This window comes from Heterodontus francisci, chromosome 18, assembly GCF_036365525.1.
Source record: "Heterodontus francisci isolate sHetFra1 chromosome 18, sHetFra1.hap1, whole genome shotgun sequence".
NCBI lineage: Eukaryota > Metazoa > Chordata > Chondrichthyes > Heterodontiformes > Heterodontidae > Heterodontus > Heterodontus francisci.
Window position 1 is genome coordinate 47932326 of NC_090388.1, and position 116441 is coordinate 48048766.

Consider the following 116441-nt stretch of genomic DNA (forward strand, 5'->3'; position numbering starts at 1 on the left):
AATTTATTAAACTTAAATTCTAATTCGGTTAAAGCCTGTGGATACACGACGCGCCCACGCTGGCATGCATGCGCGATACACACATGCAAATAGAGACAGAAAAGAGCAGAAGAAAAAATTTGATGGAAGTGTTTGAGGCAATATCTGAAGAGTTTTTGTTAAGGTTCTTCGAGCTCACAGTAGAGTCCTTGATTGTGGGTAGATCTTGCTTATCATTGGGGTCCAGTATTCTTTTCAAACTTTGTTCGCTGTGGGAGACTCTTCTCTCGGGGTTCATGTGTCTTCAGTGGATTCAGAGGCTTGTGAGAAAGAGAGGGGAACAGACAGTAGAGATCTTTTCAGTCCAGGAGCAAACAGTTTTTCTGAGTTCAAACTTTCTCTGTCTAGTTCAAATAACTGGAGCAGCCAGTTAGTCATGTGACCAGCTGGTCTAACCAGTCCTGGCCCCTGTGGATTGCATCACCCCAGCAGGCCCTGAAATGTGCTTCCCCACCCCCTCACTGTCCGGTGATCAACATCCATTATGGGTTGAATGTGTCAGGGAATGGTCCTTTGACCTTCCAAGTATTGTCTGTTAAGATGCAAATGTCTTTTCCAGCCATGGCTGCTCTGTTTAACCAGTCATTTCCTCGCTCCAGCAACAGTTAAAAATCAATGTTCATGACAAAATTGATGTGCTTCATTCTTGGCAGGTGAGGGCCTAGCATGAAACCTGTAAAAGTGCTGGCTTATCCTGGCCTAGGTCTTTCTGATACCCACATGCCCAGCCATAGGGATTTCATGGGCAATCCTCAATATCTCCCTATGATATTTAGGGGTGTTATGGATGTGATTCTGTTTTTTTGTTAACATTTTTTGAGGAATTCGTAGTCAAACTGAATAAATGTTAGACCAGTTTTTTTTTTTAAAGAGGGCACTGAAAGAATTAATTTGGCAATAATATTTACTGGTTGCCACATGACTCAAGTTAAAAATAGAACAGAAACCCTGATAACAAGGGAAAAATGTGGGCTGAGAAGTCAGTAGTGCCCCTTGATTGGACAAGCCCGGCAGCAGCGGAGTGCACCTGAGAGGCAACAAACTTTTTGTTGTAGTGTCAGTGTATTTTACCTTCTGGAGTGAGCGGCTGATAAAGTTAGCCTGCTGCTGAAGTGAAGGAAGGAGAGAAGACCGCAGCCCAGTTCGCTTTCCAGCAACTCTTTAAAAGACTTAGAAGTTCACTGTGTCCAACTCATGTCATCTATAATCTTTGAAGAAAGCTTGCTGAATTAATTCTCAATGCCCCTTGAAAAGAACTGTTCTAAAAGATCAAGAGTCTTGGTCTACGTGTACTCAGAGACTAGACTGTATGCCAGTTTTGGAACAACATAGCTCATCTGCTGTTTTCTTCAAAATGAGCAAGTAATCAGCCCAAGTGTTTTCTTTTGTCTGTGACAGCTCTGAATTTAAAAATCCCTTTTATTTTTGAGGATAACTGTATATGTATGTGTGTGTGTGTGAGTGTGAGGGAGGGACTAAGGTAAAAAGGGGACTTTTAAAAATTTAAATCTGTTTGTTTATTACCAGTTAAGACTTGTTCTATAATAAACTAATAATTTTTCTGTTCATTAAAGAAACCTGGTTAATGCGTTCTGTTCTGGGAAAAATAGAGTATGTGATTGACTGTTTTAGTTTGTGGGAAAATTTAAAATATATGTTGTGAACCTGTGGAGAAGTGGGACTAGAATAAACAGTGCACTCCTCCCACCTCAGTATTAATATATTAATTGGGGGCTCTCTTGCCGGGATAAACCCAGTGCCCTCGATATACAATTGTAACTGGGGTAATAATAATTGGAAAAGGGAAAAAAAAAGAACCCAGTTTCCCGTGCAATAGAATAAAGTTTATTGTACCAGAATGTCTTTAACAGTTGTTGCTACCTTTCTGGGAAGGAGGATTTATCCTTGAGAGATTTGTTGAACTTAACCAAGGTTAAACTAAGGATTTGACAGAACTGTTGGTGTTAGAGTTAAAACCAGGAACAAAGAAAGCAGACATAATTGAAGTAATGGCACAACATTTGAAATTGGAAGAAGAAAGCAAACCAGAAGGTAGTGCAGTTAAATTAGCTAAAATCCAGTTACAGATGAGGCAGCTTGAACATGACAAAAATAAATAGAAATGAGTAAACTTGAGCAGGAAAAAGCAATGGAAATAAAAAAAAAACTTGAGCTTTAGTTTGAAAGAGATTTGACAAAAAAATCTTGAACTTGATATAGAGGAAAAGAAGAAAGCTGGAACTAAGTCAAAAGAGTAGTCTTGACTCCAGTGAAAATTCTCGTGGGGAAAGACCTGTCTTTAGCTCAGGACCTAGTGAAGAGCTTTTTAATTTGTACAAGCCCTCCTGAAATTTGAGGAAAGTGACGTGGAGGCACTTTTCTTTTGAAAAGAGAGTGAAACAATTGAAGTGGCGAATGCAAAGCAGGACACTGCTTATGAAAGCAGGTTGATGGGCAGAGCTCATGAAGTTTATGCCCTGCTTTATGAGGAGGCTTCTGCAGATTATGAGATGGCAAAAAAGGCTATTCTCACTGCGTATGAATTAGTTCCTGAAGCTTACCGACAGAAATTTCAGAACCTCCGGAGATTGGGCAGACTTATGTAGAATTTGACAGGGTAAAGCAAATTAATTTTGATCACTAAAGACAGAAGCCATGTATGAGAACCTTAGAGAACTAATTCTCCTGGAAGAATTTAAAAATTCACTCCCTCCGTTAGTAAGAACCCATGTAGAGAACCAGAAAGTTTCAAGGGCCAGACGGCAGTGGAAATTGCTGATGATTATGAGCTTGTGTATAAGCCCAAACCATTTAGGAAGGCAAGTAGGATATGCCCTGGGATGATCTCAGGCCAGACAGGAAGGTGCTGAGGGTGGAAGTGAGATCCACAAGCCAAAATGTTACCATTGTCACAAGGTGGGACATCTTCGTGCAGAATGATGGAAGGTGTGGGGAAAACCCATAGGACTTATTGGGGTACACAAAGCCAATGCAGAGAAAGGGGCCCCTAACCGAGCGTACAACAAATCAGGCTATAGCTCTGACTGCAGCTGTAAGGCCAAGTACGAAAACCATTGTGAGCGCAGGGGTTGTGAATAAGATATCTGAGAGTTATAGGGAATTCTTGTCGAAAGGAAAAGTAACTCCTTATCCCTCAAGTGAGGCAGGCAAACCTGTAGTTATACTTGGGGATACAGGAGCCATCCAAACTCTTTTGCTGGGGAAAGGCATAACATTTCCACCAGAGAGCGCACTGAACGCTGAAGTTTTAGTGAATGGTACACCTGGAGTGTGACCTAATGTCTCGAATGGTAACTGTAGGAGTTGTCCATAGTTTGCCAGTAGACAGTTGACCTACTCCTGGGGAACGATTTGGCCGGAGCTAAAGTAGTAGCTTGTCCAATAGTCACGGAAAAGCCAAGTGAAATCAAAGAGATAGAAGTTACAGGAAACGGTTCCAGGAATTTTCCTTCATCTGTAGTAACTGGAGCAATGGCTAAACCAGTTGCATTGTCAGAAGTAAAATTGGCACCACAGTCAGATAGCTGAATGTCTGAAACTTTCTTTGGGAGTTTAGATAATCCAAAGGAAATGTTTAATAAGTCTTCTGTGATTATGGTTTAGTAAGCTGATCCAGGGTTAAATAAAGTGGCAGAATCAGCTCTAGCAGAAGCTGAGGCAAAAGGAGTTCCAGAAGGCTATTATATTAAAAATGGGATTCTGATGAAGTGGAGACCTCCTCACAAACTTGTGGGCGAAGAATAGATGGTAGTTCATCAGATAGTGGTACCGCCAAAATATTGCTGGGAACTATTAAGGATAGCACATGAAATTCCTATAGCGGGACATGTGGGGATCCAGAAGACCAAATCACATAAGTCAACATTTTTACTGGTCAGGTCTTTCCAAGGACATGGTGCAGTTTTGTAAAATGTGCTATACGTGGCAGATTGTGGGAAAACTGCAACCCTGCCATAAAACCAGCACCTCTAATTCCCATACCAGTTATTGGGGAACCATTTAGTGGGATGTTGATAGACTGTGTAGGACCCTTACCAAAACCAAAAGCAGGACACCAATATATACTCACTATTATGTATATGGCTACTCGGTTCCCAGATGCCATTCCCTTGAGAACAATTTCTGCTAAGGTAGTGGTAGAGAAATTAACCCAGTTCTTCACTGGATATGGATTACCGATAGAGATTCAGTCAGATCAAGGTTCCAATTTTATATCTAAAATTTTTCAACAAGTTATGAGTAACTTAGGTATAATGTAGTTAAAGTCTTCAGCATACTACCTACGGACATGAGGAGCTTTAGAAAGGTGCCATCAGACTCTCAAAACAATGGTCAAGGCATACTGTCATGAATATCTCCATGATTGGGATAAAAGGCTAGAATTTCTTTTGTTTGTCACTAGGGATTCACTTAATGAATCTACAGGTTTTAGTCCTTTTGAATTAGTTTCTGGACATGAGATAAGAGGTCCTGGAAAACTAATTAAAGAAAGGTTTTAGGAACGGAGGGATGAATCTCTGTGCTAGATTATGTATCTGTGTTCTGGGAATGGCTCACAAGAGCCAGCAAAGAGGCTCAGGGACACCTTAAAGTTTCCCAAACAACTATGAAGAAATAGGCAGATAAGCATGCTAAGACCCGAACATTTCAACCATGGATGAAGTGTTAGTATTACTGCCTTTGCAGGGTGAACCATTGAATGCATGGTTCAGTGGTCCATATAAAGTGGTCAAGAGAATTGATGAAGTAAATTATTTGATTGGCACCCCAGATCGCTGGAAAGAGAATCGGCGGTGTCATATCAATATGTTAAAACAATATTATTGTCAGGAGGAGGATAAGCAAGCACAGGCATGTCAGATAGTAGGGACAGTGAGGGCTGAAAGGGGTAGAGAGAATGAGGCAGAAGGAGGCCTAGACAATTCTCAAATTGAACCTCCTACTATCTGGTTAGTTAATACTGAATTGCTAGGGAGATTGGACACTATGCTTTCATATTTAGATGCAGACCAACAAGAAGACCTAAAAAGGCTACTTACAGCAAGAGTCTGCAGAGATAAGCCAGGATGTACAACCTTAGCCACACATGATGTGGATGGTGGGGAATCCGTTCCTATAAAACAGCATCTTTACCACTTATGTCCTGAGAAACAGGCCCAGATAAAAGCAGAAATCCAATACATGCTGGAGAACCACCTAATCGAACCCAGTCAACGCAGCTGAAGTTCACCAGTAATATTAGCGCCTAAACCTAATGGTTCAACTAGACTCTGTGTAGACTACAGAAAGGTTAATGCAATAACAAAGCCAGACTCCTACCCAATTCCTCACTTGGAACAACTGGGGGGGTTCTGTTTGGAAGGTTGCAGTTGACTGATTTGGTGATAAACCTTTGTGGAAAAATTTCAAAACCAGAATGCCAGACTATTCCGATGGAGTTTACCATTACAACCTTATCATTTAAAGGTTATCCACATTGTGGACAAATATAATGTTAATGCAGATGCTTTTATTAAGAATCTAACTTTGTTTGAGTTCCCTGAATGAAAGAGGGTAGAGAGCAGAATTGTATTAACAAGAAGAGTGAATGAATGAGTGTGAAAATGTGTTTTAAATTTTTGTATCTTCTATTTTTCCCACACTTTGCAATTAAATACATTTAAGAATGGCATTTCATTCCTCCGAGGGTGGAGGTGTTATGGATGTGATTCATTTTTTCAATTAAAATTTTTTTGAGGAATTCATAGTCAAACTGAATAAATGTTGGACTAGTTTCTTTTCAAGAGGGCACTGAAAGAACTAATTTGGCAACAATGTTTACTCATTGTCACATAACTCAAGTTAAAAATAGAACAGAAACCCTGGTAACAAGGGAAAAATGTGGGCAGAGAAGTCAGTAGCACCCCTTGATTGGACAAGCCTAGCAGCAGCATAGTGCACCTGAGAGGCTGCAAACTCACAAGCTTTTTGTTGTAGTGTCAGTGTATTTTACCTTCTGGAATTCTCAAATCAATTGTTACAATTCAGTACAAAGCTGGTGGTGTGGATTTTATTACCTTCACAAATGAAGTGTCTTAAAGTCACTTTGTGATGTCTCTCCTGTTGTGGCTGTTCAATTGTTGTTCAGCAGGGTTCTTCTTGTTTGGTTGTATCTGTTGCACAGCCTCTGGTTAGACTGGCTTTGTGAGATGTTGGCTTGAACGCCCCCCTCTCTCGAGTGGGCTACCTTTTTAACGTAAGAATCCATCACATTAGAGTTTCTGTTAGGAGAGACATGGTCCTCTCCCCTGGTGTGATCACACAATGGACCAGGATATGATAACCATGGCGATCGATTAATGTCTGATTAGGGACTATTCTGTTAATACGGTGCTACTTCATACCTAATCATTTTGGTTTGGGCTGTGAGTCAGTCTGTCTCCAGAACCTTTGTTGGTTCATTCATGTCATAGAGTCGTACAGCATAGAAACTGGCCCTTCGGCCCACCGCGTCCATGCCGAGCGTAATGCCTATCTATACTAATCCCATCTGCCTGCATTAATTTCATATCCCTCTATGCCTTGCTCATTCAAGTACCTGTCCTGATGCCTCTTAAATGTCGCTACTGTTCCTGCCTCCACCACCTCCTCTGGCAGCTCAATCCAGATACCCACTATACTTTGTATGAAAAATTTACCCCTTTGATCCCCTTTAAACCTCCTCCCTCTCACCTTAAATCTATGCCCTCTAGTTTTAGTCACCCCTACCATGGGAAACTGACTCTGGCTATCTACCCTATCTATGCCTCTCATAATTTTATATATCTCTATCATGTTCCCTCTCAGCCTCCTTCGCTTGAGGGAAAACAGACCCAGCCTATCCAATCTCTCTTTATAACTCAAGCCCTCCAAACCAGGCAACATCCTTGTGAATCTTTTCTGCACCCTCTCTAGCTTAATCACATCTTTCCTGTAGTGCGGCGACCATAACTGCACACAGTACTCCAAATGTACAACTGTGAGAACAGAATTTTTAAGAACAAAATAATATGTGGACATTTAAGATGAAATAATTAATCAATCATGTATTGCTAACAAACTAATTTCGGAGCTGCAGAGACAGCTTATCAGTAATGACTTCATAGCTTTAGAGCTTCAGCAGACAGCTTATCAGAAATTCATAGTAGCCTATTCAGTGCTGTCGGACAGCTTATCAGTAGAAATAGACTAACCAGCTAAAACCTAGCAGGACAGCTGCAGCTGTTGAAGACTAACCCTTTGTATGACAATCAGCCCAACAATCCCAGGGAGATAGGGGAATAAGAAACTGCTTGAGGGAGAGGTGACAAGGCAGTGCCCCAATCAGGCCCTAACACCAAGAAACTGCAGAGTTTGTAAACCAATTGGGAACATAAAGGGGGTGTCACTGATTTGTAAGAAGAACTATAAGAAAGGCTTGAATTCCCTCCTCCAGCATGGAGGAAGAGGGAGGAGAGCCCAGGTGTTGTTGTTGTACGCTTTGCTGATGATGTAACCACTAAGTACTTCAATAAAGTTTCTTAAAGCTACAGTCGGACTTCGTCTCTTTTTGGTGTAACCAATGAGAACAGGAAGATTGAGATCCAACAACAACTGTAACATGACGTCCCAACTCTTGTACTCAATGCCTCAGCCAATGAAGGCAAGCATGCCATACACCTTCTTCACCACCCTGTCTACCTGTGTTGCCACTTTCAGGGAACGATGTACTTGCACCCCAAGGTCTCTCTGCTCAACAACACTCCCAGGACCCTGCCATTCACTGTATATGTCCTGCCCTGGTTTAACTTCCCAAAATGCATCACTTCACACTTGTTTGCGTTAAATTCCATTTGCCAATCCCTTGCCCACTTTCCCAGATTATCTATATCCTGTTGTAAACTTAGACAACCTTCTTCACTGTCCACTATATCACCAATTTTGGTGTCATCTGCAAACTTACTAATCATGCCCCCTACATTCACGTCCAAGCCATTAATATATATGACAAACAACAGAGGGCCCAGCACCGATTCCTGCGGCACACCACTGGTCACCAGCCTCCAATGTGAAAAACAACCCTCCACTACCACCCTCTGCCTCCTATCACCAAGCCAATTTTGTATCCAATTGGCTAGCTCACCCTGGATCCCATGTGTTCGGAGGTGTTGGAGGTTTTGAAGTGCATTAAGGTGGATAAATCCCCGGGGCCTGACCAGGTGTATCCTAGGATGCTATGGGAAGCAAGGGAGGAGATTGCTGGGGCCCTGCAGAGATTTTTGTATCATCGTTAGCTGATACCGTTACTGGAAGGCTGGAGGATAGCTAATGTTGTGCCTTTATTTAAGAAGGGCAGCAGGGATAAGCCAGGGAAATACAGGCCGGTGAGCCTTACATCAGTGGTGGGAAAGTTATTGAAAGGGATTCTGAGAGACAGGATTAATATGCATTTGGAAAGGCAAAGTCTGATTAGGGATGGTCAGCATGGCTTTGTGCTTGGGAAACATTGTCTCATGGATTTGATTTGAGTTTTTTGAGATGGTTCATAGGGGTCATCAGTATTCAACAATGTTCTTTTCAATTTCAAAGCTAGCAATTTCCCCAGAGCTATTTCCAACAAGCTTAATGAGTTCCATCTTTGCAGACAGGTTTGTTGATTTCCAGTACAGGAGGGGTCATGTGACTGCTACTCCATTTTGACTGTGCGCCAAGTGTCCATGTCGTTTTTTGTCGTTTTGTTTAATAGTTGACTTTTTAATTGATAATTCTTCCATTTCATTGTTTATTTCATCACAACTCCTTCCACGCATGACATTTCACAAAAGGTTAGCATGCAGGTGCAGCAAGTAATTAGGAAGGCAAATGGAATGTTGGCCTTTATTGCAAGGGTGATGAGATATAAAAATAAGGAAGTCTTGCTACAATTGAACGGGGCATTGGTGAGACCATACCTCGAATACTGCGTACAGTTTTCATCTCCTTGCATTGGAAGCAGTTCAGAGAAGGTTCACTAGGCTGATTCCTGAGATGAGGGGTTGCCTTGTGAGGAAAGATTGAGCAGGTTGGGCCTATACTCATTGGAGTTTAGAAGAATGACAGGTGATCTTATTGAAACGCATAAAATTCTGAGGCGGCTTGTCAGGGTAGATGCTGAGAGAATGTTTCTCCTTGTGGGGGAATCTGGAACTAGGGGGCACAGTTTCAAAATAAACGGTCACCCTTTGAGACAGAGATGAGGAGGAATTTCTTCTCTCAGTAGGTCATTAATCTTTGGAATTTTCTACCTCAGAGAGCAGTGGAGGCTGAGTTAGACAGTTTTTGATTTACAAGGCTAATGGAGGGCAGGCAGGAAAGTGAAGTTCAGGCCACAATCAAAACAGCCATGATCTTATTGAATGACGGAACAGGTTCAATGGGCCAAATGGTCTACTGTTGCTCCTATTTCTTATGTTTGCACAATGTACAGTTCTATTTGCAGTTCCTCAGACAATGAAGCAGTCCGTGCCTGCATGCAGCAAGACCTGGACAACATCCAAGCTTAGACTGATAAGTGGCAAGTAAAATCCGCACCACAAAAGTGTCTGCCTAAAGTTTCTCCAACAAGGTAGAGTTGAAGTACCCCCACCATCAATATCCATTGACCAGAAACTGAACTGGACCAGTGCCATAAATACTGTGGCTGCAAGAACAGGTCAGAGGCTGGGAATTCTGTGGCAAGTAACTCACCACCTGACTCCCCAAAGCCTGTTCACCTTCTATAAGGCTGAAGTCAGGGGTGAGATGGGTGCAGGTCCAATACTCGAGAAGCTGAACATCATCCAGGTCAAAGCAGCCCACTTGATCAGCACCCCATTCTCATCCTTAAATCATTCATTCCCTCCACAATCGATGTACTGTGGCTGCAGTGTGTACCATCTACAAGATGCACTGCAGCAACTGACCAAGGCTGCTTCAACAGCACCTCCCAAACCCCCGATCTCTACCATCTAGAAGGACATGGGCAGTAGACACATGAAACACCAGCACCTTCAAGTTCCCCTCCAAGCCACACACAGTCCTGACTTGGGCGTATATTGCCATTCCTTCATTGCTGCTGGGTCAAAATCCATCAAAAACCATCAGCACCCGACTGCAGTGGTTCAAGAAGGCAGCTCGCTTCCACCTACTCAAGGGCAACTAGGAATGAGCAATAGATGCTGACTGTACCTCTATCCCAAGAATGAATAAATATGTTTTGAGAAATTAGAGTGTATTCTGTACTGATTTGACCATCATGCGCAACATTGCATTTATGTGTTATTTGCCTGACTCAACTATTGCAATATTCTCCTGGCCAGCCTCCAACCTTCGACTCTCAATGAACTTGCTGCATTTTGTCTAGGACGGCGAAAGCCGAGGACGGCCTTCCCGGCCCAGGCCAATTGAGGCCACTTAAGGGCCTCTTCCCACCTCCACTTCAATTTAGTGGAAGGCGGAGGGGCCCGCCGCGATGGGGAGACACTGCCAGGTAAAGCCTGGTGGTCTCCTAGTGGGGTCGGGGGGGGGGCCCTTCTTTGGGGACAATCCAGGTCTCCCAGAGTGCCCATCCAGGCGATCACCTGGGAAGATCTCCCTCCAACCTGTCACCGGGACCTGCCCGAATGCCCCCTGCTAACCCAACCTGATTCACTTTTCCCAGCATCTTCTCCATTTTTGTACTGCAGTACCAGCAGTGGCCACTGCTCCCAGTAGCACTGCTGGTACTGCAGAGCTGCCGGCCTTCTAGTTGGACAGCAGCAGCTCTGAAGGCGAGAGCCTCATCCCCGACAGTGGGCAGTTAATTGCCTTGCCTCCCCGTGTCAAATGGTTCAGATCAAATTACACAATTCCAGACAAACTCTTGGGTGTGGCTTGTTTGTCAAGGAGAGGACTGCATCTGCTCCTCTACACTTGCGGTGCAGAGAAACACAGCCAACAGGTTAATGTGTACAGAATATGCATTCCAAGTGAAAAGACTCCTAATATACATAGGTTGTGTTTTTAGTGTTTAATTTAGTAAATTATATATAATATTACAGTAATAAAATTAGTCTTTTCTCTCTATTTCTTTTTGGGTGGCATTGTGAAGAGAGAACAACTGAGAGTTACACCCCATCTCACCTCCACCCACCATCCCCTACCCATCACCATCATTTTGTCTTACTATCACCCCTTTGCTCACATTGTTTCTCTTTCCCACCACCAATTCAATGCCTATATTTTCCTCATCCCTTATCCGCTCCTATCCCACCTCCATCTATTCTCTCACTTCTTCCTCAGCCACATGCCCTCCTCTCCACTCCACTCTTTGGCATGCTTTTCTGTGACAAGGCTCAACCGGGAAAAAAGGGAAAGGGGGTTAGGAGGTTGTTAACTACAATGGCCAAGGCTTTAATACTGCAAAGTAACAAACTGGCTCAACCTTGAGACAATAATCAATAAACTAAGTGGTTGTGAAACAGCAGGAATGGCCGATGGAGGTAGGGAGAGAGCTAGAAGAAGGTTGATGGCAGCAGCAGGTACTAATTGGGGCTCATACAGTGAGGAGAACAGTGCTTCAAAATGTTCACATTTAATTTTTTAAAAAACTATCTAAAACTTAGCTGGAAAGCATGAAAGGTCTGAAGCAGGTCTCCACCTTCTCTAGGCTGGAGGGGACTTGAGAAGGGTCAAAAGCGATTAGCATTACCTACCTTGCATATCAAGTGATCTTGTACTCAAGGATAAGTAAAATCAGTAGGAAAACAATTCTGAAGAAAAACATGATTGAACTAGTGCGTTACAAGTTTGGTTGACAGAAAAAAGTATTACACAACAAGTGTGCATGCAAGCTTTTAGATACTGTGCTCTTTTGGGAGGTATTTTTGGGACTTCTTGTGCTCATCAAGGTGAAAGATATTAGAGACATAGGAACATAGAAAAATAGGAGCAGGAGTAGGCCATTCGGCCCTTCGAGCCTGCTCCACCATTCAATACAATCATGGCTGATCATCAAAACTCAGTACCCTGTTCCCGCTTTCTCCCCGTATCCCTTGATTCCTTTAGCCCTAAGCACTACAGAAATTTGGGATTGGACCACCTCCCATTTCAGGAACCCAATGTTTGCATCAAGTAATTTTCAATGTTCACCATTGCACCACTGCTACCCCCACTCCCCACCTGCCCTGCCCAAACAGTGTCAGAAGATCTTCTCATCTTACTGTAGCATCATAAAAAATGGGAAGACTTCCTCATACCTCTATTTCTAGAAAAAGTAATAGCACATCCTAGTATTCCTTTACAGTTTTCTAACACAAGTAGAATCATCCTTCAATCTATGTTCGTCCCAACCTGAGCAGAGTATCTCCACCTGTACTGTTTTGTTTCCCTGCTCGGTCCTACTTGTGAATTAACTGAAGAAAACTAATAATTTTACAATTCTTCCACTTCTTTGTAGTGTCCGACTGGATCATCATCCACTTAGAATTGTGTTGAAATGGGCCCAGATTAATTTCACATAGGACTCCAACTGCAAGTAGAGTGGACACTTTTACCCCATCATTCAGGGCTAGATTCAAATCCAGGTCTTGAATACAGCCTGCAAAAAAAAAATCAGGGAGGCAAGTTTTTGTTTCAATCCACAACCCAGATCAGGAACCTGATTAACAGGTTTTCTTTGTTTATTTTTTCTAATGAATTTGTTTATGATTTTCCTATAAAGAAGAATTGCTGCTCCCAATGTGGTGAAAGAATGTTGCATTCAGCTATCATAATGCGTTTCATGATCTCAGGACATTCCAAAGCACTTTACAGCCAATTAAGTACTTTCGAAGTGTAGTCACTGTTGAAATGTAGGACGCACCACAGATAATTTGCACACGGTTAGGTTTGACACTTTCTTTCTTTTGGGCCTCCTTATCTCGAGAGACAATGGATACGCGCCTGGAGGTGGTCAGTGGTTTGTGAAGCAGCGCCTGGAGTGGCTATAAAGGCCAATTCTGGAGTGACAGGCTCTTCCACAGGTGCTGCAGAGAAATTTGTTTGTTGGGGCTGTTGCACAGTTGGCTCTCCCCTTGCGCCTCTGTCTTTTTTCCTGCCAACTACTAAGTCTCCTCGACTCGCCACAATTTAGCCCTGTCTTTATGGCTGCCCGCCAGCTCTGGCGAATGCTGGCAACTGACTCCCACGACTTGTGATCAATGTCACACGATTTCATGTCGCGTTTGCAGACGTCTTTATAACGGAGACATGGACGGCCGGTGGGTCTGATACCAGTGGCGAGCTCGCTGTACGATGTGTCTTTGGGGATCCTGCCATCTTCCATGCGGCTCACATGGCCAAGCCATCTCAAGCGCCGCTGACTCAGTAGTGTGTATAAGCTGGGGGTGTTGGCCGCTTCAAGGACTTCTGTGTTGGAGATATAGTCCTGCCACCTGATGCCAAGTATTCTCCGAAGGCAGCGAAGATGGAATGAATTGAGACGTCGCTCTTGGCTGGCATACGTTGTCCAGTTTGACACACAGCAATGTAATAATGACTGGATAATCTATTTTATTGGTATTGATTGAGGGATGAATATTTGCCCTGAGAACTCGCCTGCCCTTCTTCAAATAATGTTGTGGGATCTTTTATAGGTAAGGCAGTTTATTCTGGGGATGTTTGCGAGAAATACCTTGGCTACACTCACTGCCCAGACTGGTATGAAGAATGGTAGTTTGGGCAAAATATGAAAGGGTTGTAAAGTGCTTTGGAATGTCCAGAGGTCATGAAACGCACTATGATAGCTGTATGCCACATTCTTTCCCCACATTGGAAGGAGCAATTCTTCTTTGGTCACTGATATCAAGGGAGGAAAGAAACTATAAAATGAACTTCGTCATCATGACTAAATCAACTTGTCACGATTGTGACATTAGTTCCAGTCATGTGATTGTTGTCATGTTATTTTGTTCTGGAGAACAAAACACATTAAGTTTCACTTTCATTTCTCAATTCCCAGCTCACACCTTAAGAAAGATTTTGTTACTGAGTTGCCAGAAGGTTAGAAGTCCACAGATGCTGACAGACCTGCTGAGTATTTCCAGCACTTGCTGTTTTTATTTCAGATTTCCAACATCCACAGCATTTTGCTTTTATTATAGAAGAAATGTCTCTGTCAAAGCTCCCTCAGAAAATCATCAAGATCCTCTGTTCTAATAATGGATCACTGTATTATGAGGAGCTCCGCAGAAAAATCTCCGAGAGTGATGCAGTGTCTGACCTGCATCTAACTATGACTTTGAGAAACCGCCAGCTTTTTACCATTGTCCAAGGATCGGGAAGTAAAATATCTGAATCTGAGCTGACGTCGGACAGTCGAATTATTGCCACCACTAGCATCAGGCTCTGTAAAGACTATCCAAGCAAGAAATGTCATGAATGTGGAAAACTTCACCTGTGCAGGTTTTTTATTTTTGGCAACTGCAAATACGAAGAAGAAAGGTACGCAAGTATACTCATAACACAAAGGTACTGAAACAATGTGTTGCACTAAGATAATGAAAATCTAAAGCCAAGAGGCAAAATTTAAACAACCATTTATAGAAAATGGCAGTGAGTAGCCTTTGTACTCTATTATTATTGTAAAGAATCTATTGTTTGTTCTGTACTTTGCACTTGTGCCTATAAGTTAATGCAGCAGGAGTACACCGGGAAGATCAGCAGCAAATCTTGCGCCACATAAGTGGGGTGAAGATCTTCCGATATTTTCTGAAGCCCCTTGATAGAACACTTGCAGTGCTGATTGATCTCTATGCTAGCAGCATGTAGGCCAGCCTAGTGAGGAGGGGGAATTTCCAGGGAACAGGGTTGCAACTCACGCTGGAGGCTTCCTGGAGATTTTCACATGTGACATTCTGATCACGTGCCATCTCTTTGTACATTTACTTTTGAAACTTGGGTTCTCTACAGTTCAGTATCTTTCAGGTCAGTAATTTGTGTGTGAGTTATTCCAGAAACTAGGAAAGCAGGCAAAGAGGGAAACTGAAGACGGGGGAGGGAATCACAGGGAGAAAGTAAAAGTGGGAGGTACTTTGATTCCACCTGCAATTAATAGTAACTAACTGATATTGCACCAAAGTCTAATAGTAACATTGGTACCACTCAGATTCTCCTCACAACCAATACAATCACTTACTGATAATCTATATGTAATTGATAGTAATATCTACATTGCTGAAAAGTTTTCCTTGGAGAAGAGAAGGCTGAGACGTGATTTGCTAAAAGTATTCAAAATCATGAGGGGTCTGGACAGAGTAGATAGTGAGAAACTGTTCCCACTCATGAAAGGATCAAGAATGAGGGGGCACAGTTTTAAGGTCATTGGCAACAGCAGCAATGGCGACATGAGAAAAAACTTTTTCACACAGCCAGTGGTTAAGGTTTGGAATAGAGGCCTGCTACCCGACCCGAACCCGATGGGACCCCACGACATGTGTCGGGTTCGGGTCGGGTTGGGCCCATCTTCCGGGGCGGTTTTCGGGCTCAAGTCGGGTAGGGCCGAGTCGGGTCAGGTCGGGCCAGACACACACGGTAAGTGCTCTGCTGGTAAGTATTAAAAATAAAAAAACTTACCTGAGCTGGGAGTCCAGGACGCAACTGAGTCTGCGCAGTGAGCGATTGACGTCACTATGACATCTCGCGCATGTGCTGCAGCTTTCTTGCAGGCTTGATGTCAGGAAGGAAAGTAAAGGGATGGTCGGGCTGGGCTCGGGTCGGGTCAAGTAGTGGCAGGTTCAGATCGGGTCGGCCTCGGGACAAAATTGGAGGGACTCGGGCTTGGGTCCACTGTGGTTCAGTTGGGTTCGGGTCATGTTCTTTTTCCTGACCTAAAGCAGGCCTCTAGTTTGGAATACACTTCCAGAGAGTGTGGTGGAGGCAGGTTCAATCGAGGCGTTCAAAGGGAAATTAGACTGTTACCAGAAAAGGAAAAATGTGCAGGATTACAGGGAGAAGACGGACTGGCGCTAAGTGAATTACTCATTTGGAGATCCAGTGCAGCCACAATAGGCTGAATGGCCTCCTTCTGTGAAGTTCTGGTACTAACATTTAAATAGAATAAGGGAAAGCAGTAATGGAGATGATAAGCTATACATATCACAGGACCTGATAGTTTCCACCTTATGGTATTCAAGGAAACGGGTGGGAAAATTGTGGAAGCACTAGTCATAATTTTCAAAAGCTCTCCAGATTTGATGTGCTGTTTGAATTGCAAAATTGCAAAATTTTTTTTTATTCATGAGATATGTGCATCGCTGGCACTACCAGCAATTTCTGCCCATCCCTAAATGTCATGTAAGAAAGGAGCAAGGGAGGACCCAGGGCTGTAGTTTTCTAGGCCCTTTAGAGATGCGTTCGGAGGCGAGGTTGGGGGGGGGTGGGCGGTGGCGGTGAATATCGGAAGGGAAGACATCGGAGCAGAAGCCCGATGTGTTCGCGTCGCTGCCAGATATTCCCAATGGCGGCCGACATGGTGGGAGGACATCGTGCATGGAAATGGCAGGAAGGTAATTTAGCCAATTAATTGGCCAATTGAGAGCGATTTTACGGGGGATTTTTAATTTTGCTAATGGCGCATGGGAACCACAGGCCTTTAGAGCCTCACCCAGTAAAAGGAGACAGTGAGTAAGCAGGTGCTTAGTGCTGGCTTTCTCCAGCTGCCATCGAGAGAGCCAGCATGGCCTGCCATTGAGGATGGAGCAGTGTAGGAACTGGGAAACAAAGGCAAGAAGGGTGGAAAAGGTGCCAGCACTGCGGAGTCATGTCAGCAAAGTTCCACCTGGGCATTATAACTTAAACACAGCAGGGTAAGTTAAAGCAGAGAAAGAAAGCTTATGACAATCACAAAAATCTTAATACTTTAGAAAACCTAGAGGAGTATAGAAAGTGCAGGGGTGAAGTAAAAAAGGAAATTAGAAAAGCAAAGAGAGGACATGGAAAAGTATTGGCAGGTAAAATCAAAGAAAACCCAAAGTTGTTTTATCAGTACATTAAGAGCAAGAGGATAACTATGGAAAGGGTAGGGCCTATCAGAGATGCACAAGGGAACTTATGTGTGGATGCAGAAGATGTGGCAGTGTTCTTAATGAGCTTTTTGTATCTGTCTTCACAAAGGAGAGGGTTGACATAGACATTGTAGTTAAAGAGGAGGAGTGTGAAATATTAGATACGATAAGCATAATGAAAGAGGAAGTACTAGAGGGTCTGACATCCTTGAAAGTGGATAAATCACCAGGGCCGGATGGATTGCATCCCAGGTTGTTAAAGGAAGCCAGGGAGGAAATAGCGGATGCTCTGAGGATCATCTTCAAATCCTCACTAGATACAGGAGAGGTACCAGATGATTGGAAATCTCCGAACATTGTACCATTGTTTAAAAAGGGTGCGCGGGATAGGCCAAATAATTATAGGCCGGTCAGTCTGACCTCGGTGGTGGGTAAATCATTCGAATCATTTCTGAGGGACAGGATAAACTGCCACTTAGAAAGGCACAGATTAATCAGAGATAGTCAACATGGATTTGTTAAGGGAAGGTCACGTCTTACTAACATAATTGAGTTTTTGTGGAAGTAACAAGAAGGATTGATGAGGGTAGTGCAGTGGATGTGGTCTACATGGATTTTAGTAAAGCATTTGAAAAGGTCCCACATGGCAGACTGGTCAGTAAAATGAAAGCCCATGGGATACAGGAGAATGTGGCAGGTTGGATCCAGAATTGGCTCAGTGACAGGAAACAAAGGGTAGTAGTCTACGGAAGTTTTTGTGAATGGAAAGCTGTTTCTATTGGTGTTCCACAGGGCTCAGTGTTGGATCCCTTGCTGTTTGTGGTGTATATTAATGATTTGGACTTAAATGTGGGAGGCATGATTGGGAAATTTGCTGATGACACAAAAATTGGCCATGTAGATAGCTCTAGACTCCAGAATGATATCAATGGTTTGGTTGAGTGGGCGGAAAAGTGGCAAATGGAATTCAATCCAGATAGGTGTGAGGTAATGCATTTGGGGAGGGCAAATAAAGTGAGGGAATACACAATAAATGGGAAGATATTGAGAGGGGTAGAAGAAGTGAGAGATCTTGGAGTGCATGTCCACAGGTCCCTAAAGGTGGCAGAACAGGTAGACAGAGTGGTGAAGAAGGCATATGGAATTCTTTCCTTTATTGGCCAAGGTTATAGAATACAAAAACAGGGATGTAATGCTGGAACTGAAGAAAACGCTGGTTAGACCACAGTTGGAGTATTGCGTACAGTTCTGGTCACCACATTACAGGAAGAACATAATTGCTCTGGAGAGAGTACGGAGGAGATTTACAAGAATGTTGCCAGGGCTCGAAAGTTCCAGCTATGAGGAAAGATTGGATAGGCTAGGGTTATTTTCTTTAGAACAGAGGAGGCTGAGGGGTTACTTAATTGAGGTGCACAAATTGTGAGGGGCCTAGATAGGGTAGACAGGAAGGACCTGTTTCCCCTGGCAGAGAGGTCAATTACCAGGGGACACAGATTTAACGTGATTGGTAGAAGGATTAGAGGGGACATGAGGAAAAACCTTTTCACCCAGAGGGTAGTGGGTGTCTGGAATTCACTACAAGGAACGGTGGTGGAGGCAGAAACCCGCAATTCTTTTAAAAAGGTACCTGGACATGTACCTGAAGTGCTGTAACCAGCAAGACTATGGACCAGGGGTGCTGGAAGATGGGCTTAGATTGGGCAGCTAGTTTTCTCATATGGCACAGACAAGACGAGCTGAATGGCCACCTTCTGTGCTGTAATTTTTTATGGTTCTTCTATGGTTCTATGGTTAACAGGCTTTAGAAACTGAGAGAGGCCACCTGCCATGGGCCTCATTCACCCAAGATTTGGGGCCCCCGTTGAGGAGGAGTAGCAGAGAAGGAGGGAGGTCCAGCTACAGGCGGTTGGAGATCAGTCAACAGGGTCAACAGAAGGGCCTGCCTTGTGGTAGGGACATAGGAGAAGGGCACAGAGGGACCTGCCACCAACCTCCTGTGTGCCCAAGAGGCTAGCCTCCAGAGAGAGTCAACCATCCGAGGCTCAGCTACCTACAAGTGTCCAAGCGGTGGCGTCCCCAAAGACTGCGCCTCTCCAGGAAGGTTGTCACTGATCTGTGTGCCATGCTGGAGGATGAGCTGAGCTCCATGGGAGGTGGTGGACACCCAATACCAGTGGTGCCAAAGGTCACCGTGGTGCTGAACTTCTAAGCCTCCGGATCTTTCAAGGGATCCACTGGAAATATGTGCGGTGTCTCACAGTTCATGGCACATCCTGCATCAAGGTGGTGACCTATTCAAGAGGGCCAGCAAGTATGTGCATTTCCACACGAATCTGGACAGTGAAGGTGGGAGATCCATTGGGTTCGGGACCATCGCTGGATTCCCCTAGGTGCAGGGTGTGATCGACTGCACACATGTGGTTATTAAGGCTCCCACAGACCAGCCTGTGGTCTTCATTAACAAGAAGTCTTCTATTCCACCAATGTCCATCTGGACTGTGATCACTGCAGATGGATCCTGCAGGTGTGTGCATGATTCCCAGGAAGCAGCCACAGTGCCTACATACTTCAGCAGTCCCATGTGCCACAGCTTTTCTGGCCCCCTGTGCAACTTCAGGGATGGCTACTTGGTGACAAGGGCTACCCACTGTGTGCATGGCTACTAACGTCTGTGAGGAGCCCACGCTTGGATGCACAGATGCGGTGCAGCACGGGGCAAACCAAGCAACCTTTGAGCAGGCCATAGGGATTCTGAAGTTGTGATTCAGGTGGCTAGCTCAATCTGGTGGATCCCTTCAGTCTGCCACAGTAAGGGTCTCACGTATTGTGGTGGTCTGCTGTGCACTGTACAACCTGGTGCTGCAGTAGAGGGAGGGGGAGGCATTGAACAATGAAGATCTTGTGGATCGCGATGCCTCCTCTAATGATGAGGATGTGGAGGAGGCTGCTGACCAGGCAATGCATGATGAAGGACCCCTGGGACCATAGGCAAGGCGCAATGAGATATGCACAAAGGAGTGTCAGGACGCACTAATACACAGACATTTCATATGATCCTTACCAAGAACACGTTGCCTTTGTGCAGCCCTGATGTTGCCCCCTTCATTTACCATTCCAGTGCCCTGCACCCAATTGCACAGTGACAGGAGTGAAGCGTCGACTGAACGCAGTCTGGTCCCTCACAGCCAGCCCCTTGAGGGAGACACGGTGTAACTGAAGTCCCAAGGGACAGCATAAATGGAAGGAGATGTAGCACCAATGCATTAATCCTTTATTAAATGAGACAACACACGTGAGGCTTCACAGTTTAATACTCTATTCACCTGTGAACCCCAAGTGCAGCTAGGTGTGCTTCTTAAATTTCTTATGTCTCCTCTTACATAGTACTCCCCCTGCCCTTGCAGGAGGAAGCAGGCTGCCGACCTTGCTGTCCATGGCTTGGGATGATCTTGGCAGTCATCCTCTGGTTCCCTGAGGCCTGGAGGTGCAGGAACCTTCTCTGTTGTTGCGGCTACTTGAAGCACTGGTGTCACTGGCAGAGGGGCTGAGGAGCTGCTGCCCACACCAGGAGCGTCCCGAGAGGAGCCCCAGATGCAGAAGGCTGCCACTCCTTCTCCTGCTGACCGGAAAAGTGCGAGGACCTGACAGAGACTCCAGGCACCTAGCTCCTGGCTCGCTGGCCATTGCTGCACAGAGCTCATGGATGAGAAGGTGGCATTTAGGTCCGCTTGCATCTACAGCATCCAATGAGTGGTCTGCTGGATCTGGCTTTCTGAGGGCTGCGAGTCGCTTGATGGAGGAAGCCAAGCATGCACCCATCAGTAACATAGCAGCGTTCAAGGCCTGGATGGGCTCCATCATCTACGCTTGGGTGCGCATAGCTTATGGGAGCCCCATCAGATTTTCCCTTACCTCATGCTGCAGCTCCAGCAGTTGCCATGTTGCCGAGAATTCCAGAGGCATGTCATCGGCCTGGGGCTCAGCATTGCCCTGGTCTCCAACAGTCCTCCAACTGTCAGTGGCTTCGGCTGTCACAGCCTATATCAGCTGCCCAGGCACATCTGTGATGTGCTCTCCAGCTTGTGTCCCTGAGTCTAAGCCCAAAAGGATACCCACCGATGTGAGAGTATCTGTGCAGGTGGATAGTTTGGGGGAATGAAGTGTTAGTGCATTCTCTGAGGCTCCCTCCTCCTCCTTAGAGGGGGTAGCTGTCTCCTGGTCACTCCAGCTCTCTGTTCTTTGACCTGGCCTGCATGAGAGAAAAGAAAGATTAAAGGGTTATGTGCTTCCCATTGCATCCTTCTAACTGCTCCTAGTGTTGTGCTGCATGCGTCAGTGTTGGACACAAGCACCATATCTCATGTGCACCGGGGCTCTGTTGTGCCTTTGCACTCGGCCACTCATTCTCTTGGGTTTGCAGCCCTATCTTGCCATCAGTAATGGAATGGCTGCCATAATGCCCTGCTAGTTCTAACACCTCTTTCTCCACAGGGGTTAGGATGGCCAGGAATGGACTGTCTTCTCCTACAAGCAGAAAGATGAACACTGTTAATCTCTCCATGAAGACTAGATCAACGCCTATGTTGGTGGCAGCCCAGTGATCCATGAAGGGGCACACTAATGCCTCCTGCACGCAGCCACTCTCGAGGTACTTTATGGGGGTCACCAATGAAAGGCAGGCACTTCTCACTGAGATGCAGCCATGCCTCTGACAGAATATGCTGCTGCCTGACCCCAATACCACTGATTGCGTGGCCACTCCCTCTCCACCAAATGCACCCTCTTGCATTGCCACATATAAAGCCCAAAGGGAAAAGAGGTATGGAGTTTTCACCTTGGTGGACCGTATAAGGATTGACTCACTTGTGGCACTGCATGCAGGTTCTGGGGGTGTTGACCTCCTCTGCAATCTCTGTCCAGGCTTGCTTGGTGAGTCAGGCTGGTCTCCTCCTCCCGTCCCCGGGGAGGAGGACCTCTCAGTTTGCCTTTGCTGGCTGGAGGAAAGCTTGTAGGGAGGCATCGCTGATCCATGGAGCCACCCGGGGTTTTCCTTCTGCCATTCTTGTTGCTGCTTTCCTTCCTCTCTCAAGGCTTCCAGGCAGTCCCCATTACATGCAGTGCTGGCAGCCCTTTAAATATGGCGCTAGCACCTGCTGTGATATCACCTGACGTCGCCTCTCAGCCCATCTCCGCTCACTCAATGGACGGCCCCTGTACCTCCCGACTGTTAATTGGCTGGCTGTTGGAAGATTGCATGCGGCTGGCTGATCCCTGCCCAAGTGGAAGTGACTCCCGCTTCCAGTCCCGACACCAGGATTTGCAGCCTCGCCCCAAAATTCAGCTCCAGGAAACTACAGACCTGTCCGTTTAATGTCAGTTCTGGGGAATTTACTGGAATCTATCATCAGTGATAGAGTGGCTGGGCATTTGAAAAATGTATGTGTTGATCTATGAGAGCATGGATTTGTGAAGAGTAGATGATGTCTTACTAATGGAGCTGAATGTTTTGAAGAGGTCACGAATATGGTGGACAGGTGAGCATCTATGTTTTAGGGAATGATTTATAAATTATTCCACAAGAAAATGGGCTTAAAGAACAAAGAACAGTACAGTACAGGAACAGGCCATTTGGCCCTCCAAGCTTGCACCGGTCTTGATGCCTGCCTAAACTAAAACCTTCTGCACTTCCGGGGACCGTATCCCTCTATTCCCATCCTATTCATGTATTTGTCAAGATGCCTCTTAAACGTCATTATCGTACCTGCTTCCACCATCTTCCCAGGCAGCAAGTTCCAGGCACTCACCACCCTCCGTGTAAAGAACTTGCCGCGCACATCCCCTCTAAACTTTGCCCCTCTCACCTTAAACCTATGTACCCTAGTAACTGACTCTTCCACCCTGGGAAAAAGCTTCTGATTATCCACTCTGTCCATGCCGCTTATAACTTGGGATTGGCTTTCATATGAATTAAGCTTATAATGATCACTATAATAACCAATGACCACACGTATGCAATGATAACTATTGGCATTAATAATTATAAATATACGAGAGACACAATAAAACACAATGAAAGGAATTCACTGGTTTTGAGCTTGAGGGGTTTGGCTGGCCCAGATCCCACAGGCTATCTGATCATACTGTCTTCACAAAGTTTTTGACTGGAGACCTCCTGACTCCCTTTGGATAGATGACATCTCTCCTCCTCTCCACCTGCTCCACCAAGGCCTCCAGTGTCATGTTGAATCATCTTAGAAATTGCTCTCTGCCATGTTGTGCCATCATTGAGTGTTCCTGAGGTCAAAATTGCTTCTAGAACATCCTCTAGCACCTGCCCAGTCAGAATGCACCTCCCCTTTAAGAGATGCAAGCTAGCCTTAAGCTGTGCTAGTCTCTCATGATTTTGCACCCCGCCTGCTTAGGCCTGCATACACTCAACAGTTTGCTTAGCCCTGGCTGCATGTTAGAATCATTTAAATTAGCAGGCAGCATGAAATTTGTGTGCTGCTTGCATCAGAAGCAATAGACATGGGGTAACCCTAAATCGTGGTTGCCGTGCCTGTTTTCGGGCCCTGTCCAAGTTCACAGTCAAAGTCTCTGTCTGGCAAATTCTAATTTCACTGGAAATGTAACTGACATTTCCAGCCTTCCAACAAATTCACCTAAAAGAAAGTTAATATAAAGGTTTAACTGTTTTCTTACATACAGATGTTGTCTATATGGACTTCCAGCAGGCATTTGATAAGGGTCCACACAAGCGATAATTAACAAAAATGAGGCAGAATTCAAGGTAATCTTGCAACATGGCTCAGTAGCTGGTTGGGAGATAGAAACTAGAGAGTGGGACAAAGGAAATGTACTTTGTAAAGGGATGGATCTCTGTGGTGGGTGGGGTGGGAAGATGATGTCACTGAGTCCAAGGTTTCTCTATGGCAGAAACCAGTGACATCACAGAATGGGTGGGGGTGGTGCAGGAAAAAGGGTGGGTCTACAATGAAGTTGTGTTGTTAGCCACAGTGCTACTTCGGCAGTATCATAGCACAGCCACTGCTGTGCCTGAAAAGGTCCCCTGCCTTTCCTGTAGTGATCATCTGTTTATTATGTGGCAAATCATCTTAGCTTTATGTTACAGAAAGCCAGAGTTGTTGGCAAAGACCATGGGAGGAGTGGTGACTGCTTTTCTGACCTGAGGTAATACTGAGGGTGATGAGCCAAAGGTGGGTTGCCATCTTAGGCTGAGAAGGGCACTCTCCTCAAAGGCAGCTGACAGGTGGTGGAGCAGATCATTGTGGTACCTATATTCAGGAGGTCAGTAATCCAAAAGTTTAACACCTTTAAAAAAAAAATTGCCAAGATAAGGATCTGTTTGCCTAAATTATCTCCTTCTGCAGTTCTGGGATGGCGACACAGGAACACACATTTTCACTTCATCCTCACATGAGATTTTTGCTTACCTTTTTGGTCTGTTTGACATTATTCGTGACCCTACGCTATCCATATTCATGCTTAAACACAGCTTTCACGTCCCAGATAAATATTTCAACAATGCTGGGGTTCATGCGTGTTTTCGCATTGTTGTTTTGGCAGGCACAGTGACCAGTTGCATAGCTAAGTAAATGCCAGCATTTCAACACTATGATTGCTGGGAAAAGAAGCACATAAGCAGAGGAAGGGACTAACAAGTTCTCAGGGCACACACAACCTGGAACTCTGAACCTCTCTGGAAGAAGGAACACAGGAATTTCTCGGGTGCTACTCCATTAAGGCCATTTCAGAAAAGCATACATGCATCACCAGCCTGCTATTCCTTATTGTTGCTCTTTCTCTCATCTTATGAACTTTTCACACACTTGGGCCTTCTGTCAGTTATTTAGAGAGCTAGCAGAACCCATGGTGTAATAGCATGGCTTAGTGAAATGTATTACAAAGGAATGCCTTGCTGATAAGGGCTACTGATTTTTTTAATTTTTTCATTCAAGCGATTTGGGCATCACTGGCTAGGCCAGAATTTATTGCCCATCCATAATTACCCTTAAGAAGGTGGTGGTGAGCTGCCTTTTTGATCCGCTGCAGTCCATGTGATGAAGGTACACCTGCAATGTTGTTAGGGAGGGAGTTCCAGGATTTAGACCCAATGACAATAAAGGAATGGTGATATTGGTAATATATTTCCAAATCAGGATGGTGTGTGACTTGGAGGGGAACTTTCAGTTGGTGGTGTTCCCATGCAGAGGCTTCCCTTGTTCTAGGTGGTAGAGGTCATGGGTTTGGGAGGTGCTATTGAAAGAGTCTTTGAAAATTGCTGTTGTGCATCTTGTATATGGTACACACTGCAACCATGGTGTGCCAGTGATGGAGGACTGAATGTTGAAGGCGGTGGATGGGGTACAGATCAAGCGGGCTGCTTTGTCCTGGATGGTGTTGAGCTTCTGGGGTGTTATAGGTGCTGTATCCATCCAGGCAAGCAGAGAATATTCCATCACACTCCTTAGTCTGCCTTGTAGTTGGGGGAAAGGTTCTGAGGAGTCAGGAGGTGAGTCACTTACAACAGACTGCCTAGCCTCTGACCAACTCTTGTAGTTACACTATTTAAGTGACTGGTCCAGTTAAGTTTCTGGCCAATAGCGACACCCAGGATGTTGATGGTAGAGAAATTCAACCATGGTAATGCCATTGAATATCAAAGGGGGTTTCAACTATCCCTTGTTGGAGGTGGTCATTGTTTGGCTGTTGTGTGGTGTGAATGTCACTTGCCAGTTAGGCCTAGGAAACTGCCTGAAGCAACCCATGTAGTGTTGCCTTGGGACTGAGATGATTGGCCTCCAATAACCACAATCATCATCTTTTGTGCTGGGTATGACTGCAGCCGGTGAACAGTTTTCCCCTTGATCCCCATTGACTTCAGTTTTGCTAGGGCTCCTGGTGCTACACTTGGTTAAGTGCTGCCTTGATGTCAAGGGCAGTCACTCTCACCTCCCTCTAGAATTTAGCTGTTTTGTCCATGTTTGGACCAAGGCTGCAATGATGTCTGGAGCTGAGTGGTCCTGGCGGAATCCAAACTGAGCATTGGTGAGCAGGTTATTGGTAAATAAGTGTTGCTTGAAAGCACTGTCATGGCATCTTCTGTCGCTTTGCTGATGATTGAAAGTAGACTGATGGGGCAGTAATTAGCTGGATTGGATTTGTCCTGCCTTTTGTGACAGGACATAACTGGGCAATTTTCCACTTTGGCAGATAGATGCCAGTGTTGTAGTTGTACTGGAACAGCTTGGCTAGAGGTGCGACTAGTTCTTGAACACGCGTCACTTAAGCACTATAGCTGGGTGGTTGTCGGGGCCATAATCTTTGCTGTGTCTGGTGCGCTCAACCATTTCTTGATATCACTTGGAATGAATTGAAATGGCTGAAGACCAGCATCTATGATGGTGGGGACCTCAGGAGGAGGTCAAAATTGATTATCCATTTGTTACTTCTGGCGGAAGGTGGTTCAAATACTTCAGCCTTGTCTTTTGCACTCATGTTCTGTGTTCCACCATCATTGAGCATGAGAATGTTCAGTAAAGGCCTGCTGCCCAACCCGAACCCGACGGTATGTGTCGGGTTCGGGTTGGGTCGGGCCCCTCTTCCGGATCTGGCTTTTGGACTTGGGTCGGGCCGGACACACACGGTAAGTGCTCTGCTGGTAAGTATTGAAATTAAAAAACTTACCTGAGCTGGGAGTCCGGGACGAAACTGTGTCTGCACAGTGAGCGAGTGATGTCACTATGACGTCATCACTCATGCGCTGCAGTTTCCTGGAGGTTCCGAGTCGAAAGGTAAGTAAAGGGATGGTTGAGTCAGGCTTGGGTCGGTCCGGACTTGGGGCAAAATCGGAGGGACTCGGGTCGGACTCGGGTCCGCTGTGGTTCAGTCTGGTTCGGGCTCGGGTTCTTTTTCCCAACCTGAGCAGGCCTTTAATGTTCATGAATTCGTTAGTTGTTTAATTGCCACCACCAGTCATAGCAGGATGTGACAGGTCTGCAGAGCTTTGATCAGATCAGTTGTGACGAAAGGTGACCGACCTGAAACCTTAGCTCTGTTTCTTGCTCCACAGATGATGCCAGACCTACTCAGCATTTTCAGCATTTCCTGGTTTTATTTCAGATTTCTAACATCTGCGGTATTTTGCTTTTGATCAGTTCCGTTGTTTGTGGGATCACTTATCTCTATCCATGCCATCCTGTCTTCACTGTTTACCGTACGTGTAGCCCTATCTTGCAGCTTCACCAGTGGATTGCAGGGTCTGAGGCTGTGGGGGGTATTTGACGCACATCAAACTGTGTGGTGCACTCCAACTGCAGCAAGCATCAGGATATCCAGTCCAGTGGAATCAAATGTAGGAACAGAATTAAAGCAAAGAGCTTTGGCTGGAGTGCGTAAGTGAGGATGAGCACGTGGAGTTGGCAGTAGAGGAACAGGAAAGGGTTGGCTGTAGGGGTAATGCCAGACTTCCCTCAAATGCTGCATGGTGGGCATTGGTGATATCCAGGACCTAACTCACAAAAAATCCAACTTTCTGAGCATGGTCCATTTATTGAAATATTTGAGACTGTGCAAAACGTTTAGCCAAGTATGACAGCTAGTATGAAAGAGATCATTACTCACATGTATGCCTGCTTCACAGAATTGCAGTCTATTTTGGAGCATGTGACACCTCCAGTGACAACTGCAGTGATTTTCCTCCCTTTGCGAATGTGCTTAGAACCTCTGTTAATTATCTGAGGAAGACCATATCACATGTGACGGAGACCTTGGTACCCAATATCCATGATTTAGTTCTGAGAGTTTGCCATTCTGGGAAATCGTCAGTCTTAATGTGAGGCTTCAGCGTCACCCCAGTGCCACTTTGTGGTGTGCCCCAGGTGGATGGCAGAACATGCCGAGCGATGGTCCAGGAATAGGGGCATGGCAGGAGTTAGCAGATATAAGGAAGCTATTTCTCCATTGCATCCAGCCACCCCACACAAACGCAGTTAGGCAATGTTAGAGAGGTGGAAATAGGCAGTCTTACTGATCATGTGGATATGTGATTGGAAGCCATATTCTATATTCTCCGCCCCTTGAGGCAGGCTGCTTGGTACAGCAATAAGAATAGAAAGAATACTGCAGTGTGTTCACCAGAGATATACTACCTGGAATAAAGGAGCAGGCGGCAAACTTATACTGCCTCAGTTCTAGAAGGATTCTCATCGGAAAGAAAATCTAGGCATAGTCTGTTGATAAGGAAGTGATATAAAAGTCCAGTCCAAGCTCTTTTTCCCTGAAACAGTTGTTTTTTATTCCTTTCAACAGTACTTGCAAATATTCCCATGACATTCATAACTCTCACAACTGGAGAATCATCCGCCTTAACCAGCTCCAAGAACTGAACATGAATGAAATGCGTTTCCTCTTGCTTCAGAACGATCCATCATTGCTGCCTGAGGTTTGTTTTCTAAATTCTTCCTATCCTTGATCAATGGAACAATTGATGGCTGGTAAAAAAAAAATATATATATATATATATATATATATACTGTTACAACCTCAGTAGAGATCACTAACTTTAAAACAAGAGATATGAATTTCCCAGTGACCGATTAAAGAATTGCACAAGATTTCATGTTTTAAGACTTTTAGTATAACAACTTAACTCAAAATCAACATTAACTAAACAGTATTAGTAGGTAGTTAATATACTAAATTACAGAGAAATGTATTTCCCATTAACTTATTAACACACCTGAAAACCCCACACCACATTTATACACTACACAGTGTTCTCAGCAAAAAAGGTATCCTTGCATGTAAAAGAGGATATAACTAGCAGAGTTGATGAGGGGGAGCCAGTGGATGTGGTATATTTGGACTTTCAGAAGGCTTTCGACAAAGTCCCACATAAGAGATTAGCATGTAAAATTAAAGAGCATGGGATTGGGGGTAGTGTATTGCGATAGATAGAAAATTGGTTGGCAGACAGGAAGCAAAGAGTAGGGATAAATGGGTCTTTTTCCGAATGGCAGGCGGTGACTAGTGGGGTACCACGGGGATCGGTGCTAGGAACCCAGCTGTTCACAATATGCATTAATGATTTAGATGAGGGAACTAAATGTAATATCTCCAAATTTGCAGATGACACAAAACTGGGTGGGAGGGTGAGTTGTGAGGAGGATGCAGAGAGGCTTCAGGGTGATTTGGACAAGTTGAGTGAGTGGGCTAATGCATGGCAGATGCACTATAACATGGGAAGATAGGAACAGGAGTAGGCCATTCAGCCCCTCGAGCCTGTCCCGCCATTCAATGAGATCATGGCTAATCCGTGGCCTAACTCCATATACCTACCTTTGGCCCATATCCCTGAATATCTTTGCTTAACAAAATCTATCTGTCTCAGATTTAAAATTAACAACTGTTCTAGCTTCAACTGCTGTTTGTGGGAGAGAGTTCCAAACCTCTACCAAGCTTTGCATGAAGAAGTGCTTCCTAACATCTCTCCTGAATTGTCTGGTCCTAATTTTTAGACTATGCCCCCTAGTTTTAGAATCTCCAACCAGTGGAAATAGTTTATCTTTATCTAGCCTATCTTTTCCTGTTACTATCTTGAAGACTTCGATCAGATCACCCCTTAACTTTCTAAATTCTAGCGAAAACAGGCCTAATTTGTGTAATCTCTCCTCGTAACTTAACCCCTGTAGTCCAGGTATCATTCTTGTAAACCTACGTTGCGCTCCCTCCAAGGCCAGTATATCCTTCCTAAGGTGTGATTCCCAGAACTGCTCACAGTACTCCAAGTGGGGTCTAACCAGGGTTTTGTACAGCTGCAGCATAATCTCTGTGTTTTTATACTCCAGTCCTCTAGATATAAAGGCTAGCATTCCATTAGCCTTTTTGATTATTTTCTGCACTTGCTTGTGGCATTTTAAAGATCTATGCACCTGAAACCCCAAGTCTCTTTGGACATCCACTGTACTTAACCTCTTCCCATTTAGAAAGTACCCTGCTCTATCCGTTTTTGGTCCAAAATGGATAATCTCACACTTGCCCACATTGAAATCCATCTGCCACAGTTTTGCCCAATCACCTAGTCTGTCAATGTCTCTTTGCAATTTTATGCTATCATCTAGACTGTCCACAATGCCGGCTAACTTTGTATCATCAGCAAATTTGGATATATGACTTACTATGCCAAAGTGGGGTCCATCCAAGTCGTTAATGAATAATGTGAATAATTGAGGGCCCAACACAGATCCCTGCAGGACACCACTAGTCACATCCTGCCAATTGGAGTACTGACCCATTATCCCCACTCTCTGTCGTCTACCACTCAACCAACTTCCTAACCATGTCAATAATTTGCCCTCAACTCTATGGGCTTCTACCTTAGTTAACAGTCTCTTATGTGGGACTTTATCAAATGCTTTCTGGAAATCCATGTAAATAGCATCCAAAGACATTCCCTGTCCATTACCTTAGTCACCTCTTCAAAAATTCAATGAGATATAATGTGGATAAATGTGAGGTTATCCACTTTGGTAGCAAAAACAGGAAGGCAGGTTATTATCTGAACGGCTATAAACTGAGAGAGGGGAATATGCAGTGAGACCTGGGTGTTCTCATACACCAGTCGCTGAAGGTAAGCATGCAGGTGCAACAGGCGGTAAAAAAGGCAAATGGTATGTTGGCCTTCATAGCGAGAGGATTCGAGTACAGGAGTAGGGATGTATTGCTGCAATTATACAGGGCCTTGGTGAGGCCACACCTCGAATATTGTGTGCAGTTTTGGTCTCCTTATCTGAGGAAGGATGTTCTTGCTATAGAAGGAGTGCAGCGAAGGTTTACAAGACTGATTCCTGGGATGGCGGGACTGAAGTATGAGGAGAGATTGAGTCGGTTAGGATTATATTCGCTGGAGTTCAGAAGAGTGAGGGGGGATCTCATAGAAACCTATAAAATTCTAGCAGGACTTGACAGGGTAGATGCAGGAAGGATGTTCCCGATGGTGGGGGAGTCCAAAACCAGGGGTCATAGTCTAGGGATACAGGGTAGACCTTTCAGGACTGAGATGAAGAGAAATCTCTTCACCCAGAGAGTGGTGAGCCTGTGGAATTTGTTACCACAGAAAGCAGTTGAGGCCAAAACATTGTATGTTTTCAAGAAGGAGTTAGATATAGCTCTTGGGTCTAAAGGGATCAAAGGGTATGGGGTGAAAGCGGGAACAGGTTACTGAGTTGGATGATCATCCATGATCATCTGCGTGGGTTTCCTCCGGGTGCTCCGGTTTCCTCCCACATGCCAAAGACTTGCTGGTTGATAGGTTAATTGGCCATTATAAATTGCCCCTAGTATAGGTAGGTGGTAGGGAAATATAGGAACAGGTGGGGACAGGTAGGAATATGGAATTAGTGTAGGATTAGTATAAATGGGTGGTTGATGGTCGGCACAGACTCGGTGGGCCGAAGGGCCTGTTTCAGTGCTGTATCTCTAAACTAAACTAAACTAAACATCATAATGAATGGCGGAGCAGGCTCAAAGGGCCGAATGGCCTACTCCTGCTCCTATTTGCTATGTTTCCGTTTCCTCCCAGTTGCAATGGGTTGGATCTCCCAGTGTCCTCAAAGCCAAATCCCCTTTGCTCCCTTCTTCCAAACACATTCGACTGGAATTCTGTTAATATGGCAATCTCTGGTGACCCTGTTGGTCTTTTTTCCTCCAAAAATCTTGAGCCTTTGAACCAGGTTCAAATCTTAGCAGCCTTTCGCTGTATCTGCGATCTGAGAGCAGCTGTTTCCCGAGAAACAGCCCATTGGTGTCTCTCTCTCTTACTCTCTCTCTTTAGACTGCGCAACTGACTGCTGGTCTTTGTTCCTTCCTTTCAGCCCCAGACCTAGGAAATCCTTTTGAATTTATCTAGCTCAAAAGTCAGTAGTCATTTGCCTTTGACAATTCCCAGAGATCATAAATCTGACCATAACAAAACCACCTGCGCCTTCCTTTGTTAAAAATTGCAATTCAAATCTGCATTTTAGAGCCCTGGGCTCCCTGTTTACAGTCTGGGAGAGCAAAACCCATTGTCCTTTCGGTGGAACAATTTTGCACCCTGCTTTCAAAAGGGTCTTTGATATGAGTTCCTTGTTCTCATGTTAACCCAGACCTTGGCATGTCTCTGGGCAGATTTTGTATGAGGTCACATGTTTTCTCTGAATGTCCATTTTACACTGCATTAAGGTTCACAGTTTTTAAAACATAACAATACTACAAAGTCCAGAACTCATAACAATACTGATATGAAAATATTTTTGCATAATTAACTGAATGTAAATTTTGCCTGTACAAAATTTGGTTTAATGTTGTTGTATGCATATGTGTATGTCTTATCTTACGACCTCAGTAGAGACCGTTAACTTTAAAACAAGAGATATGAACTCCCCGGACCAATTAAAGGATTACACAACAAGATTTCACATTTTAAGGCTTTTACTATAACAATTAAACTCAATCAACATTAAGTCAGCAGTACTTAGTAGGTAGCTATTACACTAAATTGCAGAGAAAGGTACTTCCAATTAACTTAATAACATACTCAAAAACCCCACATCACATTTATACATTACACAGTGTTCTCATCGAATCGGTATCTTTGTGGTTAAAAGTCCCAAATTCCTCCCAGTTGCAATGGATTAGATTTCCCAGTGTCCCTCCCAAAGCCAACGTCCTCTTCGCTCACCTCTTCCGAGCAAGTTTGACTGGTCTTCTGTTAGTAAGGCAATCTCTGGTGACCCTGTTGGTCATTTATTCTCCACAAACTTCAACTTTCAAATTGGATTCAAGTCTTAGCAGCCTTTTGCTGTATTGGTGATCTGAGAGCAGTTGTTTCTTTCTCTCTTTTGAGGCTGCCGCTGCTGGTCTTCGTGTTTTCCTTTCAGCCTTACAAGCTACCAGACTTAGGCAAGCCTGTTGAAATGATCCAGAATAAAAATCAATAGTTATTTGCCTTTTACAATATTCAGAGTCCATAAGCCTGACCACAGCAAAAGCTGGGCCGCCTTTTTTTTCTAGGTGTTAACAATTGCAACACGTATTTGCATTTTTAGAGCCCCTGGCTCTCTGTTTACAATCCGAGAGTCTGGAAGAGCAAAACCCATTGTCCTTTAAATGTTACAACCTTGCACTCTGCTTTCAAAAGGGTTTTTCACCTGGGTTCCTTGTTTGCATGGTAACCAAGATCCTAGGTTTGTCTCTGGGCAGACTTGGTGTGAAGTCACATGTCTCTTTCAAATCCATTTTACGCTGCATTAAAGATCACAGTTTTTAAAACATAACCATTCTACAAAGTCCAGCGTTCATAACAGTCTATGAGAAAGAAGGATGTGGGGGAGGGAATTATGAAACAGACACTCAAATCAGAAAATGGCATCAGCTACAATAAGAGTAACCATTGATGGAATTCTTCGAAAGATGATGGATACACAGCAAACAATCCATTTAGGTGGGGTGTCTTCTCTTGGTGCACCTTTGCTGATGGCTGAGAAGACCAATCCTTGAGAATCAGGTTCTGCCACAAGTGCTGCACGTGAAGCTGCCAAATGATGCTGAGAGTTGTTGTTTTTGGCGTTGGTGCCTGTTTCCAAGCTGCTGTAGCAACTGGTCATTGTGGTAGTGCATGCCAGTCCACAAGATGTGTCGCCATTTCCCTCTTTCGCCAGCTAGTGACTCCCAGGTATGATGGTCAACGTTTAGGGCCTTCGTGTTATGCTTGCAAGCATCCTTGAAGCGGAGCTTTGCGTGCCCCACTGGTTGTCTGACCCTGGCTACCTCACCATACAGAAGGTCCTTGGGTATGTGACCGTCTTCCATCCTGCGGACATATCCGATCCACCGAAGCCTCCTCTGTTTGATTAGTGCCAACACAGTTGGGAGCTCTGCCTTTGAGAGGACTGCTACATTTGTGATTTTGTCCTGCCAGGATATACCCATAATGCGCCACAGACAGCAAAGGTAGCTGTAAGTTGCCCATGTTTCACAGCCATACAGCAAGGTGCTGAGAACACCGGCCTTATAAACCATCAGCTTGGTCCTAAGGATCGGCTTGCTGTTATGCCATGCACGTTTTGCAAGTCGGGTAACAGAAGTTTCTAACCACTTCCAGTGGGGTGTTATTTAGTTTGATCGGGGCAAAGATTTAACACCTTGTCCCATGACCACAGTTCTCTTGACACTTATAGTCAAGGAGAACAAGTTACAGGCATGGGAGAGACATTCCATGAATCTTTGTAGCTGAGTTTCCGTGTGAGCGACTAGCGCAGCATCATCAGCATAGAGGAGTTCTCTGATCAGGACACAATGTGTTTTTGTCTTCACTTTCAGCCTTGATAGATTGTAGAACTTGTCGTCTGACCTAGTTTGCAAGTAGACTCCTTCCATATCTGCAGGGAAGGCGAAGGTCAGGAGCATGGAGAAGAAGATACCAAACCAGTGGAGGCTAGGACATAACCCTGTTTCACTCCATTCTTCACTGAAGCTGTTGGAAGTGGAGCCATCAAACTGTATAGCGCAGCGCATGTTGTCATGGAAGGAGCGATGAGACTGAGGAGCTTCAGTGGACAGCCAATTTTTCCCAAAATCTTGTCGAGCCCTGCTCTGCTGACGGTGTTGAATGTCTTAGTGAGATCCACTAAAGTAAGGTAAAGGAGTATACGCTGTTCCCTACACTTCTCTTGTAGCTGGCGTATGGAGAAGATCATGTCCACAGTAGATCTGCCAGCACAGAAACCGCACTACACTTCCAGGTATGCTTGGTCTGCAAGTAAATGGAGTCTTTCAAGTATGATCCTAAGAAAGGTCTTACCTGGCTTGCCAAGAAGTGAGATGCCTCTGTAGTTGTTGCAGTCTCCTCTGTCGCCTTTGTTTTTGTATAGTGTGATGATTTTGGTGTCAAGCATCTCCTGTGGAACAGAGCCTACTTTCCAGCCGAGCTGGAAAATGTCATAGAGATGTGTCATGGATAGGACTTTCCGTGCTTGAGCAGTTTGGCTGGGATTCCGTCCTTGCCAGGGTGCCCTTCTGTTTCTAGGTGATCTATGGCCTTCTCGAGCTCCAGTGATGAGGGTTCTTCATCTAACTCCCCCATAACAGGAAGTTGTGGGAAAGCGGAAAGCGCGGACTAGGAGATGCCCGACTCACAGGAGTACAGTCCACGGTAGTGTTCAGCCCAGCAGAACATCTGTTTACTCAGTCAGTGAGTACTTCACCATGCTGTCTTCAGGGGAGCAACTTTGATGATGGCAGGACCAAGCGCTCTCTTGATCCCTTTGAACATAGCTTGTAGATTTCCTTTGTCACATGCATTTTGGATTTCTTCACATAAGTTGATCCAGTGTTTGTTTGCGCAGTATCTCCTTCTCCTTTGCACAGCTGTCTTGGCCACTTTCAGCTGTTGAGTTTATGTTGTGCATCATGTAGGCTTTGTTTTTTGTATCAATGACAGATATCATCTCAGCTGAGTGGGTCTCAAACCAGTCCTGGTAACGGGTTCCGCCATTACCAAATGATGCTTCTGCTGCTTCATAGATGATTGAACTTAGTGACTTCCAAGCTTCACCAATGCCAGCATTGGTGCTTCCCATTAAGACTTTGGTGGGTAGCAAGCGTTCTAGCGACAGTGCGAAGTGCTGGTGTTTGGCATCATTGCTTATGCAAGGGATGTTGATACGTGACGGACCATTGCGTTTGGAGCTGTGGAACTTCCACAGGGTGCACCTTCATTCTGCTGATGCGAGTGGTCGGGGTGTCGCAATCTGAGCTGTGGTAGTTGTGGGTGTGAAGAACACTGGGCAGATCGCACTACCTTATTATAATTAGGTCTAGTTGGTGCCAATGTCCAGACCTTGGGTGATGCCTTGATACCTTGTGGCGATATCTGCCCTGGAAGAAGGTGCTGGTGATGCAGAGTTCATTCAGGGCACAAAGCTCAAGAAGGCGTTTTCCGTTATCATTGATCTTACCCACCCCATGACGACCCAGGCATGTTGGCCATGAATCACTGTCTGCCCCAACACACGCGTTGAAGTCACCCAGGATGAATCGCCATTTGGGATGTTCCTCAGGACGTCACCTAGGGAATGCTCTTTACCTGAGATGCTGGCATTCAGAGTTGGTGCAAAGACGCATATGATGTTGTCTGTGCCTCCATTGGATGATAGCCACAGGGAGATGAGACACTCTGAGGTTGCTACTGGTGGCTCAATTGACTGTGTCAGCCGATTGCTCACTGCAAAGCCTACACCATGCTCGTTGTGATCTCCAGCACTCTTTTCATGCCAGGAGAAGGTGTAATTAGCTTCTCAAGGAGAGCCTGCATCAGCTAATCTGGTTTCTTGTAGAGTGGCAGTGTCGACAGCAAGCTTGTGTAGTTCACGGTCAATCAGGGCCATCTTGAGTACACTTGCTGTTGAGTGTGGGTCATTGTTCATTCCAAGACACACAGTCCTCACATTCCAGCTCCAAGCTGAAAGCTTACCTTTCTTTGTTGACTGCGTAGCCTAGGTATGGTTTTAGGAACAACATACTTGCCTAACATCTGCACCCCTCTCTTGGCCTCGTAGGCGGGTGTCCAGAGGAAAGATGAAAGCCTATACGTTTGGGGCCTATTCGGTTGCAGGAGTTGCCGGAAGGTGCTAACTTGAGGAAAATACCAACCGCCTAATGGGACTCTGCTCCAGATTTTGTTGAGTTTATTCCCTTAATCATTAGCTCTTGATGTTTTTGTTATTAATGTTGAAGGCACTGACCAGCAGGGCCCAGATCACCACAAACGTGGGTGTAATCTTGTCCTCCAGGTGTGTGAAGGGAGCATCTCCAGGTCGCTGCTTCCTGCTGCCAGGTTGCCACCTCCATCCCCTCAACTCTCCAACCAGGTCTGTTCTCTCTCCCCCACGATCTCTCTCTCTCACTTTATCCTTCACTGCTGCTGGTGTCACCAGCTGAGTCTGTGCGACAGCACTTATCCATCTTTCTCTGACGTCACACTAAGTTTTTCTTGGTGAATGCTGTGAGAGAGATCTGAACCCACACACCTGCCCCCACTGGTCTGCCTCTCACTGCTGTTCCCACTCCTTTTATCCTCTCTGCTGGTCGGCTTCACAGTGCTGCTCTCACTCCTTTTATCCTCTCTGCTGGTCAACCTCTCACTGTTCTTCCCACTCCTTTTATCCTCCCTGCTGGTCGGCCTCTCACTGCTCTTCCCACTCCTTTTATCCTCTCTGCTGGTCTGCCTCCCGATGTTGTTCCCGCTCCTTTTATCCTCACTGCTGGTCTGCCTCTCACTGCTGTTCCCACTCCTTTTATCGTCTCTGCTAGCCTGCCTCTCACTGCTCTTCCCACTCCTTATATCCTCTCTGCTGGTCTGCCTCTCACTGCTCTTCCCACTCCTTTTATCCTCTCTGCTGGTTTGCCTCTCACTGCTGTTCCCGCTGCTTTTATTCTCTCTGCTGGTTTGCCTCTCACTGCTCTTCCCACTTCTTTTATCCTCTGCTGGTCTGCCTCTCACTGCCTTTCCCATTTCTTTGATCCACTCTGCTGGTCTGCCACCCGATGTTGTTCCCGCTCCTTTTATCCTCTCTGCTTGTCTGCATCTCACTGCTGTTCCCGCTCCTTTTATCCTCTCTGCTGGTCTGCATCTCACTGCTGTTCCCGCTCCTTTTATCCTCTCTGCTGGTCTGCCTCTCACTGCTGTTCCCACTTCTTTAATCCTCTCTGATGGTCTGCTCAACACTACTGTTCCCGCTCATTTTATCCTCTCTGCTGGTCTGCCTCTCACTGCTGTTCCCACTTCTTTTATCCTCTCTGTTGGTCTGCCTCTCACAGCTGTTCCCACTCCTGTTATCCTCTCTGCTGGTCTGCCTCTCACTGCTGTTCCCACTTCTTTTATCCTCTCTGCTGGTCTGCCTCTCACTGCTCTTCCCACTTCTTTTATCCTCTCTGATGGTCTGCTCAACACTATTGTTCCCGCTCATTTTATCCTCTCTGCTGGTCTGCCTCTCACTGCTGTTCCCGCTCCTTTTATCCTCTCTGCTGGTCTGCCTCTCACTGCTGTTCCCACTTCTTTTATCCTCTCTGCTGGTCTGCCTCTCACTGCTCTTCCAACTTCTATTATCCTCTCTGCTGGTCTGCCTCTCACTGCTGTTCCCACTTCTTTTACCTCTATGCTGGTCTGCCTCCTGATGTAGTTCCCGCTCCTTTTATCCTGTCTGCTGGTCTGCCTCTCACTGCTCTTCCCACTCCTTTTATCCTCTCTGCTGGTCTTCTTCTCACTGCTGTTCCCACTTCTTTTATCCTCTCTGCTGGTCTGCCTCTCACTGCTGTTCCCACTCCTTTTATCCTCCCTGCTGGTCTGCCTCTCACTGCTCTTCCCACTCCTTTTATCCTCTCTGCTGGTCTTCTTCTCACTGCTGTTCCCACTTCTTTTATCCTCTTTGCTGGTCTGCCTCTCACTGCTCTTCCCACTCCTTTTATCCTCTCTGCTGGTCTGCCTCCTGATGTTGTTGCCACTTCTTTTATCCTCTCTGCTGGTTCACCTGTCACTGCTGTTCCCGCTCCTTTTATCCTCTCTGCTAGTCTGCCTCTCACTGCTGTTCCCACTTCTTTTATCCTGTCTGCTGGTCTGCCTCTCACTGCTGTTCCCGCTCCTTTTATTCTCCCTGCTGGTTTGCCTCTCACTGCTCTTCCCACTTCTTTTATCCTCTGCTGGTTTGCCTCTCACTGCTGTTCCCACTTCTTTTACCTCTATGCTGGTCTGCCTCCTGATGTAGTTCCCGCTCCTTTTATCCTGTCTGCTGGTCTGCCTCTCACTGCTCTTCCCACTCCTTTTATCCTCTCTGCTGGTCTTCTTCTCACTGCTGTTCCCACTTCTTTTATCCTCTCTGCTGGTCTGCCTCTCACTGCTGTTCCCACTCCTTTTATCCTCCCTGCTGGTCTGCCTCTCACTGCTCTTCCCACTCCTTTTATCCTCTCTGCTGGTCTTCTTCTCACTGCTGTTCCCACTTCTTTTATCCTCTTTGCTGGTCTGCCTCTCACTGCTCTTCCCACTCCTTTTATCCTCTCTGCTGGTCTGCCTCCTGATGTTGTTGCCACTTCTTTTATCCTCTCTGCTGGTTCACCTGTCACTGCTGTTCCCGCTCCTTTTATCCTCTCTGCTAGTCTGCCTCTCACTGCTGTTCCCACTTCTTTTATCCTGTCTGCTGGTCTGCCTCTCACTGCTGTTCCCGCTCCTTTTATTCTCCCTGCTGGTTTGCCTCTCACTGCTCTTCCCACTTCTTTTATCCTCTGCTGGTTTGCCTCTCACTGCTGTTCCCACTTCTTTTATCCTCTGCTGGTTTGCCTCTCTTTGCTGTTCCCACTTCTTTTATCCTCTGCTGGTTTGCCTCTCTTTGCTGTTCGCACTTCTTTTATCCTCTGCTGGTTTGCCTCTCACTGCTGTTCGCGCTCCTTTTATTCTCTCTGCTGGTCTGCCTCTCACTGCTGTTACCACTCCTTTTATCCTCTCTGCTGGACTGACTCCCGATGTTGTTCCCACTTCTTTTATCCTCTCTGCTGGTCTACCCCTCACTGCTGTTCCCACTTCTTTTATCCTCTCTGCTGGTCTGCCTCCCGATGTTGTTCCCACTTCTTTTATCCTCTCTGCTGGTCTGCCTCTCACTGCTCTTCCCACTTCTTTTATCCTCTCTGCTGGTCTGCCTCTCACTGCTCTTCCTGCTCCTTTTATCCTCTGCTGGTTTGCCTCTCACTGCTGTTCCCGCTCCTTTTATTCTCTCTGCTGGTCTGCCTCTCACTGCTGTTACCACTCCTTTTATCCTCTCTGCTGGACTGACTCCCGATGTTGTTCCCACTTCTTTTATCCTCTCTGCTGGTCTACCCCTCACTGCTGTTCCCACTTCTTTTATCCTCTCTGCTGGTCTGCCTCCCGATGTTGTTCCCACTTCTTTTATCCTCTCTGCTGGTCTACCTCTCACTGCTCTTCCCACTCCTTTTATCCTCTCTGCTGGTCTTCTCACTGCTGTTCCCACTTCTTTTATCCTCTTTGCTGGTCTGCCTCTCACTGCTCTTCCCACTCCTTTTATCCTCTCTGCTGGTCTGCCTCCCGATGTTGTTGCCACTTCTTTTATCCTCTCTGCTGGTTCACCTGTCACTGCTGTTCCCGCTCCTTTTGTCCTCTCTGCTGGTCTGCCTCTCACTGCTGTTCCCGCTCCTTTTATTCTTTCTGCTGGTTTGCCTCTCACTGCTCTTCCCACTTCTTTTATCCTCTCTGCTGGTTTGCCTCTCACTGCTGTTCCCACTTCTTTTATCCTCTCTGCTAGTCTGCCTCTCACTGCTGTTCCCACTTCTTTTATCCTCTCTGCTGGTTTGCCTCTCACTGCTGTTCCCACTTCTTTTATCCTCTCTGCTGCTCTGCATCTCACTGCTGTTCCCGCTCCTTTTATCCTCTCTGCTGGTCTGCCTCTCACTGCTGTTCCCACTTCTTTAATCCTCTCTGATGGTCTGCTCAACACTACTGTTCCGGCTCATTTTATCCTCTCTGCTGGTCTGCCTCTCACTGCTGTTCCCACTTCTTTTATCCTCTCTGTTGGTCTGCCTCTCACAGCTGTTCCCGCTCCTGTTATCCTCTCTGCTGGTCTGCCTCTCACTGCTGTTCCCACTTCTTTAATCCTCTCTGATGGTCTGCTCAACACTACTGTTCCCGCTCATTTTATCCTCTCTGCTAGTCTGCCTCTCACTGCTGTTCCCGCTCCTTTTATCCTCTCTGCTGGTCTGCCTCTCACTGCTGTTCCCACTTCTTTTATCCTCTCTGCTGGTCTGCCTCTCACTGCTCTTCCAACTTCTATTATCCTCTCTGCTGGTCTGCCTCTCACTGCTGTTCCCACTTCTTTTACCTCTATGCTGGTCTGCCTCCCGATGTAGTTCCCGCTCCTTTTATCCTGTCTGCTGGTCTGCCTCTCACTGCTCTTCCCACTCCTTTTATCCTCTCTGCTGGTCTTCTTCTCACTGCTGTTCCCACTTCTTTTATCCTCTCTGCTGGTCTGCCTCTCACTGCTGTTCCCACTCCTTTTATCCTCCCTGCTGGTCTGCCTCTCACTGCTCTTCCCACTCCTTTTATCCTCTCTGCTGGTCTTCTTCTCACTGCTGTTCCCACTTCTTTTATCCTCTTTGCTGGTCTGCCTCTCACTGCTCTTCCCACTCCTTTTATCCTCTCTGCTGGTCTGCCTCCCGATGTTGTTGCCACTTCTTTTATCCTCTCTGCTGGTTCACCTGTCACTGCTGTTCCCGCTCCTTTTATCCTCTCTGCTAGTCTGCCTCTCACTGCTGTTCCCACTTCTTTTATCCTGTCTGCTGGTCTGCCTCTCACTGCTGTTCCCGCTCCTTTTATTCTCTCTGCTGGTTTGCCTCTCACTGCTCTTCCCACTTCTTTTATCCTCTGCTGGTTTGCCTCTCACTGCTGTTCCCACTTCTTTTATCCTCTGCTGGTTTGCCTCTCTTTGCTGTTCCCACTTCTTTTATCCTCTGCTGGTTTGCCTCTCACTGCTGTTCCCACTTCTTTTATCCTCTGCTGGTTTGCCTCTCTTTGCTGTTCCCACTTCTTTTATCCTCTGCTGGTTTGCCTCTCTTTGCTGTTCCCACTTCTTTTATCCTCTGCTGATTTGCCTCTCACTGCTGTTCCCACTTCTTTTATCCTCTGCTGGTTTGCCTCTCTTTGCTGTTCCCACTTCTTTTATCCTCTGCTGGTATGCCTCTCACTGCTGTTCGCGCTCATTTTATCCTCTCTGCTGGTCTGCCTCTCTTTGCTGTTCCCACTTCTTTTATCCTCTGCTGGTTTGCCTCTCACTGCTGTTCCCGCTCCTTTTATCCTCTCTGCTAGTCTGCCTGTCACTGCTGTTCCCACTTCTTTTATCCTGTCTGCTGGTCTGCCTCTCACTGCTGTTCCCGCTCCTTTTATTCTCTCTGCTGGTTTGCCTCTCACTGCTCTTCCCACTTCTTTTATCCTCTGCTGGTTTGCCTCTCACTGCTGTTCCCACTTCTTTTATCCTCTGCTGGTTTGCCTCTCTTTGCTGTTCCCACTTCTTTTATCCTCTGCTGGTTTGCCTCTCACTGCTGTTCCCACTTCTTTTATCCTCTGCTGGTTTGCCTCTCTTTGCTGTTCCCACTTATTTTATCCTCTGCTGGTTTGCCTCTCTTTGCTGTTCCCACTTCTTTTATCCTCTGCTGATTTGCCTCTCACTGCTGTTCCCACTTCTTTTATCCTCTGCTGGTTTGCCTCTCTTTGCTGTTCCCACTTCTTTTATCCTCTGCTGGTATGCCTCTCACTGCTGTTCGCGCTCATTTTATCCTCTCTGCTGGTCTGCCTCTCTTTGCTGTTCCCACTTCTTTTATCCTCTGCTGGTTTGCCTCTCACTGCTGTTCGCGCTCATTTTATCCTCTCTGCTGGTCTGCCTCTCACTGCTGTTCCCACTTCTTTTATCCTCTCTGCTGGTCTGCCTCCCGATGTTGTTCCCGCTCCTTTTATCCTGTCTGCTGGTCTGCATCTCACTGCTGTTGCCGCTCCTTTTATCCTCTCTGCTGGTCTGCCTCCCGATGTTCCCACTTCTTTTATCCTCTCTGCTGGTCTGCCTCTCACTGCTCTTCCCACTTCTTTTATCCTCTCTGCTGGTCTGCCTCTCACTGCTCTTCCTGCTCCTTTTATCCTCTCTGCTGGTTTGCCTCTCACTGCTGTTCCCGCTCCTTTTATTCTCTCTGCTGGTCTGCCTCTCACTGCTGTTACCACTCCTTTGATCCTCTCTGCTGGACTGACTCCCGATGTTGTTCCCACTTCTTTTATCCTCTCTGCTGGTCTACCCCTCACTGCTGTTCCCACTTCTTTTATCCTCTCTGCTGGTCTGCCTCCCGATGTTGTTCCCACTTCTTTTATCCTCTCTGCTGGTCTACCTCTCACTGCTCTTCCCACTCCTTTTATCCTCTCTGCTGGTCTTCTCACTGCTGTTCCCACTTCTTTTATCCTCTTTGCTGGTCTGCCTCTCACTGCTCTTCCCACTCCTTTTATCCTCTCTGCTGGTCTGCCTCTCACTGATCTTCCCACTCCTTTTATCCTCTCTGCTGGTCTTCTTCTCACTGCTGTTCCCACTTCTTTTATCCTCTCTGCTGGTCTGCCTCTCACTGCTGTTCCCACTCCTTTTATCCTCCCTGCTGGTCTGCCTCTCACTGCTCTTCCCACTCCTTTTATCCTCTCTGCTGGTCTTCTTCTCACTGCTGTTCCCACTTCTTTTATCCTCTTTGCTGGTCTGCCTCTCACTGCTCTTCCCACTCCTTTTATCCTCTCTGCTGGTCTGCCTCCCGATGTTGTTGCCACTTCTTTTATCCTCTCTGCTGGTTCACCTGTCACTGCTGTTCCCGCTCCTTTTATCCTCTCTGCTAGTCTGCCTCTCACTGCTGTTCCCACTTCTTTTATCCTGTCTGCTGGTCTGCCTCTCACTGCTGTTCCCGCTCCTTTTATTCTCTCTGCTGGTTTGCCTCTCACTGCTCTTCCCACTTCTTTTATCCTCTGCTGGTTTGCCTCTCACTGCTGTTCCCACTTCTTTTATCCTCTGCTGGTTTGCCTCTCTTTGCTGTTCCCACTTCTTTTATCCTCTGCTGGTTTGCCTCTCACTGCTGTTCCCACTTCTTTTATCCTCTGCTGGTTTGCCTCTCTTTGCTGTTCCCACTTCTTTTATCCTCTGCTGGTTTGCCTCTCTTTGCTGTTCCCACTTCTTTTATCCTCTGCTGATTTGCCTCTCACTGCTGTTCCCACTTCTTTTATCCTCTGCTGGTTTGCCTCTCTTTGCTGTTCCCACTTCTTTTATCCTCTGCTGGTATGCCTCTCACTGCTGTTCGCGCTCATTTTATCCTCTCTGCTGGTCTGCCTCTCTTTGCTGTTCCCACTTCTTTTATCCTCTGCTGGTTTACCTCTCACTGCTGTTCCCGCTCCTTTTATCCTCTCTGCTAGTCTGCCTGTCACTGCTGTTCCCACTTCTTTTATCCTGTCTGCTGGTCTGCCTCTCACTGCTGTTCCCGCTCCTTTTATTCTCTCTGCTGGTTTGCCTCTCACTGCTCTTCCCACTTCTTTTATCCTCTGCTGGTTTGCCTCTCACTGCTGTTCCCACTTCTTTTATCCTCTGCTGGTTTGCCTCTCTTTGCTGTTCCCACTTCTTTTATCCTCTGCTGGTTTGCCTCTCACTGCTGTTCCCACTTCTTTTATCCTCTGCTGGTTTGCCTCTCTTTGCTGTTCCCACTTCTTTTATCCTCTGCTGGTTTGCCTCTCTTTGCTGTTCCCACTTCTTTTATCCTCTGCTGATTTGCCTCTCACTGCTGTTCCCACTTCTTTTATCCTCTGCTGGTTTGCCTCTCTTTGCTGTTCCCACTTCTTTTATCCTCTGCTGGTATGCCTCTCACTGCTGTTCGCGCTCATTTTATCCTCTCTGCTGGTCTGCCTCTCTTTGCTGTTCCCACTTCTTTTATCCACTGCTGGTTTGCCTCTCACTGCTGTTCGCGCTCATTTTATCCTCTCTGCTGGTCTGCCTCTCACTGCTGTTCCCACTTCTTTTATCCTCTCTGCTGGTCTGCCTCCCGATGTTGTTCCCGCTCCTTTTATCCTGTCTGCTGGTCTGCATCTCACTGCTGTTGCCGCTCCTTTTATCCTCTCTGCTGGTCTGCCTCCCGATGTTCCCACTTCTTTTATCCTCTCTGCTGGTCTGCCTCTCACTGCTCTTCCCACTTCTTTTATCCTCTCTGCTGGTCTGCCTCTCACTGCTCTTCCTGCTCCTTTTATCCTCTCTGCTGGTTTGCCTCTCACTGCTGTTCCCGCTCCTTTTATTCTCTCTGCTGGTCTGCCTCTCACTGCTGTTACCACTCCTTTGATCCTCTCTGCTGGACTGACTCCCGATGTTGTTCCCACTTCTTTTATCCTCTCTGCTGGTCTACCCCTCACTGCTGTTTCCACTTCTTTTATCCTCTCTGCTGGTCTGCCTCCCGATGTTGTTCCCACTTCTTTTATCCTCTCTGCTGGTCTACCTCTCACTGCTCTTCCCACTCCTTTTATCCTCTCTGCTGGTCTTCTCACTGCTGTTCCCACTTCTTTTATCCTCTTTGCTGGTCTGCCTCTCACTGTTCTTCCCACTCCTTTTATCCTCTCTGCTGGTCTGCCTCTCACTGATCTTCCCACTCCTTTTATCCTCTCTGCTGGTCTGCCTCCCGATGTTGTTGCCACTTCTTTTATCCTCTCTGCTGGTTCACCTGTCACTGCTGTTCCCGCTCCTTTTATCCTCTCTGCTGGTCTGCCTCTCACTGCTGTTCCCACTTCTTTTATCCTGTCTGCTGGTCTGCCTCTCACTGCTGTTCCCGCTCCTTTTATTCTCTCTGCTGGTTTGCCTCTCACTGCTCTTCCCACTTCTTTTATCCTCTCTGCTGGTTTGCCTCTCACTGCTGTTCCCACTTCTTTTATCCTCTCTGCTAGTCTGCCTCTCACTGCTGTTCCCACTTCTTTTATCCTCTCTGCTGGTTTGCCTCTCACTGCTGTTCCCGCTCCTTTTATCCTCGCTGCCAGTCTGCCTCTCACTGCTCTTCCCACTTCTTTTATCCTCTCTGCTGGTTTGCCTCTCACTGCTGTACCCGCTCCTTTTATTCTCTCTGCTGGTCTGCCTCTCACTGCTGTTACCACTCCTTTTATCCTCTCTGCTGGTCTGCCTCCCGATGTTGTTCCCACTTCTTTTATCCTCTCTGCTGGTCTACCTCTCACTGCTGTTCCCGCTCCTTTTATCCTCTCTGCTAGTCTGCCTCACACTGCTGTTCCCACTTCTTTTATCCTCTCTGCTGGTGTGCCTCTCACTGCTGTTCACACTACTTTTTTCCTCTGCTGGTCTGCCTCTCACTGCTGTTCCCACTTCTTTTATCCTCTCTGCTAGACTGCCTCTCACTGTTCTTCCCGCTCCTTTTATCCTCTCTGCTGCTCTGCCTCTCACTGCTGTTCCCGCTCATTTTATCCTCTCTGCTGGTCTGCCTCCCGATGTTGTTCCCACTCCTTTTATCCTCCCTGCTGGTCTGCCTCTCACTGCTGTTCCCACTCCTTTTATCCTGAATGCTGACCTACCTCTCACTGCTCTTCCCACTCCTTTTATCCTCTCTGCTGGTCTGCCTCTCACTGCTGTTCCCACTTCTTTTATCCTCTGCTGGTTTCCCTCTCACTGCTGTTCCCACTCCTTTTATTCTCTCTGCTGGTTTGCCTCTCACTGCTCTATCCACTTCTTTTATCCTCTGCTGGTTTGCCTCTCACTGCTGTTCCCACTTCTTTTATCCTCTGCTGGTTTGCCTCTCTTTGCTGTTCCCACTTCTTTTATCCTCTGCTGGTTTGCCTCTCACTGCTGTTCCCGCTCATTTTATCCTCTCTGCTGGTCTGCCTCTCACTGCTGTTCCCACTCCTTTTATCCTCTCTGCTGGTCTGCCTCCCGATGTTCCCACTTCTTTTATCCTCTCTGCTGGTCTGCCTCTCACTGCTCTTCCCACTTCTTTTATCCTCTCTGCTGGTCTGCCTCTCACTGATCTTCCTGCTCCTTTTATCCTCTCTGCTGGTTTGCCTCTCACTGCTGTTCCCGCTCCATTTATTCTCTCTGCTGGTCTGCCTCACTGCTGTTACCACTCCTTTTATCCTCTCTGCTGGTCTGCCTCCCGATGTTGTTCCCACTTCTTTTATCCTCTCTGCTGGTTTGCCTCTCACTGCTGTTCCCGCTCCTTTTATCCTCTCTGCTAGTCTGCCTCTCACTGCTGTTCCCACTTCTTTTATCCTCTCTGCTGGTTTGCCTCTCACTGCTGTTCCCGCTCCTTTTATCCTCTCTGCCAGTCTGCCTCTCACTGCTCTTCCCACTTCTTTTATCCTCTCTGCTGGTTTGCCTCTCACTGCTGTACCCGCTCCTTTTATTCTCTCTGCTGGTCTGCCGCTCACTGCTGTTACCACTCCTTTTATCCTCTCTGCTGGTCTGCCTCCCGATGTTGTTCCCACTTCTTTTATCCTCTCTGCTGGTCTACCTCTCACTGCTGTTCCCACTCCTTTTATCCTCTCTGCTCGTCTGCCTCACACTGCTGTTCCCACTTCTTTTATCCTCTCTGCTGGTGTGCCTCTCACTGCTGTTCCCACTACTTTTTTCCTCTGCTGGTCTGCCTCTCACTGCTGTTCCCACTTCTTTTATCCTCTCTGCTAGTCTGCCTCTCACTGCTCTTCCCACTCCTTTTATCCTCTCTGCTGCTCTGCCTCTCACTGCTGTTCCCGCTCATTTTATCCTCTCTGCTGGTCTGCCTCCCGATGTCGTTCCCACTCCTTTTATCCTCCCTGCTGGTCTGCCTCTCACTGCTGTTCCCACTCCTTTTATCCTGTCTGCTGACCTACCTCTCACTGCTCTTCCCACTCCTTTTATCCTCTCTGCTGGTCTGCCTCTCACTGCTGTTCGCACTTCTTTTATCCTCTGCTGGTTATCTCTCACTGCTGTTCTCACTCCTTTTATCCTCTCTGCTGCTCTGCCTCTCACTGCTGTTCCCACTCCTTTTATTCTCTCTGCTGGTTTGCCTCTCACTGCTCTTCCCACTTCTTTTATCCTCTGCTGGTTTGCCTCTCACTGCTGTTCCCACTTCTTTTATCCTCTGCTGGTTTGCCTCTCTTTGCTGTTCCCACTTCTTTTATCCTCTGCTGGTTTGCCTCTCACTGCTGTTCCCGCTCATTTTATCCTCTCTGCTGGTCTGCCTCTCTGCTGTTCCCACTTCTTTTATCCTCTCTGCTGGTCTGCCTCCCGATGTTCCCACTTCTTTTATCCTCTCTGCTGGTCTGCCTCTCACTGCTCTTCCCACTTCTTTTATCCTCTCTGCTGGTCTGCCTCTCACTGATCTTCCTGCTCCTTTTATCCTCTCTGCTGGTTTGCCTCTCACTGCTGTTCCCGCTCCTTTTATTCTCTCTGCTGGTCTGCCTCACTGCTGTTACCACTCCTTTTATCCTCTCTGCTGGACTGACTCCCGATGTTGTTCCCACTTCTTTTATCCTCTCTGCTGGTCTACCCCTCACTGCTGTTCCCACTTATTTTATCCTCTCTGCTGGTCTGCCTCCCGATGTTGTTCCCACTTCTTTTATCCTCTCTGCTGGTCTACCTCTCACTGCTCTTCCCACTCCTTTTATCCTCTCTGCTGGTCTTCTCACTGCTGTTCCCACTTCTTTTATCCTCTTTGCTGGTCTGCCTCTCACTGTTCTTCCCACTCCTTTTATCCTCTCTGCTGGTCTGCCTCTCACTGCTCTTCCCACTCCTTTTATCCTCTCTGCTGGTCTGCCTCCCGATGTTGTTGCCACTTCTTTTATCCTCTCTGCTGGTTCACCTGTCACTGCTCTTCCCGCTCCTTTTGTCCTCTCTGCTAGTCTGCCTCTCACTGCTGTTCCCACTTCTTTTATCCTGTCTGCTGGTCTGCCTCTCACTGCTGTTCCCGCTCCTTTTATTCTTTCTGCTGGTTTGCCTCTCACTGCTCTTCCCACTTCTTTTATCCTCTCTGCTGGTTTGCCTCTCACTGCTGTTCCCACTTCTTTTATCCTCTCTGCTAGTCTGCCTCTCACTGCTGTTCCCACTTCTTTTATCCTCTCTGCTGGTTTGCCTCTCACTGCTGTTCCCACTTCTTTTATCCTCTCTGCTGGTCTGCATCTCACTGCTGTTCCCGCTCCTTTTATCCTCTCTGCTGGTCTGCCTCTCACTGCTGTTCCCACTTCTTTAATCCTCTCTGATGGTCTGCTCAACACTACTGTTCCCGCTCATTTTATCCTCTCTGCTGGTCTGCCTCTCACTGCTGTTCCCACTTCTTTTATCCTCTCTGTTGGTCTGCCTCTCACAGCTGTTCCCGCTCCTGTTATCCTCTCTGCTGGTCTGCCTCTCACTGCTGTTCCCACTTCTTTTATCCTCTCTGCTGGTCTGCCTCTCACTGCTCTTCCCACTTCTTTAATCCTCTCTGATGGTCTGCTCAACACTACTGTTCCCGCTCATTTTATCCTCTCTGCTAGTCTGCCTCTCACTGCTGTTCCCGCTCCTTTTATCCTCTCTGCTGGTCTGCCTCTCACTGCTGTTCCCACTTCTTTTATCCTCTCTGCTGGTCTGCCTCTCACTGCTCTTCCAACTTCTATTATCCTCTCTGCTGGTCTGCCTCTCACTGCTGTTCCCACTTCTTTTACCCCTATGCTGGTCTGCCTCCCGATGTAGTTCCCGCTCCTTTTATCCTGTCTGCTGGTCTGCCTCTCACTGCTCTTCCCACTCCTTTTATCCTCTCTGCTGGTCTTCTTCTCACTGCTGTTCCCACTTCTTTTATCCTCTCTGCTGGTCTGCCTCTCACTGCTGTTCCCACTCCTTTTATCCTCCCTGCTGGTCTGCCTCTCACTGCTCTTCCCACTCCTTTTATCCTCTCTGCTGGTCTTCTTCTCACTGCTGTTCCCACTTCTTTTATCCTCTTTGCTGGTCTGCCTCTCACTGCTCTTCCCACTCCTTTTATCCTCTCTGCTGGTCTGCCTCCCGATGTTGTTGCCACTTCTTTTATCCTCTCTGCTGGTTCACCTGTCACTGCTGTTCCCGCTCCTTTTATCCTCTCTGCTAGTCTGCCTCTCATTGCTGTTCCCACTTCTGTTTATCCTGTCTGCTGGTCTGCCTCTCACTGCTGTTCCCGCTCCTTTTATTCTCTCTGCTGGTTTGCCTCTCACTGCTCTTCCCACTTCTTTTATCCTCTGCTGGTTTGCCTCTCACTGCTGTTCCCACTTCTTTTATCCTCTGCTGGTTTGCCTCTCTTTGCTGTTCCCACTTCTTTTATCCTCTGCTGCTTTGCCTCTCACTGCTGTTCCCACTTCTTTTATCCTCTGCTGGTTTGCCTCTCTTTGCTGTTCCCACTTCTTTTATCCTCTGCTGGTTTGCCTCTCTTTGCTGTTCCCACTTCTTTTATCCTCTGCTGGTATGCCTCTCACTGCTGTTCGCGCTCATTTTATCCTCTCTGCTGGTCTGCCTCTCTTTGCTGTTCCCACTTCTTTTATCCTCTGCTGGTTTGCCTCTCACTGCTGTTCGCGCTCATTTTATCCTCTCTGCTGGTCTGCCTCTCACTGCTGTTCCCACTTCTTTTATCCTCTCTGCTGGTCTGCCTCCCGATGTTGTTCCCGCTCCTTTTATCCTGTCTGCTGGTCTGCATCTCACTGCTGTTGCCGCTCCTTTTATCCTCTCTGCTGGTCTGCCTCCCGATGTTCCCACTTCTTTTATCCTCTCTGCTGGTCTGCCTCTCACTGCTCTTCCCACTTCTTTTATCCTCTCTGCTATTCTGCCTCTCACTGCTCTTCCTGCTCCTTTTATCCTCTCTGCTGGTTTGCCTCTCACTGCTGTTCCCGCTCCTTTTATTCTCTCTGCTGGTCTGCCTCTCACTGCTGTTACCACTCCTTTTATCCTCTCTGCTGGACTGACTCCCGATGTTGTTCCCACTTCTTTTATCCTCTCTGCTGGTCTACCCCTCACTGCTGTTCCCACTTCTTTTATCCTCTCTGCTGGTCTGCCTCCCGATGTTGTTCCCACTTCTTTTATCCTCTCTGCTGGTCTACCTCTCACTGCTCTTCCCACTCCTTTTATCCTCTCTGCTGGTCTTCTCACTGCTGTTCCCACTTCTTTTATCCTCTTTGCTGGTCTGCCTCTCACTGCTCTTCCCACTCCTTTTATCCTCTCTGCTGGTCTGCCTCTCACTGCTCTTCCCACTCCTTTTATCCTCTCTGCTGGTCTGCCTCCCGATGTTGTTGCCACTTCTTTTATCCTCTCTGCTGGTTCACCTGTCACTGCTGTTCCCGCTCCTTTTATCCTCTCTGCTGGTCTGCCTCTCACTGCTGTTCCCACTTCTTTTATCCTGTCTGCTGGTCTGCCTCTCACTGCTGTTCCCGCTCCTTTTATTCTCTCTGCTGGTTTGCCTCTCACTGCTCTTCCCACTTCTTTTATCCTCTCTGCTGGTTTGCCTCTCACTGCTGTTCCCACTTCTTTTATCCTCTCTGCTAGTCTGCCTCTCACTGCTGTTCCTACTTCTTTTATCCTCTCTGCTGGTTTGCCTCTCACTGCTGTTCCCGCTCCTTTTATCCTCGCTGCCAGTCTGCCTCTCACTGCAGTACCCGCTCCTTTTATTCTCTCTGCTGGTCTGCCTCTCACTGCTGTTACCACTCCTTTTATCCTCTCTGCTGGTCTGCCTCCCGATGTTGTTCCCACTTCTTTTATCCTCTCTGCTGGTCTTCTTCTCACTGCTGTTCCCGCTCCTTTTATCCTCTCTGCTGGTCTTCTTCTCACTGCTGTTCCCACTTCTTTTATCCTCTCTGCTGGTCTGCCTCTCACTGCTGTTCCCACTCCTTTTATCCTCCCTGCTGGTCTGCCTCTCACTGCTCTTCCCACTCCTTTTATCCTCTCTGCTGGTCTTCTTCTCACTGCTGTTCCCACTTCTTTTATCCTCTTTGCTGGTCTGCCTCTCACTGCTCTTCCCACTCCTTTTATCCTCTCTGCTGGTCTGCCTCCCGATGTTGTTGCCACTTCTTTTATCCTCTCTGCTGGTTCACCTGTCACTGCTGTTCCCGCTCCTTTTATCCTCCCTGCTAGTCTGCCTCTCACTGCTGTTCCCACTTCTGTTTATCCTGTCTGCTGGTCTGCCTCTCACTGCTGTTCCCGCTCCTTTTATTCTCTCTGCTGGTTTGCCTCTCACTGCTCTTCCCACTTCTTTTATGCTCTGCTGGTTTGCCTCTCACTGCTGTTCCCACTTCTTTTATCCTCTGCTGGTTTGCCTCTCTTTGCTGTTCCCACTTCTTTTATCCTCTGCTGGTTTGCCTCTCACTGCTGTTCCCACTTCTTTTATCCTCTGCTGGTTTGCCTCTCTTTGCTGTTCCCACTTCTTTTATCCTCTGCTGGTTTGCCTCTCTTTGCTGTTCCCACTTCCTTTATCCTCTGCTGGTATGCCTCTCACTGCTGTTCGCGCTCATTTTATCCTCTCTGCTGGTCTGCCTCTCTTTGCTGTTCCCACTTCTTTTATCCTCTGCTGGTTTGCCTCTCACTGCTGTTCGCGCTCATTTTCTCCTCTCTGCTGGTCTGCCTCTCACTGCTGTTCCCACTTCTTTTATCCTCTCTGCTGGTCTGCCTCCCGATGTTGTTCCCGCTCCTTTTATCCTGTCTGCTGGTCTGCATCTCACTGCTGTTGCCGCTCCTTTTATCCTCTCTGCTGGTCTGCCTCCCGATGTTCCCACTTCTTTTATCCTCTCTGCTGGTCTGCCTCTCACTGCTCTTCCCACTTCTTTTATCCTCTCTGCTATTCTGCCTCTCACTGCTCTTCCTGCTCCTTTTATCCTCTCTGCTGGTTTGCCTCTCACTGCTGTTCCCGCTCCTTTTATTCTCTCTGCTGGTCTGCCTCTCACTGCTGTTACCACTCCTTTTATCCTCTCTGCTGGACTGACTCCCGATGTTGTTCCCACTTCTTTTATCCTCTCTGCTGGTCTACCCCTCACTGCTGTTCCCACTTCTTTTATCCTCTCTGCTGGTCTGCCTCCCGATGTTGTTCCCACTTCTTTTATCCTCTCTGCTGGTCTACCTCTCACTGCTCTTCCCACTCCTTTTATCCTCTCTGCTGGTCTTCTCACTGCTGTTCCCACTTCTTTTATCCTCTTTGCTGGTCTGCCTCTCACTGCTCTTCCCACTCATTTTATCCTCTCTGCTGGTCTGCCTCTCACTGCTCTTCCCACTCCTTTTATCCTCTCTGCTGGTCTGCCTCCCGATGTTGTTGCCACTTCTTTTATCCTCTCTGCTGGTTCACCTGTCACTGCTGTTCCCGCTCCTTTTATCCTCTCTGCTGGTCTGCCTCTCACTGCTGTTCCCACTTCTTTTATCCTGTCTGCTGGTCTGCCTCTCACTGCTGTTCCCGCTCCTTTTATTCTCTCTGCTGGTTTGCCTCTCACTGCTCTTCCCACTTCTTTTATCCTCTCTGCTGGTTTGCCTCTCACTGCTGTTCCCACTTCTTTTATCCTCTCTGCTAGTCTGCCTCTCACTGCTGTTCCCACTTCTTTTATCCTCTCTGCTGGTTTGCCTCTCACTGCTGTTCCCGCTCCTTTTATCCTCGCTGCTAGTCTGCCTCTCACTGCTCTTCCCACTTCTTTTATCCTCTCTGCTGGTCTGCCTCTCACTGCTGTTCCCACTTCTTTTATCCTCTCTGCTAGTCTGCCTCTCACTGCTCTTCCCACTCCTTTTATCCTCTCTGCTGCTCTGCCTCTCACTGCTGTTCCCGCTCATTTTATCCTCTCTGCTGGTCTGCCTCCCGATGTTGTTCCCACTCCTTTTATCCTCCCTGCTGGTCTGCCTCTCACTGCTGTTCCCACTCCTTTTATCCTGAATGCTGACCTACCTCTCACTGCTCTTCCCACTCCTTTTATCCTCTCTGCTGGTCTGCCTCTCACTGATGTTCCCACTTCTTTTATCCTCTGCTGGTTTCCCTCTCACTGCTGTTCCCACTCCTTTTATTCTCTCTGCTGGTTTGCCTCTCACTGCTCTTCCCACTTCTTTTATCCTCTGCTGGTTTGCCTCTCACTGCTGTTCCCACTTCTTTTATCCTCTGCTGGTTTGCCTCTCTTTGCTGTTCCCACTTCTTTTATCCTCTGCTGGTTTGCCTCTCACTGCTGTTCCCGCTCATTTTATCCTCTCCGCTGGTCTGCCTCTCACTGCTGTTCCCACTTCTTTTATCCTCTCTGCTGGTCTGCCTCCCGATGTTCCCACTTCTTTTATCCTCTCTGCTGGTCTGCCTCTCACTGCTCTTCCCACTTCTTTTATCCTCTCTGCTGGTCTGCCTCTCACTGATCTTCCTGCTCCTTTTATCCTCTCTGCTGGTTTGCCTCTCACTGCTGTTCCCGCTCCATTTATTCTCTCTGCTGGTCTGCCTCACTGCTGTTACCACTCCTTTTATCCTCTCTGCTGCTCTGCCTCCCGATGTTGTTCCCACTTCTTTTATCCTCTCTGCTGGTCTACCTCTCACTGCTGTTCCCACTTCTTTTATCCTCTCTGCTGGTTTGCCTCTCACTGCTGTTCCCGCTCCTTTTATCCTCTCTGCTAGTCTGCCTCTCACTGCTGTTCCCACTTCTTTTATCCTCTCTGCTGGTTTGCCTCTCACTGCTGTTCCCGCTCCTTTTATCCTCTCTGCTGGTCTGCCTCTCACTGCTGTTACCACTCCTTTTATCCTCTCTGCTGGTCTGCCTCCCGATGTTGTTCCCACTTCTTTTATCCTCTCTGCTGGTCTACCTCTCACTGCTGTTCCCACTGCTTTTATCCTCTCTGCTAGTCTGCCTCACACTGCTGTTCCCACTTCTTTTATCCTCTCTGCTGGTGTGCCTCTCACTGCTGTTCCCACTACTTTTTTCCTCTGCTGTTCTGCCTCTCACTGCTGTTCCCACTTCTTTTATCCTCTCTGCTAGTCTGCCTCTCACTGCTCTTCCCACTCCTTTTATCCTCTCTGCTGCTCTGCCTCTCACTGCTGTTCCCGCTCATTTTATCCTCTCTGCTGGTCTGCCTCCCGATGTCTTTCCCACTCCTTTTATCCTCCCTGCTGGTCTGCCTCTCACTGCTGTTCCCACTCCTTTTATCCTGTCTGCTGACCTACCTCTCACTGCTCTTCCCACTCCTTTTATCCTCTCTGCTGGTCTGCCTCTCACTGCTGTTCCCACTTCTTTTATCCTCTGCTGGTTATCTCTCACTGCTGTTCTCACTCCTTTTATCCTCTCTGCTGCTCTGCCTCTCACTGCTGTTCCCACTCCTTTTATTCTCTCTGCTGGTTTGCCTCTCACTGCTCTTCCCACTTCTTTTATCCTCTGCTGGTTTGCCTCTCACTGCTGTTCCCACTTCTTTTATCCTCTGCTGGTTTGCCTCTCTTTGCTGTTCCCACTTCTTTTATCCTCTGCTGGTTTGCCTCTCACTGCTGTTCCCGCTCATTTTATCCTCTCTGCTGGTCTGCCTCTCACTGCTGTTCCCACTTCTTTTATCCTCTCTGCTGGTCTGCCTCCCGATGTTCCCACTTCTTTTATCCTCTCTGCTGGTCTGCCTCTCACTGCTCTTCCCACTTCTTTTATCCTCTCTGCTGGTCTGCCTCTCACTGATCTTCCTGCTCCTTTTATCCTCTCTGCTGGTTTGCCTCTCACTGCTGTTCCCGCTCCTTTTATTCTCTCTGCTGGTCTGCCTCACTGCTGTTACCACTCCTTTTATCCTCTCTGCTGGTCTGCCTCTCGATGTTGTTCCCACTTCTTTTATCCTCTCTACTGGTCTACCTCTCACTGCTGTTCCCACTTCTTTTATCCTCTCTGCTGGTCTGCCTCCCGATGTTGTTCCCACTTCTTTTATCCTCTCTGCTGGTCTACCTCTCACTGCTGTTCCCACTTCTTTTATCCTCTCTGCTGGTTTGCCTCTCACTGCTGTTCCCGCTCCTTTTATCCTCTCTGCCAGTCTGCCTCTCACTGCTCTTCCCACTTCTTTTATCCTCTCTGCTGGTTTGCCTCTCACTGCTGTTCCCGCTCCTTTTATTCTCTCTGCTGGTCTGCCTCTCACTGCTGTTACCACTCCTTTTATCCTCTCTGCTGGTCTGTCTCCCGATGTTGTTCCCACTTCTTTTATCCTCTCTGCTGGTCTACCTCTCTGCTGTTCCCGCTCCTTTTATCCTCTCTGCTAGTCTGCCTCACACTGCTGTTCCCACTTCTTTTATCCTCTCTGCTGGTGTGCCTCTCACTGCTGTTCCCACTACTTTTTTCCTCTGCTGGTCTGCCTCTCACTGCTGTTCCCACTTCTTTTATCCTCTCTGCTAGTCTGCCTCTCACTGCTCTTCCCACTCCTTTTATCCTCTCTGCTGCTCTGCCTCTCACTGCTGTTCCCGCTCATTTTATCCTCTCTGCTGGTCTGCCTCCCGATGTCGTTCCCACTCCTTTTATCCTCCCTGCTGGTCTGCCACTCACTGCTGTTCCCACTCCTTTTATCCTGTCTGCTGACCTACCTCTCACTGCTCTTCCCACTCCTTTTATCCTCTCTGCTGGTCTGCCTCTCACTGCTGTTCCCACTTCTTTTATCCTCTCTGCTGGTTTGCCTCTCACTGCTGTTCCCGCTCCTTTTATTCTCTCTGCTGGTCTGCCTCTCACTGCTGTTACCACTCCTTTTATCCTCTCTGCTGGTCTGTCTCCCGATGTTGTTCCCACTTCTTTTATCCTCTCTGCTGGTCTACCTCTCTGCTGTTCCCGCTCCTTTTATCCTCTCTGCTAGTCTGCCTCACACTGCTGTTCCCACTTCTTTTATCCTCTCTGCTGGTGTGCCTCTCACTGCTGTTCCCACTACTTTTTTCCTCTGCTGGTCTGCCTCTCACTGCTGTTCCCACTTCTTTTATCCTCTCTGCTAGTCTGCCTCTCACTGCTCTTCCCACTCCTTTTATCCTCTCTGCTGCTCTGCCTCTCACTGCTGTTCCCGCTCATTTTATCCTCTCTGCTGGTCTGCCTCCCGATGTCGTTCCCACTCCTTTTATCCTCCCTGCTGGTCTGCCACTCACTGCTGTTCCCACTCCTTTTATCCTGTCTGCTGACCTACCTCTCACTGCTCTTCCCACTCCTTTTATCCTCTCTGCTGGTCTGCCTCTCACTGCTGTTCCCACTTCTTTTATCCTCTGCTGGTTATCTCTCACTGCTGTTCTCACTCCTTTTATCCTCTCTGCTGCTCTGCCTCTCACTGCTGTTCCCACTCCTTTTATTCTCTCTGCTGGTTTGCCTCTCACTGCTCTTCCCACTTCTTTTATCCTCTGCTGGTTTGCCTCTCACTGCTGTTCCCACTTCTTTTATCCTCTGCTGGTTTGCCTCTCTTTGCTGTTCCCACTTCTTTTATCCTCTGCTGGTTTGCCTCTCACTGCTGTTCCCGCTCATTTTATCCTCTCTGCTGGTCTGCCTCTCACTGCTGTTCCCACTTCTTTTATCCTCTCTGCTGGTCTGCCTCCCGATGTTCCCACTTCTTTTATCCTCTCTGCTGGTCTGCCTCTCACTGCTCTTCCCACTTCTTTTATCCTCTCTGCTGGTCTGCCTCTCACTGATCTTCCTGCTCCTTTTATCCTCTCTGCTGGTTTGCCTCTCACTGCTGTTCCCGCTCCTTTTATTCTCTCTGCTGGTCTGCCTCACTGCTGTTACCACTCCTTTTATCCTCTCTGCTGGTCTGCCTCTCGATGTTGTTCCCACTTCTTTTATCCTCTCTACTGGTCTACCTCTCACTGCTGTTCCCACTTCTTTTATCCTCTCTGCTGGTCTGCCTCCCGATGTTGTTCCCACTTCTTTTATCCTCTCTGCTGGTCTACCTCTCACTGCTGTTCCCACTTCTTTTATCCTCTCTGCTGGTTTGCCTCTCACTGCTGTTCCCGCTCCTTTTATCCTCTCTGCCAGTCTGCCTCTCACTGCTCTTCCCACTTCTTTTATCCTCTCTGCTGGTTTGCCTCTCACTGCTGTTCCCGCTCCTTTTATTCTCTCTGCTGGTCTGCCTCTCACTGCTGTTACCACTCCTTTTATCCTCTCTGCTGGTCTGTCTCCCGATGTTGTTCCCACTTCTTTTATCCTCTCTGCTGGTCTACCTCTCTGCTGTTCCCGCTCCTTTTATCCTCTCTGCTAGTCTGCCTCACACTGCTGTTCCCACTTCTTTTATCCTCTCTGCTGGTGTGCCTCTCACTGCTGTTCCCACTACTTTTTTCCTCTGCTGGTCTGCCTCTCACTGCTGTTCCCACTTCTTTTATCCTCTTCTGCTAGTCTGCCTCTCACTGCTCTTCCCACTCCTTTTATCCTCTCTGCTGCTCTGCCTCTCACTGCTGTTCCCGCTCATTTTATCCTCTCTGCTGGTCTGCCTCCCGATGTTGTTCCCACTCCTTTTATCCTCCCTGCTGGTCTACCTCTCACTGCTGTTCCCACTCCTTTTATCCTGTCTGCTGACCTACCTCTCACTGCTCTTCCCACTCCTTTTATCCTCTCTGCTGGTCTGCCTCTCACTGCTCTTCCTGCTCTTTTATCCTCTCTGCTGGTTTGCCGCTCACTGCTCTTCCCGCTCCTTTTATTCTCTCTGCTGGTCTGCCTCTCACTGCTGTTACCACTCCTTTTATCCTCTCTGCTGGTCTGCCTCTCACTGCTCTTCCTGCTCCTTTTATCCTCTCTGCTGGTCTGCCTCTCACTGCTCTTCCTGCTCCTTTGATCCTCTCTGCTGGTTTGCCGCTCACTGCTGTTCCCGCTCCTTTTATTCTCTCTGCTGGTTTGCCTCTCACTGCTGTTCCCACTTCTTTTATTCTCTGCTGGTTTGCCTCTCAGTGGTGTTCCCACTTCTTTTATCCTCTCTGCTGGTCTGCCTCCCGATGTTGTTCCCGCTCCTTTTATCCTGTCTGCTGGTCTGCCTCCCGATGTTCCCTCTTCTTTTATCCTCTCTGCTGGTCTGCCTCTCACTGCTGTTCCCGCTCCTTTTATCCTCTCTGCTGGTCTGCCTCCCGATGTTGTTCCACTTCTTTTATCCTCTCTGCTGGTCTGCCTCTCACTGCTCTTCCCACTCATTTTATCCTCTCTGCTGGTCTGCCTCTCACTGCTCTTCCCACTCATTTTATCCTCTCTGCTGGTCTGCCTCCCGATGTTGTTCCCACTCCATTTATCCTGTCTGCTGGTCTGCATCTCACTGCTGTTCCCACTCCTTTTATCATCTCTGCTGCTCTGCCTCTCACTGCTGTTCCCACTTCTTTTATCCTCTCTGCTGGTCTGCCTCCCGATGTTGTTCCCACTTCTTTTATCCTCTCTGCTGGTCTGCCTTTCACTGCTGTTCCCGCTCCTTTTATCCTCTCTGCTCGTCTGCCCCTCACTGCTGTTCACGCTCCTTTTATCCTCTCTGCTGGTCTGCCTCTCACTGCTGTTCCCGCTCCTTTTATCCTCTCTGCTGGTCGGCCTCTCACTGCTGCTCCCACTCCCTTTATCCTCTCTGTTGGTCTGCCTCTCTGCTGTTCCCGCTCCTTTTATCCTCTCTGCTGGTCTGCCTCTCACTGCTGTTCCCACTCCTTTTATCCTCTCTGCTGGTCGGTCTCTCACTGCTGCTCCCACTCCTTTTATCCTCTCTGCTGGTTTGCCTCTCACAGCTGTTCCCACTTCTTTTATCCTCTCTGCTGGTCTGCCTCTCACTGCTGTTCACGCTCCTTTTATCCTCTCTGCTGCTCTGCCTCTCACAGCTGTTCCCACCTCTGTTATCCTCTCTGCTGGTCTGCCTCTCACTGCTGTTCCCACCTCTTTTATCCTCTCTGCTGGTCTGCCTCTCACTGATGTTCCTGCTCCTTTTATCCTCTCTGCTGGTCTGCCTCTCACTGCTGCTCCCACTCCCTTTATCCTCTCTGTTGGTCTGCCTCTCTGCTTTTCCTGCTCCTTTTATCCTCTCTGCTGGTCTGCCTCTCACTTCTGTTCCCACTCCTTTTATCCTGTCTGCTGGTTTGCCTCTCACAGCTGTTCCCACTTCTTTTATCCTCTCTGCTGGTCTGCCTCTCACTGCTGTTCACGCTCCTTTTATCCTCTCTGCTGGTCTGCTTCTCACTGCTTTTCCCGCTCCTTTTATCCTCTCTGCTGGTCTGCCTCTCACTGCTGCTCCCACTCCCTTTATCCTCTCTGTTGGTCTGCCTCTCTGCTTTTCCCGCTCCTTTTATGCTCTCTGCTGGTCTGCCTCTCACTTCTGTTCCCACTCCTTTTATCCTCTCTGCTGCTCTGCCTCTCACAGCTGTTCCCACCTCTTTTATCCTCTCTGCTGGTCTGCCTCTCACTGCTGTTCCCACCTCTTTTAACCTGTCTGCTGGTCTGCCTCTCACTGATGTTCCTGCTCCTTTTATCCTCTCTGCTGGTCTGCCTCTCACAGCTGTTCCCACTTCTTTTATCCTCTCTGCTGGTCTGCCTCTCACAGCTGTTCCCACCTCTTTTATCCTCTCTGCTGGTCTGCCTCTCACTGCTGTTCCCACCTCTTTTATCCTCTCTGCTGCTCTGCCTCTCACAGCTGTTCCCACCTCTTTTATCCTCTCTGCTGGTCTGCCTCTCACTGCTGTTCCCACCTCTTTTATCCTCTCTGCTGGTCTGCCTCTCACTGATGTTCCTGCTCCTTTTATCCTCTCTGCTGGTCTGCTTCTCACAGCTGTTCCCACTTCTTTTATCCTCTCTGCTGGTCTGCCTCTCACTGCTGTTCCCACCTCTTTTATCCTCTCTGCTGGTCTGCCTCTCACTGCTGTTCCCACTTCTTTTATCCTCTCTGCTGGTCTGCCTCCCGATGTTGTTCCGGCTCCTTTTATCCTGTCTGCTGGTCTGCCTCTCACTGCTGTTCCCGCTCCTTTTATCATCTCTGCTGCTCTGCCTCTCACAGCTGTTCCCACTTCTTTTATCCTCTCTGCTGGTCTGCCTCCCGATGTTGTTCCCACTTCTTTTATCCTCTCTGCTGGTCTGCCTTTCACTGCTGTTCCTGCTCCTTTTATCCACTCTGCTTGTCTGCCCCTCACTGCTGTTCACGCTCCTTTTATCCTCTCTGCTGGTCTGCCTCTCACTGCTGTTCCCGCTCCTTTTATCCTCTCTGCTGGTCTGCCTCTCACTGCTGCTCCCACTCCCTTTATCCTCTCTGTTGGTCTGCCTCTCTGCTGTTCCCGCTCCTTTTATCCTATCTGCTGGTCTGCCTCTCACTGCTGTTCCCACTCCTTTTATCCTTTCTGCTGGTCGGCCTCTCACTGCTGCTCCCACTCCTTTTATCCTCTCTGCTGCTCTGCCTCTCACTGCTGTTCCCACCTCTTTTATCCTCTCTGCTGGTCTGCCTCTCACTGCTGTTCCCACCTCTTTTATCCTCTCTGCTGGTCTGCCTCTCACTGATGTTCCTGCTCCTTTTGTCCTCTCTGTTGGTCTGCCTCTCACAGCTGTTCCCACTTCTTTTATCCTCTCTGCTGGTCTGCCTCTCACTGCTGTTCCCACCTCTTTTATCCTCTCTGCTGGTCTGCCTCTCACTGCTGTTCCCACTCCTTTTATCCTCTCTGCTGGTCTGCCTGTCACTGCTCTTCCCACTCCTTTTATCCTCTCTGCTGTTCTGCCTCTTGGCCACTGCAAACTTGTGATTTATCAGATGAAATAAGTAGGCAAGACCATGGAGTTAAACTTTGCTGAATTCTCCAGTTCCTGTTTTAGAACCCATCTGAGCTCCCTTTATCATACTCATCACTCAAATATGATGTTGCACCTTTTCTAAAACCAGATAAGGAGCTGAACAATCATGAGACTATTTTGAGTTTTGAGAAGTCACTCTACAGCCAGCATGAAGTCTCACTAGAAGGGAAAGTGGGTCAGAGATAAAGCTGTAATGTTGTAGCCCTTATGCTCTGGCCTGCACTCGGTACCATCAGTGGAACTTCTTAAAATTGCTGTTTTCATTTTTTATTTTGCTAGTGAAGAAAATGTAATTTGCAGGATTGGGTCTGTTCAGTTATGACTGCATCTCCAAACCACACGTCCATCTAGTGAGGCTCCGCAGAAACAGCAGTCTTATGAAATTAACGCTCAGAACGTGCGTCACACTTCATCCCATATCTAATACCTATTTCGGTCTCTGGTCTACATTATAGAAATTCTTAGGCAGTCTTACCATAAAACAGGTTGCAATCCTACTCTGATTCCTTATCTACTACTTGCAGTATTAGGAATTGATCCAGTTCCCAATCCTGAATGAGGGCCCACCGCATAAGTCGGCAGCAACTTAAAGATATCAATGATTCTAAGCTTAAAACTGAAATATGCAGCCTACTCCAACCTGGTGTTTCAGTGAGTTTACCCAGTGTGTAGCTGAGTAATACTGACCTGAGAGGTCTCCAGTGTATTGCTGATCCGTACTGAATTATTTAGCCTTAGCAGTGGTGGGAATGTTCAATTAGCCTCTTCACCACTGGGTAAGGAAGAGGACAATCCGGCTGGGTTCTTGTCTTTGTTTGATTTCCAACATTACCACCGCCCCCATGCCGTCCTGACCCCCCAACCCTGTAGAGAGTGTCTGTGTGTGTCTGTTCAGCGAGAACATGGCTGGGCTCAAGTTGCCCCTGTGGTCAAGACTCATTGTCAAAACTCACACATAAATACACTTTTCCAGACTACCTCATTGAACAGTCAACTCCTTTAGGAGGGAAGAAAATCATTAAAAAAAAAATACAACGGTTCCAAAAGTTAGATGGCAGTTGTGAACTCTGACAGTGATGTCTAAGCACAAATAAATGACCTACTAATCCGTTTGTAGAATGCTATTGAGAACGTGCAAAGATTTTAATTAAAATATGTATTAAGTACGTAGCAGACTTACAGAAAGGTAAAAAAACAAAAATTTTAATTAACTTTCCAATTGTTCAGGGATTATATTATTAATATTAGTACAATGGACATATTGCAGCTTGCCAGTAATTATAGCCCCATCTCCACTGCTCATGATTGGGTGCAATATCATAGGCGTTGCCAGCTTTTCTTTCTAAGTGAGCAAGCACTGTAATTGTTGGCAGGCTATTGAACCACAAGCGCATCATACGGTAGCACAGTGGCTATGTTACTGGATGAGTAATCCAGAGCTCTGAAGTAATGATCTCATGAGGAAGCTAGAGCATTTAAATTCAATTAATTAAATAAAATCTGGAATAAAAAACTAGTATCTGTGATAGTGATCATGAAACTATAGGATTACTGTAAAAAGCCATCTGGTTCATTAATGTCCTTAAACGAAGGGAATCTGCTATCTTTTACTTGGTCCAGCCTGTATGTGACTCCAGCCAGACAGCAAAGTGGCTGACTCTGAACTGCCTGCTGAAATGGTCTCGCCAACCACTCAGTTGGCTCCCCATCAAATTCTCAAGCGCAACTCGGGATGGTCAATAAATCCTGGCCTTGCCAGTGATGCCCACAGCTCATGAAGAAATTAAAAATATCCATTCCAGTCATCATTTGATATTCACAGATGCGGGGGCAAAATTGGATAGCCCTCAAAAATGGGTGGGTGGATTGTGACACGCCATTAACTAGTGCTGATTCCTTCATTCACCTACCAACAATCTCTATCAACTCACAACTCATACTGACATAGTTAGCACTGTTGCAAACCTCACACCACATGTCACAGCTTGCACACATTTCCAGCTATTCAACCATGACAGGCAGATCACCCAGACAGATTGCACCACACTCACTGACACACTTCCCTCTCTCTTGCAGGACAAGGTGGCATACAATCGTAGGCAGCTGGAGACAGATACGGTTTGCCATCATTGGACTTAGACTGATACCTAATTCTCCATCTTATATCCCACTTCCTCCTCATCCCACAATCTCTTCTGATTTAGAAGCTGCAAATGGTGTAAGCATGCACGTTTTGCTTCCCCCCTCCCTCCACACAACCCTGCCTTCTTTCAGGTACCCAAGAATTGCAAACTGGCCAGACAGTGGTGTCAGGAGGAAGAAGTGGAAGAGGAAAAAGAGACTGATGATGGAAAAACACAATCACTCGATCTCAAACTCGCAGCCACCAGCACAAATACTGACATTGTGCAAATTTTGGAGAGTAGCTTAGAGGCAGAATCTGCATGTGGTGAGACACTAGGTAGAAGTAGGCTACAGCCAGGGAAGAGAGCAAGTGTAGCGCAAGTGTCAGCTTGCTAGAGGGTGAGTCACACGGGAGGTCTCCTGCAGAGGATTCAGATGAGGACTTTGATTGGGCGGCGTACAGAAAAAGGCTGATGGATACAAAACACTTAAGCTCAACACCATCCAGGACAAAGCAGCCCGCTTGATTGGCACCTCATCTACCACCTTAAACATTCACTCCCTTTACCACCAAAGCACAGTGGCAGCAGTGTGTATCGTATACAAGGTGCACTGCAGCAACTCACAGAATCACAGGATCATTACAGTGCAGAAGGAGGCTATTCAGCCCATCGTGTCTGCACCGGCTCTCTGAAAGAGCAATTCCCACAGTTCCATTCCCCTGTCTTCTCCCCATAACCCTGCACATTCTTCCTTTACATATAACTGTCTAATTCCCTTTTGAATACTTCAGTTGAACCTGCCTCCACCACGTTCTCAGGCAGCGCATTCCAGACTTTAACCACTCACTGCGTGAAAACGTTTTTCCTCATGTCACTTTTGCTTCTTTTACCAAATACTTCAAATCTGTGCCCTCTCGTTCTCAATCATTTCACATGTGGCAACAGTTTCTCCCTATCTACTCTGTCCAGACCCCTCATGATTTTGAATACCTCTATCAAATCACCTCTCAGCCTTCTCTTCTCCAAGGGAAACAGTCCTAACTTCTCCAATCTATCTTCATAACTGAAATTCTCTGGAACCATTCTCGTCAATCTTTTCTGTACTCTCTCTAATGCCCTCACGTCTTTCCTCAAGTGCGGAGCCCAGAATTGGAAACATTACTCCAGTTGAGGCCGCAGTAGTGTCTTATACAAGTTCAACATAACCAGAGTTCTGATGAAAGGTCACTGACCTGAAACGTTAACTCTGCTTCTCTCTCCACAGATGCTGCCAGACCTGATGAGTATTTTCAGCATTTCTTGTTTTGATTTCCGATTTCCAGCATCTGCAGTATTTTGCTTTTATTCAACATAACTTCCTTGCTCTTGTACTCTATGCCCCTATTAATAAAGCCCAGGACACTGTATGCTTTATTAACCATTCTTTCAAAATGTCCTGTCACCTTCAATGACTTATGCACATATACACCTAGGTCCCTCTGCTCCTTCACCCTCTTTAGAATTGTACTCTTTAGTTTATATTGTCTCTCCATGTTCTTCCGACAAAAATGAATCACTTCTCATTTCTCTGCATTGAACTTCATCTGCCTCCTGTCTGCCCATTCCACCAACTTGTCTATGTCCTTTTGAAGTTCTACACTATCCTCCTCACAGTTCACAATGCTTCCAAGTTTCGTATCATCTGCAAACTTTGAAATTGTGTCCTGTACACCAAGGTCTAGGTCATTAATATATATCAGGAAAAGCAAGGGTCCCAGCACTGATCCCTGGGGAACTCCACTACAAACCTTCCTCCAGCCTGAAAAACATCCATTAACTCCTACTATTTGTTTCCTGTCACAGCCAATTTTATATCCATGTTGCTACCATCCCTTTTATTCCATGAGCTACAAGTTTGCTCACAAGTCTGTTGTGTGGCACTGTATAAAACGCCTTTTGAAAGTCTATGTACACCACATCAACAGCATTGCCCTTATCAACCCTCATTGTTACCTCCTCAAAAAACTCCAGCAAGTTAGTTAAACATGATTTTCCCTGAAGAAATCCATGCTGGCTTTCCTTAATTAACTCGCATTTGTCCATGTGACTATTGATTTTGTCCTGAATTATTTTTTTTCGAAGTTTTCCCACCACCGAAGTTAAACTGACTGGCCTGTAGTTGCTGGGCCTATCTTTACACCATTTTTTGAACAAGAGGGTAACATTTGCAATTCTCCAGTCCTCTAGCACCACCCCACAGTCTAAGGAAGACTGAAAAATTATGGCCAGTGCCTCTGCAATTTCCACCCTCACTTCCCTCAGTATCCTTGATGCATCTCATCCAGCCCTGGTGCTTTATCCATTTTAAGTGCAGACAGCCTATCTAATACTTCCTCTTTATTAATTTTAAACCTCTCTAGTGTCTGAGTTACCTCCTCTTTCAACATGCCTGGGTTGCATCTTCTTCCTTGGTAAAGACAGATGGCAAAGTATTCATTTAATACCTCAGCTATGCCCTCTGCCTCCATGTGTAAATTCTTTTTCTGGTCCCTAATCGGCCCCACTTATCCTTTTACCACCCTTTTATTATGTATGTGCCTATGGAAAACATTGGGATTTCCTTTAATGCTAGTTGCCAGTCTCTTTTCATGCTCTCTCTTTGCTTCTCTTATTTGATTTTTCACTTCCCCTCTGGACCTTCTATATTCAGCCTGGTTCTCAGTAGTATTTTCTACCTGGCGTCTGTCATAAGCTCACTTTTTCTTCTTTATCTTAATCTCCACCTCTTTTGTCATGCAGGGAGCTCTGGATTTGTTTGCCCTACTTTTCCCCTTCGAGGGAACATACCTTGACTGTGCCCGAACTATCTCTTCTTTGAAGGTAGCCCATTGTTCATCTACTGATTTTCCTGCCAGCTTTTGATTCCAATTTATTCACCTCAGCTCCATTCTTACTCCATTGAAGTTGGCCTTCCCTCCGTTAATTATTCTTATCCTGGATTGCTCTTTTCCTTTTCCATAGTCAGCCTAAACCTTATGATGCAATGATCACTATCCCCTAAATGCTGTCCTACTGATATTTGATCCACTTGCCCCACTTCATTCCCAAGAACTAGGTCTAACAGTGTCTCCTTTCTCGTTGGACTAGCAACATACTGTTGTATAAAATTTTCCTGAACACACTCCAGGAACTCTTGCCTCTCACTGCCTTTTACACTACTATTATCCCAGTCTATGTTTGGATAATTAATGTCCCCCATTATAACTACCCTATAATTTTTGCACCTCTCTGTAATTTCCTTGCAAATTTGTTCTTCCATGTCCTTCCCACTAGTTGGTGGCCTATAGACAACACCGAGCAATGTAACTGCACCTTTTTGTTCCTTTTGCTCTAGCCAAATTGATTCTGTCCTCGACTCCTCTGGGACATCCTTTTTCTCCAGCACTGCAATGCTCTCCTTAATCAATACTGCCACCCCTCCACCTTTTGTTCCCTTTCCTATCCTTCCTGAACACCTTGTATCCAGGAATATTTAACACCCAGTCCTGCCCTTCTTTCAACCAGGTCTCTGTTAGAGCCACAACATCATATTTCCACATGGCAATCTGTGCCTTTACCTCATTAATCACTCCGTGCATTCACATACATGCACATTAACTCCAATTCAGACTTTGTTACTTTCTCCCTTACTCTGACCCTACCTAATAATGTACTTTTCCCCACTCTTGTGCTATCTATCTCCCCCAGTATTCTGTGCACCTTGGTATTCCTCTCTAATACTTGCTCCTGGTTCCCACACCCCAGACAAGTTACCAGTTTTGCTTCCCTGCAATCTGAGCTCCCTCTCAGGTTCCTATCCCCCTGACAATTTAGTTTAAACCTTTCCGAACAGCACTAACAAATCTCCCTGCGAGGATATTCATACCAGTCCTGCTAAGATGCAACCTGTCCATCTCGTACAGTTCCCACCTGCCCCAGAACTGGTCCCAATGTCTCAGAAATCTGACGCCCTCCTTCCTACACCAGTTCTCCAGCCACGTGTTTAATCGCTCAATTCTCCTATTCCTATGCTCACTCGCATGTTGGACTGGGAGTAATCCTGAGATTACTTCTTTTGACGTCCTTTTTAATCTCCTTCCTAGTTCCCTAAAATCTGCTTTTAGGACCTCATCCCCATTCTTACCTATGTCATCGGTACCAATGTCGGCCACGACTTCTGGCTGTTCACCCTCCCCCAGAAGAATGTCCTGCAGCCACTCCATGATGTCCTTGACCCTGGTACCAGGGAGGCAACACACCATCCTGGAGTCACGTTTATTGCTGCAGAAATGCCTGTCAGTTCCCCTAGCTAACGAATCTCCTATCACTATTGCTCTTCCACTCCTCTTCCTCTCCTCCTATGCAGCTGAGTCACCTATGGTGCCACAAACTTGGCTCTGACTGCACTCCTCTGAGAAACCATCGCTGTCACCAGTATCCAAAATGGAAAACCGATTAGCGAGTGAGATCATATCGGGGGAATCCTACATTGCCTGCCTAGTTCTCTTAGACTGCCTGGTGGTCACCCATTCCCTATCTGTCTGCATGCTCCTAACTTGCGGTGTGAGCACCTCCCTAAATGTGCTATCCACGTAGTCCTCCGCCTCGCGGATGCACAACAGTGACTCCAGTCGCCGCTCGAGTTACGAAACCCGGAGCTGAAGCTTCTACGGCCAGTGACACTTCCTGCAGGCGTGTTTGTCCAGGACACATGGTACATCCATGACTTCCCACATGCCACAGGCTGTACATTCCACTCGGCATAGCTGCTCTACCATATCTTAACTTTACAGATTATTATAAGTAGAATAGCTTACCAGGTACTCACCAAACAGCTCCTTTCACCGCACCGAAACAGGAAGCAAATACTGGAGGGTTTAAAAAAAAGTAGAAAAATGGAGCACCTCCTCCCCACTTCACCGGATTCGCCACTCACCAAACTGGAATCTCTACATTCACCAAGGCTCATTCGACAGCACCTTCCAAACCTGTGACCTCTACCACCTAGAAGGACAAAGGCAGAAGATGCAAGGGAACATCACCACCTGCAAGTTCCCCTCCAAGCCACACACCATCCTGACTTGGAACAATATCACCGTTCCTTCACTGTTGCTGGGTCAAAATCCTGGAACTCCTTTCTTAACAGCACTGTTGGGGTACCTACACCCCAAGAACTGCAGCAGTTTAAGAAGGCAGTGCACCACCATCTTCTCAAGAGCAATTAGGGATGGGCCCACATCCCATGAACCAATAAAAAAAGCCATGCAGGGCTGAATTGTCCCAGCCCCAGGGTTGGCAGGCTGGGAGGCGGGGCACCAGGAAAATAGCAGGAAGCTGTGTTGGGACAGCTCCCCGATGTAGTCCCATTGCCAGTTAACATTCCCAGGGATGACCTGGGAAGGGTGATTAGTTGTCTTCTGTACAGAATGTTGGATGGTTTGATTTATAAAGTTTGGAATGGTTGTTTTGTGGTGAATTTTATTTCAATATTGTGGCCAAGAGAACACTGTGATGGTCAGTAACAGAGTGGGTCTGTTGTTGAATGGATAATTGAGGTTGCATTCACTGGTACCGCAGTCAGATGAACCAATTATAGGCAGCCTGGCTAGAAAGGGGCTGTGTTGTTTGCCTCCTTCCTCCCTCTTCCATCTCTTCCTCCTCCTCCTCAGCTGCTCACGGTATACCTGGTGGTAAGGGCTATACCCTCATCATGGCGAGGTTGTGCAGGGTGAAGCAGACCACGACAAATTGTGAGACATGCTCTGGCAAGTTATGCAGGACTCCTCCAGAGCAGTCCAGGCAGCAGAAGCATTGCTTAAACACCCCAATGATCTGCTGGATGACATTTCATGTGGCAGTATACCTCTTGTTTTATACATACTGCCCAGATGTGCTTGGATTGCGCACTGGAGTCATGAGCCATGGGTCAACAAATAGCCCTTGTTGCCCTCTGGACGGACGTGGTGACTCAAGTGCTGATTGTACAACAAACTGCCACTGAATAAAGGTACCATGACTGCTGCCAGGATACTGGGCATGATGCACACCAGCTGGACATTGAAGGAGTGAAAACCTTTGTGGTTGCTGTTCATCTCTGAGTTTACATGTAGTGCCCGTCGAATGACATGCATCGAGTCAGTGGCACCCTGATCCACATGGAAGTCTACAATCCTCGCAAAGCCACATGTTCACTCCATCTTCTTCTCTCTGGCAAGAGAGAATGAAATGTCTTCAGCTCTCTTGGAATGGAGAGCCTCAGTGACCTCCTTTATACAACAGTGGATGGCAAAACTCACCTGCTGCAGCCTGGAAGGAGCCTGATGCAAAAACATTCGTAACCACAGTCACCTTCACAGCCACTTGTAATACTGACCTTGCCCTGTTCTGAGGCTGCAGGTGTGCTTGCAATATTTCAGTGAGCACCTCCTTAGTGAATCAGAGATATCGGACATACCGCTCCTTGCTGAGGTTGAGTTTGGAGAATTGTTCCCTGAAGACCCTGGGTGGATATGGCCTCCTGCTGCGAGCTCTTCTACCTTTGCTCCTTCTCCTTCTCTGAGCAGCTTGTCTTCCTCTGTGTCACCTCTGCTCATTTTCCCAGTCATTTTGCAGGCTCTGCTGCAAGGGGGTGGGGGGGAGGGGGATGCAAACTACTGCACCCACAACTGGGACCAAGTGGTCTAAGCAGCACCCTTGAAGTGAGAACTAAGGCCTTCACGATGTGCAACATCACTCCCTATAGAAAAACAAAATACTGCAGATGCTGGAGATCTGAAATAAAAGCAGAAAATGAAACACTCAGCAGCTCTGGCAGCACCTGTGGAGAGAGAAAGAGAGTTAATGTTTCAGGTCGATAACTTGATTCTGTTGGAAGGTTATTGACCTGAAACATTATTTCTGTTTCTCTCTCCACGGATGCTGCCTTACCTGCTGAGTATTTCGAGCATGTTTTGTTTTTATACCATCCCCTGTAGACTTCATCAACTTTAAGTGGCAGTACAAAGCTCCAAGCATTTCTACCAACTCAGCAGCAGCCAGTACAAATCAATGAGCAACTAACCCGAAGGTTCCAACTGCTGAATGCGGGTTCAGTTGTGCAAGGTTAAGAGAGGGCATTAGCTGGAACATTGAGGTCGAAAGTGGCACCACTAGAGTCAAATCACTGTTACACATTATGTCACAATCTGCCTACTCTGCATACTTCCCGTGCACACTTCTAGTGCCCACCCTAACAACCTGCCCGAATGGCATCCAATGCGGCCTGCTCCAGAAATGTGCGCATGCAGCGTGGACACCATTTTGGACCCAAAAGGCAACTGTAGTGATGAAAGTACAGGCGCTACGCAACTGAATTTTGTGGCCACCCACTTTCCAGCCAGAGGCATTAATGAGCGGTAGGAACCCCGACTGAATTTACCCTCCTTAGCCCAGGAACATTGCAGCCAATTAGAGTGCTCCCACCATCATTCTATTTGAAATCAGCTAATCAATGTAGACAAAGGAATAAAGCTAGGACCTTCTGTTGTTTGTATGGGTTAGTAACAAACCATACAGTGTGTATGGCGAGCTTACTCGAGTTTTACCCTGCATCTAACCCATACAATTCCTCACCTTGGAGTATTTGATTTGCAAGGTGTTGGGAGCCTGAGCATAAAGCATTTTAATTCCACAACAGGAATTTCCTTCAATTAAGGAGTACAAAAAAAGTCCTTAAAAGACATGTGCTATTTTCCTCTGCTTCAATTTACTTTTAACATTGAATTTGAAATCTCTCCTTTTCTAGGTCTGCCTGCATTACAACCGGGGAAATGGGAAACATCGATTTGGAAGCTGTTCTCATAAACACACTTGCAATAAGCTCCATATTTGCTCATACTTCATTTCAGGAAACTGTAGATTTGGGGCTGAGTGTCGACGTTCCCACAGTTTCCATGACAACGATATCAGAGCCCTTCTCAAGAAATTTAGTTTGAATGAGAATGTGGTGCACAATCTGCTGCTGATATATCAGAACAGGAACCACATTAAACAAGTGTTCAGCACTGATGGTGAGTAGACGATCACCGCTTATTTCTAATCTTTTTCCATTTATATTCAATGGGTCCTAACAGTACTCCAGGCCTCAGTGGTGCCAGATTCAGTCCTGGGTCAATACTGAGTTAACTGTTCTCAGATAGGGTGGCAGCAGAGATGCTACAATTGGCCTCGGGTGCTCCTACTGGTGAGTGTGAAAGTGTGGAGGTCATTTGAGGGCAGGATTGAGCTAGAATGTGATGTTCCCTGTAGTTAAACAGCCTTGTGAATGTAGCATAAGTGGACATCAGGTAATCCTGCATTATAGGTAAGAAATATTGTATCAGAAAATTCAATGTGTAATTTACGTTCATTGAAGAGCACGATTTGTGGTTCCCAAAGTTTTCCATCGCTGAGATTTTCTTTACCTCATGTCTAGATCTTTTACAGACTAGTTGATAGAGATTGAATTAGAACATTACAGCGCAGTACAGGCCCTTCGGCCCTCGATGTTGCGCCGACCTGTGAAACCATCTGACCTACACTATTCCATTTTCATCCATATGTCTATCCAATGACCACTTAAATGCCCTTAAAGTTGGCGAGTCTACTACTGTTGCAGGCAGGGCGTTCCACGCCCCTACTACTCTCTGAGTAAAGAAACTACCTCTGACATCTGTCCTATATCTATCACCCCTCAACTTAAAGCTATGTCCCCTCGTGTTTGCCATCACCATCCGAGGAAAAAGACTCTCACTATCCACCCTATCTAACCCTCTGATTATCTTATATGTCTCTATTAAGTCACCTCTCCTCCTCCTTCTCTCCAATGAAAACAACCTCAAGTCCCTCAGCCTTTCCTCGTAAGACCTTCCCTCCATACCAGGCAACATCCTAGTAAATCTCCTCTGCACCCTTTCCATAGCTTCCACATCCTTCCTATAATGCGGTGACCAGAACTGCACGCAATACTCCAGGTGCGGTCTCACCAGAGTTTTGTACAGCTGCAGCATGACATCGTGGCTCCGAAACTCGATCCCCCTACTAATAAAAGCTAACACACCATATGCCTTCTTAACAGCCCTATTAACCTGGGTAGCAACCTTCAGGGATTTATGCACCTGGACACCATGATCTCTCTGTTCATCTACACTACCAAGAATCTTCCCATTAGCCCAGTACTCTGCATTCCTGTTACTCCTTCCAAAGTGAATCACCTCGCACTTTTCCGCATTAAACTCCATTTGCCATCTCTCAGCCCAGCTCTGCAGCCTATCAATGTCCCTCTGTACCCTACAGCATCCTTCGGCACTATCCACAACTCCACCGACCTTAGTGTCATCCGCAAATTTACTAACCCACCCTTCTACACCCTCTTCCAGGTCATTTATAAAAATGACAAACAGCAGTGGCCCCAAAACAGATCCTTGCGGTACACCACTAGTAACTAAACTCCAGGATGAACATTTGCCATCAACCACCACCCTCTGTCTTCTTTCAGCTAGCCAATTTCTGATCCAAAGCTCTAAATCACCTTCAACCCCATACTTCCGTATTTTCTGCAATAGCCTACCATGGGGAACCTTATCAAACGCCTTACTGAAATCCATATACACCACATCCACTGCTTTACCCTCATCCACCTGTTTGGTCACCTTCTCGAAAAACTCAATAAGGTTTGTGAGGCACGACCTACCCGTCACAAAACCGTGCTGACTATCGCTAATGAACTTATTCTTTTCAAGATGATTATACATCCTGTCTCTTATAACCTTTTCCAACATTTTACCCACAACTGAAGTAAGGCTCACAGGTCTATAATTACCAGGGCTGTCTCTACTCCCCTTCTTGAACAAGGGGACAACATTTGCTATCCTCCAGTCTTCCGGCACTATTCCTGTCGACAATGACGACATAAAGGTCAAGGACAAAGGCTTTGCAATCTCCTCCCTAGCTTCCCAGAGAATCCTAGGATAAATCTCATCTGGCCCAGGGGACTTATCTATTTTCACACTTTCCAAAATTGCTAACACCTCCTCCTTGTGAACCTCAATCCCATCTAGCCTAGTAGCCTGAATCTCAGTATTCTCCTCGACAACATTTTCTTTCTCTACTGTAAATACTGACGCAAAATATTCATTTAACACTTCCCCTACCTCCTCTGATTCCACACACAACTTCCCACTACTATCCTTGATTGGCCCTAATCTAACTCTAGTCATTCTTTTATTCCTGATATACCTATAGAAAGCCTTAGGGTTTTCCCTGATCCTATCCGCCAATGACTTCTCGTGTCCTCTCCTTGTTCTTCTTAGCTCTCCCTTTAGATCCTTCCTGGCTAGCTTGTAACTCTCAAGCGCCCTACCTGAGCCTTCACGTCTCATCCTAACATAAGCCTTCTTCTTCCTCTTGACAAGCGCTTCAACTTCTTTAGTAAACCACGGCTCCCTCGCTCGACAACTTCCTCCCTGCCTCACAGGTACATACTTATCAAGGACACGCAGTAGCTGCTCTTTGAATAAGCTCCACATTTCGATTGTTCCCATCCCCTGCAGTTTCCTTCCCCATCCTACGCATCCTAAATCTTGCCTAATCGCATCATAATTTCCTTTCCCCCCGCTATAATTCTTGCCCTGCGGAATATACCTGTCCCTGCCCATCGCTGAGGTAAACCTAACCGAATTGTGATCACTATCACCAAAGTGCTCACCTACATCTAAATCTAACACCTGGCCGGGTTCATTACCCAGTACCAAATCCAATGTGGCATCGCCCCTGGTTGGCCTGTCTACATACTGTGTCAGAAAACCCTCCTGCACACACTGGACAAAAACTGACCCATCTAAAGTACTCGAACTATAGTATTTCCAGTTGATACTTGGAAAGTTAAAGTCCCCCATAACAACTACCCTGTTACTCTCGCCCCTGTCGAGAATCATCTTCGCTATCCTTTCCTCTACATCTCATTGATTGATTGATCATTGATTGTTATGATTTGTCAACAACTCCGTTATCATTGTATCATGCAACTACCAGGATGGTAGCAGGCAAACCAGATGAACCTTAGTCTTTTTTCATCTAGCAATACCTCTGTCCCTATGTATAAGACAGTCTTCCTGGTTTTCCCAGGTAGAAATTATTGCAGTTGCATGGATAGATGTGCCTTGCTTACTGACTTCTGCCATTCTGAACTGCCTGTTCAGGAAACAGATAACAGCTGCTTGAAGTTACTCTCTTTACAATTCCCCTGAACTCTGTTGAGGAAATACCTGATCTCAATGTGATGATGCTTTGTATTGCTGCTGTTAACCAAGATCAGTGACTCAGTGATATGCGAGCATTGATCATTCAGAAAGAGAATACGAGAAAGAGTGTGAAAGACTGAGAAAAGAAAAAAGAGTCCATGTGACAGGCACAGATTGACAAATTTAACTGTTCATGTTTTGGCACAAGTGGATTAAGAAGCCAGATTGGTATAAACAGATTATTCAAACACAAGCAATTGAATGCAACAACTTCCATTTCACTGTGCTAATGTCCCACCTAATCATAGTAAATTCTTTCACACAACACTTCTGATCCTTGAATCAGTGATTTACATTTTATAATGAGTGACCAGCTATAAAACACGTGGCCATTAAATGCAGAATAAAGATTGAAGCAGGAAATCTTCCTGATAATTTAATACACGACAATGTGGCAGTGAGCTCCACAGACCAGGAAAATTCCGAATTCAAACCTCATGTCTTTGTCTCTATTCACTGCTTGCATGGTTTCAGTTTGTTGCTGGTGCTGTGATTCAATCATACACTGGGCAATTATTATATTGATAGATTACATTGCCCCAGCAATGTGTTTGGTCCCTACATCATTGAAGCACCCCGGTGCACTAGTGTAACATTTTTACATTTTCCACAGAATTATCCACTGGTTTGTCTGAGAGGTTGCCTCAGTTAATACAAAATTAAGGAAGTTTTGGTTCATGGTCCATCGGAACAGGAGTAGGTCATTTAGTCCCTCCAGACTGTTCCACTGGGGCTGCATTGAAACTATATCATGACAGGAAACCCTCACAGATGTCACACTGAGGAAATATTCATCCTATTGTCTAGACTGGATTCAAACTTAGGTCCGAGAGGTGAAGGATAGTGACTGGTTCATTATTTTACAATCAACAGAGAGAGCAGGGAAGAAGCTACCTGTTTGGTGAGTATCTGGTAAATGATTAAGGTTCATTCTAATCCTAATGTTTAATATAGTAAAGGAACTAGTGATAAGCTTAATAAAATATATAAAAAAAGGAAAATAAAATCAATAATTGAATAAAACAATTAAGTAGTTAATTAAAACACATTAAGTATGGCAGGACAGGTGATGGGTCATGGCTGCAGCATATGGGAGCTCCTGGATGCCAGTGTGATCCAGGGTAAACACGTCTGCAGTAAGTGTTTGCGGCTCGAAGAGCTTCGGCTCAGAGTCATTGAACTGGAGTCCGAGCTGCAGACACTGCAACACGTCAGGGACGGGGAAAGTTACATGAACATTTTGTACCAGGAGGCAGTCACATCCCTTAGGATAGGGTCTTCTGATTGGTCAGTGGTCAGGGACAGGAGAGTGTGGCTGCAGCTGAGGCAGGTAAGGGGACCCAGAGGGCATGAGTGCAGGAGCCTCAGCCTTTCTGATTGTCCAACAGGTTTAAGGTTCTTGCAGCTTGTTTGGATGAGAGTGGGAGCTGCAGGGTGGATGAGCTAGCTGACCATGGCACCATGGTACAGGAAGCCACTCAAGTGGAGGGAGAAAAAAGAAATGTAGTAGTAGTGGCGGACAGTATTGTTTGGGGATTGACACTGTTCTCTGCAGCAAACAGCGAGAGTCCAGACGGCTGTGTTCCCTGCCCGGTGCCAGGGTTCATGAGATCTGCTCAGGGCTGGAGAGGAGCTTACAATGGGAGGGGGAGGATCCAGTCATCATGGTCTATGTAGGTACCAACGACATAGGCAGGACAAGGAAAGAGGTTCTGCATAGACAGAGTGAGGAACTAGGCGCTAAATTAAGAAGCAGACCCTCAAAGGTAATAATCTCTGGATTATTACCTGAGCCATGTGCAAATTGGCATTGGACAAATAAGATTAGAGAAGCTAACGTGTGGTTCAAAGACTGGTGTGGTCGATGTGGGTTCCGGTTCATGCGGCAAAGGCACCAGCACTGGGCAAAGTGGTGGTTGTACCATTGGAACCGTGCTGCGGCCAGTGTTCTAGTGAGCCGCATAACTAGGGAAGTGGAGAGGGTTTTAAACTGAATAATGGGAGCAAGGGATCAAATTTGGGAAGATATGGTAAATCAAGGAGTAGAGGCACGGCAAGAGAGAAAGGTATTAATATGGGAAATGACAAACGACTGTGAGAGGAAGGGACAGAGCATACAAATCTAAGAGTAAATCAACAGATAAAACTAGAGGTTACAAAAATAATAAAAGGACACAACTAAAGGCTCTGTATCTGAATGCACATAGCATCCGAAACAAAACAGACAAACTGAGAGCGCAAATAGAAATAGATAAGTACGATCTGATAGCCATTACAGAGACATGGCTTCAGGAGGACATAGATTGGGACCTGAATATTGAAGGGTACATGGCAGTTAGGAAGGACAGGAAGCTAGGAAAAGGTGGAGGGGTAGCTCTGTTAAGTAATGATGTTATTAGCGCAACAGAGAGGGATGATCTAAGTTCAGGAGACCAGGGTGTAGAAGCAGTTTGTGTAGAGGTGAAAAATCATAAAGGCAAGAAGTCACTTATGGGAGTGGTGTACAGGTCACCTAACATTAACCACACTGTAGGACGGGGTATAAAGGAAGAAATAATGGCAGCTTGTCAGAAAGGTGCAGCGATAATTATGGGGGATTTTAACCTACATATAGACTGGAAAAATCAGATGGGCAGCGGTCGCCTAGATGAGGAGTACATAGAATGTTTTCGGGATAATTTCTTGGAACAATACATTCCGGAGCCAACCAGAGAGCAGGCTATACTAGACCTGGTATTGTGCAATGAGATAAGATTAATTAATGACCTCATAGTGAAGGTGCCCCTAGGTAGCAGCGATTATAATATGATTGAATTTTACATTCAGTTTGAGGGAGAGAAGAGTGGGTCCAAGACTAGTATTTTAAACTTAAATAAGGGCAATTATGAGGGCATGAAAGCAGAATTAGCTGAAGTGAACTGGCAAATCAGGTTAAGGGATAGGTCAATAGAAATGTAGTAGCAGACATTTAAGGGGATATTTCAGAATAGACAAAATGGATACATTTCAACGAGAAACAAAAATTCCAAGGGTGGGACCCGCCATCCGTAGTTAACTAAAACAGTTAAAGATAGTATCAAACATAAAGAAAAAGCTTATAATTGCGCAGAGATGGGACAGAATATAAAAAATAACAAAGAATGACTTAAAGATTGATAAGGAAGGTAAAATTAGAGTATGAGAGAAAGCTAGCTAGAAATATAAAGATAGAAAGTAAGAGTTTCTAAAGGTGTTTAAAAAAGAAAAGTTAACAAAGTGAATGTTGGTCCTATAGAAAGTGAGTCTGGGGAATTAATGTATAATAAGGAGATGGCAGATGAATTGAACAGATATTTTGCAACAGTCTTCACTATTGAGGATACAAGTAACATCCCAGTATTAGCTGTAAATCAGGAAATGGAAGGGAGGGAGGAACTCAAGAAAATTACAATCACCTGGAGCTGCGTTGTTGGAGCTGTGGGCTGACAAGTCCCTGGGTCCTGATGGACTTCATCCTGGGGTGTTAAAAGAAGTGGCTAGTGAGATAGTTGATGTGTTAGTTTTAATTTTCCAAAATTCCCTAGATTTGGGGACGGTTCCATTAGATTGGAAAACAGCGAATGTAACTCCTTTATTCAAAAAGGGAGGGAGACAGAAAGCAGGAAACTACAGGCCAGTTAGCTTAACATCTGTCTTAGGGAAAATGTTAGAAGCTATTATTAAAGATGTTATAGCAGGGCATTTAGAAAAATTCCAGGTAATCCGGCTAATTTGGTTTTATGAAAGGGAAATCATGTTTAACCAATTTATTGGAGTTCTTTGAGGGAGTTACATGTGCTGTGGATAAAGGGGAACCAGTGGATGTATTGTACTTAGATTTCCAGAAGGCATTTGATAAGGTGCCACATCAAAGGCTATTGCAGAAAATAAAAGCTCATGGCATAGAGGGCAACATTGGTGTGGATAGAAGATTGGTTAGCTAACAGGAAACAGAAAGTAGGCATAAATGGGTCATTTTCTGGTTTGCAAGATGTAATGAGTGGTGTGCCACAGGAATCTGTGCTGGGGCTTCAACTTTTTACAATTTATATAAATGATTTAGATGAAGGGACCGAAGGTATGGTTGCTAAATTTTCTGATGACACAAAGATAGGTAGGATAGTAACTTGTGTAGAGGACATAAGGAGGCTACAAAGGGATATAGATAGGTTAAGTGAGTGAGCAAGGACCTGGAAAATGGAGTATAATGTGGGCAAGTGGGAAATTGTCCACTTTGGCAGGAAGAATAAAAAAGCATATTATCTAAATGGTGAGAGATTGCAGAGCTCTGAGATGCAGAGGGATCTGGGTGTCCTAATGCATGAATCTCAAAAGGTTAGTATGCAGGTACAGCACCTTAGTTAGGTAAGCTAATAGAATGTTATCATTTATCACGAGGGGAATTGAATACAAAAGTAGGGAGGTTATGCTTCAGCTTTACAGGGCATTAATGAGACCACATCTGGAGTATTGTGTACAGTACTGGTCTCCTTATTTAAGGAAGGATGTAAATATGTTGGAGGTAGTACAGAGAAGGTTTACTAGACTAATACCTGGAATGGGCGGGCTGTCTTATGAGGAAAGATTGGACAGGCTAGGCTTGTATCTGCTGGAATTTAGAAGAGTAAGAGGCAACTTGATTGAAACATATAAGATCCTGAGGGGCCTTGACAGGATGGATGTGGAAAGGATGTTTCCCCTTGTGGGAGAATCTAGAACTAGGGGTCACTATTTAAAAATAAGGGGTCACCCATTTAAGCCAGAGATGAGGAGAAATGTTTTCTCTCAGAGGGTCGTGAGTCTTTGGAATTCTCTTCCTCAAAAGGCAGTGGAAGCAGAGTCTTTGAATATTTTAAGGCAGAGGTAGATAGATTCTTGATAAGCAAGGGGGTGAAAGGTTATCGGGGGTAGGTGGAAATGTGGAATCATCAGTTCAGCCATGAACTTATTGAATAGCGGAGCAGGCCCGAAGGGCCGAGTGGCCTACTCCTGCTCCTAATTTGGATGTTCTTATGTTTACCCAGTAACCTAGGTTTCTGTGTTCAGGAGAAAATATTTGATGAACCTTTTCTGGCTTGTTTTTAAAAAAAAATTTTCTTTCCATTTGTTTCCCTTCCTTCCCTACCTGCACACTCCTCGCTCTTTGCCACCTCATCTAATTAACAATTATTGGCATAAATTTTTAGACTGAGTACTGCAGTTGTAATGTCGGTGATTAGTTAATTCAGCACAGGCCAGTGATTCAAACGGGGTTATGTGCGGCTCACCTATTTTCAAACACCTCAAACTATAATTTCATCATCTGCAACTGAAGTAACCCATGGCTTGTCAGGCCCTTTGATGTCCAACAAATAATTCTTCATCAAAATGGTTATTTCTCTTTACAGGAAGTACCTGGGGTTACAATTCTTTGCTGTGTTTTTGCAGGGATAAATGCTGCTTCTCAGTCTCCTTTCACAAGTGCCCTGAAAAATGCCGACACTGAAGAGATCTGTCTGTACTTCATCAGAAAACACTGCAGCTATGAAGGTATCTGTAAAATTACTCAAGTTTGCCAAGAATGATGATTTACTGTGAGACAGTTTAAGTGATGATTTTTTTTCTTACACTATGTTTTAATTACACCATTATGGCATTTTTTTTTACCCATTTGCTTTACTCTCATGCTGCATTTACCTACACAGATAGCAACTCCAAGTAAGAAGGCACTTTTATAAGGGAAGTAAGGTGGTACTGATTCCATAGAGACACCAAGATTGACACTTGTGGTTTCCCTCATTAGTTCTGGAGTCAGCAACACACTAGTGTTAAGTAGAAGTGTTGCCTCTGCAGGTCCAGTGCAGACATAGATAGACAGGCAGTGATGCATTTGATTCCCTCTGTTTACCTGTTCCACCCAATTGGGAAAGATCAACCAAAAATAAAATGATAAACTGAATTTTTCAAATACATGTGGAAATGCAGTTGTTTGTCTATTGTGCTGGTTCTGTGGAACCTGTCCTGCGATATGGATGAGACAGTTTCCACCAATCTGACATCCTCGACCTACAGCATAAAACTGTTTGTTCAAACATTTCTGTAACCTGAACTCAGTCTAAAGCAATACACTTAAAATGAAAAATGTTGGGGACTGATGTCCCATTGGTGAAGGAAATGTCAGAAGAGCATTAATGCCCAGTGGATGTCACACACATAATGATCTTGATATGTGTGTTAGATATAATATTTAAATGTCAATTGAGTTTGGCTGTTAAGTTGCCTTGTGGAGTGAAATAAGTATGCTACAGGTGCAATCTCACTCCTGCTTAAGCCAATGTCAAATCTATGCATTACAGATTTGATATCTAATTTACTCTTAATTCAGAGTTCAGTAGTCCAGAAATATATTTGTTCTTTGATAAGGAAATAAAACGTCATCAGATGTTATTCATCCATGCCTTTATTACCTCCAGACTTGACTATTCTAATGCACTTCTCCCACATTCTACCCTCTGTAAACTTGAGGTCATCCAAAACTCTGCTGTCTGTGTCCTAACTCACACCAAATCCCATTCACCTATCACCCCTGTACTCGCTGACCTACATTGGGTCCCAAATAACCAAAGCCTTAATTTAAAAATTCTCATCCTTGTTTTCAATGGCCTGGCCTCTCCCTATCTCTGTAATCTCCTCCAATCCTACAACCCTCCGAGGTATCTGTGCTCCTCTGATTCCGGCCTCTTGAGCACTCCCAATTTTAATCGCTCTGCCATTGGTGGCCATGCCTTCAGCTGCCTAGGCCCTAGGGAATTCCCTCTCTACACTTCTCAGCCTCTCTACCTCGTTTTCCGCATTTAAGACACTCCTCAAAAGTTACTTCTTTGACCAAGCTTTTGGTCATCTGCCGTAATATCTCCGTATGTGGCTTGGTCTAATATTTTGTTTTATAATGCTCCTGTGAAGTCCCTTGACATGTTTTATTATGATAAAGGCACGATATAAATACAAGTTGTTGTTGCTGTTATTCAGTTCATTGTGCTCTGAAGTAACTATAAATGACAGCAATTATGTAAAAATTTGGAATGTATTTGGATGGTTTACCCTTTAGGCTAATTTTAGTCTCCCTGTGTTAACCAATTTTCTTTTCAGCTCACACACTAATCTCAAGATCACAGGATAATTACACATAAGGAAAGCCATTCAGCGCATCTTAATTCATCTGTCTAGAGGGATCCTAACATTCCCCCCATTGTAGCATGCAATTATTTCTTATATGGTTTCAGGGCTCTTGCTTACACTACTGTTTATATGTTAGCCTTGCCTCAGCGAGCACACTATTTTCTCTTGCCTCTGAAGGTTGTGAATTCAACCCCCTCTCCAGAGAATTAAGCATGTTATCTAAGGTGACATTCTGGGGAAGTGCTGTAAGAGTACTGCATTGTCAGAGGTGCCATCTTTCATATGGGACATCAAACCGAGGCCCTCTCAGGTGGATGTAAAAGTTCCAAATCAAAGAAAAGAAGGAAAGACCTTTCCAGTGTGCTGGCCAGTATTTATCCCTTAACTAAAGGGGCTAAGATGGATTATCTGATCATTACCTCATTGCTGTTAATGGAAATCCCATTGAAGTCCATAGAAATTTTTATTTCCATTGAAGCCACTGGAAGTACAGATTTGAAGTCCATAATCTAATATGTATAAAGCTGACTTTTGAGTCAGTGATGTTTGAGTACCTTTCTTACTGCCATATTGCAAAATTTGCTTTCAGCATTACACTGTAAATGACTCAGGGAGATAGGAATTTTTCAGAATCAATCCAGTCTAAGGGTTAATAACCACATTAATTTTTTTGTTTTGTACAGACAAGTGCATTCGGGTTCACTTCAACCTTCCATACAGATGGCAGATATTCAAGGGAACATGGCAGGATTTCCCAAACATGGAAGAGATTGAAATGGATTTCTGTGACCCAAACAATATCACCAGGTATCTCTCTGATGTAGTGCATTTTGTAATAAAAATAAATTATATTCCCAGTGTTGATAGACTTGAAAATAGAATTATTGAAATTACAGAGCACAGTCAATCACTGCATTCCAGATTTGCGTGCATTCCTGTCCCAAGACCAACCCTCTTAAATTTAAGGATAATTCCAAATCCTTATCCAACTGTTTTGAAAATTACTTGAACTGGCTTGAAGGACTGAATAGTCTACTCCTGATCCTATGTTCCTATGTACTCCTCAACCTACTGAAACTCTTGTCACACAGATCTCTAAGGCAGCCAATTCCAACATGTCTCCAATAGGCCATACTACAAAAGTTAACTATGGATTTCATACTTTCAGTTGGAACCATCTCATTTAAGCCTTTTGCCTTGAATGGGAAATGGCATTCTCTTATCATATGCTCCCAGTTGATATTTATTACTAGGCAATGCTGGGTTAGATTTTCAACTTGCTGCCCGAGCGTAAAACTGAAACTATGAATCAACCTCCATTTTTGAACTGAAAATCGGGTGGATGCTATAACAGGCGGATGATCTGCAATGCCAGTATTATGCCTGGGCGGCAAGTTGAAAATCTACCCCAAAGTTTTTATAATATTTTATTTATTCTCAATGTTCCACAGGATAATAAAAGAAAAAATGGAATTAATGCAAATCATCCTTTCTAAAAGTGAAATCTTATGACATATTACATAGTATTTACAGCACAGAAACAAACCATTTAGCCCACGCAGGTGTTTATGTTCCACTCTTCATTTAACTCAATCAACATATCCTTCTATTCCTTTCTCCCTTATATGTATATCTAGCTTCCCCTTAAATGCATCTGTGCTAGTCACCTTAACTACTCCTTGTGGTAGCAAGTTTCTGGATAAAGTTTCTGTTGAATTCCCTATTAGATTTATTAATGACAGTCTTATATTTATGGCCCCTAGTTCTGGTCTCCCCTGCAAGTGGAAACATCTTCTCCATGCTGACCCTATCAAACCCTTTCATAATCTTAAAGACCTCTATCTGGTCACCCCTCAGTCTTCTCTCTTCTAGAGAAAAGAGTTCTAACCTGTTCTATCTCTCCTGATGGGTGTAATCTCTCACTTCTGGATGCATTATAGTAAATCTCTTTTGCATTGTTTTCAGTGCCTCTACATCCTTTTTTATAATATGAAGACCAGAATTATTCACAGTACTCCGAGTGTAGTCTAACTAAGGTGTATAAAATGCTTTAAACATCTCTCAAAGTGCCTTAAAACAAACCAGACACAAAGTGTGGCTATTTATTAATGATAATGTGAAAGCAGGAGATCATGCAGGGGCCGTGCACAACTTTAGTTTGAGAGTTTTCTTTACTAACTATTCAAGAATTGCTAAATACTGACTGAAAAGTTTGGGCTTAACTTCCGTTATTCTGTTACAGTAACTGTAGGATGAGAGAAAGCCTGAGTATTTTTTAAAAATCAATTTCAATCCATGTTGCATTCTGCAAAGACTTAGTGAGTAAATATTGATTAGTGGCAGAGGCACTCATGGCAAGAAATAAAAACAGAAAACGCTGGAAATACTCAGCAGGTCAGGCAACATCTGTGGAGAGAGAAACAAAGTTCATCAGTTCTGATGAAAGGTCGCAGACCTGAAACATTGGGCTGGATTTTAAAGCCCTTCTACCGTCAGGAATGTTGCGGGGGGCAATGAAGATTGGTGTGGCAGAGGTCCGCCACCGGCCCTGTGCCGATCTCAGCGGTGAGGCCTTGTGGCGGCCGTCCGGCAACGGGATCCCCATTTCAATATGTAAACTAATTTACCTACCTGATTTAATGACGGTCCCGTCACCTCCTTAATCGTCGCACTGATTTTCATTCGGGCGGGGCGGGTGGGGTGGGGGCTGATGGGAAGGAGTAAAGGGAAAGTTGCCGAACTTTGGAGGGGGGAAAGGGCAAATTCTCACTATTCGCATTCTGGGGGAGAAAAGGGTATGAATGGCCAGAAATGCCATGGGGAGGGTGAAAAAATGCATTCAAATATCATGTAATTCTGTTTTGTTGCAATGTAACTTACCTGGCCCTTTTAATTTTTAAATGTTCATTAAAGGCTGTAAGGGCTTTAAAAATGGTGCCGGACGCCATTGCCTGTGACAGCTTGCTCGCCCCCTCCACGTCATCGCGGGGGTAGGCACCAGATCCATGCAAATGAGCCACTGCGTTTGAAATCGTGGCAGCTCCGTGACGTGGTGCCCGTGCACGCGGGCCGCAGTTTTTTACATCGACTGCCAACTTCGGCGGAGGACTCTTAATATGCAGCCCATTAACTCTGTTTCTCTCTCGACAAATGCTGCCTGACCTGCTAAGTATTTCCAGCATTTTCTGTTTTTATTTCAGCTTTTCAGCAACTACAGTATTTTGCTTTTGTATTCATATTAAGAAACTGTCTTTTGGAAAGGAATCTGATATGTTCTGAAATGTTGATTTTGGTTCCATTTTAATTCATAAAAAGATATTAAGAATGTAGCTCATGTACAATTGATCCTACCACAGATTTTACCCCAAAATGTAATCTCCTAAAAGTTCTATATAAATGCTCCCTGAACTCTAAAAGTAATGTAAGAAATCTTCAGGCAACTCAGCCATCTTTACAATATAACCTCAGGCCTGCTGCCTTCCAGACATCGGGCTGGATTTTACAGCCCCCCGCTGCGACATTGGGGGTTCGGGAGGGTGGGGGGGGGGGTCGGAAAGTGCCTCCGGCAGCGGCCCGCCATGGGCCACACGCTGGGAAGGCCTGGCCCCATATTGCTGGTGTTGGTGAGGCTTTGTGGCAGCCCCTCTGCCGCTTGGCGATAGAAGCCAAATCTACATATGCAAAAAATTAAAATACCTGCATTAATGAACGTCGCGCTCCCGTGCCACACTGATATTAGTGCTGATGGCTGGCACTCTCACGCCTTCGGATCCCCGTCTGGAGATCCGAGGTATAACACTGGTGAGATGGGGGGAGCAGGTAAGTTTCTCTGTGCGGTGGGGGATGGGGGGAGCGGTAGAGGGTGGGGAGCAGCATCAGAGTGATTTGATTGGTGTAGGGGATGGTGGGAAGGGGTGAAGGTTAAAGTTTGTGAACTTTGTGTGGGGGAAGGTCAGGTGTACAAGGTAAGTATTTTTGTGGGGGGAGGGCAAGGAATTAAATGTGTGGTTGTTGGGGGGATGGGAAAGGGTCTAGATCAATAAATTTATGTTTTACAGCACATTTCCCTTTAAAAATTTAGATAACAATGTAGGGCTTGAAGCCCTTTAAAAATGGCATTGGTGCCTGCACAGTGGCGCCTGGCGCAGTTGCCAGGGATAGACCTCCACGTCATCGGGGGAGGCGGGTGGTCCACCCTGGCCATTTAAACGAGCCTCCGTGTTTAATATCGCAGCGGCTCCGCGACGAGCGGTCCGCAAGGGCAGACCGCCATAGTTTACGTCCACCACCGATCTTGGTAGCGGACATGTAAAATTCAGCTGATCGTTACCCTTCTATCAGCAGCACAGCAATCATTAGATTAGAGATACAGCACTGAAACAGGCCCTTCGGCCCACCGAGTCTGTGCCGAACATCAACCACCCATTTATACTAATCCTACACTAATCCCATATTCCTACCAAACATCCCCACCTGTCCCTATATTTCCCTACCACCTACCTATACTAGTGACAATTTATAATGGCCAATTTACCTATCAACCTGCAAGTCTTTTGGCTTGTGGGAGGAAACCAGAGCACCCGGAGAAAACCCACGCAGACACAGGGAGAACTTGCAAACTCCACACAGGCAGTACACAGAATCGAACCCGGGTCCCTGGAGCTGTGAGGCTGCGGTGCTAACCACTGCGCCACTGTGCCGCCCTATTCATAAACATGGAATATTTGATAATCTCTATCTGTATTTATCCGTGTACCCTACCAGATGCTTTTGCTGGGATTCTGTTCCAGAAGATCCATTATGTGGTCTGGAAAAATACATTCTAATCTCCAGTCTCATAGGATGATTAATTTTAAACCTGTGCCCTTTATTTCTGTGCTCAAACAGTGTACCTATATCTGTCTGTGACTGCCAGTATATTAATGACCGGAATTGTATCTCTCTTCAAGTTCTCTTCAAATTGTTTTAACAGATCAGGACCTGCTCCCATTAACTTTGAGAGAATGATGTGTGAGTCTTACCAGGTGAGGCGTCTCTCTACTGCGTCCTCGGTTACGAAACCCCCACACTATATCCTGACTACTGAATGGCTGTGGTACATAAAGGATATGTTTGGAAAATGGACTGAATATGGAAGTCAAGTAAGTTTCATATTCCTTTTCTTTCCTGGGATCTTGGCCAGCATAGAACAATTCTAGGAATTCTGTGTAATAAGTCAACAGTCTTTTTGAGTGAAATTTGTAAATTTGGGGCAGATTTTCAACTTGTTGCCCAGGCATAATACTGACATTACATCAAGAGTAAAAGCCTTCTGGAAGAGATAAATATTGTTTTAAAAAGTTTGCAAGAGCAGGGGATTTAGCCCCAGTGTCCTGGCCAAAAACAGATTATCTGGTCATTATCATATTGCTGTTTGTGGGAGATTGCTGTGCTGACTGCCATGTTTCCTGCATTACAACAGTGACGACACTTAAAAACATTACTTAATTGACTGTAAAGTGCTTTCAGACGTCTGGTGGTTGTGAAAGGTGCTATCTAAATGCAAGTCTTCTCTTTGATATTTATACCATACACTCCCATTGGCTTTAATGCTCTTTCTATAATGTGCGCAAAACTGTGCCATTGTTCTAACCATTTGTTTTCGTCATGGTCCCCTTTTCACCCTCATTTTTATACTGTCTCTTGGAGACCTTCTTCACAGACACATTGTCATCTCTACATAAATGTTGGTGACACCCAGATGAAGGAATTGTGTTTCTGCACCTTAGGTTTCTTTGTTCCTCCACAACGTTCAGCAACTTTTGATTGTAAGCATACTCCCACTCCTCGGCTGAATTTAATCTCAGTGACAGGGGTCCCAGCAATGGGCTGGAAGGCCGGGGGGGGTGGGGGGCAGAGGGGTGTGTGTGTGTGTGTGTGTGTGTGTGTGTGTGTGTGTGTGTGTGTGTGTGTGTGTGTGTGTGTGTGTGTGTGTGTGTGTGTGTGTGTTGGGGGGGGGGCGGGTGGTGACCCTGCCTCAGCCCTCTATCAGACCCCCGGGTGAATTCAACGATGGGCAGGTAACTAACTGCAACTAAATCCACTGTCGGGGATGCCGTCCCCTGTAAGGGATAAGATCCTATCCCAAAAGCTGTCGGTCAATCAGAGGACCGTAGATTGCCCCCACAGGAGAGAACCCTCCACCCCTCCCCCACCACCTCCCTGAGGCTGCCAGGTCTTACCTGGCAATGCCTGCATACAGCGGCAGGCCGCTCCAACCCCCCCCCCCCCGCCACCTCCCAAACCTGCCAAGAATGAGGCACATTAATATTTTCATGAACATTGATTTTAAACTGTTACTGGAGTTAAGAAAGGACTTGTTAAACAGATCAGCCGTGGCTGGAAAAGACATTTGCATATTAACAGACAGTGTTCTGAAGGACAAAGCAATCATTCCCAGACATTCAACCCACAATGGACATTTGATCACCAGACATTGAAGGTGGGGGAGCTCGCATTCCAGGTTGACTGCTAAGATGGCCGAATACACAAATGGACATGGTCAAACCAACTAGTCACATGACTAACCTGCTGGGCAACCTGAGTTTTTTGAATTTGTACAAACAGTTTGGGCAGAAAGCTGTTTGCTCCTGGATTGAGAAGATCTTTCTCCTGTCTTCTTCTATCTGTTTCTCACAAGCCTCTGAATCCACTGAAGCCACATGAACCCCAAGAGAAAAAAGTCTCCTACAGGGAACAAGGTTTAAGAAGAAAACTGGGCCGCAATGAAAAGCAAGATTTACCTACAATCAAGGACTCTACAGTGAGTTCGAAGAACCGTAACAAAAACTCTTCAGATATTGCCTCAAACTTTTCCACTTTATTTTCTGCCACTCTTTTTTGTCTCTATCTGCATGTGTGTATCACATGTGCGTGCTAGCATGGGCACATCATGTATCCGTAGGTGTTAACCGAATTAGAGTTTAAGTGTAATAAATTTCAACTTTTTTTCTTTAAACCTAAGAAAGCCTGTTTGTGCTCGTTTCTTTACCCTTTAATTGAAAAGCGGTGAATAAGGATTCACCAAGGGGGAGCTAAAAATACAGTGTGTGTAAAATCTAAACCCTGTTACATTAAGACCAGGTGAAGACTGAAAGGGAACCCTAGACCTCTTTCTCACCTGGTCATAACAGAAATTTGGGGGCTAGCATCTGGAATTGACCTACAGAGCAGCGAGAGAAATTGGAAGTGGGAAGCCATATTGTCCCCAATCAAAAAGAGCAAGATCAATACTAACATGTCTGCAACTGAAGCTAGTAGCTCTCCAAGCCAGGGTGAAGTAACTTGGGATAAGTTAAAAGCACTGTCTATGGAGGAGTTGAGAAAAATGGCAGAGCAGTATGGGATCACTGTATGTGGCAAGGCTAGGAGGTCTGAACTCCTAAGGCTAGTGGCCAGCCATCTTTCCCTTGAATTTGTAGAAGCAGAAACAGGGTTAGAAGCAGACCCAGAGAGGGTACTGCAAACAAAGATACAATTGGAACAAAGGAAACTTGAATTAGAAGACAGGGAAAGAGAAAGAGAGAGACAGGGGAAGGAGAAACAGAGAGCCTTCCAAAAGAAATATGAAGAGGAAAAAAGAGAGGAGAGAGAGAAAGACAGGAGAAGGAACGAGAGAAAGAATATTCCGGAAGGAATGCGAAGAAAGAGAGCTGAAGTGGCTTGAGTTAACAAGGAGGCGACAGAGTAACCCCAATGAAAGCATGGCCAATATGGAGGTGCATAATACAGGACTGATTGTTAATTGTTAAAACTAGCTCAACTAATTCCAGAATTCAATGAGGAAGATGTAGAAGAGTTTTTTGTGTCCTTTGAGAGACTGGCAAGGCAGCTAAAATGGCCACCTGAGACCTGGGCTCTTTTACTACAAAGCACGCTAACTGGAAAGGCAATGAGGTTTATTCCCTGTTGCCAGATGAGAGTTCATCAAATTATGAACTGACCAAAAATGCTATCCTTGGGGCATATGAATTGGTACCCGAAGCCTATTGCCAAAAGTTTAGAACCCTCAAGAAGCAAGCTAATCAAACGTATCTAGAGTTTGAAAGAAGTAAGCAGTTGGCTTTTGACCAGTGGCTTAGGGCTCTTAAAGTACAGCTCAGCTATGAGAATCTCAGAGAAGTAATTCTGTTAGAGGAATTTAAAAACTCTCTCTCACTCTCCATTAGGACCCATGTAGAGGAGCAGTGGGTCCAGAGAGCTCGGCAAGTGGCCGTTCTGTACAATGAGTTTGCTTTAATTGAGAAGTCGGTTTCCCAGGGGAGAATCTTTCCTAATCACCCCCACAAATCCAAAAAGGACAAATGGTGGGAAGGTGATAGGAGCCCAAGCAGTCCTGAGAGAGAAAGGAAAGCAGGAGACACAGGGGACCCTCCTCTAGCCAAAAAGGAAGGTGCTGTGAGCAAGATTGAGACCCAGAGACCTGTGTGTTTCCATTGTAATAAAGCAGGGCATTTAAAAGCTGACTGCTGGAAACTAAAGGGAAAACAGGTAGGGTTAATCCGGGCACACCCACTCAGTGAAGAGGGGATCCTCATGGAAAGCATAGCAGAACAAGCTGTGGCTTTAACTGCAGTAATAGTGAGACCCAGGAAGCTTATGGTTGCAAGTGCAGGAAAATTAAGTAGGATTTCTGAGGGTTATCAAGGCTTTGTGTCGGAAGCAAAAGTAACTGCATTCCCCTCGAGTGGGGTAAGCAAGCCCATAGTGATTCTCAGGGACACAGGGGCCACTAGATCCCTTTTACTGGGAAAAGGCCTGACCTTTCACCCAGAGAGTGCAGTGAACACCAGAATGGTGGTGAATGATATTGGAAGGCAGTGTATGCCTGTACCTGTACACCAGGTGCACCTGGAGTGTGACCTCGTTTCAGGACTGGTGACCAGAGGGTTTGTCCCTAGTTTGCCTGTGGACGGGGTTGACCTGCTCCTAGGTAATGATCTGGTGGGGGTGAAGGTGGTAGCCCCCCCCACCCAGTAGTGAAAGAAAGACCGCCAGGAGGTCAGAGCGACAGGGCTGCGGCAGACCCCTGCAGTTTCCCTGAAATTGTAGTGAATTAGGCCATGATCAAACCAGCTCCCCCAGAGGAGACTGAATTAGAACTGCAGGCAGATGACCAGGTCTGTCTGTCTGAGACTTTCTATGGAAAGTTAGGAGACCCAGGGAATGAATTAAACGGATTTTCCCCAGCTGAGGCTCAGCGAGCCGACTCACTATTGTGAGAATTAGCACAGGCTGCCCAGTCTGAAAGTGAAGCAGAGGGAATCCCTGATTGCTACTATTTAAAGAATGAGGTACTGATGAGGAAATGGAGTTCTCCTCACAGACCTGAGAGCAAGGAGTGGAGAGTAGTTCACCAGTTTATGGTGCTGCAGAGGTACCAGAGAAAAATATTAAGAAGGGCCCATGAGACTACAGTGGCTGTACATGCCATATTTTATGAAAGACCAAAGCCCGCATAAGACGGCAGTTTGACTGGCAAAAACTCCACAAAGATGTGGTGGAGTACTGTAGGAATTGCCACATGTGCCAGGTTGAGGTGAAATCTCAACCTACAGTGAAACCTGCACCCTGAAGTCCTGTTAGGAGGGCTGGTGAATTGTAAGGGACCCTCCCCCCCACCCCTGAGAACAAAAAGGGACAGGCAAGGCACAAGGCTGGCAAAAGGTTAGAAAGAGAAGGGGAAAAAGTGACCAAGAGGGCAGGTTATAGGAAGTCTGGGAGGAATCCTGGATGAAAACCCCTACTGTCTGGTCAGGCAACCCCGAACAATGTGAAAAGTTAGAGGTTGCCTCCAAAGTTGCCAACAGCATTTACAGGAGCTTGCAGAGACAAAGAAAGACCTCTACGGGGCAGGAAAACTGTGAGGGTAATGCCTCACCTAGTCAAAGTGCCATGGGGGGGGGGGGGTGCAGTAGAGTCTGCACAAATACCTGCAGGAAGGAGTGTCCTCTTGAACAAAGGGGAGATTAGCAAAGAATCCTCCTCTACAGTCAGAAAAACAGCGAACCACCCATCCCCTGAAGTCTTTGCATGACTCAGCAAAGCACTGAAAGAGAGTTCAGGATAGACCCGCCCACTACTGACTTTTAAAAAAAAATTAACTCAGCAGGAACAAAGACCCTAGGCAGCCATGGAAATGGGCAAATGGAAGTGAAACTTTCCAAAAAAGAAGAACCACATGTTTATTGGGATGCAATTAAAAGGGGGCAATTAAAGCAGCACTGGCACCAAGAGAAGAAGGCTGTAATAAGTTTTAGGATTTATGAATGAATGGGAATAAATGAGAGAAATGCATGGGTTTTTCAGTATCTTACATTTTTCTCTCGACCCTTTTAATGAAATGCGCTTTTCTCAAATCTCATTTCATTCCACTGGGTGTGGAGGTGTCATGCCAGGTCCCCACCTGCCAAAAATGAGGCACATTAATTTTGTCATGAACATTGATTTTAAACTGTTACTGGAGTTAAGAAAGGACTTGTTAAACAGATCAGCTGTGGCTGGAAAAGACATTTGCATATTAACAGACAATGTTTTGAACGACAAAGCAGCCATTCCCAGACATTCAACCCACAATGGACTTTTGATCACCAGATGTTGAAGGTGGGGGAGCTCGCATTCCAGGTTGACTGTTAAGATAGCCGAATATACAAATGGACATGGTCAAACCAACTAGTCACATGACTAACCTGCTGGGCAACCTGAGTTTTTTGAATTTGTACAAACAGTTTGGGCAGAAAGCTGTTTGCTCCTGGATTGAGATCTTTCTCCTGTCTGTTCCCATCTGTTTCTCACAAGCCTCTGAATCTACTAAAGACACATGAATCCCAAGAGAGAAAAGTCTCCTACAGGGAACAAGGTTTAAGAAGAATACTGGGCCGCAATGAAAAGCAAGATTTACCTACAATCAAGGACTCTACAGTGAGCTCGAAGAACCGTAACAAAAACTCTTCAAATATTGCCTCAAACTTTTCCACTTTATTTTCTACCGCTCTTTTCTGTCTCTATCTGCATGTGTGTATCACGTGTGCCTGCTTGTGTGGGCACGTCATGTATCTGTCGGCGTTAACCGAATTAGAGTTTAAGTTTAATAAATTTAAACTTTTTGTCTTGAAATCTAAGAAAGCCTGTTTGTGCTCGTTTCTTTTCCTTATAATTGAAAAGCGGTGAACAAGTATTCACCAAGGGGGAGCTAAAAACACAGTGTGTTTAAAATTTAATCCCTGTTATAGTAAGACCAGGTGAAGGCTGAAAGGGAACCCCAGACCTCTTTCTCACCTGGTTGTAACAGGCTTAACTGCCTCCCAGTGGACTTACTGTCTGCCATGGTGCCTGCTGCAGACAACCTATCGTGGGAGCAGGACAATGTCTGGCATGCCACCTGACGCCAATCCACACCATTTAGTCTGCCCCCCTGCCTCCCAGCCCGTCTCCATATTCCCCACCACATCCACACCTTTCTCCTACCTACACTAGGGGCAATTTACAATAGCCAATTTACCTATCAATCTGCAAGTCTTTGGCTGTGGGAGGAAACAGGAGCACCCGACGGAAACCCACGCGGTCACAGGGAGAACTTGCAAACTCCACACAGGCAGTACCCAGAACTGAACCCGGGTCGCTGGAGCTGTGAGGCTGCGGTGCTAACCACTGCGCCGCCCTTCTAATATATTGGCAGTATATAGAGAGAAGCCTGTGTGGCCAGAGCTGAGCCTTTTAAGATTATGAGAACATCAGGATTTTCAGGAACAGGAAAAGGTCATTAGGCCCAACAAGTAGTAGCCTTCTTCATGGATCTCAATTCTAAACTTGTCATCATATCCCTCGATTTGTACTTTCTCTAGAGATTTGACTGATTGATTGCTTCTTGAACTCATTTGCACTGGCTGCTTCAATAGCTGCTCCTATTAACTTGTGTCACTGCCTATTACCCCCTATGTGTAAAAAGGGCCTCCCTTCCTATTCTTAACATCCGATGGTTTAACTTGCTTCCACTGATATCTGAACCCTTTACTGCTGTGTGCAGTTATCTTGGATCCTCCTTATTAATCCCCTCATATACTTGAAAACATTGTCATCATCTAAAAAAAAACACCTGACTCCCCCCACCTTCTCTTATCACTTAAATTTTAGATACCGGACTTACCATTGTTTGCTCACTTCTCTACCCTCTCAAGGGCAAAAGGCGTAATTGGTGAGTTAGTAAGCTTTGCTTTGCGGAAGAATGAAGCCTTGATGAAAAAAATGTCTAATCATTAGGTTGGCATATTTGACAGGATCAAGTGCATATTACATCCACAGACCTGGAGAATGTCTATTTGGCCAATAGCAGTGCTGAAGTGCCTATTGGAGAATTCAATGAAACACTAAGCTTTAAAGGTACAGTCAGTTCATGTAACACTGTCATTTGTGTAATTTTTTCATACGTTCACATACATACAAATATTATATGAAGCAGTTTATATATTTTAATTTCATGATGTCTGTAGAGGAGTAAATTGGGACACTTTTGGAGCTGTGCATATTCTGGTATGCAATGGGGGAATTATAACCCCCACGCCCCAAAGATGCGGCACAGTGGCGCAGTGGTTAGCACAGCAGCCTCACAGCTCCAACGACCCGGTTCAATTCTGGGTACTGCCTGTGCGGAGTTTTCAAGTTCTCCCTGTGACTGCGTGGGTTTTCGCCGGGTGCTCCAGTTTCCTCCCACAGCCAAAGACATGCAGGTTGATAGGTAAATTGGCCATTATAAATTGTCCCTAGTATAGGTAGGTGGTAGGGGAATTGAGGGAAGGTGTGGATGTGGTAGGAATATGGGATTAATGCAGGATTAATATAAATGGGTGGTTGATGGTCGGCACAGAATCAGTGGGCCGAAAGGCCTGTTTCAGTGCTGTATCTCTAAATAAAAAAATAAAAAAAAAATAAAAAAAAAAGATTTGGTGGGGTAACATTGGAACAGGAGTAGGACATTTAGCCCCTCATGCCTGTTCCATCATTCAATAAGATCATGGCTGATCTGCAACCTAACTCCATGGATAACCTTGAGGACCTGTTCTTTAATTTAACTGCGAGTTCCTGGTACTCTCCAAATAGGACCTCTTGCTTACTCTTCCTATGTTGTTGGTCCCAAAATGAATCACAACATTTGGATCCTCCTTCTCCCTTTCCAGTATCTTTTCAAGCTGGTTTGAGATGGCCGTCATCCTGGCACCAGGTAGGCAACATAACGTGTAGGACTCTGGATCCTGCTTACAAAGGATGCTGTCTCCCCTAATTATTGAATCCTCTACAACTATGACATTATACTTCTCCTCCTCCTCCCTTTGGACAACCAAGGTGCCATGGTCAACATTCTGGCTGTCCTGCTGACTGTCTTTAGCCTTCTCCTCAGAGGTAACAAGTACATTGTACCTGTTGAATAGGATCGGTTTCTGTGGATCCTCATTCTCTATCTCGCCTGAGTTCCCCTTACTCTGCATGCTTTCGGTCACACAAACTCCAGTTGAACTGCACTTCTCCATGAGGTGTGACTGAGGTCTGGAGCAAACTGTCCAAATACTTCTCCCCCTCCCTCCCCATTCTGAAGCCTGAACCCACTCTGAAGCCATAATCTCTTTCACTCCCCAGCAATTTCTCCCTCCGTCCCACCTTCCTTTTCCCTCCTCAGCTGAGGCCTTGTGCCACAGACCTTCCCGCCTGACAGCCAGCCATCCCAATCTAGCTGGGAAACGACGACAAAGCGTTCAAATGTAAAATTCAGGATCTCCACATTATCCGCATTTCAGAGTTTCCATGTCGCTACAAACGTCTCCCACCACAACACCCACAACCTCCCCCCTCCCTCCCCACCTCACCTAACTCAGTTCATGCAATTTCATTGCACTGGGTGGAGGGGAATTAAGAAGTCCTGCTGCATTAACTGTTGATTAGGGGTGGTGTTTTTGCCTTGCTTCAGCAAGATACTGCTGTTTACCTCAGTGTTTTTAATCTTGATGCAATGCCATAACCTGCTGATACACGATTCTCAAGCTGTTAATGGCACTCTTTACCTTAAACTGACTGTCATCTGGCAGAGACTTCTGTTGTGAGTCTTGTGATGTCCGGTCTGAAGAATTGGCTCCTTCTGCAACTCACTAAACAGATCAAGCCAGTCCTGCACATCTACATGCTCCCATTGTAACACAAGCTTCTTAATGCAAATATATAGAAACAAATAACTGGCTCAAATATAATCCTCAGGCCATTAATTACTTGTTTTCCAATGCCCAAATTTTCTGTCATATCCAAAAATTCTACACAAAAGAATCGACAGATTTTTGAATTATTTTATTTTCAGATCTTAAAAGACAAGTAAAGCATGGAGAAATAGAACAGAAAATGCTAGAAATACCCAGCAGGTCTGGCAGCATCTGTGGGGAGAGAAGCAGAGCTAACGTTTCATCAGAACTGGCAAAGGGTATAAATGTAATGGGTTTTCAGCAAGTAGAGAGGGGGTGGGTGGAAAAAGAGAACAAAAGGGAAGGTGTGTGATAGAACAGAGGGCCGGAAAGATTAACTGAAGGAGGTCATGGGGCAAAGTCAAAGAGAGTGTGCTAATGGTGTGGTGAAAGACAAAGCATTAGTGCAGAGAAAGTGTTAATGACATTATAATGAACAGCCCTAACCAAAAGCACAAATGTGAAAAAACCAGTAGGCAGGCACATGGTAAAAAAAATGATGAAACAAAATAAGATAAAAATAAAGAAGGGCTCTGAAAGTATTGAATTCAGTATTCAGTCGGGTGGGCTGTAATGTGCCTAATTGGTAAATGAGGTGCTGTTCCTCGAGCTTGCGTTGATGTTCATTGGAACACTGCAGCAATCCCAGGACAGAGATGTGAGCATGAGAGCAGGAAGATGTGTTGAAATGACATGCAACCAGAGGTTCGCAGTCACGTTTTCGGGCTGAGTGGAGGTGTTCCGCAAAGAGGTCACCCAATCTGCACTTGATCTCCCCAATGTAGTGGAGTTCACATTGTGAACAGCGAATACAGTACACTAAATTGAATGAAGTACAAGTAAATCGCTGCTTCACCTGAAAAGAGTATTTGGGGCCTTGGATAGTGAGGAGAGGGGAGGTAAATGGGCAGGTATTACACCTCCTGCGATTGCATGGGAAGGTGCCATGGGAAGGGGACGAGGTGTCTGGGGTAGTGGAAGAGTGGACCAGGATGTCGCGGAGGGAACGATCCCTTTGGAATGCTGACAGGGGAGGGGAGGGGAAGATGCATTTGGCAGTGGCATCATGCTGGATCCAGTGAGATGCCACTACCAAGCGCATCTTCCCCTCCCCGTCAGCATTCTGAAGGGATCGTTCCCTCCGCGACACCTTCGTCCACTCCTCCATTACCCCCGACACCTCATCCTTTTCCACAGCACCTTCCCGTGCAATTGCAGGAGGTGTAATATCTACTCTTTTACCTCCTCTCTCCTCACTATCCAAGGCCCCAAACACCTCTTTCATGTGAAGCAGCAATTTACTTGTACTTCTTTCAATTTAGTCTACTGTATTTGCTGCTCACAATGCGATCTCCTCTACACTGGGGAGACCAAATGCAGAAGATTGGGTGACCGCTTTGCAGAATACCTCCACTCAGTCTGAAAACATGATCCCGAGCTTCCGGTCGCTTGCCATTTCAACACACCTCCCTATTCTCATGCCCACATCTCTGGCCTGGGCCTGCTGCAGTGTTCCAATGAACATCAACGCAGGCTCAAGGAACAGCATCTCATTTTCTGATTAGGCATGCTACAGCCTACTGGACTGAACATCGAGTTCAATAATTTCAGAGCATGACTGGCCCTTTTTTATTTTTATTTTATTTGATTTTGTTTCATCATTTTTTTTTACCATGTGCTTGCCTACTGGTTTTTTCATGATTGTGCTTTTAGTTAGGGCTGTTCATTATAATGTCATTAACACTTTCTCTGCACTAATGCTTTGTCTTTCACCACACCATTAGCACGCTCTCTTTGCCTTTGCCCCATGACCTCCTTGTCAGTTAATCTCTCTTGCCCTCTGTCCTATCACACACCTTCCCTTTTGTTCTCTTCCCCCTCCCCCTCTCCCACCACCCGCTTTGCTTGTTTAAAACCTATTACATTTCTACCCTTTGCCAGTTCTGATGAAATGTCACAGACCTGAAACGTTAACTCTGCTTCTCTCTCCACAGATGCTGCCAGACCTGCTGAGTATTTTCAGCACTTTCTGTTTTTATTTCAGATTTCCAGCATCTGCATATTTTGCTTTTATTAAAGAATGGAGAATGTTGATTCTTCTGCATATCCATGGATGAGAAAAAACATCTAAAGGAATTCAGCAAATATAGATAAAGGAATAAATGTTTGGCTATCACTCTCCTGTAATCCAAATGAAAATGTTGTATGAGCAATGGGTCTTTAATTTCATCTTCAGTGTTTGTCTGAGAATGGAACCTCAGATTGCTTGATATTCACCCAGTTCTAGGTGGAAACAGAATCCCTTGCTCCAATTGTCATATGTTCTAAAGATACTTATTCTGGGAAGGGCATGATGGTTAGAACCAATGGGTACAGTTGTGTTCGGCGTTCTGTTGTGGAGAACAGGAGGTCAGTGTCTTATGTCTATGTCTCCTTCCATGCCAGCACCACATGTACTCAATTACTAAGTTTCCCCTTAGCCTGAAAAAAAGTCACTTGCTTTAGTATTGTCTCCTCACGCATGATTTCCAACTCTCTACAGTGAAGCAGCAGTTCTTCCATCTCCTCCAGTCTCCATCTTTCAACAAGTTAGCTGCCACCAAAACTGGTTGCTCTTCTGGTTTAGTTCAGCAGCCATTTAAGAACTGCTGCACCTCAGAATCCCCAACCACAACTGCTGCAAAAATACTTCATGTGTTTATGGTGGAGTAGTGTTGAGTATATTACAGATAAAGGAGGAGTGCCTGAATTGTCTAAGGACAAACTCTTTACAAAGCATTTTGGACTCCGTTTCAAAGCTTGATCTTGATTTTTATTTGTTTGCCAGTTGACGATATTTGAAGTACTAATGTTTCTGTCCCTCAGAAATGATACAGAAGGACAAATTTTCTGAAAGAGCAAATGAAGTTCGGAGAAGGCCAAGATTTATTTCTAAACAAGATGTGGAAAGAAAAATAGGGAGGTACCGAAAACACAATTAACTCTTAAGTTTAGCATGAATTCTTCATCGTTTGTAATTTTCGCGATTCAGCTTCAGTTTTCTTTGTGAGTTTAGTGCTCATGAAACTAGCTTCAGCATCAAGCACCTCCAGGGTAGGTATTGGAGGCTGAGTTAAAGGCAGCCTGATGTTTTGTGTACTCTGTCCCAGCGACGTGCCCTTCTTCCAAGTTTTCCAGCTTTTCCCGATATCTATCCCTGTTTTTCCAGGAACAGACCTATATGGTCAAAGTCCTTGAACACATTGTTGCCTCGCAAATGTCTGCATATTTTTCCTGTGCCTCCATATTTGAGTTTCTTCAGTCAGCCTTTTGCCCTTGCCGTACCACCACAATGGCCTTAATTAAAGTCACAAATTACATGAGAACAGAAAGTACTGGAAATACTCAGCAGTTCTGGCAGTATCTGTGGAGAGAGAAAAAGAGTTAACGTTTCAGGTCTGCGACCCTTCATTAGAATGGTCACAACTTACATATTCTGTAACCACTCAGCAGGTCTGGCAGCATCTGTGGAAAGAGAAGCAGAGTTAACGTTTCGGGTCACTGACCCGAAACGTTAACTCTGCTTCTCTTTCCACAGATGCTGCCAGACCTGCTGAGTGGTTACAGCATTTCTTGTTTTTATTTCAGATTTCCAGCATCCGCAGTATTTTGTTTTTATTACATGTTCTGTAACTGTGACGAGTACAGCATTTCTCCTTGACGTCTTTACAATCTTTGGCATGGTTGACTATTCCATTCTCTTCCAATACATCTTCTCTCCATTGTCGGACTTGCCTCACTTCATTCCACTCTTACCTTCCAGATCATGCCAGAGCATCTCAAGCAATGGCTTCTCCTCCTGTCCCTGTACTGTTGCCTGTGGAGTTTCCCATGGATCTAAACTTACACCCTTGTCTTTCTGGTGGAGGTACTGCCCCTCGATGGCATTATCTGCAGACATAGAGTCAGCTTCCACATTAAGAAAGTATGAAGAACTTGCAATAAAAGCAGAAAGTACAGGAAATATTCAGCAGGTCTATCAGCATCTGTGGAGAGAAAACAGAGTTAATGTTTCAGCAGTGGTTAGCACCGCAGCCTCACAGCTCCAGCAACCTAGGTTCAGTTCTGGGTACTGCCTGTGCGGAGTTTGCAAGTTCTCCCTGTGACCGTGTGGGTTCTCGCCGGGTGCTCCGGTTTCCTCCCACAGCCAAAGACTTGCAGGTTGATAGGTAAATTGGCCATTGTAAATTGCCCCTCGTGTAGGTAGGTGGTAGGAGAATGGTGGAGATGTGGTAGAGAATATGGGATTAATGTAGGCTTAGTATAAATGGGTGGTTGTTGGTCAGCACAGACTCGGTGGGCCAAAGGGCCTGTTTCAGTGCTGTATCTCTAAAATAAAAAATAAAAATTTAAAACATTTTTTTTTAAATGGTCAGTGACTTTCCATCAGGACTGACTAGGGCTAGGAATGTAATAGGTTTTAAGCAAGTGACAGGGGGGAGGGGGAAAGAAGGACAAAAGGGAAGGTCTGTGATAGGGCAGAGGGCAGGAGAGATTAAATGACAAAAATGTCATAGAATAAAAGGCAAAGGGAGTGGTGATAGTTGTAGTAAAAGAAAAAGCATTTGTCCAGCGAGAGTGTTAATGGCAGAATAATGAACAGCTCTGTCCAAAAGCAAAAACATGAAAAACAAGTTTAAGACCAGCACATGGTAAAAGAAAACAATCAAAATGTGAGCCATGCTCTGAAATTATTTAACTCAATATTGAGTCCGGAAGGCTGTAAAGTGCCTAATCGGAAAATGAGGTGCTGTTCCTCGAGATTGCATTGAGCTTCACTGGAACACCACAGCAGGCCAAGGACAGAAATGTGGGTGTGAGAGCAGCGTGCTGAATTAAAATGGCAAGCAACCAGAAGCTCGGGGTCATGCTTGCGGACTGAGCAGAAGTGTTCCGCAAAGCAGTCACCCAATCTGCATTTGGTCTCCCCAATGTAGAGGAGATTGCATTGTGAGCAGTGACTACGTATACTAAATTGAAAGAAGTACAAGCAAATCACTGCTTCACCTGGAAGTAGTGTTTGGGACCTTGGATGGTGAGGAGGTGGGAAAGGTGCGTGGGAAGTGGTCAAGATGACGGGGGTGATGGAGGAGTGGACCAAGATGCCACTGTGGGAATGGTCCCTTCGGAGTGCTGACAGGGGAAGATGTGTTTGGTGGTGGCATCATGCTGTAGGTGGAGGAAATGGTGAAGGATGATCTTTTGGATTTGGAGGGTGGTAGGGTGGCAAGTGATGTCAAAGGGAACCCTATTGCAGTTCTGGGCGGGCGGGGAAGGGGTCGGACACGGTCGAGGGCTTTGTCAACCATAGTGTGGGAGAATCCTCAGCTGACGGAAAAGGAAGACATATCAAAAGCACTGCTGTGGAAGGTTGCATTATCAGAACAGATACGATGGAGATGGAGAAGCTGGGAGAATTGAATGGAGTCCTTATAGGAGGCAGGGTGTAAGGAAGTGTAGTTGGGATAGCTGTAATAGTCTGTGGGTTGAAAATGGATATTAGTAGATATGGGAGTCGGTGGGCTTATAATGAATATTAGTAGACAGCCTATCCACAGAAATGGAGACAGACAAGTCAAAGAAGGGAAGGCAAGTGTCAGAGATGGACCATGTGAAGGTGAGAGAAGGGTGGGAATTGGAAGCAAAATTGATGAAGTTTTCCAGTTCGGGGCAAGAGCATAAGTGGCAGAGATACAGTCATCAATGTATCAGAAAAAGAGTTGGGAGGGGTTCTGAAAAGGACTGGAACAAGGAATGTTCGACATACCCCACAAACAGACAGGCATAACTAGAACCCGTGCTGGTATCCATAGCAACACCTTTTATTTGGAGGAAGTAAGTGGAGTTGAAGGAGATGCGAGAAGTAGTTCAGCCAGGATGAGGAGAGTGATGGTGGTTAGGGACTGGCTGGACCTCTGTTCAATAAGAAGTGAAGAGTCCTTAGACTGTCCTGGTGGGGGATGGAGGTGTAGAGAGATTGGATGTCCATAGCGAAAAGGAGGTGGTTAGGGCCAGAAAACTGGAAATTGTTGAAATGACATTGGACGCCAGAAGAGTCACAGACGTAGGTGGGAAGAGACTGGACAAGGGGAGAAAAATTAGAGTCAAGGTAAGAAGAAATAAATTTAGTGGGGCAGTAACAGGCTGAAACAATGGGTTTACCTGGACAGTTCTGTTGTGGGTTTTGGAAAGGAGGTAGAAGCGGGCTGTCTGGGATTGTGGGTCTATGAAGTGGGAAGCTATAGAGGGAAGATCTCCAGAGGAGATGAGGTCAGTGACTGTCCTGGAGACAGTGGCTTAATGTTCGGTGGTGGGGTCATGGTCCAGGGGGAGGTAGGAAGAAGTGTCTGAGAGTTGGCACTCAGCCTCTGCAAGGTAGTCGGTACGCCAGACAACAACAGCACCACCTTTGTCAGCAGGTTTAATCAGAATCTCAGGGTTAGAGACCGCGGTGCAGCAAGTTCAGATGGAAGCAGTTTAGAGTGAGTGAGGGGAGCAGAGAATTTAAGACGGGCGATGTCATGCCAACAGTTCTCAATGAACAGATCAAGAGCGGGTAAGAGACCAGAGGGAGGAGTACAAATGGAGGGAGAATATTGGAGTTGGGTGAATGGGTCCACTGATTAGGGGGAGGACTGCTGGCCAAAGAAGTGAGCCCGGAGGTGAAGGCAACGGAAGAAGACCTCAACATCATGCTGAGTGCAAAAGTCATTGAGGTGGGGGGGAAAGGGGATAAAGCTGAGTTTGATGCTAAGTATAGATCATTCAGCATCAGCAAGGGGAAGATCAGAGGGTATAGTGAATACACAGCAAGGGCTGGGATTAGAAGAAGCTATGGGGTCAGAGGGAAGTGAAAGATCTAGAGGGGCATTGGTTCCCATGAGCTGCTGGAGCTTGCGTTCCTGAACACCTGAAAGGAAGAGAAATGTTTTTTTTTAAAGTGTCGGATAAGACAAAGGATGAAATGAAACTGCAGAGCAGGACAGCTTTGAGAGAGGCTGAGTGGGTGCTGCTGGAGAAAGAGGATGAGTGTGTACCTTGGCGGTGCATGGCACTGAGTGTGGATCTCGGGACATGGTGAATACAGCAGTCTGAGGAACGTTGTATGTCTCAGAGGTACCTGTAATCCTGGATGGAAGAAGAAGAATTTATATAGCATCTTACACAACTTCAGGGTGTGCCAAAGCACTTTGCAGGCAATGTATGCTAATTGCACTCAGCTCTACCTTGCAGAGGCGGAGCGCCAACTCTCAGACACTTCTTCCTACCACCCCCTGGACCATGACCCCACCATCTCTCTTCGCTGCCTCTGTGTTATCAGTTGCTTGTCTGACATCCAGTCTTGGATGAGCTGCAATTTTCGCCAGTTGAATATTGGGAATACCAAAGCCATTGTCTTTGGACCCTGCTATAACTTTATAACTTTGCAACCAATTCATTCCCTTTCCCTAGCCACTGTCTCAGACAGAACTAGATTGTTTGACGTCCTATTCGACCCCAAGGTGAGCTTCTGATTCCATATAATCTCTATCACAAAGACTGCCTACTTTTACCGTGTAACATTTTCACCTTTGCCCCTACCTGTTGAAACTGTCATTCATGTCGTTGTCACCTCCAGACTCAACGGGCTAAATTTTAATTCCAGGATTCCAATCGTGACGTTGAGCTGAATTTCTTGGTGGGTACCTGGAGGTGGATATGGCGGGACCCTGGAGGAGATTTTTGAGGAGGCAGACAATTAAGAGGCTGCCTCCAGGGGCTCCAACTGAATAAGGATGGCAGGCGAGCTCCACAGCTGAGAGGGCCAGTGGGAATGCTCGAGGCTCCGGGTGTCTGGCAGCCCCACTGGAATAGATGGCTCTGCTGCTGTAGGCTCATGTTGGAGGCGCCCTCTGAAGACTTGTAAATGATACAAAATATACTGTGGCCACAGCTGCACGGCCATCATTGCAGAGGGGAAGCCATGCTGGGCTGCTTTGCAGGATGCACCTCTAGAACCCTGGCCTACCACCGGGAGGCCACCACCTTTCCATCTATTTCATCTATGGGCTCCAGTCACATTGAGGAGCATGTCCGCTGTCTGGAAAATTCAGACAGTGTGTGAAGAGTTCCCTTGATTGGCACTTTAATTGGTCTAATTGGCTACCTGCTGCTGGCAGCCAGGTAGCCATCACCTCCCAATCCCTCCACCCCTGCCCCCTCACCAGCACCCCCACCCCCTCCACTCCACCACCCCCACCCCCACCCCCACCCCATCACCCCCCAGAAACCTCCTCTTTGAAAATAGACCGGAGGCGGGAACGTGCCAGCAGACTGGCATGCTGGCCAGCAGTGATATATTGCCGGCATGCCTGCTTCCAAACCCACTTCTGCCTCAATGAAAATTCTGTTCAACTATTGCAATGCTCTCCTTGCCAGCCTCCCATCCTCAATCCTCTGTAAGTTTCAACTACAGTCCCACTCAGCTATCACCCTGTCCTAACTGATCTACATTGGCTCCTGGCTCCTGAACACATCACCTATACACGGGCTGATGGTTTCAATCTCCTTTCCAAAATAATCCCCATATTCTTCTCCTGATCGATATGTTCCAAGACTTTTCCATTCACATACTGTCACAACCTTCATTCCTTGCTCTCAAACAAATTATTTTAGATTTGCATTGACAACCCTATGTCTACATTTGTGTGTATATGTATAGGTTTTCTTCAACAGTTTTTAATAAGTACAGACTATATTTTGTGATGGAAGACTTAATAGGCAGATAATAGAAAATAATAGGCAGACTTTCGAAAGCCCCATGCCACAGGAGGGGCCTGATGTCTGATGAGCAGTATATTAGAGAGCCATGGTTTCATTGTCAACTATTTTACTCTTGTTAATGTTAATGGATGTAAAATCATGGACCGTGAAACCTCAATATTCCAATAAACCACTTGTGGTTTGCAAAGCCATGCCAGTGGCACAGGGCCTTGGAAAACTCTGCCTACAGTATTTACAGCTAAGAACATTTCCCTTTCAGAACATCATTATCTTAACAAAAGCTGATAATGTACATTAGAATGAATGACATAGAGGGAACTAAATGGACCAGTGACATGGCCATTGGAGCAAATTTCTCAGCTGGTGGAATTTCCAGTGATGTATTTTGATGGTGTGCGACCCTAACCTTTTCCCACATGGAATTCTCACGCGCACAATTTTCCATTCGACCTTAGAGCCCATGCTGTTTGCTGTCACATATTTTGTTAAATAGCTTCATTGGAATATTTAAATAAAACCTAAATGTATGAAAATTGGAATATACAGAATTTCCCATAAGTTGTGATGGGATTGTGCTGTGCACTGATTCCACCTTGTATCTGCAGTAGTGTAAAGAGAATTCCATATGCAAAAGAGTTTTCAAGAAGCAAAGGCATTTTTAATAAGATTTTTCTATTTTATTTCTCAATAGATTTTTATCTGATTCTTAATTTTTTTATAACATTTTTCTGTGTTTTATTTATTTCCTTGTTTTTTGCTTGTTTTGTTTTTTGTATTTTTCCATTATTTGGCATTGCATGTTTATGTGGAAAATCTGCAGGAAGTCCACTATTAAGTCAAGAATTTACAAAAATTAAGCAGAAAAGGAAATGACAAATGTGAAGCAGACATGTCAAAGAACACTCACAATACAAGTGTCCACTCCAACTTAGGAACAACAGACTATCTGATCAGAAACCACATTGTCCTGTGCTAAATGGCAGGAGAATTTAAAATGATAGTTGCATAATATTGATGGGTGAAGGGGTACAAGATGAAAGAAGGCATGTCAGAGAGATCAACAAGCAGTAGAAGCTGGGCTGCCTGCACCCATCATTACCACATCAACTATCAAGGTAATTTTACATGTACATGTGTTGGGAGGACTTCAGCCATGAGAAATGCATATTGGCAATTCAGGCCGACATTACCCACGATTACCCCTTCTATCTACTAGCCCTGTCACATCTACTAGACTGTCACCAAAAGCAAGAGACACTTTGGGCTATTGGTCAGCTCAGCGGTAGTTACACAGCTTTGCCACCAGCTGCAAAGACATCTGGAACCAATCTCTCACGCAGGGCCAATACTGCTAGTGACAACCTTTTTAAATATTGCAATAAATTTTGCCCCATAACTGAGACATTTTCTGTGTCCCACCATCCTCCCCACCCCCACCTCCATCTTTTGATGAGCTCCAGTACCAAATACAATAAGGTCAGGGTCTCTCTCCAAATTATCAATTAGGGCTAACTCCAAAAAATACCAGCAGGTCATCCCAGCAGAAAGTTGGTTGATGTTTAGCTTGTTGTGCTATGAAACCATAAAATTGACTCACAGTACCAAACTTTAAGTCTTGAGTTGAAATTGAAACCAGACATAGGAGATGCTGTGCTCTGATGGCCCTTAGGGTGAAATTAGCATAATGCATTCTCAACCCAGCTACTAGAAGCAGTGAATCACAATACATAACTCTACCTAAATTTACACTAAAGGAGAATTTTCTGATTGTGTGTTACTGGCAGGGAGTCTCTCCCAATAGCCTGGCATATAGAACCAGAGAACAGAGGAGACTCTTCACTAGACCAATCCAAAACTAATTCCAGTGTCATTCTCTCTACGTTATATCTTTCTCTTTTTCAAATATTTATCGACCTTTCCTTTAAAAGATGCAATGCTCTCTGCTTCAACTACTCTCTGTCTAAAAGCATTCCATGTTCCAACACTGAAGAATTTTCTCCTGTTCTCCCTCCTTAGTAATAATTTTAAATTGATAACCCATCATCACTGATTCACGAGCTATGGGAATTAGTCTTCCTCTATTTAATCTATTTTATCATTTACAGTAATAGAATAATATAGTTACTTTAGAGTTATACTGACTCCAATCCCCTGGCATTTTGCATATCTAGAGAGGAACGGAATATCTTGGTCAGATTCTCTGCTATCTCCCCTCTGCATGTGTTCCATAGACTAGTCTTGAGATCTCTTAATTAAAATGAATGATTGGAAAATCATGGGCAGTGCACCTGCAATATTGCGATATATCTGGCCAGTGGACAAGACGTGCACAGAAAATTACCCCTAATGTTTTTAGGTCTCATTCCGAGAGGTCATTCCGACTGTTGTGGAAAATTGGTGCACTAGTGTGCTCAAGATTGAGATTGTGCAGCAGGAGTTTTACTCCATATTTAACCAGCTTTGTACTTGATCTGGGAGTGTGAGGTAGGACAGTGCAGAGGAATCTTCACTCTACCTCTCTCCAATGTTCTATCTAGCCTGGGAGTGTTTGATGAAATTGATGTTAAAATGTTTACTTCTTCACCTATGACATCTATTCCACTGATGGCCAAATACATAAATGTTGCAAATATCTTGGATAATTCTCTGTGTGTAATATAAAATAAATTAAATATTTAGTATTCTTTACTTTTGCAACAGAGTTCAATTGGTACAAAGGCCAGCCAGTTCCTGTGAACCAAAAAACATTCCAGAAAATTGGGACAAATCAGCTTTGCCAGACGTGGGATATACGGTAAAAGTTTTTATTTGCTACATTACACAAGCAACAGGTTCTCATTTAATTCATTTGAGGACCAATTTACCAATTCCTGCTAAAAAGGAACTGTGACTTCTGTACAAGGTCCAGAATGTGTACTGCTGGAATAATGAGATGGCTTTCTCAGATGCTCCAAGGCTAGATCCTGAATATTATTATCTTGCACTCCCTATGGCTTGGGTTTTGCATAAAGGAATGAGATTAAAGGGGCCCCCCAGAATTAGGTCTACAGCTCACTATTGAAGGGATATGGTTACTTAAAGGCCTATGGGGGAAAATGTTAGAGGCCTATTAATGGCTTTAAAATTATTTTGAAAAGCTTTTAACATTTTAGAGGCTCATAGAAGGAAGAAATAACAACTAAGAACAAATGGGAAGAAAATCAAACAAATAGGGACAACACAGAGTTTGTAGGCAAGTGGCAGACTAATACTGCCCTGAATTTCTGGCTTGAGGGCTGGCAAAGTGGATGTGCTGCTACATGAATTGTTTGCAAGGAGGACCGCTCTGTTTGTAACTCCAAGATATCAGCCTGCATCATGCTTAGCAGGAAGTGGCAAGGACCAATGATGTGCAGGGCATAACAACAGCTGCAGGAGACAGCACACTTTAAGGAACCTGGTAGGTTAAGATGATCCAATACCTATTTACCGGGTAACCAGAAGATAATTCTTGTTAACTTGTTGCTCCTTTACTGCTTGCCCATGCCAAGCCCTCACACGATCTTAAAAATCTGTCATGGTACCTTATGTCTCTTCTATGTGTTTCACACATTAAAGCACTGGAACACAAACTGGTCCATTACTTGTAACCAGGATGTGCAGACATCAGTGACCCTCCCCCTGTACTTTAGGAAACACGCTGGATATTGGGCAGTTGTGTCATGTTGTTCTTTGTGGAAGAAGATAAAAATGCTGGTCATAATACCTAATACAACTGTCACCTGTTCGATCCATATATGGATAGTACATTAGCTGATATTTTTTTTAGTTTAGAGATACAGCACTGAAACAGGCCCTTCGGCCTACCGAGTCTGTGCCGACCATCAACCACCCATTTATACTAATCCTACACTAATTCCATATTCCTACCACATCCCCACCTGTCCCTATATTTCCCTACCACCTCCCTGTACTAGGGGCAATTTATAATGGCCAATTTACCTATCAACCTGCAAGTCTTTGGCATGTGGGAGGAAACCGGAGGAAACCCACACAGACACAGGGAGAACTTGCAAACTCTACACAGGCAGTACCCAGAATTGAACCCGGGTCGCTGGAGCTGTGAGGCTGCGGTGCTAACCACTGCGCCACTGTGCCACCCAAGTGCTAGCTAAGAAGGAACCACAGTCTATGATTTAATGGCAAGAAAATAAAGGACTGCAAGCCTGCCATTTCCAAGAGAGACTTCCCTGCTGGGAATGCTCAATCACAAAATAAATCCTACAGAACAAATCTTTATTTTAATATTATCATATATTTCCTGATGTTCTGGATTTTTTTTTGCAGCGTATTCAGCTCCCTCCATTCTCTGAGGAGTATAAGAAAATCCAGTCCCTCTTCCAAAGGAGCATGCAGTCCAGCAGAATCCAGAAAATTGACAGAATCCAAAACCTTGGACTCTGGGAAATATTTCAGTGGTTTGTAAAACACTATTGGATGTGACAATTAGTAATACTATCTATCTGCTTGAAACACACTCATATTAGACAAATATACATGATAGACAATAGCAAGAAGGGAGATTAAGAAGATTAAGAAAGCTTGAAAGAAGCTGGCAGTCAAATGGAAATAGAAAAGACTTTAGTAAGCAATTAAGTGAAAGGATGATCAAAGAAATGATGGTAGCACTTACATGTGAGATAAGGATGGAGATCGAAGCTTAACAAGTATTTTATCTCAGTTTATATAGAGCAAGGTGAAAATGGGACTGTTGGAATACCCGAGGAGCATGTGGAAGAAACACTGCTCAAGATAAATATTTAAAAGGAAACTGTATTAAAAGAGTTAGTGGAACTAAAAGTAGAAATCTTTGGAACTGTCATTTCTGACAAAGGATTGGAGAGTGGCTAGTATTACATGCTGGCTGAAGAAATAGGAAAGGAATAATTCAGGAAATTATAAGCCAGATCATCTTATCTCAATTGAAGATAAACATTTATGGGCGGGTTTTATGAATTTGCATTGGATATTTTTGTCTGGAGTGGACACGTTGGTCATCTGTTTTCTTGTGAATACTCGGAGTTAGGATTTATTATTTTGTGCTCATCCCCAGTTTCAAACTTTTGCATCTTTCATGGTTATCTCTGTGTCCTCTTGCTGTTGTGGTACTGAAACAATTTTTTGTTTACTTTGATGCTTGGCCTCAGTTGCTGCACTTCTTTAGAGGTGCAACTTCTTTGTTCCTCTGTTCAACCTTGTAAAGTGGTTTTGCATTTTCCCCTATACATCCTGATGTGCACCATCTCCTTTTCTCGTGTCATGCTTCCTTTTTACCTCACTTTCAATTTGATTGGTAATTCATTTAATGTCATGTTTGCTTGGTCTGAGCTTGTTAGTTTTGGGAATGAATTTATCCTGCATGCTTAGCCTTATGCCTTTAAAGGTGTTCCTTTATATATCATAGTCAGTCTCCTTTAAGTGCCCTTAATAAGGCTCATAATGAGCCTAATTGTCTACCCACCGTGTAAGGGTGGGTAGTCCTGTTGGCCCAAAAATCGCTTCAGCAAACTGCGCAGGAACTGGATTGAGAAACCAGCAAGCCGACCAACGCTGGTATTTTCAGGCCCCGTCCGCCTTCATTCCAGACCTCGGCAGGGCCTGACAATTCAGCACCTGATCTTAGATATTTTTGGCTCCCAGATCATGTTAAACTTACTTTAATGTAAGACTCAGTATCACAAACCCTTAATCATAAAGATTTTTAAAATTCTGCTGAATTGTATACAGGTCTAAAAACTGCCTTGTTAGAATGGATCAATTAATTTATAGGGAAAATGAACACCAGTAAGTAATTTACAATGCAGAAATTCAATTGAGGGATTAAAGTGGCATCATGCATTGTGAGAAAAGAATTACACCTTGCAGCTCATTTGATCATTTACTGATCAATTTACATGTCTTTTAGTCTTTACTCTTTCTAGTAATGACAATTCATATATATTCACAAAAACACATTTAATTAATCAGAAGTGATTTTTAGCTCTATTGAAATTTAGAATGCCTGTGGCTTGATGCAGAGTTTTGATAGTTCTTACAAAAGTAGGGTTTCTCCATGGCTTTGTGGCTAAATAGACTGTCCAGGATGGTAGTAAACTATGGAGATCAGGGAGGTCCAAGCTTCAATCACCCATCTCTTATGAGTTAATTTAACTGGAGCTGCACCAGAAGTGCTACATTTTATTTGGCCTCAGTGCTCCTGGGACATGAAAGGGAAAAAAAAATCAACCAGAGTTCCCAATTTCAATTGCTATCTAGTGATTTCTTCATCCCAGTGGAAAATTCAAGTGTATGCAGTCATTGTTTATGGATAGGATTAAGCTTGACTGCAATGCACCCACTGTTGAACAGATGCTAACCCTTCACTGTCTTGGCTCACACATAAATAATGGCCCACTTGGGTGAGTTACTAGAGGACTGCCAGCACCAATACAACTGTACCTCAGTATAAGTATCCTGCTTCAGACAAGGACAAGAGAAAACTAGTATACAAGAGTCCTACATACCTTGGTGAGGAACTTGACAATAATTGTAAATCTTTAAGGAAATGAAAATCAATCATACTCTAAAATAGAATGATCATTTTGGAAGTTTATGACTTATTAGTTCTTGTTGGCTGCTTTTCCAGTGCATTTACTGGTCTTTGTGCATATTGGTACTCAGGCAGAAAGAACGGTTGAGGAAAAAGAATGGTGCAAATAATGTGAACGAACAGTTCCTTTTTCATGGAATCACAGATCACTCGATTGTTGATGCCATTTGCTACCAGAACTTTGATTGGGGAAGCTTCGCACAGGATGAAACTACATATGGAAAAGGTAGGTTTTCTTTATTATTAAATTTCATGAAACAAACTACAAAAAATGCACTAGATACAGCAAATTCAGTGTCCTCGCCCCAATCAAATTGTAATTTTATTTTCACCTTCATGGTTGCTTTATGAGCCAACTTAGCTTCCAAATGAAGTAGAAAGGAAAAAGAGGAAATTGTGTAAAGCTATCTAAAATGATATGATACACTCCTGATCTTCCATGGCTCATTGAGTAAATGATGATCAATTCAGAGAGATTCCTGGTTTAATCTCTGTAATGAGTAAACTAATCTCAGTTGGGATGCTACAATTGGTTTTACAGTTCCTGGGCTAGGCAAAAGAAAGGTTTAGCTCTGGTTCCAACTCCTAATTACCAGCTGGTTGTGCATAAGGACAGAATTACTTTCTGCTTCAGCGTCCCCTCATTTGAATTGCCTGCTGAAACTTACTGTTAAGGCTCACTCAAAAACCGGTTATTTTGGTGAGATACTGGAGGACAGCCAGTTGCCTTGGAACTGTACTCCAGAATGAGTCAATACATTCAGGAGAGGAAAGGAGCAAAATAAGCTGGAAAATTACACAAAAACATCAAATCCAATAGGCTGATGAAAAATAGTATTTGTTAGGGGAACAGAATAGTGCAGTGGATTAGACAATGACCTTCCATCTGTGGAACACAAGCTTAAATCCAACCTGTCACAGATGGATTGAAAGCCTCCTCTGTATGATGGCTGTCGACATCCAATGTAAAATGCATTTGGGAAGTCTCTATTCAGTTCATTGTAAGCATTGTCTTAGCACAAAACTATTTCTATTGTGGCACTAGGGCCCACAGACCACAGTATGGCTCATGTGGAAATGGGTAAGTGCCACACTGGTGTAAGTAGGAGGTACTCTTCTGGGGGGTTGCATTTTTTCAGTAAAGCAGAAGGAACTTTACTATGCATTTAGTTGTGCTATACCTGACCTATACCTGACCTAGGAGTGCTTGAAGATGCCAGTGGCTGCCAGAAATGTGATGCATTCCATTCCCCAACACTAACACCCCTCACCTTGATGAGCATAATGATGAGGACAAAAACAGAAAATCAGTAATGTTATCACTGAATTGCTAACAGAAAGAATAGTGCAATCCAAGTCTACAAGGGGAAAGTGCTAACCCATTATCTAAGCAATAATGTAGGTTTAGCCCATTTAATTGCAGTAAAAGTTACTGTGGTATTTAATTATCATAGCTAATATTTGATGAATCTTTGGTACGTACAGCAGTTGTATAAATGACTATCTCTGATTTCTCTTGTTCCCCATAAAGGAAGAAATAGCATTTATACACTAGTGTGGTTCGACCACACTTGGAATATTGTGTTCAGTTCTGGTCGCTTCATTATTAGAAAGGATGTGGAAGCTTTAGAGAGGGTGCAGAGGAGATTTACCAGGATGCTGCCTGGACTGGAGGACATGTCCTACGAAGAAAGATTGAGGGAGCTAGGGCTTTTCTCATTGGAGCGAAGAAGGATGAGAGGTGACTTGATAGAGGGGTACAAGATGATGAGAGGCATAGATAGAGTGGATAGCCAGAGACTTTTTCCCAGGGTGGAAAGGGCTATCACCAGGGGGCATAATTTTAAGGTGATTGGAGGAAGGTTTCGGGGAGATGTCAGAGGTAGGTTCTTTACACAGAGAGTGGTGGGTGCGTGGAATGCGCTGCCAGCGGTGGTAGTAGAAGCAGATACATTAGGGGCATTTAAGCGACTCTTGGATAGGTACATGGATGATAGTAGAATGAAGGGTAGGTAGTTAGTTTGATCTTAGAGTAGGTTAAAGGTTCGGCACAACATCGTGGGCTGAAGGGCCTGTACTGTGCTGTACTGTTCTATGTTCTATGTCTATGTCCAATTTGTTGACATCATGATGACCCAAAGTTCTTTTTGTGAAGTGTAATCACTGTTGTAATGTAGGAAACATGGCAACCAATCGGCACACTGCAAATTCCCACAAACAGCATTGCAATTAATGACCAATAAAGGTCAAGGCTGTCACATTTATATACTTAACGTTCCACATGTACAAATAGAATCTTTCAGTATGAAATAACACACTTTGGTAAAATGAGCATTACCAACACTTCAAGATCTGAACAAATTAGTATGGCCCAAATACATGGGATATATAGTTCCTCAGATTCTGGGACCATTGGAGTAGTAGGAGGATACTGTTATTTGTGACAGGCAACCATCCAGCATTGAACAGTAAAGATGTAGGGATGAATGAATATTCTGGAGTCTTGCTTAATTGCCCTCAGGAATCCAAGTGTTTCATGCCAAACTTCCCTTCAGGAAATTTTAAAAAGGTGGGATAGAGATTTGTGGTGGGGAACATTATAAATGTTCAAAGGAAGGAAGGAGCTTGATGATTCAATTTTCTCCTTCCAACTTTTCTTTTAAGTCCTGAGAAGAAATTGTTTCTTTTCCATTCAGAGTTTGACAACAAATCATTTGTTCTATTCTGCAGGAAGGTACTTTGCCAAGAAAGCATCCTGCTCCAACTTTGATTTGTACTCAGATTCTACAACACACCTCAACATCATGTTCTTGGCAAGGGTGTTGGTAGGACAGTTCACTAAAGGACACTCAAGCTATCATCAGCCACCACCCAAAGATGTCGCAAGCCTCAATCTGTATGACAGCTGCGTTGACTGCACCGATAATCCATCTGTGTTTGTTATATTTGAGAAATATCAGATTTACCCAGAATATGTAATAGAATATAGTAATAATTTCATGTAGAAATCAAATGTTTCTGACAACCTCTATCTGTGAATGATATCTGATGATGTCTTATGATGAAAGCAATTGTTTCTGGTTTAACAGATGGATACGACTTGGGAATTCAATGCTTTCTATTTCTACTAATTAACGATGGACTTTGCAAGGCCATGCACCACCAGCAATGTTCACTCTAACTTTTAAATTGAGCAGGGACACGCACAAGTAACACATTTATAAAGCAAAGATAATTAAATCCTGATGGAATTATTACCTCCAGGCTGGGAACCTTAACCCATTCAGATCAGTTTAGTCTTGTTGGCATATTGTGGAAAAATAAAGACTCTCCAAGTATCACAGTTTGTATTGGAAAGTCAATGCATATCAAAAAATTGTATTATGATGCCTGCTATTTTCCAATATTTGCTGGCTGAATGCAAGGCCCTGCTGGTGTGTGTGCCCTCAAAATTTAGCCCTTAGTGTCAGCATAAATTGTTCCAAGGGTAGGTGTAACATGGTCTCCAGAAAGAGTCAAGTTACTCCAAAAATATATTTCACTCCAACTTTTATCTGAGAGCACAATCTTCTTCACTCAGTTCTTATGTCATTTTATATTCTCTCATTAAAGAAAGTAGCTTTAGCGAATTTAAAGAATCATTAATTTATCTAATCAGATAGAATGGAGACTAAAACATAACAAAGCATTAATTTGAACCACATCTTTGGTGCTGTGCTATTAGGTTTTTTAATTTGGGGAGAGGGAGTTACCACCTTTTACTGATCTTTAAATAGGTGTAAATAGGTGTTTCCTCCTCACCTATTTGTATTATAATTATGATTTAAGCATTAAAAACGTATTTGCTGTTGGAAATTCTACTGGTATTAAAGTGTGTTTAGAATATTTTGGTAGTTTGAGCAACCATGTCTTATTTGAAGTCCTTGATTCTATCTACTCATTCACAAATCTTGGATTGGTAATCTTATTTTTCTATAGACAGAAATTTTTGATCATCTCATTTCTTGAATGGTGATTGTAACAGTGAGAGTAGTGAGAATATTTCTCATCCATATAATGAGACAGGGTGCCAATAAAGAGGGCTATTATAATATTTTATTTATCATTGCAGCACCCTCAATATTTGTTTTCATGTTATTTTGATTTTACTGTCATTAGCCATGTTGAAGTCTGTACATAAATACAAACAAGAAATGCTGGAAATACTCAGCAGATCTGGCAGCATCTGTGGAGAAAGAAAACAGAGTTAATGTTTCAGGTCAGTGACCCTTCATCAGAACTGGCAGAGGCTAGAAATGTAATAGGTTTTAAACAAATAAAGTTGGGGTGGGGCAAGAGATAACAAAAGAGGTGTTGATAGGACAAGGTCACAGAGAATAACTGACCAGAAGTTCATGGAGCAAAGACAAAGTGTTAGTGCAGAGAGGATGTTAATTGACAGAGAAATAGAACAAAGCACAGACATGACAAAATAAGCAGTGAGTAGGCACATGGTAAAAAAATGAATGATGAAACAAAATGAAATAAAATAAACAAATAAAAAAGAAAAAATAGCTGAAAATAAAAAGGAGGGCCCGTCATGCTCTGAAAACACCTTCTTTTTGGTTATCTCTTGCCCCACCCCTGCTTTATTTGCTTAAAACCTGTTACATTTCTAGCCTCTGCCAGTTCTGATGAAGGGTCACTGACCTGAAATGTTAACTCTGCTTCTCTCTCCACAGATGCTGCCAGATCTGCT

At 45.3% G+C, this 116441-nt stretch overlaps 1 protein-coding gene across 2 annotated transcripts; it reads left to right on the forward strand.

Moving 5' to 3' along the window:
- The first annotated feature begins 14054 nt into the window (after positions 1-14054).
- On the forward strand, positions 14055-115896 carry LOC137379605 (protein mono-ADP-ribosyltransferase PARP12-like). 2 transcript variants are annotated; one of them, XM_068050669.1, is made up of 12 exons: positions 14055-14562; positions 28431-28563; positions 71305-71569; positions 80285-80386; positions 82699-82822; positions 86988-87156; positions 94330-94432; positions 99139-99235; positions 107776-107869; positions 109402-109532; positions 111775-111929; positions 114434-115896. In XM_068050669.1, the coding sequence occupies exons 1-12, from the start codon at positions 14201-14203 to the stop codon at positions 114706-114708; spliced, it is 2010 nt and encodes a 669-aa protein (XP_067906770.1). In that variant the 5' UTR covers positions 14055-14200; the 3' UTR covers positions 114709-115896. The 2 variants fall into 2 exon arrangements, with proteins under 2 accessions (XP_067906770.1, XP_067906771.1); XM_068050670.1 differs by having other exon boundaries at positions 14055-14535.
- The last annotated feature ends 545 nt before the right edge of the window (positions 115897-116441 follow it).

Excerpts from the sequence above, each read along its gene's own strand:
- LOC137379605 (XM_068050669.1), top strand. The coding sequence starts at position 14,201 with ATGTCTCTGTCAAAGCTCCCTCAGAAAATCATCAAGATCCTCTGTTCT. Across the intron at positions 14,563-28,430 it reads AGTATACTCATAACACAAAG|TACTTGCAAATATTCCCATG; the intron begins GTACTGAAACAA and ends TCCTTTCAACAG. Across the intron at positions 109,533-111,774 it reads CTCTGGGAAATATTTCAGTG|GCAGAAAGAACGGTTGAGGA; the intron begins GTTTGTAAAACA and ends ATTGGTACTCAG.